Source organism: Amia ocellicauda, chromosome 7 (genome assembly GCF_036373705.1).
Source record: "Amia ocellicauda isolate fAmiCal2 chromosome 7, fAmiCal2.hap1, whole genome shotgun sequence".
NCBI lineage: Eukaryota > Metazoa > Chordata > Actinopteri > Amiiformes > Amiidae > Amia > Amia ocellicauda.
The window spans coordinates 12,450,001-12,582,500 of NC_089856.1; the positions used below are offsets into that span (position 1 = coordinate 12,450,001).

General features: G+C 45.2%; 3 protein-coding genes across 7 annotated transcripts in view; 1 reads left to right on the forward strand and 2 right to left on the reverse strand.

Annotated features, from left to right (window-relative positions):
- The window catches only part of LOC136752814 (nuclear receptor subfamily 1 group D member 1), a 19,334-nt gene extending 17,661 nt beyond the window's left edge, over positions 1 to 1,673 (reverse strand). The window contains exon 1 of the mRNA XM_066708455.1: positions 1,081 to 1,673. Coding sequence (XP_066564552.1) covers positions 1,081 to 1,096 — 16 coding nt within the window. The 5' untranslated portion in view covers positions 1,097 to 1,673. The remainder of the gene's footprint in view (positions 1 to 1,080) is intronic.
- Positions 1,674 to 18,855: 17,182 nt separating this feature from the next.
- On the forward strand, positions 18,856 to 74,581 carry rarga (retinoic acid receptor gamma a). Of its 3 annotated transcripts, none has more exons than XM_066708456.1 (9): positions 18,856 to 19,046; positions 29,911 to 30,790; positions 65,279 to 65,427; positions 65,549 to 65,690; positions 68,610 to 68,773; positions 69,154 to 69,330; positions 70,053 to 70,257; positions 70,965 to 71,123; positions 71,304 to 74,581. In XM_066708456.1, exons 2-9 carry the CDS (start codon positions 30,622 to 30,624, stop codon positions 71,696 to 71,698), a joined length of 1,560 nt encoding a protein of 519 aa, XP_066564553.1. In that variant the 5' UTR covers positions 18,856 to 19,046; positions 29,911 to 30,621; the 3' UTR covers positions 71,699 to 74,581. The 3 variants fall into 3 exon arrangements, with proteins under 3 accessions (XP_066564553.1, XP_066564554.1, XP_066564555.1); XM_066708457.1 differs by having other exon boundaries at positions 18,856 to 19,037; XM_066708458.1 differs by lacking the exons at positions 18,856 to 19,046; positions 29,911 to 30,790 and adding an exon at positions 47,313 to 47,521.
- Positions 74,582 to 82,751: 8,170 nt separating this feature from the next.
- Positions 82,752 to 94,284, reverse strand: calcoco1a (calcium binding and coiled-coil domain 1a). Of its 3 annotated transcripts, none has more exons than XM_066708460.1 (15): positions 94,124 to 94,284; positions 91,292 to 91,442; positions 91,069 to 91,171; positions 90,329 to 90,561; positions 90,045 to 90,248; positions 89,679 to 89,827; positions 89,506 to 89,596; positions 89,107 to 89,262; positions 87,066 to 87,320; positions 86,687 to 86,812; positions 86,491 to 86,586; positions 86,305 to 86,392; positions 85,219 to 85,466; positions 84,973 to 85,079; positions 82,752 to 84,377 (listed from the first exon to the last, which is right to left on the reverse strand). In XM_066708460.1, exons 2-15 carry the CDS (start codon positions 91,424 to 91,426, stop codon positions 84,347 to 84,349), a joined length of 2,022 nt encoding a protein of 673 aa, XP_066564557.1. In that variant the 5' UTR covers positions 91,427 to 91,442; positions 94,124 to 94,284; the 3' UTR covers positions 82,752 to 84,346. The 3 variants fall into 3 exon arrangements, with proteins under 3 accessions (XP_066564557.1, XP_066564556.1, XP_066564558.1); XM_066708459.1 differs by having other exon boundaries at positions 91,292 to 91,534; XM_066708461.1 differs by lacking the exon at positions 89,107 to 89,262 and having other exon boundaries at positions 91,292 to 91,534.
- Between the last annotated feature and the right edge of the window lie 38,216 nt (positions 94,285 to 132,500).

Consider the following 132,500-nt stretch of genomic DNA (forward strand, 5'->3'; position numbering starts at 1 on the left):
ATTGGAAACGGCTCACTTTGTGTTGGAACGGGCACACAACATCACACTATACTTCATTATTGTATATGTCAGACCCGAGTGAAGAAAAATAGTGTTGAGTGTTGGCGATTTGAACACTACAAAAATAAAAGTAGGCCAGCAATAGTGATGAACCCCTGCAAAACTTCTGGTGGAGAGAAGAAGCGGGTGGGGGGTTGTGATCAGGGGATGTTGGTGCTTATTAAAAGTCGTGGGAATAAAAAAACTGCTGCGGGAGGGATTGCGAGCGAGTGAGTCAGAGAGCATTAGGTCGGACGCAGTACACGTGAGTTTGTTTACATGCCGAGAAGCAGGAAGTGGCCGGGCCAGGCGCGCCCCTGGAGGAGCATGCGTGCTGCGGACCCGCTGTGCCCAAGCGGTTGCCCTTGGCTTCCCCGAATGGTGTGTTGCAATAGTAGCAATGAATGGAGCAGGACAGTCACCTGCTGTCCAAACAATGCCGACCCCATCCCCAAAACAGAAATCGCAAAGGAACTGAGCTTCTACTGTTCAAGAAATGTAAGATATCTTATTTTGTGTTAAACATGTATATCCAGTTCCAAACACCGAAGAGTAATAATAACCATCCATACACACATATATAAGGCAAAACCTTGTTATACAGAGGGCTAGGGAGAGAAATGACGGTGTTTGTCTTCTTCACTCTTCCCCCACCCCCTACACCCCCTCACCATTAAAAGCCGTGGCACCCTGCGATTCACCCCGGTACCCACAGGGCAGCACCTCACCTGTGTGTCTTAACATACCCCCACTTTGCTCTTTAAAAAGCTGATAATAGCGCCTTACACCCTCCCCCCGCATACCGGATAGCTTTAACCAGCTGCCAGTGCACCAGTCCATACAATCCAGCAAACACCCAGTATGAAAAATCTGTGTATACACACACATAAAAGCTATGCACAATGTATGCATGTAAAGAATAAAATAATCAGTCATATATGAACACGCACAATACATATTTCAATTCTAAATTACAGCAATGTAATCATATCAATAATGACAGTACAAATAATGCATGATAATAGTAACCAGTATGCTTACCGGGACTGTTTTCCATGCTTCCGAGGGGGTCGGGAACTCGTATGGATGACTTGACGGAAGACTTGCTGTCGGTGTAGAAAGCGCAGGGAGTCTGGAAGACGCAGGTGACGCTGACATGAAACGCCAGAGGGAACGACGGCTGTCCGGCACAGGAGCACAGAGGCTAACCTCGACCCAGGGCATGTGGGGTCGCGACAACCCACTACACGCCTAGAAGCAGTACTGATGATACTAAGTATACCTGCTGATGCCAATAATAATGCGTATTACCATGCAGATATAGAGTCTATCGCTGGGACTCTCTCTGTCCCGTGTACTGGAGAGTCTCGGTGCTTGTGTCAGAAGTACCCAGTGAGGGCTGACTGCCACACAAGCGCTTTTCACAATCGCAGGAATTCAGCTCTGGGTTGGCACCGGTGTCAGACACTCCACGTTTTCAGGTGATGGTGAAATGTGACCCGGTGAGATGATTGCAGATCTCTTTTTTGTTTTGTTTTCAACTCACCCTCTCTGTCTCTGTCTGTGTCCTTTCAACCTCTGTTGTTTTTGTTTTTGTATGCTCGGGGATTTCTCTCTCTTTATCTCTATCTCATTCTACCTACCCCCTTCTCTTTCCCATATCCCCCCCCCCGGCCCTCGTGTTTCTATTTCTAGTCTTGCTATTGGCCGGTGCCAGCGTGGAGGCGGGCGGTTGTATGTTTGCGGACGCCGGGGGTGCGCGCAGTAAAGCACCCACTCGTGTGCGGCGCATGTGAGCGCAGGAGCCCTGGCCTACTGACACACATTTTATGCAAAGTAAGGACGTCTGAGAGACGCACAGAGGAGAGGGAGGGATGGAGGGAGGAGCGGAGAGGGGAAGCACATGCGGCGGAGGCGGGGCTCACCGTGACTCTCTCTCTCTCTCTCTCTCTCTCTCTCTCTCTCACGTCTCTCATCTCTCTTTTTCTCTCTCTCCCTCGCCTGCTGCCTTCAGAAAGGTCTTGGTAACATTGAGCACAGACTAAGTGGAAAGTATGTAGGGCAGCAGTGTGCTTGAATAAATATAAACACAATGTGAGTGTGTGTGTGCTTCAGAGAGAGGGAGAGGGGGAGGAGGAGGAGGAGGAGGAGGAGGAGGGGTTGCATTGGAAAGGCTCACGTTTTCTGGCTGCAGTTTTCCAGTTAGGAAAACAGGAAACTAGGTCAAGTCGTTGTTTATTATTATTATCTGAATTATAAGTATTAGATATGATTCACTCAACTAATAACCCCAAAGTGGAGAGCGCATTGCCCCTGCAACAATATATAAATCATACTATGAATCATATAGAGATACATATATGCAGAATATATATTCATGGGAACAGAATTGTACTGCTATTAATTATATACTACATTGATGTCTGCAATTATACATTGCAATACATGATGCTATAACCAAATAGAGGAACGCTCTGTTTAAGAATGTACTGTAATTTAATCTAGAATCAAGGTTTTCGTAACCTTTAGTGTCTCTTTCACACTATACAACTTCTTCCAGTTTTCAGTTAGTCAGTTAGGGAGGTAGCTGTGTAACTCTGTCAGTGTGTCACCCAGTCCATGATTCATTGTGTCAAAGTCAGTCAATTATTGGATTACAAGGGACAGTTGCCTCACACCTAATACATGTTTTAAGACACCTTGCACTTTAAGGAGGAAATACAACATCTTCAGCACCAATAAAACTGATAAATTTAACTACAAGTAAGTACTATTTATAATTTTGCTAAATGTTGTATGATTATGTTAAAAGAGCAAACTAGGGTTATGTTTCTGTCCTCTGTAGTGTTATTATTATTATATTTCTTAGCAACTAACTTACAATTGTTACATTATATCACATTATTTTTACATACAGTTACTTATGTATACAGCTGGGTTTTTAGTGGAGCAATCTAGGTACAGCAACTAGTTACATACTAGTAATAGATAATTATAATAATAACAATTATTCTGTGTAATGGAGAGTCTTTCACAGTTGTGAAGGTACTAGTTGCTGGGAGAGAACCAAAGACTGGCAGGATTGACTGCTGCTGTACTCTGTCACCCTCCTCCCCTCTCCTCCACTCTTCAGCAGCCTGGCTTAGTGAGGAGAAGGCTCCTCCTTGTGGACAGATGTATGTATTTGTAGTCCTTGTTTTTACAGTATCATTTCCCAGACGAGGGTGACAGATTTAGGCATACATCAAGCAAATTGCAGTTTAGGGTCTCGTATTATCAGGAAACTCTAAAAATTAAATCTAAAAGGCTGGTTGAAAAATGCAAGAATCAGGGAAAAATACTGTAAAACTGACATTTCCTTCTGATAAAACTAAATCATACATATATGGCTACACAGTTGTCATATTGAGTTTATAACTCTGCACAGAAATAACTATAATTAGTCTGCTTGTGAAAACTTATTCTTATTCTGTTCTGACCATCACAAGCTTTGTTAATTAGGACCCAGGAGGACCCTGTACCCTGCTGGTTTTTGTTCCAACTGTGCTCTCAATTACTTAATTGTACCCTTTATTGATGTAATAATTTGCTTACATTTTACTGTTTAAATTGTGATTCTGATAAAAAGTTGGTTCCTTAATAAGATAAGTTTCTTTTACAAATGTTATACTTAACTTAAACCCCCTACTGTTTAAAATAAGTAAAGGGCTCAGATTTAGGAAATTATTACTTAAATTAAGGGTTCAATTGAGTAAATGAGAGCTCGGTTGGAAGAACAACCAGCAGGGTGGGGGGTCCAGGACCAGAGTTGAGAACCACTGCTGTAACATACAGTGAGGGGAAAAAAGTATTTGATCCCCTGCTGATTTTGTACGTTTGCCCACTGACAAAGAAATGATCAGTCTATAATTTTAATGGTAGGTGTATTTTAACAGTGAGAGACAGAATAACAACACAAAAATCCAGAAAAAAGCATTTCAAAAAAGTTATAAATTGATTTGCATGTTAATGAGGGAAATAAGTATTTGATCCCCTATCAATCAGCACGATTTCTGGCTCCCAGGTCTCTTTTATACAGGTAACGAGCTGAGATTAGGAGCACTCTCTTAAAGGGAGTGCTCCTAATCTCAGCTCGTTACCTGTATAAAAGACACCTGTCCACAGAAGCAATCAATCAATCAGATTCCAAACTCTCCACCATGGCCAAGACCAAAGAGCTGTCCAAGGATGTCAGGGACAAGATTGTAGACCTACACAAGGCTGGAATGGGCTACAAGACCATCGCCAAGCAGCTTGGTGAGAAGGTGACAACAGTTGGTGCGATTATTCGCAAATGGAAGAAACACAAAATAACTGTCAGTCTCCCTCGGTCTGGGGCTCCATGCAAGATCTCACCTCGTGGAGTTTCAATGATCATGAGAACGGAGAGGAATCAGCCCAGAACTACACGGGAGGATCTTGTTAATGATCTCAAGGCAGCTGGGACCATAGTCACCAAGAAAACAATTGGTAACACACTACGCCGTGAAGGACTGAAATCCTGCAGCGCCCGCAAGGTCCCCCTGCTCAAGAAAGCACATGTACAGGCCCGTCTGAAGTTTGCCAATAAACATCTGAATGATTCAGAGGAGAACTGGGTGAAAGTGTTGTGGTCAGATGAGACCAAAATTGAGCTCTTTGGCATCAACTCAACTCGCCGTGTTTGGAGGAGGAGGAATGACCCCAAGAACACCATCCCCACCATCAAACATGGAGGTGGAAACATTATGCTTTGGGGGTGTTTTTCTGCTAAGGGGACAGGACAACTGCACCGCATCAAAGGGACGATGGACGGGGCCATGTACCGTCAAATCTTGGGTGAGAACCTCCTTCCCTCAGCCAGGGCATTGAAAATGGGCCGTGGATGGGTATTCCAGCATGACAATGACCCAAAACACACAGCCAAGGCAACAAAGGAGTGGCTCAAGAAGAAGCACATTAAGGTCCTGGAGTGGCCTAGCCAGTCTCCAGACCTTAATCCCATAGAAAATCTGTGGAGGGAGCTGAAGGTTCGAGTTGCCAAACGTCAGCCTCGAAACCTTAATGACTTGGAGAGGATCTGCAAAGAGGAGTGGGACAAAATCCCTCCTGAGATGTGTGCAAACCTGGTGGCCAACTGCAAGAAATGTCTGACCTCTGTGATTGCCAACAAGGGTTTTGCCACCAAGTACTAAGTCGAAGGGGTCAAATACTTATTTCCCTCATTAACATGCAAATCAATGTATAACTTTTTTGAAATGCGTTTTTCTGGATTTCTTTGTTGTTATTCTGTCTCTCACTGTTAAAATACACCTACCATTAAAATTATAGACTGATCATTTCTTTGTCAGTGGGCAAACTTACAAAATCAGCAGGGGATCAAATACTTTTTTCCCTCACTGTATATATTATAAAGATAACATCATCACAATAATGCAAAGCTGTTCACAAGTAGAACATTATTGGTCACTTACAGTTTCATGAAAGAAAATATCCTGTGCATTACATTTTCTTATTCAATTTGAGCATCATCAGGTGGTTAACCCTTCTGTTTGAGATTGGCGTTGTTCTGTGAATATGTGGCCGTAAGAAGAAACAATACTTTCAGCATCTACAAGATTGGTAACAACTGACAAATATCTTTTAGCCTTTCTTGTTAAAATAAGATATCATTCTTCAGTTTTAGTGCGGAGTAATTTAAAACTCTGCATATCATTAAGCAATTTCTGTAAGCAGTTTTTTTAACACTGAAGTGTTAAAGATGTGTAATATGCATTTCCTTTTCCACGAAGCCCATGTCAAAAAGGGATGTACTGTTGTTGCAATGATATCCAGCAGCAGAAAGCCAGGTATGAACAAGATGGATCTGTGGGTGAGCTTGAACTGTTGCTCCAAACCCGTTTGACCAATGGAGACACATAAAATACTCCTCCCTCTAAACCCCACCCACACGTGAGAAATGTGACAAAATGTTGAGCGCAAAAACAAACAATGAAACAAATAAAAAAATACTTAAAAGCAAAAACAAGAACTGCAGGCAATTGAAATGGATTAAATCCAGTTATCACTGAATCTCAAACTATTTTAATATTTTTTTTCCTGCATTTGAAGTAAGTTTTGCTCGCGCTTCAAAAATATTTACTTGCAACCTTTGTTGTTGTTGCTCTCAATAATTTTCCATTCATGTTTTGCTTTCAGTATTATTATTTTTGTTTGCAATACAAAATGTTTTGCTTTCGATTCCTAAAGCTTTGCTTTATAATACTGGCACAAATCACAAAGCATACTGATTGTTTGCATCTGTAGACTCTGTCAGACATCTTTGTTTAGGGTATGGAGGGCTGGTGTGGCTAAAATACCAGGGTTGAATTTTGGTCTCAGGTTAACCATGTTCAGGACTACATGTTCCGGACTACACTCACCTAAAGGATTATTAGGAACACCATACTAATACTGTGTTTGACCCCCTTTCGTCTTCAGAACTGCCTTAATTCTACGTGGCATTGATTCAACAAGGTGCTGAAAGCATTCTTTAGAAATGTTGGCCCATATTGATAGGATAGCATCTTGCAGTTGATGGAGATTTGTGGGATGCACATCCAGGGCACGAAGCTCCCGTTCCACCACATCCCAAAGATGCTCTATTGGGTTGAGATCTGGTGACTGTGGGGGCCAGTTTAGTACAGTGAACTCATTGTCATGTTCAAGAAACCAATTTGAAATGATTCGACCTTTGTGACATGGTGCATTATCCTGCTGGAAGTAGCCATCAGAGGATGGGTACATGGTGGTCATAAAGGGATGGACATGGTCAGAAACAATGCTCAGGTAGGCCGTGGCATTTAAACGATGCCCAGTTGGCACTAAGGGGCCTAAAGTGTGCCAAGAAAACATCCCCCACCACCACCACCAGCCTGCACAGTGGTAACAAGGCATGATGGATCCATGTTCTCATTCTGTTTATGCCAAATTCTGACTCTACCATCTGAATGTCTCAACAGAAATTGAGACGCATCAGACCAGGCAACATTTTTCCAGTCTTCAACTGTCCAATTTTGGTGAGCTTGTGCAAATTGTAGCCTCTTTTTCCTATTTGTAGTGGAGATGAGTGGTACCCGGTGGGGTCTTCTGCTGTTGTAGCCCATCCGCCTCAAGGTTGTACGTGTTGTGGCTTCACAAATGCTTTGCTGCATACCTCGGTTGTAACGAGTGGTTATTTCAGTCAAAGTTGCTCTTCTATCAGCTTGAATCAGTCGGCCCATTCTCCTCTGACCTCTAGCATCAACAAGGCATTTTCGCCCACAGGACTGCCACATACTGGATGTTTTTCCCTTTTCACACCATTCTTTGTAAACCCTAGAAATGGTTGTGCGTGAAAATCCCAGTAACTGAGCAGATTGTGAAATACTCAGACCGGCCCGTCTGGCACCAACAACCATGCCACGCTCAAAATTGCTTAAATCACCTTTCTTTCCCATTCAGACATTCAGTTTGGAGTTCAGGAGATTGTCTTGACCAGGACCACACCCCTAAATGCATTGAAGCAACTGCCATGTGATTGGTTGGTTAGATAATTGCATTAATGAGAAATTGAACAGGTGTTCCTAATAATCCTTTAGGTGAGTGTACTTGGGCTACAGCCCAGGGTCTCAGCTTCCAGGGGGCCTCAGCGAGTCTAGCTGTCAATGGAAACTTTACATTGTCTAATACAAATATTTTTTGCATTTTTCAATTGTGTCATTCAGTCTGCACCATAGTAGTGGTTGAATTATTCTTCCCTCTACAAATGTTATTAGCTAGCTATCTAGCAAGAAAATCTGAGCAGGAGAAACAGACTGAGAACCTCAATGGGTGAGCAGTGGCTTAACCACCTTACTCTGATGTCAACTGAACATGACCTACTGCATGAGTTGGACTTCAAAGACAACATTGATGAGTTTTCATCAGCAAAGACCAGGAAAAAATAATTTTGACTGTAATTATGAGTCTAATTTAGCTAAACAGGTTACTGCAGTGCTGCTCTCTCTGGCTGCTTGTTACAGGTATGAAACTGTTAATACAGCCCTGTTCGAGTGTGGTCTAAAGATAAATTATAAGATGTTCAAAATAAACTCATCGGTGTATACATTAACAGGTGTACATTGCCTGCCTTAGCTCAATTAAATACATTTTAATTGTGATGTTTTTGACAACATGATTAGGTCTCTCAATGTTTTTTTAATGAATCAGTTTATTCAATAAAAAAAGTGTCAGACACAACCACATAGTGTCATACACGACCATAAAATGTCATACTGGAGCAAAAAATGTCATGGGGAGCAAATGGTATCATATGACATGGTACAGATGCATGTCTTTGGGGAAAGGGGCATGTCACAGAGGACAGAGGCTTGTCGTATGGTACAGGGGCATGTCATAGGGGACAGAGGCATGTCATAGCGGACAAAAGTGATGCAGACTTATCTTTGGACTATATAGTATAACTGCTTATTATGTGATCACTCCATCACTGGGCTGTGTGTGTGTGTGTTTGTCAAGTCACAAGTCAAAACCTCCATCTCTCCAGAATACGGTGAGCGTAGTGACAAGAATCAGTTGCAAAAGGTAATGTATATTATATCAATATTATATAATTACATTTAAATACATTACATACATTTTGTATTGTTGCACTTTAATGTTATTAGAGTACAGTACATTAAAATACAATCTACAGAATATACAGTAGAATACAATATAGTGTATTACAGGAGAGTGTATCATTGTACTCTACAGTGAATTTTAGTACAATACAGTGTATTACAGCACAGTGTTTCATAGTACAACTCAGTGTATTACAGAATTAGGAAAAAGTTGATAAGCTTCTCTAGGGCAAGAGGCTTCTGTATGTAAATAATGATGTATCTTGCCAAAACATTCAACAACTTACTTTTCAGTAATATGGATGTATTTTCTGTTTTTAGACCCATATGACACTTTTTGGTCATGTATGACATTTTTTGGTCATGCATGAAATTATTTTGTTAATAATAATAATAATAATAATAATAATAATAATAATAAGAAGAAGAAGAAGAAGAAGAAGAAGAAGAAGAAGAAGAAGAATAGGCATATACATAATAATAATTGTTATAATAATAGGTCTGTACATAATAATATAATACTTACATACATGTAAACTGACTTACATACTATCATGAACATACTGCTTTGTTTACAAACCATCACCAATATTAACCTGCATAGTACCAAAAAATATATATGTCCAATAATAAAAAGTACTGTCACATGCAGACAAAGTGCCTTTGGGTACTTAAAATTATAGTTATTATGATTATGATGATGATATGGGGCTTTATTATTATTATTATTATTATTATTATTATTATTATTATTATTATCATTATTATTATTATTATAAGGGGCTTTAGGTTATTCATATCCCTATTCTTATTATATTTGTGGCCTTTGGTTATAATAATATTAATATTATTAAAAGTAGCAATAGTAATAGTAGTAGTATTTATAGGGCTTTTGGACCATAATGGGAAATCAGTGTGCAGTACAAGTGCAGAGAGGTTAAGAGTTACTTTAAGGTGAAGGTAGGTCCAGAAGTGTATTTGACCGTTTAATTTAATTATGAAAGCAGGGCTGTAAATCCTCTCTGCTGGTTGGCTACAGAAGCAATGATTCACTGTTGATCTACCAACGGATGACACAATGCTCTCCACGAGGTTACACCATTTTTGTGGTTTCAGTTGAATTGCTGGAACTGAATGGTTGACATCCGTTCAGAAGCTTTCCGCAACTTTGACCTCAGAGGATGATAAATTGACTTGAATTGTAGTTCATGATATGACCACCAGAGGTCACAGCTGTTTGTAATGGAAGAAACGAGTTGATCCATTAATCTAACATTTGTGACCATGTTCTACTGCTTTCACTAGTGGGCGCCAATCTTTGTTACAGTGTCTACAGCTATTAAATTTCCAATGACAATTGTTATCTGTTCAATGGCAGGTGGCACTGTTGACCCAGTGGTTTGAACGTTTGGTGTCTCCAGCCCTGGTCCAGAAGTTCTCAAAGCCCTGTAGTTGTCAAGGTGCTAAATGACCAGTGTGCAGTGTATTAGTGTCAGAGTTCCTGCGTTCTTGTGCTTTGTGTTTCTGCATGGGTGTCAGTTTGTATTTGTGAATCGGTGAGTCTGTGTGTGTGTACTGGTGTTTCTGTGTGTATATGTGAATGTGTACCAGTGTGTCAGTGTGCGTACTGGTGTGTCTGTGTGTGTTTCTGCATACTAGTGTGTCAGTGTGTGTGTACGCACCGGTGTGTCAGACTGTGCTGGCAGCGCGGTGTGGCTTGAGGCGTGAGGTGTTCACAGGTGTGCTCTTGGCAGCGTCTCTCGCTTGGTATCAAAAACAGCAGCGCAGCCTGTAATTATCACAACGCTCTGTCACAACACGCAATGCGCTGCACACACTCACACACTGCTTTACGTTATACAAAACCACACATATATACACACACACGCATACTGACACACACCATGCACACACGCACACACACAAGCCCTGTTGTAGCAGTGCAGCATGGTACAGCAGAGTCCTCTAGTGCAGAAGAGTGCTGAACACTGTAGGGTAGATCCAGTGATGCTATGGAGTACTTTAATGTGTAGCGCTGTCAACCCTGGATATATTGTATGCAGATTCATTCATTTTCTGAAGGTTCCCACTGTGTTGAGAGGGAGAGACGAACCCACCAAACGATGCTTAGGTTTTTCTTCAAGGTGATTCAAGGAGTTATTCACTGATTATGTTGTCTCTCCCATCTCAGCTCGAACAAGAGTCCAGCTGTACTGGGAGTTATAGAGTACTGGAACTATTGAAGTTGAATAACAACACAGTGTCATTCAGTATACCACAGTTTAAGTCAATGCAGTGCAGTGGAGTACACTGGGTTTGGACTACATTGAAGTCCATGTTGTGATGTAATGTGTGATACAGGTTAGGATGGTTCAGAGAAAGACCTGGCCCTGATATACCTGAGGTTTGCACACTAATAAAATGTAATGTGTCTTGGTCTGGGCTAGGGTTAGGGTTTAGAGTCCCTGGTAAACTTAGAAAGGGCGTTAGGGCAGGGGCAGGGATATCGTAGACATTTATAATTAAAAGACAAAGAAATTGTTTCTAGGAAGTCACTTCTCGCCTTGAGTCACAGAAAGGCCAGCTTGCGGTTATAGTTGACGGCGGTTTAGGGAACGGCAGTCTGCTTCCCGTGTGGGCAGGAAAAGTTGGGCTTGGATGCAAGTGAGTCTAGAACAGAGAGATCGATACAGAGTGTTTCTTTTTTTAAATCAGAAATACCTCTCTCCCTCTCTCTCTCTCTCTCTCTCTCTCTCTCTTTCTCTTTCTCTTTCTCTCTCACAAAGCCAGTCTTGTCTGCAGGCTGGGAGGGAGGGAGGGAGGGATGGAGAGCGGCCCCTCCTCCCGTTCTCCCAGATTTGCAGTAATTAGGGAATCATTTCCACATGTGGACCAAACTGCCTTTCAACCACTGCACCACTCCCTCCCTCCCTCCTTCCCTCCTTCTCTTGCTCTCTCTCCCTCCCTCCCATTCCCTGTTTCTCTTTTTCTCTCTCTCTCTCTCATTCCCTCTCTCTGACCCTGCCTCCCTCCCTCCCCTTCCCTGTGTTTCTCTCTCCAATTCCCTCTCTGACCCTGCTTTCTACCTCTCCCCCCCTCTTTCCTTGCCCCTCCGTCAGTTCTTCCCTCTCTCTTTCCCTCTTTCCAGAACTGCGATCGATTTTAAAACAATTTTGCTTCACAAAAAATCTTTCTTAATCAAAACAACCTGGCATATTCTGGCAACCTAGCTCGCTTGTGGTAACTCAATTACATAGAGGGGGGAGGGAAAGGGAGAGCGAAGAGGGTGAAGAGAGAGAGAGAGAGAGAGAGAGAGAGAGAGAGAGAAAGGGAGGTGTGAAAAGAAACAGAAGGAGAGATTTGGGGGGGTGCAGACAGGGAAAAAGAGAGGCCGAAGGAGTGTGTGATTGTGTTTGAAGATTGTTTTGAAGTGAGTTTGCACACACACACTCAAACACAACTCATATACACACAAACAAACAAACACAACACAACACACACACACACACAACCATAAGTGTAGGTTTAGTGAGGGACATTGCGAGAACATTAAAATGTCCCCCAATAATATATGCCAGGCTCCATAGTCGTTATGGATGCGTAGTTCTTTTGAAAGACAACTCCCAAGGTAGAAAATTGACAGTGTGTCACTGACTGGCACCTTGGGCTGCCCAGAGTTTCTGACCAGTGCCCGGAACACAGACCTCTGTTCTGATGCCAGTGGTTACCAGCGCTTCAGCCAATGTGCGTTATTTATCTATGTTAAATCAGCTGACCCCACGAAACAGCAAGTATGGTGGATGCGTGTTGCTTATTTGTATTTTTTTTTTTTAAGTGTGTTACTATGTTTCTGTGATTTAGTGAATGGCCATCTCTTTTCTAAGTTGTTTGTAAACTTTCTTATGTGCTTATGAATGAGTGAGTGAGAGAGAGAGAGAGAGAGAGAGAGAAAGAGAGTGAGAGAGGAGGAAGAAGGAGAGAGGGAGACAGAGAAGGAGAATGGGAAGAGAGAGCGAGGCAGGAGAGAGAAAGAGAGAGAGAGAGAGAGAGAGAGAGAGAGAGAGAGAGAGAGAGAGTAATGCTGTTTGACAGAGGTGGGTTCATACTGGGGTCGTGATGACATCATGGCTTTTTGCAGAGGAAAGTTTATACAGGAGAGTCACTGAGTCCAGGGGTACCTTTCATTGGACACATGTGTGGATTACACGCACACACACACACATGCTCACACGCTGCAGACCCCCCCCCACCACCTCTCTCTCTCTCTGTCTCCCTCCCTCACTCCTTTGTCTCCCTCTCTCTTCAGCAGAGAAGACCAACTTCGAAACGCTTGGGATCTAATTTCGATTGTGTGCAGAGTGAATGACTTACTCTGGCTGCCTTTCCATCTCTTCTCGTCTAGTTCTCTCTTGCTCTCTTCCCTTTTCCCTCTCTCCCTCTCTCCCCCCCCTCTCTCCCTCTCAGTGCTTGTTTTTCTCCTGTGTGTTTTCACGGCTGTTTTAATGTGTAAATGGTGACTGGGTGGGGCAACACAGAATCAATGGTGTCTTTGATTGGTCAGTGGCTGAGTTTTTAACTGTACAGCCCAGACTGACAGACTGACCCCCCCCCCCCTCTGTCTCTCTCTCCCTCTCTCTCTCTCTCTTTCTCCCCTTCCATGTTTTCCTTCCCCATCTCTCCCTCCCTCCTGGACCCCCCCTACTCTCTGTCACCCTCTCCCCTTCCCCACACCTCTCTCCCTGACTGCCTCCTCTACCTATACCTCTCTCTCTCTCTCTCTCCCCATCCCTCTATCCTTCTCTCTCCCTCTCTCTGTAGTGTGCGACTGTCTGTGTCTCTGAGCCTCACATGACAGTAATAATCTGGAGAGAGAGAGAGAAAAAGTGATCTCATTACAGACAGCTTGTTTCTGATTAAAACCTGCCGTGTCTGCCCCCTCCATGCCCCCCCACCCGTCCCAGCCCTTCCCCGCGCCCTCCCTTCGCCCACCCCACCCCTAAACCCCCCCCCACCCAGCCCCAGGCACTCACTGTACTGCGGTCTGCTCCCTCTGTCTTTCCAACTGGGGCCCCATTTACATTTAACTAAAACTCTCTGCCTCTCTCCTTCTCTCTTTTCCTCCATCTCTCTATCTCTGTTTCATTCTCCCTCTCTTGTCTCTTCATCTTGCCTGCCTACCTTCCTCTCTTTCTCTCCCTCCTGTTCACCTTTACCTGTGTACCTCTCCCTCCTCTTTACCTGATCTCTCTCTCTTTCTCTATCCCTCTATTGATCTATCACTATTGTCAGGTAGCTCCACGGCTAGTCAAATCAATCAGTCTGTCAGTCCACCAGCAGGATAGTTGGTCAGAGAGTCAGTGGGTCAATTTTGATGCATTTAAATTTAAATTAGATTTTCAAACTGCTCCACACTTTGAAGCGGTAAGATTTTTAATTGTGAAAGAACAGTTAATGAAAAACGAAACAACTGAAATGTCTTTGTTAGAGAAGTATCTTTACTTGGTAGAACCACTTTTGGCAGCAATTACAGCTGTGAGTCTTTGGGGGTAAGTCTCTATCAGGTTTGCACATCTGGATTGTGCAATATTCACCCATTTTTCTTGGCACAATTGTTCAAGCTCTGTCACGTTGGATGTGGATCATTGGTGGACAGCAGTCTCCAAGTCTTGCCAACGATTCACACTCAGATTCAAGTCTGGCCTTTGACTGGGCCACTCTAGGACATTCACTTTTTTGTTTTTAAGTCACTCCAATGTTGCTTTGGCTGTGTGCTTGGGGTCACTGTCCTACTGAAAGGAAAATCTCTGGAGACGTTTGCAGACTGGAGTAGGTTTTCCTGAAGAATTTGCTTGTATTTACCTCCACTCATTTTGCCCTCTACCCTGACCAGCTTCCCAGTCCCTGCTGCTGCAAAGCCACCACCGTGCTTCACAGTAGGGATGGTGTAACCTGGGTGATGTGCTGTATTTGTTTTGTGTCAGACATAGACCTGTGCATTTAGGCTGAATAGTTCAATTTTTGTTTCATTGGGCCATAGAATATTTTGCCTCATCTTTTTGCAAATTCCAAGCAGGATTTTACATGGGCTTTGTTCAGAAATGCCTTCCTTCTTGCCTCTCTTCCATACAGGCCACATTAGTGGAGTATGTGAGCTATTGTTGACAATATCTTGGAATGCTGTAGATCTTTCATTGGCCTCTTGGTGGGTTCTCTGACTAATGCACTTCTTACTCGGCTGCTCAGTTTGGGAGGATGGCCTGCTCTAAGCAGATTTTGGGTGGTGACACCTTTCACTTCTTAATGATCGACTTGACTGTGCAACACAGGATTTTCCATGCCATTTAAATATGTTTATACCCCTCTCTGGACCTGTGCCTTTCCACAACTTTATCCAGGGGATGTTTCGAAAGCTCCTTAGTTTTCATGGTAGTATCATTGCTTGAATGCACTACTCAACTATGGGACCTTAAAGAGACAGATGTATTTAATCTGAACCACTTTTATTGCACACAGATGGACTGAACTGAACTCATTCAACATATTTTCTGAATTCAGTGAATCCTGAAGGCAGATGGTTGCACCTAAACGTATGTTATAGCAAAGGGGGTGAATACTTCTCTAATGTTTTTATTTTTAATTGATTTGTTTTTTCACCCCCTCATTTCCCCCCCACATTGACAATGTGGACGAGGTGGTTTAAATCAAAGGGGGGAAAAATCAATTTAAATACATCAAAGGTTGTAACAAACTGTGGAACAGTCCGAAGGGGGTGAATATATATAAAGAGAGGCAGAGAGAGAGAGAAGAAAGAAAGAGAGGGAACAGAGAGGACAGGGAGAAGGAGTTGCGTTAGCAGTTGGTTTTCACTCTGTCAGCCAGTCTGTGGATGGTAGACACTCTGTCTTAGACTCCCAGGTCATAAATCTCCCCCCCCAAACCCCCCTGCACACTTCACTGACACTGGAACACAAACACTGCCGACCTCTGACCTCTGATACTCACTCACACAGACACAGACACTGACAGACATGCACACACACACAGACTCACACAGACAGAAGCACACACACAGTCAGACGTACAGACACACACACACAGACACATGCAGACAGGCAAATACCTCTTACCAATGGACACACCAACATGCACAGACACAGATACACACACAGGCACATTCACACAGACATACGCAAACAAACACATACACACACACCCTCTCTCTCTCTTTCTCTGTGTTCAGCATGCCTCTGTGTGGGTGAGGAAACCACTTCCTGTTGACTTCGCTGGGTACCCATGAAGGACCCAGAGAGCGCCACACCACTAGAATTGGGCGTCTATTATGCTGCCTGACTCAACAGCCCAACTGTGTACTAGTGTGTGTCTTGGGGCTCAGCTTATTTGTGTGTGTGTGTGCAGTTAACGTGAGTGTGTGTGTGCAGTTAACATGAGTGTGTCTGTGTGTGTGTCAGTGCCTGCGGCTGTCTGTATGGTTGGGCTAGTTTAATGGCATAGCTTTTCTAGGTCTTCAAACCTGACATATTCCTGACACACCCACACAAAACAGGCTGAGACAGGAACCCTCACTCGCTCTCTGTCTTTCGCCTTCCTCACATCTCCCTCTTCACCTTATATCTTTCTCCCTCTCTTAGCCTTTAAGCTCTAAGCACAAGTCCAGGCCCTCTCTGCCTCACTCCTTCCCTCTCTTCTCGTCTCTGAGCTCCAACCTCTATCCTCCCTCCCCACTCTTCCTCTCTCTCTATCCTCATCCTACCCTCCGTCTCTCCCAGCTCTACTAACTTACACTGCCTCCTTTCCCCTCTCTCTGTCTCTCTCTCTGTTCCCCTCACTCTCTCACAAATGACTGAGCTGTGATTCAAAGTTTCTTAGTAATCATCTCCTCGATCACTGTTCTCTGTAAGGTGTTAACCTCTGTTTCTTGGTATTGATGCTTCTGTATCTCTCTCTCTTCACCAGCTATCTCTTCCGCCCCTTTTAAAAAAATTTTTTTCTCTAAAGTGCCTTTCTCTCACACCTCCCCCACCCCACGCCTTTTTATCTCTATTTGTAAGGGAGTGTGTCAGCAATCGCTGCACGTTTTCAGATTTGGTGACAGCTTTCCTGTTATTTTGCATGTGCGATGCCGGGTGTTTATCAAATGGTTTATCAAGTGGTAGCATATATATTGTCACTGATATTGCCCAATATGGGAAACTTCTTCCCCCAGTGCGGTCCCAGAACAGTCCCCGTCTCATCATCCAAAAATACTGCCTAGGTTTCTGTAGGGGAAGCAAATTCACATCGCACACCGCCCTGAAGCCCATTGCTAGAATATCTGTGCAACTCTTAAATAGTTCCCTCCGCCCTACTACCTCATTTCCACACCTTCTCCTCTGTCTCTCTCCACCTCTTCAGTCTTTTCCTCTTACACACTTTCCCCATCTCTCTCTTCCCAGCCTCACCTCACTCTCCCCCACCCTGGTCCCTTTCGCTCTCCATCTCTTTCACTCTGTTGCCCCCTTCCTCCTCCTCCTGGGTCCTCTCCCTCTCTCCTCTCCCTTTTCCCCTATTCATCCCTTCTTCTTTTTCCCCCCTTTTTCCTTCTATCATCTCCCTCCTCCTCCCTCCTTCACCCCCCTTCTATCCCCTCCCTCTCTCTCCCTCTCAGTGACTCACACACTCCAGTCGCCCACTTTTTTATTCTTTTGTGCTCGGTGCCCTGTGTGCAACCTCACTGTGACCTTTTGCCACGTGTTGTGCCAGGTGGTGAGTGTGTTTGTGGGTGTTTGTGTGTTTGAGGTACAACTGGGTCGGGGGTGAAAAATTAGGTGTGTCTCTGTGTGCAGGTATGACAGAATACCACTTTTGAGAATCAATTTACCCACTCACACACTTTTAAAGATGGGCAGCGAGTGCATAACAGATTCAGCACAGCATCATTTCTTGCCCCCGGTTTTGTTGTTACAGCCAAAACAAGATAATAGTTTTCTCCTTTTAGTTTAATTATTTTTTAAACAAACTATAGAAAGACAAAGACAGGTCTTTTGTGATTGTTTTGTAGAAAACTAGTGTACGACTATAAAACAGCATGATAGTATATCTGGAGAGCTGAAAAGAAACTATCAATGATGAACTTTGGCAAACTGTGATTATTTAGGAGTTCAACTTATTGGAACAGTGTGAACCCTCTGAATTTTTTATTTATTTTGGTATTTAAATGTTGTCAGGGGAGTTTGTTGTCTTTGTCTTCTTGAAATATGAATCTGCTTTTTTCCCACTTCAGAGTTTAGACATCATAAAACTCTTTGGCTATGTACCATTAGTGGCTACGCACACTGACGTGTACTGAAATAGAAAGACAGTGGACACACGTGGGCAGACACTGACCCATACAAGAACACACAGGTACAAAGGCGCACTTCGAATGGAAGATACAGACACCCACAATAACACACTGACACGGTTACTCACACATTGATGCACAGATATAGACGCACACACGGTCATATGAAATCACAGTTGAAGCATAGACAGACAGACTGAGAGACACAGGCAGTCAGACAGATAGATAGATAGGGGGACAGACCGACAGACACCTCTGGGGAAATAGGAAAAACGGAGAAAGATGGAAGGAGAGAGAGAGAGAGAGAGAGAGAGAGAGAGAGAGAGAGGGAAGAACAAAACAAACGAAAGATAGCTGAGGAAGGATGAAAAGAGAAACAGACTGAAAGATAACAGGAAGAGAAAGAAAGAGAGAGAGCAGGCGGGGAAGGAGGGAGAAAAAGAGATGAGGACTGAGCACAGGGAGAGGGAGAGGCTGAGAGAGAGAGAGAGAGAGAGAGGAATAAAAAACAGCACGTTTAGCTTTTCTGAATCTTTCTTTCCCCTGCAGGCATTCTGTGGTTTGTGAAAAAATGTGCTGTATATTTGGAGTGTCTGGGTCACGTGGGACTGGCTGGGTTTATGAATCGGAGTGCATAATGATTTCTTAGTGAGCGGCTGTGTGTGTGTGTGTGTGTGTGTGTGTGTATATATGTGTGTGTGTGTGTGAGAGAGAGAGAGAGAGTGTGGGGAGAGAGAGAGAGAAGAGAGAGAGAGAGAGAGAGAGAGAGAGAGAGAGAGAGAGAGAGAGAGAGAGAGAGAGAGAGAGAGAGAGAGAGACGGAGAAAGAGTGCCAGTGACTAACTTTTGTGTTGCAAAAAGGGACGCGCAGTACAAGACAGAAGACCCCCCCTCTCATTCATCTCTCTGTCCCCTCTTGGTCTGGATGTCCCGTCTGCCTGTCTGCCTGTGTCTATCTGTCTGTCGGTCTTTTCTGTCAGACCAACTTGGGACCAAGGGGTGAGTGAGGTAAATTCCTTTTTTTAAATTTTTGTTTCCCCAATGAAATCTTTTGTTCCTTTTTCTATTGCTTGCGTTGTTTTTGTTGTGCTGGGCTCTCGCCTGCTCCTCTCTCTTGTCTTGGGTCAGAGCAAGTTGGAGCAAGAACAGACAGCACAAAAAAGAGGAGGAAAGAAACAAAAAGTGAAAGAGGCAAAGACCGAGGGAAAAGGAAGAAAGGGACAACTGAGAAGGAGAAAAAGGAGAGAGAGAAGAGAGGAGGGGGGAGGCTGAGGGAGAGCTTGAGGGAGAGCAAAGGGGGGAAGAAAAAAGTTTAAAAGTTTTTCGAAAGCTAATTGAAGACAGAGATTGAGAGAGAGAGAGTGCGAGAGCAAGAGAGCGAGAGAGCGAGAGAGAGAGAGACTGAAAGCTGATCAGACTTTCCAAGCTGCACCAGATTAAATGTGAGGTTGTCAGTGAGAATGTGTAAGGGAGAGAGACAGAGAGAGAGCAAGCGAGATAATTTGTGGTACAGTGTATTGGTGGTGGGGAAGAGAGGTGGGGGGCAATATGTCAGAATGTGGTACATATTATGGAGCAGTTCTGGGAGAAGCTTTGTGAGTGAACCTGGCAGAAGTGGCACTCCAGTACACCAGTGGAAACTGTGGAAAATACAGAGCCCAGACTGGGTCTTTTTCCTTGTGCGCTTCAGTACTGTGACTCATTATGAGGGCTGTACGGGGGATTGCTGTGGTCTGCTTTTGGGCTTAACATTGTAATTACCAATATTGTGCCTACATTGCCTACAGTTCGTGGCGACAGAGTGGCAGAAATTATTTATAGTTTTAAATCTGTGTCTGTCTGTCCTTCTGTCTGTCTGCCTATCAGTTTTATGGACAGTAAAGAAAATTACATTATCCTACCCAGACTGCAGGTGTGTGCATAGATAAACAGATAGACACATACATAACTCTTCAGAATGGACAGTATTCTGATGCTTTCGGTTCCCGTAGCTGGAAAGAGCATCTCTCACAGCCAATGTGTGTAAAGCTTGTGTGTCTTGGTGTAGCTCTATGCCAGTGTGTTTCAGGGCTGTTGGATTCAGTCACAGAGAGAGAGAGAGAGAGAGAGAGAGAGAGAGAGAGAGAGAGAAAGAGAAAGAGGGAGAGAGAGAGAGATGGAACTGGTTCCTCTAGTTCCAGGGCTGAGAGGCTGAGATTAGACCCTCATCGCTGCAGCAGCGCTGACGCACACTGTCCCGCCTCCATACCCTGGCACTGTCGCCACGCTCCGCACTCTCACTGTCACTCGGGCCGTCACCGGCTCCGCCACACTGCTGGGGGTGGGGTGCAGGGAGAGACTGTAGTAGGGAACAAAACAAAACATTGTTAGGATTGAAAGAAGGAATGCAAAATAAATATCGTGAGACAGAGGGATGACTAGAAAGGAAAGCGAAAAGAGGGGTAGAAATACAGGACGAATATAGGGAGAACTGAGAGATAGAAAGAGTGGATATGTCTGTCTGGCTCCACAGGGGATCTGTCTCTTATTATTATTATTATTATTATTATTATTATTATTATTATTATTATTCTTGGCAGATGCCCTTGTTTACCTGTTTACTGTAACCCTCTGCCCCTGTTGTGGGTCACTGTCATCTCTCCTGGTTTTCCTCTGCTAGGTTAGACCAATTGTAGCACTGTGGAGTACCCACAGGATCCCGAACAAAGCTGGGAGGCAGGAGGGGTGTATTTGGGAGATGCACAGGGACAGGTTTGAGACTGAAGTGTGAGTGCGTCTCTGATTAGCTTCCCCCTGCAGACTTCCTGCTTTGAGAGTGTTCTATAGTCGGATAGTAAATTAGACTCCTGTGCAGGGTTCAACTCCATAGGTATTACAGACCTGAGATGCTGTAGTGTGGTGGGCTCTCTCCATATCTCTGGGCGGGGAGAGGGTGGAGATGGGATATGGTGCATGGGGGGCGGGGGGTACGGAGCTGTGGAAACTAGTGCCTTCAAAGATTTGCAAAATGAAGACAGCAATGACTGCACAGTTCCGCCTCTGACAGGGGGCATTAGGGGAGTTCTGCTGTAGGTAACAAATTAAACAGTGGATTGGATCACATGGGACACCTGGAACTCAATTTACCAGTCTCCACAGTGTTAATCCATGCATGCCTGTCATGTATGATCTCAGTTCGGTGACGTCATGCCTCTCTGACCGTGTTCAACCACCTCTTGGTCTTTAGGCATAGTAGGCTTGTAGCTCTGATGGGGAGTCTGTGAGGACAGGGGGCTCAGAGGCATGTCTGGGATGGTGGTTCAAATCCAAGTGGTGGGGCGGTGTCAGACTGCACATGCTAGGTTGGGTTTTCCCCTAGGCGGCCGGCATGTATGCGATTGGCTGAGCACTGCCAGGATTGGGGGGAGGGCTCAAGCCAACTGGGTTTGGCTCAAGCCACCCTGTAACAGCACCCTCCTGTGAGCGTTGCCAGTTAGAGCTGGGCCAGGCGGCCTACTGTTGTCCGAGCCCCTGCTCTGCCTGTGATGGGAGGGGGGGATAGCGATGAAAAGGAGTGGATGTGCCTCATGTTGCGTGATTTCAGAAATATGTGTGTGTGTGCTGTCCTCACCCCCCATGCCCTAAACTGAACCAAGATTCCTGGTGAAAAGCTGAACTGATAATCAATCTTATCAGGGGGTGAGATGGGAAGGGTAAATTAAAAAAAAAAGATGTATTTTATTGCTTCCATTTTATTGAATAGCAGACATCCTACCTTTCTCTCTCTCTCTCTGTTTTTTCTCTTCGCTTTGTATAGGTGAGTAAGTAGCCGCAGGTCTCTGACAGAGTGCTTGATGTGAAAATGATGGAGTACGTGTCTCTTGGCGTGTCTGTATCCGTCTGCGTGTCTGTGTGCATCTGTGGCTGCATGTGGGCCAGCACAGGTCTGTGTGGATTAGGGTAGATTTAAAGACCCTACCCCCCTCACCTTTCCTTCCTCCCTCCATCTCTTTTGAGCCGTCCCATAGTTTGGGGGCAAATCCCAAGTACCCTTTCCCTCACTCGGACCTGTAATTAAGCAGGAAGCGATGGTCAATATTCTGACACCCTATCCCTCCTCCACCACCCCTGCCCCCAGGACTCATGACAACAGTGGTACTGATGTTCATTCTGTTTCCCACTGCCTCTTCTGAAATTCAGTATTTGGATGCCTTAAAAATAGACTCTCCTTCCCCACCACTCCCCACTCACTGCTGTTAAAGGCTACACCACTTGACACTGCGTGAAATGAGCTCAAACTGGATTTGCAGTACACAAAGTATTGATAAAATGTTGACCTATTTGATCTTTGCGGAAACAAGTGAGGTGGTGTCACATGACTCTCTTGAGAGGCTTTATCTCAGAGTTTACATAAGCAAATTAAATATTATTATAATTAATAGTTTGCTGAAGATGGACATTTTGGTGGTTTTACGTTCAGGGTAGGAGAAGGTGTGTTGAAGAGTGAATGAGGAGGTGCTAGCTGATCAGAGGACAGGATTCCAGTGGATTTGTAGTGGCATCTCAAGTACAATAGAAGTTAAGGGGAACCACAGACACAGGCAGGAGATAAGTGTGTGTGTGTGTGTGTGTGTGAGAGAGAGAGAGAGAGAGAGAGAGAGAGAGAGAGAGAGAGAGGTGTTTACCAGTGCATTGCCTGCTCTCACCGTGCCATCATTATTTAATTTTTTCCTGTTTCAAGACAGACATCACCCCAGGCTGATCTATCTGACTGGTTTCTACCCCTCCCCTTTCTCATTCCCTCCTTTTCTCTTTCTTTCTCTGTCTGCGTGTCAGGAAATCACTGCATTTCAGCACTTCTCTGTGACCTGGGCCTGCACTGCCTGTCTGACAGCACCTGTCTCCCAGCCTCTCCCTGTTACACACATATACACACACACACTTCTGCAGGGTGGGGAATGGGTGCTTGCTAGTACACAGTCTGAACTGTAACACAACACTGTGAGAGGCTGGGACGCTTAAAATGCACTATAAATAAATAAATCACGGATTGACTGTTTGATCTCTACACTGATAAGACAGATCCCCTTACACACGACGCAGCGTAGCCCCTGGGGCGGCCTGGCTCTCCCACTTCAGGCCGTGGTTGCCGCAGTGAGACGCGGGGCGCTGGTGATGGGTGTCCTCTGTGTGCAATGCGGGGCTCGGCTGCGCTGCGGAGCGGCGAGGCAGCGGCGGAACAGCGGTCGCGTTGGTGTAGCGCAGTTTTTCGCTGTTCTGCGCGGGTCTGCGCTGCTCCACCAATGGGATCGGTGGGATTCTGCAGATCTGCGCAGAACTGGAAATCTGCGCTACAAGAACGCGACCAGCATTTAGTGTTTTCTGTTTTCTTTCTTTCTTTCGTTGTCTGTTTTTTCTTTTCTTTTCACCAACCGCTCTCTGTAGATCTGTTAAGGAATTTAGTTTGTACTCTTTTTACTGTATTGGTTTACGATTCATTTTTTAATTTTTATTTTATTTCTGCCAATTATCCTCACTTAAGCGGTGGCATTATTTCATGGGTATAAAATCAACGATAATAACATTAATGTCTCTGATAGCAAACTGTAGTGATTCATTATAATGTCAGATTATGTTTTCATTCTTTTGATTTAATTTGAAATACCTTTCTCAATACCAATCGATATGCTTAATAAAAATGTTAAAAAAGGCCGGATGCGTCCTGTCAGTTAGGCGGATTAAAGGATTAACCCCCGACACCAAGACAGACACACATCTCTGCCTGAGAGGAAAACAATTGATCAGAAGTAAACTTTTAAAATGTCAGACTGAATGTAGTATATTTTACCATACTGCCGAGATAAAGAAACAAAAGGCGGAAGTAAAAAATAAAAAAAAGAACAAGAAAGAAGGAAAGAAAGAAATCAAATGTGACAGCAGAACGTGTCAATTAGGGCTGACCTCTGACCCTGCTTACAGCCAGCGGTGCAGGACTGGGACTGGGGTGACCCTCACTGTGAACCCTGCCCTAGGCCTGCCCAGGGTCAGAGGGGTGCGGGTCGGGTCAGCGCGGTACAGCCGCCGGGGTGCAGCGGAGACACACACAGACAGTCTCTCTCTCTCTCTCTCTCTCTCTCTCTCTCTCTCTCTCTCTCTCTCTCTCTCTCTCTCTCTCTCTCACCTTTTTCTTGCCTTGTCTTGGATTTCCAAGGAAATGGTTGGTCTTGGTTGATACTTCACCACAATTTCACTGTTGCTTTGGGCACATACAGGCATTGTTTATGAGGCTTAGAAGACAGGAAAGGTAACAAACTAGAGAGGGGGCATTTGAGGCTTGGTTGCTTAGTAGCTCCTCCATCCTATCCCCCCCCCCCACCAGGGTCGGATCACAGGGTGTCAGATACACCAGGACGACCAAGGCAGGTGGTCCCAGTCCTGCGGTGTTATCCTGTGAAAAGGTTACAGTCACTGGATACGCTGTTTAAACTAAAGTCAGATTAATGGACTGTTGGCCTATATAAAGTTAAAGCATCTCTTCTTCACTTGCCACCCGACAGGCTTATCGAACAGTTTCTCTTCATCTGTTTGTATTTGGCATCAGACAAAAGTCACCCTGACTCAGTCCAAAAAAAAAATAATCACAGTTCAGACCTTTACTTTTGAATGGTTAGACTCAAACGGGCCCCAGTCCACCAAAGCTTTCGATTCTTCATAGAGAGAGAGAGAAAGAGAGGGGATGGTTAAAAAAAGAAAAACTGGAGGTTTTAACTGCAGAATAAACCACGTCCTTTGGTTTTGTGGTTGGTGCCTTCCTGAAACACCTTGATTTCTTTTCAATTTCTTTCTTTTCAGTTTACTTTGTCGGCACTTTCTTCACTCAGCACGTCCAGATTTTCAGGTCTGTGTCATTTCTGTTTTCTGTATTGTTGTTTTTTTTGAGGGGAGGTCAATACCAAATGGGGAACCACTCCTTATTTACCAGAAAAGCTTTTATTTTTAGCTGTTTTTCTTGTTTGTTTTGCTTAAATGGGAGGTTTCACAGCAAGAAGTTGTTTTTGCTGTCAGTGGTACAATGCGCTCTTCTCTGGCTCCTCTCTGCATTTGAAGTATGTGGGTTCTTGTAACAGTGGGCAGGTACTTACTGCTTTATGTGTGCAGGACAAAGATTTGAGAAAATGTGCCCAGAGAGACCATTAGAAAAAGACTATGAGGGAAATGATGTACAATGTTTATTATTATTAGTTTTATTAGTAGTGGTAGAATTTTGTTTTAAAAACCTAAACCTAAAAAAAATATGTAATCCTTCCAATAATTTGTGTGTCTTCAACTGGAGTTTCAGATTGTGGTTAACATTGGTAAATTCAGCTCTAACCAGGGGCTGCAGGGATTTCCCTCTGTCTGAAAGCCTTACTCTGGTTATCACTCTCTCTTTGCTGGTAGCAAGGGTGCCCATTAACGTGCATCATCAACTGCCAAAACCACCTGAACATCGTGAGAACATCGGCACACCACCCCTACCATACATAGATATGTATTACAATATATTAAGTATGTACAATATATTTATAATAAAAAATAAATACATTATTTGATGTGAACTTGTTTCCCAACTTTTCTTAGAAAAACAAAAAAGGCCGTTGGTGGCCTAACTGAAAGGATCAATTAGTAATAATATTACCTAAACCCAGTCTCTATATGAGCCAGCCACTTACCCACTTCTCGCCATGACAAAAAAGTGCTGGGTTTGTATTCGAGTAAGTACAGTCTAACTGATACCCTTATGCATCTAGACAAGTATGATACGCCATTGTACACCAATCTATTTCCATATCCTCAAATAGGTCAGTTCAGATATCAGAGTTTGTTTTTAACTCCTGTTCAAAGTTATTGATGGACATTTTCTTGAAAAAATAAAAATAATAATAATAATAATAATCCAGCAAAAGAAAATGACTCTGTGGTCACCTGTAGACTAATACAACCACAATATTAGTGCTGCAAAGTAGGAGAAAAGAACAGTTTCAATGGCTCAGATAGTAAACCTGCTTATGTTAGAAACACACCTGGTCTGTGTGTATGTTTCAATGTGTGATAATCCAAACGCCTGTAAATCCTCGCTGCCGATGCTATGGGGCGCATGTGCCCACACATTCGGCATTCCGTGAACATGCCGCCATTCTTTTTAAAGGCATTTTAAAATTGGTTGTAAATAATGACTTCTATAGCCTAAATTATAATGCAATTTTGCTGAAACTTGCACCAGCTAACAATGCAGTAATATGGATGGATTTGGGCTGTGCGCTTCGAGACTTCGCCGTTGATTGTGCCATTTCTTGGTCGTGTATAATGTTTTTTGCTCGTTTGTGCCATTTTATGGTCGTGTATGACAGGTTCTGGTCTCATATGGCATTTTCTGTCTGTGCTGTACCACACGTCTCTTGCTTTTTCGGCTCATATGCACTTTGAAGGGGTTAAGTCTATGTAGCTGGTTCCACTGTGTATTCAGTTATTGTGACATCTTATATTAATAAAAATAATAGCGTATGTTTAGAAAAAATACAGATGTTTGCTTCTCAGTAGCCGCAAAGTATTTCGGCTATTATAATACGTACAATTATTGTTAATGACTAAGTAGCACCCGTTTCAGATGCCGTGCCGTCTGTACTGTCAGGCCCGTATCTTTCAGAAAGCTGTCAGTACTGACTCTCAGCTCTTAATCTTGGTAGGTAGTCAATGGGATGCCGCCCCCCTCCCGGAGAAAAAACAACTACAAAAACCCCCGACCTCCCTGGAAACCGTGGAAAGCCCCGAGTTTTTAACACAAGTCAAGCCGCTTTTAATCCTCCCGAAGCGGGCCCGGCAGCCGCTGCTACCCCCCAAGGCGGCGCCGAGCAGCGCGTCTCTCCCCGGCAGGTTGGGTCAGGCCGAGGGGGGATGAGATCATTGCGGCTCCCCCGCCCTGCCAGCGGCCTGCCTTCATAAAGAGAGCATTGAGGCCGGGCACATAGCGGCTTTTGTTGGCGGCCCAAGGTGCGTATCCCAAAAGGAACAGGCTGGTCTGCGGTACTTTTCCTTTGGCTCCCGAGGCTCATTAAAAACGCCGGACCTGGTGCTCATTACTTTGAGTTTATTTATGTTCCTCTCGATATGTGAACGTTTCTTTTAAAATCCACCTCTCTTGCCCTTCCTAATTCAGTACACAATGCGCATTAGATTATACACTTAAGTGTTAGATATTTTATTAGTGGTGCTTTTCTTTCTTTCTTTCTTTCTTTCTTTCTTTCTTGCACTGTGAAGAAAGCTATAAACATGTTATTTTAGAAATGTGCTTTTTGGACAGTCATGCTAAAATAGGACCATAATAAATCCAGAAGATGTAGCAAGTTATAGAGGAAATCCAAGCAATTCATTATCAAACAGGCCCATCTCTTTGTGTGCTCAAATCTTATTAACCTTCACTAGAGGCTGGCCATAACAAGTACATTTTTGGAAGACCTCTTTTCTCATGCAACCTTTTTTGCTTTTCTTTCACTGTTTCTTTCTCTATCTCTCCATTGTAATAGGACCTGTTTTTTATAGTTCCTGGTGAACGTGAACGTGGAAAGCCCATGTTTGCAGTGGTGCATTGCTTGGTTCCTACACCATATGGGTGCATCAAAAAACAAAACAAAACTGCACATTAAATCAATTTGATAGTTTATCACAAGCCGGTTTCCTATTCAAAACGAATGGGACTGAGTGAACGGGAGTGAGAGAGAGAGAAAATAAAGGGAGGTTTAAATCAGACTGGGGGGTGTAGAGAAAAGTCAGTGTGTGGAGTGTAAATGCACAGTGATGGTTGTTTTGCTTTTCACTGTTTGCATGACAGAGACAGAAAGGGGCGGGAGATGGGCAGATGATTGTGGAGTTCATAAAGGGGTTGCGTCTCTACACTGTTATTATTATTTTTGTATTATTGTTTATGTTGTCACACAAAGAACAAAGGGACTGGAAGAGGCTGAGAGAGGGGTGATGGAGGGAGGGAGGGGGGGTGTAGGGAGGGAGGGAAAGATTGACAAAGTGACAGACAGAGAGAGGGGGGCTTCTCGAGTAGAATAGAGGGCTTACAATTTAATTATAACTCTTATAACAGACATCTGGGAAGACGTAAGCAAAGAGCGAGAGAAACTAAATGAAACAGAAAGAAGAGAGGGATGAAAGAGAACACAAGAAAGAGACGAGGGAGGAGAAGAAGCCGAAAAATGAAGGAGGTGGGGGGGTGCAGAAATTAAATAGAAAGATGGGGTTATAGAAGAGAAGGCGAGAAGCAGGAGAAAGCATGAGGCACAGAGAGGGGGGTAGGGGGAGAGGGGTGGCAGTGGTAGCGGTGGCAAGGGGTGGGGGTGGGTTGCCTGTCTCCGTCTGTGCTTCTCCTTCCTGAAACGTGGCCACCCCAGCCGCCTGGCGTTCTGGATTCACATGTGGAACAGTTTACTGTAATGGAACTCTAAATTAGTGGTGGTTTGAAGAGGCCTGCAGCGGTAGGCTGTAATTAACTGGCTCTGTGGAAAGAGAGGAGAGAGAGAAGAAGGGGAGGGGGGAGGTGTGTGTGTGTGTGTGTGTTGGGGCGGCTGTTTCCCTGCATGGCACGGTGCCACCCTGCCTTCCCATCTTGGTGCCCCCCAGTGCCCACATCCTGTAACTGCACACTTATTTTTTTTGCTGCCGGTGTAGGTTTGAGTGACGGGTTTGGTTTGGTGTTGTGAGCACTCTTTCAGGACTCTTTCTTTCTTTTTCTTTTTTTTCTTATTTTTTATGGGCTTTTCTGTGCTTTAACAAGCCAAAGCACTTCCAAATGCGGAATGCTCTGGCCTCCCGTTGTTTTTGTGTACCGCATTCAACCAGGGCTGCCCACACCCACTCCTTAAAAAAGAAAAAAAGAAAAGAAAAAAGGATCGTGTCCGGGCAGCTTTACGAACGACTCCATTCCTCCACAATAGAAGGGAGCCCTCAGATCCTGCCTCCCTTGTAGGTCCTGTGATCTTCCTTATGCAGCGCACAGCCAGCTAGCACTGGGAGACGGAGGGAGGCACTGTGGACTGATATTTAGAGCCGGGTGACAGAGAGAGGCAGGAAAGAGACCATGTGTGCTACTGATTAGCACTGATGGGAGAGAGAAAGGGAGAGAGGGCTGGTGATTTTTGATGAGGGCCAGGCAGAGTGGGCGGCAGTAGAGTGGGTTGTGTGGCTGTAGCTGAGGGACTGGAATGGGTTAAGTGGGTGACCAGTTGGTCCTCTCTCTCTCTCTCTCAGGCTGTCGAACCCGTGTTCGGGCCCCTGGCCCCAGGGCAGCCGGCAGTATCAGACTGGCAGGAGGAACAGAGGAGTTCTTTATAGTGGGGTTCTGGTGATTTAAATCATATGGCAAAGCCTGGAATCACAGAGCAAGCTGGACTCCTTTCAAAACTCGAGACACAGGAGTGTTCTCTCTCTCTCTCTCTCTCTCTCTCTCCCCTCCCTCCTCCCTCTTTACTGCCTTCATCCCTCCTTCTCCCCCTCTCCCTTTCTCTCCTCCTCATTCCCTCTCTTTCCCCCCTCTTTTCACCTCTTTCTGCCCCCCGCAGCCCTCTCTCTCCCTCCATATAATCACAGACAAAAGCTTGCACATCTTTTGTAAATTACTCTGTGTGCCTTTGTCTCCCCTTAAAAACAAAATAATTGATGTGAGGTAAACTTTGTTTGTTGAACACACAGAAATGTTTTCTCCCTACAGTTTGTTTACTGTTTTTTGAGTATAATCTTCATGAATTATAAACTTTTTTTTTTTTTTACAAAGGTGTACCTATATGTGTAGTATATAGTATACAATAAATGTTATTTTAACAACAATAATAACCCCCCTCTTTCTCTCTAGGTCTTACATTTTTCTCAACGCACCAAGAAAAGAAGTTCTGGCAGTCATCAGCCAGCCTCATCACAAACCCACCCTTCAGCTTGGTCAAGAAACAACTCCAAAACGAAAGAAGCCCTGAGCACGGGACCTTGGTGTCAGGAGGGGCTCTCCAAACTTGTTCTCCCCAGTGGGTCCCCTCTCCTGGCCTCCTCGCTGGGAACTGGCAGCTCTGTCCTACATGTGAGCGCACATGCTCCAACCTCAGTCCTCCACACACTGCAGGTCACCTCGAGGTCATTGTCACAAAATACACAGCGCACAGTGCTGTGGTAGACACGACTGCAGTTTTGACCTCTCCTGAGAGCCTATTTTTAAGACTGCATTAACACCTCATTTTTCTATAGTTTATATATTTTTGTCAACGTCTTTAGCCTCAGCAGCCCTATTCTTATTGTAAACCAGCATCAGAAGGTCTGTGGCTTCTGTTGGACTCCAGGTCATCTCTTGGATACTCTGAAGGCCTAAAAGAGTTTTTTGTTCTTGTTTTTTAAGTTTTTACCCAAGCGAGAGAGGACCTGTCAATCAATCGCAGCTTCGTAAGGAGAGAAACCGAGATCGTGAGCAAATCGTACGGACACAGGTGACCGTCGCTCGCTTACGATTGGCTCCCTCGGCGGCACCTGACAGCTGGGCCTGTTCCCCTGGGGGAGGGCCAGTGGGTGTCCCGTTGCCATGGCTACCAACAGGGAGCGCCAGGTGGGTCACATGACCGGCTTCCCGCCTGCCGTGTACCCATTCGCCTTCAACTCCATCCGAAGCCACTCTCCCTTCGACCTGCTGGCCAATAGCAGTTTGTTCGGCCGGTTTGGGGCAGACCTCCCCAAGGAGATGGCAGCTCTGTGTAAGTGAACTCATTCAATTGGTTTATCTGCTTGTTTGTGTCTCTTTCTCTCAGTATTGTTTTTTGTTTGTTTTTTGAAAGGGGGAGTTTATTAGTATTATTTTTATTGTATATTAACACATCGCCAAAATGCTTATCAGTAAAGATCAGACGAATCGTTCGCTCACTGTGATCCTTCAAGAAACAGCTGGAGGAAGTTCTGGAATCGATTACATACCAGTGACCAGATGCTCAACACGGGCAGAGTGGCCTTGCCTCATTCGTAACCTTGCTTTGTATTGACAAGTTCTCGTTCTTTTTTTTTTACCTTAATTAGGACCTCCCTCCCTTTTTCCTTTGTCCTTCACCACGTCTCTCTCTCTCATTCCTTGGTTCCCACCTACACCCCCCTCTGACAATCTGACACACTGCTCGGCTACTCTGTGTATGTGGTGCGTGTATGTGATCATCTGGGCTGAGCATTTGGGTTTTTAGAAAGGAACCGGTCCCAGAATTCTCGCCAAACCTTTTGTTGAAGGAACCCAGAGACACAGATCCTGCTTTCATGGCTGGAGACTTGGTTCCAGACCCTCCACAATTATTGTGGGGTAGCAGACAGTAAGAGTCTGATGAATCCATTGATTTAAATATATATATATATATATATATATATATATACAATGAGGGAAAAAAGTATTTGATCCCCTGCTGACCTTGCGGGCGCTGCAGGATTTCAGTCCTTCACGGTGTAGTGTGTTACCGATTGTTTTCTTGGTGACTATGGTCCCAGCTGCCTTGAGATCATTAACAAGATCCTCCCGTGTAGTTCTGGGCTGATTCCTCACCGTTCTCATGATCATTGAAACTCCACGAGGTGAGATCTTGCATGGAGCCCCAGACCGAGGGAGACTGACAGTTATATTGTGTTTCTTCCATTTGCCAATAATTGCACCAACTGTTGTCACCTTCTCACCAAGCTGCTTGGCGATGGTCTTGTAGCCCATTCCAGCCTTGTGTAGGTCTACAATCTTGTCCCTGACATCCTTGGACAGCTCTTTGGTCTTGGCCATGGTGGAGAGTTTGGAATCTGATTGACTGATTGCTTCTGTGGACAGGTGTCTTTTATACAGGTAACAAGCTGAGATTAGGAGCAGTCCCTTTAAGAGAGTGCTCCTAATCTCAGCTCGTTACCTGTATAAAAGACACCTGGGAGCCGAAAATCTTGCTGATTGATAGGGGATCAAATACTTATTTCCCTCATTAACATGCAAATCAATTTATAACTTTTTTGAAATGCGTTTTTCTGGATTTTGTTGTTGTTATTCTGTCTCTCACTGTTAAAATACACCTACCATTAAAATTATAGACTGATCATTTCTTTGTCAGTGGGCAAACGTACAAAATCAGCAGGGGATCAAATACTTTTTTCCCTCACTGTATATATATATATATATATATATATATATATATATATATATATATATATACCATGAACACTCCAGGGTGTTGAAGAGCATGGCACATGGGCAGCTTGTGAAAGGAGATCTGTTGCCCAGCCACTGTGCAGGCAAAGCAGGCCTCCCTCTTGTGAGTCTGGAACCAGAAGAACAAGGCTCTCTTTATACACGGGAGGTATGAAATAAGTCAGGGGCGAAAGACGTGAAGAAAAAAAAGGAAAGAAAATTTAAAGGAAAATAACGGAATGTGTTGACATGGCGGCTCAGTGGGGCGGAAAGCTGTCATATTTTCCAGAGTGCCGTCGCCAGGGGCCTCTGTTGTCCGTCCCTGAGAGTTCCACTAAACTGGGGCTTTTTCCACTGTGGCCGTACTGACAGCCCCCATTCACTGGGCTCAGACTCGCTTGAACCGCGCCTGTATTACACCGTCCGCCAACCCTCCTTCTCCTCCCCTCACACACACATCTATAGACTAACGTGCCCTGGAATATAACCAAACACTCCATTGTTCTTGTTCTTGTTCTTGTTCTTGTCCTTGTTCCTGCATTTGTCTCTTTTAAGGCAGCGTGTATGGATAAAGACGGATAGCTAGATAGGTATACATAGATAGATCGATAGTGATAGAGGTAGATAGTTAGACAGTTGGACAGATAGATAGATAGTCACAGATGGGCGCTGGGGCTCTGTGCGTGGGTGTGGCCCGTTCCTGTTGCTGCCTGGGGGTGCAGGTGGTGCCGTGGGCCTGCTGTCTCTACCTGCTAATTAGCGGGACAATGGGCCGTTTCAATCGTTATGACGTGTCTCTGTGTTGTATTTTGCTCTATCCTGTACTTCGCCGGAGTCTGAGCCTCAAAAGACACGCACGCACGCACACACACACACAAAAAAATGCAACCAAACAAAACATAATATTTTAATAGCTCTGCTCGCTCGTGTGAACTTTGGCTGCCTCTGCTAATCACAGGGAAGAGAGAGGTTTCTGAAAGGACAAACTCCTTGAGCCTCACCAGGCCTTTTGTGAATGTTTCAAAATTAAATCTCTTTGTGATTTTTTTTTAGTTTTTTCGGGGTGTGTGTTGTAATTAGGGCCCGACAGATATATCGGAGCAGCAATATTATTGTCCGATATTTGCCTTTTACATAAATATCTGTATCGGCCGATAATGCACCAATTTATTTTCTCAAACTTTTTTCAAATTACCATAAAAACCTTCCTCAGACTTCAGACAATACATAAATACCTGTTTCTTTGTTTTTACAGTTGTTATTATAATTATTTACCATTATTTTTTAACATAGTTATGGTGCTTTAGTTTTCGCTGGAAGCTTTCGATTGATTCTCAGCACAGCAGCGCCGCACACACACTACTGAGCGCCGTGGTGAAACAAACACACACACATTGAGAAACACAGGGCTCATAAACCAATAAACATGTGTTTTACTAAAACACTCATAACCAATAGAAAGTGTTTTTGAAAGCTGTGCTGCATTTGAGTATCCATGGTTTTGATTATTGTTTATTTTCATGACTGAGGATTACCATATACTATGGCATAGAGGCACATTTTTACTGAAAAGTTAATTGCTTAAAATTAAAAATAAAATCGCTTTTCAAAATTCACAATAGCAGTTAAAATAAAACAAAAAAACAGTAATTGTTCACTGAAGATGTTGACTGGATACCAGCAAACAATACCAGTCTTCAAATGACAAGCAAGCTCAGATCATAGTAAAACATCTAAAGAAAAAGAGAGTGAACACAAATCACAGATGATGTTGGATAAAACTGAAAATATACATGATATTTATGAAACTATTTCAAATCCTACATCGTGTTTTGGCTATGATTAGTATTGCAATACATTTAACATACATATTAAATAAGTTACACTTCCGAGGGCATTTTAAAATACATTTCTTTAAAACAAATGCAGCTGTGCTATGCTGCCTGCACTTTAACCTGCCCCTGTGTTGTATCGGCAATATTGAGCACTAAGGAGGACTTGTGAACCTGAGAAAACCTGACACGTGTAAAATGCAAATGTAAGCCAAACCAGCACTTAACTGGTTTGCTCTAATGTATAGAACATGCACATTTTCTATGTGTGTGTGAAATTGCTCATATGCCTTGGTCTTTGTTCTAAGGTATAGAACATACGTATTTTTTCTTTATTAAAAAAAGTAAATATTGGCAGATATATCAGTAATTGGGAAATGTGGCTTATCGGTATCAGACCCAAAAATCCTGTATCAGTCGGGCTCTAGTTGTAATGCTGGAGCAGTTGTCCTGTAGCAGGTTTGCCACTACTACTAGAGGCCCATTTCAGTTATGTACAAATCTAATTAGTTATCTGTCAATACGGTCCCTCAGCTGAGAGATGTGGATGATTGTGATGAGGAGGTGGTATGGAGTTGGTAGGCTGTGTAAGGTGAGGAGGGAGGGGGGGGGCTGTTTCGAATTCCCCTGCTCACTCATTACGCCCCCCACCACCCCCCCCCCAACACCAACACCGCCAGTTCCTCCCTTGCCCTCTCCGTATCCCCACCCAACCCCCTCCTTCCTCCTCCTCTTCCCCTAACTCCCTCTGGTTAGAACTTGTCGGAGCTGTGAGCCAGTCTTTCAGCTGTCAATCAGCACACCCCCCCTCCGCTCTGGAGTTAATCCTGTGGTATTTTAGGAAGAAGCTGGAAGAGAGCCCCAGGGCTGGGTCTTGGTGTTGAGGAATCTGAGAGCACATCCTGCCTATGAAACACACACACACACACACACACACACGCACATGAAAACACACGATCACAGACACACACACACAACACACACACAGGCTAATTGTCTGTATGTGTGTGTATGTCTGCGACTGTGAGTGTGAGAGTTTGAGAGTGTGTGTGTTAATGTGTGTGTGGTGTGTTAATGTGTGGTGTGTGATATGTGTGTGTGTATGTGTCATAAATATTCCAGGGCTCTGTCAGAGTGGCAGTAATTTGGAACACTGGATTTGTTATTTATCTCATTGAAAAGAGAGAAAAAAGCACTGTCAATTGTGGCCAACAAGTCATCGACGAGGGTTAGAGCTCGAATCAGGGCTAAGATTAGGGGTTACAGATGAAACGGCAGGGTTCCAGTTCTGAATGTGTGCTGAGGTTGGGTAATGGCTGGCGTGGTTAAGATCATGGCTAGGGTGGGACTTGTTTTTGAGTCATAGGCTTAGGGAAACGGTTTATCTTTAGAGACTGAGGATTTGCGTTATCCCTGGGGTTAGGGGTTGGGGCAGGTTCAGTGTAAGGATGACAGGGTGTTAGATTCGAGATTAAGATTGGAATGGGACTGCCGAGGGTTGGCTGTGTGTGGGTCAGGGTTTGGTTAAAGTGGTGCAGGTAAGGCCTAGACTGTGGCCTAGGAGATGGTTTAGGGCTGAGGCACTAATTCATTTTTAAGGACATGGCCAAGGTTAGAATTAGGGCTACAGAGTTACAATTAGCTTCAGAGTGTTAGCTTTAGCAGTAGGGGAAAGAGTGAGCAGAGGTTGTGACATGTGGCATGAGAAGAATTTACTGCCCTGATGCATAACAAGAACCCACAAAACAAAACAAAAAACCTTGTTAGTGACTAATGAACTTGACCTGGAAGACCAACACTTGGGAAACAATAGACAAACAAATGTGGATTTTTTTTTTAAATGAGGATTATTTATTTTGTGTATTATTATTTTTCTGGCTTTGTTTGTCTTTCTTTGGAGAGGAGAGAGGCCTGGCCTGCTTCCTCATTGTTGTCTGTGTTTTTGCAACAACAAGAGGCTGTCGTCTGGCGGCCAGACCGCGCCAAGCCAGGAGGCTTTGGGCGCCTGCATCGTTCCCCAGAGTGGAGCTTCTGCACAGTGTGTGTGTGTGTGTGTATATGTGTATGTGTATGTGTATGTGTGTGCTCTCAGTCCCCACCTACGGGGGCTGCGTCTCCATGGAAATGAGCCCTGTTGACAGGTTGGAGCAGCCTCCCCTTTCTGCAATGTTGGCAGGGGTTTTGGAAATACCTGTTTAACACACAAGGACGGGGGACCGGAGAGAGAGAGAGAGAGAGGGTGCGAGAGAGAGTTCAGAGTGTTTAAGAGGCTTTAATAAGGCAGTGTTCACCTGTACACACCCTCTCTGAGGAAAAACAATCATCCATTCCATCTTTGTGCCTGTGTGTGTGTGTGTGTGTGTGTGTATGTTGTTTGTTGCGGTGGTGTAACATTTTGCACACCTGACACACAGTCACGCACTGGAAACAGCGTGAACGGACGTCTCTGAAAGTGGTATCTCGTTACAGCCCTAACACAAGTGACAGATTTGAGTGGGATGGCCAGCCCACAGTGAGACAGACACCCTGATTGTCACGGACAGATGTGAGGTCTCGGCTGCGTTCTCACTGGTTTCTATTTGCTGTGTTGGTTTGATGTTGACTCTGTGAATGTCACCCAAGTTCCTGTGTCTGTTTGGGCTGTGTTCCAAACCAAGTGTGTGTTGGTGTACCTTTTGGGGGCCGATTAAGTTTGTTTTCCTTTTCAAAAGGGTGTGTGTATGTGTGTGTGCGCATTGGGTGTGCATTTTGCTGTTTTTGTGTGAGTGTGTGTGTGTCAGTGTGTGTGTGCCAGTGTTGGTGTGTCTGTGTGGGTGACAGTGTCTCTTTATTTGGGCTGAGTGTCAGTGCGTCTGTGTCAAAGGCTGTTATCGCTTGATCCCTGTCATTATCTGAGCTCTTCAGACAAACAGCTGGAAGCCCATTATCGCCACTTACCATGAGATAACATCTGGACTGAGCCCCTGAAATACTACTGAGCTTCCACTGAAAAAGGAGGAGGGGGTGGTTAGAGGTTAGAGAGGGGGATAGATGGACTGAGAGAGAGAGAGAGAGAGAGAGAGAGAGAGAGAGAGAGAGAGAGAGAAGGAGAGGAATATTTACTAAGATATAAGTCTGGCCTCAGGATGAAAAATAATAAACTATTTTGACTTTTTTATTTCTTTTTAAAGAGTCAAGGCATGATTAATTATATAGGAATTTAAGGGACCAAACCTTTACAGATTCCTACAGAGTATCCCATAGACTTGCTTAAAGGAATATATTACCTGTGAATGGGTGTCCTGCATTATTTTCCTATGGATGTCCGAAAGGAGACCTATAATTTTCCCATAGGACTGCTTTGTTCTTGGAATCCAACAAGATTTGAATTTCTGCGTGGGAAATCGCCCCCAGGACAACACAGTGCATAATCAGTATTTGTTTTTTCTGTATTTCTGTTGCGATGCTTTAGAATAGTAATTAAAAAGCGTGTCATAAAACTGAAAAAATAAATGCCTGCTCAGTCTTGTCTTTAAAGGTTTTTAAGGTTTTCTGCTCTCTGTCTTTGTTCTCTACTGCCCCTAGAGGAATCTGAGCAAACTAACACAGACACACACACACACACACACACACACACACACACACACACACACACAGGCACAATCTTAAACAGAAGCTTTCAGACAGTCACACACACACACACACACGTACACAGATACTCATGCCAGCACAAATATATTCACACACACACTGACATAATTAAAAACACCCTCACACACACATACACACATACACACACACACACTAAAATAATCATCCCAAGCCCAGTCACGAACATTCTTAAATGCTCACTATCAAAACACAAATGCTAACACACACACACTTAAAGATACACTAGGACACACATTCTCTTGCTCACATTCAGTGTGCTGTCATGCCGGGTTTGGGCTCTCTGGGGGGATATAAAAATTAGAGAGATTCGGAGGGGAAGTGGTTTCAAGACGAAATGGAAAAAAGAGCATGAAAAAAATGAATGCCACATTTTTATGGAAAAATCAGGAAAAAATAAATAAAAAAGATAACGGGAAAATAAAGGTTACTGTAGTCTGAGCGCCGCTGAGAACAAACAGCACATTGTAGCTATTTATTTATTTATATAAAACTTGAGTTGAAGTGTTGGGTTTCAGCCAAGGACTAGTTCTGAACAATAATGTGTGTGTGTGTGTGTGTGTGTGTGTGTGTGTGTGTGTGTGTGTGTGAGAGAGAGAGAGAGAGAGAGAGAGAGAGAGAGAGAGAGAGAGAGAGAGCATGTTGTGTGTGTGTGTGTGTGTGTATGTTTGTGTTTTTGTGTCTGTCTGTATGTGTATGAATATATGTGTGTGTGTGAATGTGTGTGTGTCAGAGAGTTTGTGTCTGCCTGCATGTGTGTGTTTGTATGTGTATGTGTGTGTATTTGTGTGTGTCTGTATGTGTATGAATATATGTGTGTGTGTGTGAATGTGTGTGTGTCAGAGAGTTTGTGTCTGCCTGCATGTGTGTGTTTGTATGTGTATGTGTGTGTATTTGTGTGTGTAGTTCTTCCCGGTCCCTCAGCTTTAACCACTACGAATAGCATCCCAAACTACATCCCTCTCTCTTTCTCCTCAGCTCAAACCAAAATCAACTTTCCCTCCATCCCTCCATTTCTCCTTCCTCCTACACTCCTTCATTCTAGTCCTCTCTCCCTCTCACCCCATTTCCCTCTCCCTCTCCCAGAGACCCATCTCTTAGCAACTGCCTCCTTTCCTCCCTCTCTCTCTCTCCCAGGTCCCAAACTCCTATGACTGCCTCCCTTCCTCTCTCCCTCTCTCATTCCCTCCCTCTAGCCTCTCAGCAGCTCCTCTCCCACACTGCCAGTGGTAAGGCCATTACAATTGCATTGAAAGAAGGGTGGGTAGCAGTCAAATCAAGGTACCCAGTAATTGTGAAAGGTTTCGAGTGACTGTTAGCCAGGTATTGACAGTTGAGCTGGTAAATATCAGTCTGTACCCACCACCCGCCCCAACCCTCTCTCTCTTTCTCTCTCTCTCTGCCCCCCCTCTGCTCAGTTTTTCAGAATGAGACTTCTTTATAACCAAATGACTGTCTGGTTCCGGCCACAGAAGCTGGTCCTAATCAAGTCATCTCTGGGCTTTTGTTTTGCTAACAGCCCTACTTCCTCTATTTTTAAAAATATTATTACTTTTTTAAATGTGTGCTTTTTTTTCCTTCCTTTTGCTGAAAAAAACTGAAAGCACATGAAACTATTCTACGGCTATATACTTCCCTCTCTCCTTCCCTCCCTCCCAGTGCCTCGGCTTAAACCACTAGCACACACTGCATCCCTCCCCTTCTCTCTTTCTCTCTCTCTCCTAGTCTTAGTCCCTAGTTCTCACTGCCTCCCTCTCCCTGGATCTCAGCTCTATAAAACTTTACCTCAGACCTTTACCTCTCTATATCCCATACCTAACTCTATCCGCATCAATCGCTCACAGCATCTACTGCCCACCTTCCCTCTCTACCAGTTGGCAGTGCTTTAACCCCTAGCCCATTCTGCCCCCCACCACCCATCCACCCGTCCCAGTTCCCTTTAAACTACCTGCTTCCCCCTTGGAGTTCCTATTTGTGTGTCTCAGACCAGGGTGTGTACACATGACACATCGGTGGATTAACCACAGTGTTACAGAGACAATAAAGACAGTAAGATTGGTGTCTAGTATTAGTCTCTAAAATAAATAAATACTAGGAAAAATAACTGTGTGTGACGGCAAATAAGGACATCCTGGAAGAGAAACGTATAAGTCAGAATGGCTCCATTGTCAGCCTTCTCTCAACAGAGCATTGTAAAGTATTCAACTAATAAATAGTTCACAAATAAATATACATCTTTGTTTCCTGGAAAGACTTCATAGGTAATTCTGATCCTGTTGATAAGCTGTGTCCTAATTTTTGTTTTTCTCTTGATTTTTCTTGGAAGAAAGGAAGGTGTTAAATGAGTAAAAAAACCAAGAAAAACTAAAAGAGAGATGAGGCAAGAGAGAGAGGCAAAGAGTCTGAGACAGAGAGATGGGGGAGAGAGAGATAGAGAGAGAGAGAGAGGGCGAGCCTATCTGATGACAGATAAAGATAAAGAGACCAGCTTTGAAGATGGGCGTTTTTTCCGTGAGGCAGCACTGGGCACGTGCGGGACGGAGATGGGGCTATGGCGAGGGGGGTGGGTGGGTGGGGGCGGGGCTTGTATAGGAAAGGGGCGGTGTGTCGTTTTAAAAGGGGGTGTGGGCAAAGCCGGGGGTGGCAGGTCAGCGTTCTGCCATCCTGAGAGAGAGGCTGACTTCATGATTTTGGAAAAACATGTGTGCTCCAGTTCCAAGTGTTGAATAACTTGTGAAAAAACACCATGAGTGCACTCTTGACAGAAATGGTCTCTGAGAAGCAGCCGACCCTGCCAAAGCGGGGAATAAGCTGCACTTTGTCTGCAATGGTGCTGTTATTCGAGCCCTTTCTTTGAACACACATCCACCTAAGAGTCCTTTCACATTACCAGTCTAAATGTGTGTATTCTGAGTGTTTTTGCTCAGTTTGCCACAGCCTAGGGATACTGTGAGCAATATGTATGTGTGTCCGTGTGTGTGTGTGTGTGTGATGCTGTTTTTTTCCCATTTCCTGCTCCCTTTGGTGTATAGTTGTGTGGTTTGGCTGGTGGCGATGGTTGTGTGTCTGTCGTCAGTGTGCCTCTCAAGCTGTTGAGGTTTGCTATTGGGGCGCTGCATTCTGGGAGTGAGCGCTGAAGGGACAGCATTGTGTGGCTGCAGCCCCTTCTCGGACTGGGGGTTCTTGCTCTGTGCCTCAGGCCGGGGCACAGCAGTGCTGCCCTCCTGTAGCTCCCTCACACACACTGGGCCCATTGAGGCCTAGCTCCAGGCACACAGCTACATGCCCTCTCTGGAAAACACTGCTAATGACAAACCCACATTGCTGCAATTCACGTTCTTGCTCTATCCAGACACCTTTTTAGTGTTTCTTTTAATGCTTTTACACACACGTTCACACACACCTAGGCCAACACCACTTTGTTTTATATCTTCAAATCCCCTTGACTGTAAATCTCGCTGGATTATTCCCTGTTTATCACGACAGACTGATCGGAACTGAGGCACAGCTTCTGGTCATACTGACGCCTTCCTGTTGGAGGTGCTGTTGTGCAGGATGGTGATTGCATTCTCCTCTTTGCACAGCCCAGTCCACACAGCGATAGTGCTCTGGCCCAATTTCAGCCCCTCAGGCAGTATGTGAGTCAGTCAGACAGTCACTTATTTAGACTATAAAGGGGTGACAGGCAGGAAGCTGGAGCGGGAGTCAGCCAGTCTGTCACGGTGCTAGTGTGTCAGTCAGAAACACCAGTGCATATTATTATTATTATTATTATTATTATTATTATTATTATTATTATTATTATTATTATTATTTATTTCTTAGCAGACACCCAGGGTGACTTACAAAATATAAATTATAAAAAAAGACTCCTGGCCCATTATTTTTCCAAAATGGCAAAGCCTGGAGATTTCAGAATGCAGTTTTAACAACACACTGCACCTCGGAAATATCAATGGAATGCCACAGCACAGACAACTGAAAACCTGACGAAGATCGTTACTCTGATAACAAGTTGTTCTTTGTTGATGTCTTTATTTTTTTACATTAATGTAGTAAATCACAGGAGGTGTCCCCTCCAACCATACTAATTGAGCTCAAAGGTGCGAGAAGAACAAAAAAAAAAACATAACATCAAAAGGTGACAGGATGTATTTGTTTTTTGTTTTTTTCCTCTATCTCCAGGGTATGTGGCAGGCCCTACTACACAGTCAGGCCTAGAGGTGTGTATTCCTGTATACCTGGGTGCTGTATGTTTGTGTGGGTGTGTCAGTCAGTGGCCTAGCGTGACGTTTTTTTCCGTGGGGAGGCGGGGGGGGCAGTGTAAGACAAATTCCAACTATTAACTTCCAGCAACAGAGTCGAGGAGTGATAGATTCTGAGGTGCAACGGGGGGGACTCGCCCGCTTTCGGTGTGTATGTCTGTGGTTTCACAGCCCCGTTGTCTGCACGTCCCTGCATCCGTCTGTTTTGTCTCGGCCCATACCTCTGTAACCTGAGCCCAGAGGCAGAACGAGACAGTAATGCATTGTGCATCTCTGTCACCAACCTGGTTTCCTCTCACACCACTCCCCCAGCTCGGGCCCGCAGCCCATCTGACGAACACATTTCGTTCTGACAAGCGTTTACGCGGGTGACATTGGCTTTTGCTCTAACCAATCGGACACGAGGAACAGGTTGACGAAATGCATCACTTCTTCGTCAAGGTTCCCGGAATGTTATACAGTAACGTCCACATGTGTTTCATTGGTCTGTCACTGGCGTGACCAGATATAAGCATACCTATCAAGCGCGATCCTTTTATTTTGTGTTTGTGCATGTGTGATGGTGTCTTTGTGTATGTAAGTCTTCATCTGGAAGTGTGTCCTGTGTCTATATTGGTGTGTTTAGTTTTGAAGCAGTATGTGTCAATGCCATGATGCTAGTTCAGTATTTCAGTCTGTACATGTATCTAGAGTGAATAAGTGAGAGAAAGAGAGAGAATGGGCCTCCCTTTTCCTGTCTGCATACAGCCACCCCCCCTTGCCGCACCCCCCCCGTCCCCCCCCTCGCCTTCCCTCTATTGCTAAAAGGGGGGATGTAATTGTCTCAAGGTGTGGACAGGACAGAGGCAGGCAGGCTGAGACTGTACAGCACCCCTCTTTGACAGCCAGAGAGGGAGAGAGAGTAAAGGAGGGAGGGAGAGGAGTAGTGTTATAAAAAAGAGAGAGAAACAGTATAGCAAATTAGTTCAGGAGGAGAGGACAGAAAAATGGGAGAGAGGGAGGGGGCAACAGAGCATGGGTGGGAGGGAGGGAGACAGGTGAGCAAGGAGAGGGAGAGAGAGATGGGGGGGGGCGTTAGAGGTCCACATGACAGTGGGGAGAGAGGGTGTGTGTGTGTGTGTGTGTGTGGTCCCATACTTTGCTTGACACCTGGGTGCAACACAAATAAAAGATCACAAAATTATGTGTTTTCTTGGAAACAAAACACACCGATAGTGTAGAGGGAAAGAAACGAGAGAAACTGGAGAGCTGTGAAGTGGTGAGGAAAGAGGGGGGGCTGAGTTTTGGAAAAACAAACGGAGGGGAGAGAGAAGGAAAAAAGTGATAGAGGGACTGGGAATAGGGAGAGTGAGCAAAAGAAAGAGAGAGAGAAAGAGGGAGGGAGGGAAGGGCAGCATAAGTTTGGGGGGAAAGTTAGTGGCCCAGTGGGGGTTTGTTCTAGAGTTCAGCCTTCTCGAGTAGGGAAGGAAAGGGAGGAGGGAGAGGGGGGGCTGTGTGGTGCTGATTGGGGGGGGGGGTGAGTATGTGTGTATTAAATATCTGAACTAACTTCCTTGGGAGTTAAGAACTTGTTTTAATATAACAAAACTGATCACAAAATTGAGTACTGAGTGATGGAATTGATGGAAGAGAGGGAGAGGGAGAGAGAAAGTAATAGAAAAAGAGAAAGGGTTATGGAAAGTAAGATGGAAACCTTTGGAGAGAGGAGAGTAATGGAAGGATGTTGGAGAGAGGATGAAGAAGAGAAGGCAAGGAGGAAGGGAGAGAGCAAAACGGACATAAGAGACGGCCCTGGAGACGTGACACACAAGTGCAGGATTCTGAGGTGCAACAGTGCATTGTGAAAATAAGACGCATGCATGCTTTTATATCGCTGATAGGGGCCGTGTCCAAAAATGTGTGGCTGGATTTGAGAAAGTCGCCAAGCACAAACCCCACTGGCTTTCAATTGATTTCAGCCGGTGTGGATTTTAAAATGAAACCCTCTTGCAACCTCAATGCTAGTGCAATAAATACTAGATTGGTAAACATGGGGGGGGCGGGGGGGGGGGGGTCATATGGGAAGGCTTATGATTGAAGCAGAAGTTTGTGAGCTTAAAAGTGGACAGGTAGAGGTGAAGAGAGAAGGAGCAAGGGGGGAGGGGTATAAGAGAGAGAGGGTGAAATAGGAGGGGAGGAGGAAAAGAAATGGAGAGCGCACAGTACATAATGTACTAGTTTGGGCAATAATAATGTAATATAGAGGCCATTCCAATAAAAGCATGATTGAATTAAGCAGGGGGAGGGAGTCAGGGTTGACATGAGGCTGCAGGGGAACTGGGCACGGAAACAGGGAGAGAGAGAGCGAGAGAGAGGGAGGGAGGGAGGGAGGGAGAGAGGGAGAGAGAGAGGAAGACAGAAAGGGGGTGCACTTTAGCAACAACAGCAAGAAATGTAATAACAATAGAGAGCAGTTTAAGTTGAGGTATGGGGCAACCTCTCTCTCTAGCTCCCTCCCTCTCTCTCTCTACGTATAAGGCCGCTTACAGGGTTTCAGTTAGAGGGGACCCCAGACTGGCACCGTTACACATAATGAACAGCGATTTTGAATATGATATTTGATATTTGAGTTTGGATTTGGAGGTAAAATCTCAAGGAAGAAGCAAAGAATGGAGGGGAAGGTGAGAGAATGAGAGAAAAAGAGAGAGGAAGAGAGACAGAGGGAGAGGGGGGGGATTTTTGAGTTTGTTTCCAAGTTTTTTTCTTACGTTTTGAGTTAGATCAATAAACAGTACCAGAAAAATGTGATATCCCCTAAATACATCCAAGATGTGAGAAAGAGAGGGGGGGGGAGGTGAAAGAGAGAATGCGAGGGGCGGAGGTATAAGAAAAAAATGAAAAGAAAGAGAGGAGAGGGTGGAGAAAAAATAGAGAGAGAGAGAGAGAGAGAGAGAGAGAGAGGGAGGGAGGGAGGGGGTCTGAGTGTGTGTGTGTGTGCGTGTGTGTGTGTTTACTAAGATCCCAGCCAGCAGCACAGATTGACAGGAAATGGTGTCTTTTCAGAGCCTGCTGGGCCGTACCATTTCTCTCCAGCTGAGGGGGGGAGGGGAGAACCAGCTGAAAGCAGAGTCAAACTCTCAGTGACTGAGTGAGTCTATCCCACAGCACACTCACTGACAGCCACAGAGAGACACGTCCTGCTACAAACCAGGCTACCTCACATTTTGTGCAGTTGATTTATGTACTTGTTTACTGTAAGCCAGTCATTCAGATGTGATTGTATAGTTAGGGCTGTGATAACGATGCAGCAGAATTACATAGGAAACCAGATCAAGCCATTACGTAGGGACGACTCTTTGTTTTGCAGGATGTACAAGTCTTCTGAACGTCTGCATGGAGTTTATACACTGTGCATTCCGAGATAGACAGATTAAGAAAAATATATGTAGGCTGGTAAACACGTTGACAGATGAATTGAGATAATCTGACAAAATGGTGAATACCTAAAGGATTTAAGAAAGTAAGAAAAAAAGCAGAGAGAATCTTTCCTAACAGGTCTTTGCTAAGCTCACTACATCTCACTATCACTCAGCACAGCTCACTACAACTCACTACAGCTCAGTTCAACTGACTACAGCTCACTACATCTCACTATCACTCAGCACAGCTCACTATAGCTCACTACATCTCACTATCACTCAGCACAGCTCACTATAGCTCACTACATCTCACTATCACTCAGCACAGCTCACTATAGCTCACTACATCTCACTATCACTCAGCACAGCTCACTATAGCTCACTACATCTCACTATCACTCAGCACAGCTCACTACAGCTCAGCACAGCTCAACACAGCTTCTCCAAACTTTCAGTGGGGCTATACAGTTGAGTGTAAGTCACCCTCACCCGCTGACACTTCAGCCCTGCACATTACAGACATGTCCGCTCCAGTCCGAGACCCCCCCGGTCTAGACGTCGCTCTCAGGGAGCCCCCTCTTGTCCAGTCATGTGCTCTGGCCGTGTGTCGAATCATAACTCGGCAAAAACATAAGCAGTGTGCATTTGGGTAGCTGTGTCTGCTTGCATAACTGTTCATGTGTGTCTGCTCATGTCTGCAAAGTCATGGGAATCTGCGTTTGTGTTTCTGTTTGCTGGAGTCTGGGATGCCACTGCCTTGGCTAGGATTCTTTGGGAAGGAGTCTTCGAATTGTTTGAATCTTTGTTGTGTTTCTGCTAAAATACATATATATATAAAAGCAAACACAGCAATTGTGCAATGAGGCTCCCATTTGACACATTTGAAAGCTGATCAGCACAAAGTTTTGTTTTTGTTTTGATTTTTTTTGTTCTGGATTATGAGATTTTTTTTTTTTATTGGGGGGGTGCACTATCCAGACTCACAGTTAGACAGTCTATACTGTACTCTACCTCTCTCTTCCTCTTTCTTTTTCTCCCCTGCCTCTCTCTCTCTCTCTCTATTTTTCTCTCAGCGATACTGTGGGACGCGACGGGCGTACTTTAATATGGCTATGATTAGGGAGGGTGGTGGTGGTGGGGGGGTTCTGTAACAAGAGAAAGGGACTTATTTACTAGAGGGGAAATGGGGGAGGGGCAAAAGGCAGAGACAGAGAGAAAAAGCTAAAAGATTGGGGCAGGATTTTAGTTTGTGTTCAAAACGAGAAATAAGCAAAAAAGAGCAGAGAGAGAACGAAGAAAGTTTGTCCAGTAATGAGATTAGAAACCCCACAGCCCCCTCCCCTCACCCTCTCCTCCCTCCATTCTCTCTCTCTCTCTCTCTCTCTCTGCTAGTTCCCTACACCCTTCTCTGCGCACCCCCGCTGCCCGTCCCCCTCCCCCTACACGGACAGGAGCAGTTGGTTTGTTCCGCTGTATCTGGGAGGCAGTGAGTGTTGTGTGAGCCTGTTATTTAGGTCTGTTACAGCAGACAGCGAACAGCCAGCCCAGGGGCAGGAGGAGACAGCAGGAGCCAGCCAAGACCCAGAGCTGCAAACACACTGATTAGGGGGCTCTTGTCGCAGGGCAAAGGGGAGCCAGGCAGGGTGCCCACTGTGGACTGATAGGAGAAGTGGTTGTGGGCTGTTCCAGACCAGAGGGGCTGTGGGGCTGCGAGTCAGGGGGAGGGGGGGTGCCAGTTCAGTCAAGGAGGTGCCGTGACATTTTTTTCAGTCTTTTTTTTTGCTTTGGGTTTGTTTTCGTTTTTTTTGTTTTTGTTTTCCCCTTCCTTCTCCAGTGACCCTCTGACGTGTTGAAGGACAGTCTGTGGAAGGAGTTTTTTTTTGGGGTGGGGGGTGCAGTGTGGGAGCTAGTGAGGAACGGGGGGGGGGGGGGGTGTCAGCAGTTGGAGATCTCTCGGGGGGGGCAAGTAAGCTGGTCGGAATCTGCCAGAGAGTACGGACCATGTTTGACTGTATGGAGGCCCTGGGCATGGCGCCCCGACAATTGTATGACGTCACAAATCGGGGGGCTTGCATGCTACGGAAGGCTAGCCCCTTCTTTGGGGGCCTTGACCCCTTTGCCTGGACCGGGACAGCCAGCATTCAGTGTAAGTTTCCCCTCTGCATCCTCATCTGTGTCTTTCATTTCTCTGTTGTCACTGTGTCTCTGTCTGTGTGCCTTTTTAAAATTGACAAAGTGGGGCAAGACTGTACTGTGCCTGATTGTATCAAGGACTGTGTGGGGGGGTCTGACAGTGTAGAATTAAATGAAAATAAAACACACGCACACACATACAAATAGGCCACACATTGTGTGGACCCTCCTGCCTTGATGCAGCATTGAACACCCAGTGTACCCAGGAGCAGGCTGTAGAGTTTGTTTGTTTATGTGTGTACTTTTTGCGTGTTTATTTTAGTTGGAGTGGCTATAAAAACATATTGAAGTGCATCAATAATACTGGTGTGAGAATGTCCACTTTCTGATACATAGGGAAGAGTCCAGGGAACCCCCCTCCTCCAGTCCAAAAAAAAATGATTAAAGGATGAATCTTGGATAGAAGGGAGAGGAAATTTGACACGTACCAAAAACACAGCCAGCTCAGATTGGAATCCTGCTGTTTACTGTCGCAATTGCTTTTGGTTCTGGTTAGCATTGTCATGACGATATGATTAATATTACTAGGGGATTACTCAGTTTGTGGCATATCTGTGGCATTTCTTTAATTGATTGTTTTTTGGGTTCCCCCCACCCCCTAGCCTAAGGTAAATATATTGACTTACATAACAGGTTTATTCACCTCTTGTGTTCCTTCACTTCGTAAAATGGTATGATCAGGTTTTGTTCATTGTGATTACTAGAGGGATGCCATTATTGGCCAATATCCCCTTTAAAAAATAAAATGATCTTAAACCAGCAAATGAACACATAAATAAATGAGAATGCACTGCGTCTTCATTGTCGAAAAAGAGAATCTTGTACAGTGCCAGAGGGCCCAGCCAGTTCTCTCTCTCTCTCTCTCTCTCTGTCTGTCAGTCCTCAGGCTCAGAGTCTAACTGAGGAGAGTTGCCAAGGCTCAGGGAAAATGCAGCATTCATAAAACTTCTATTGCTCTGTCTTCCTGTCTCTCTGCCTGTCCCTCTCTGTCTGTCTGTCTCTCTGCCTGTCTCTGCTGAGTTTTCTGAGCCCATACAGGGAGCTAAGACTAGACTAGTGACATCACAGATAAAAAAAATATTTATTTAAGATCTCCAAAAAAGCATTCCAAAACAATATCGTTAGTACCATCAGTTATTTATGATATTATGTGGGTTTTTTCGACCCATGACTTCTTCTTTTCCGTCTTTCCTGTCTTTTTTTAATTTTTGATTTTTGGGAAACCCATTAATCTTCATTAATCCCAAGGACACAAACGTTTCAGAGCCCGAGTGTCACCCACACAGTGTTTCCCTTAATGAAGACAGATGTCCTGTCAGCATGGGCAGGGCATTAGGGGAAATTCCACTGTCTCCTGACCACCAAGTTGAATTTCAGATGTATGCATTTGTCATTTCATTTAAAAGTATTTCCCAAATGAAAACAGCAAAAAACATAGTGCTTATTCATTTAGTTTTTGTAACCAAGAAGATAAACAAGATTGAGATCAAAATCTCATCTCCAGTTGTTCAGTGGCACTGTGTACAGTTTCTACGCTGTCCCCATAAACAGCCCACGAGTGTGAGACGTGAGAGAGAATAATCGGCCAAACCAGTTCCACTGTCTTATCCTCTTCAAGGGACAGGCACTGATGTTTGGATCAAGAACCAAGTGGGTTCGCAAACACTGGAACAATCCTTCATACTTCAGCCTGTCACAAAAGCTCACTTGCCCAGCCTATCCCTTATGTAAGTTTACCCTCGCACATTTATCTTAGGATGTTTGTACTTTTGACATGGTTTGACTGTGGTCTGACCATAGTTTTTAACACACCTTCACTGTGCTGTGCTACACTGCTGTGTCTGTCTGTATCTATTTATCTATCGCTCTATAGGTCCGGCTATTTGTTTGTATGCCTGTGTCTGTCTGTCTGTCACTCTGAGGTGTGATTTTATCTCTGTATTTGTGGGAGAAACATCCTTCACTGTAGGACAAATGGCAAGGTGGTTATCCTGGTTAGTTTAGTTTGAATTGGTTTCGGCCTCGTTGTGGCTCCTGTCGGCTCTGTGAGAACGGTGCAGGAGTGTCATGTTTATATTTCTGTTGGTCCTGAGCTAAACAATCTGATATTCAGTATCAATATTGAAAGGGTACCTTGCCAAATTCCTGGTAAGATATAGTGTCAACAGCTGGCATACTAGAGATGTCTGATTGGAAAGTGTGTCTGTGGGGTGGCAGGCACTTTTATGGAGGAGGGTTTTACCGAATGTACACATTTCGTATAGGTGTAGAAAAGGAAAGCATTTGTATTTTATGTATTGTGTTCTTTGACTCAGTTTGGGAAATTTGACATACATTTCTGTATCATCTGTTCTCTCCTATGTGAGATCTGTTGGTTAATTGACTGATCTTCACTCTGAAAATGTATTTTGTATTTCTTTGTGTCTTCTAATGATGGCTTTAATTCCTTTCATTCAGGATTGTCCAAACCCCACCCCCTTTTTGTTTTGCTCAACTTTCTCTTGGTAAAGTGTAATTAGGGACTGTCAGGTGTAACCAATGAAAATGACACTGTTAAATGGCATTAAGGCAGTAGACGTGTGCAAAATCAGTAGCCACTTTGACTGCTGTTCTCTTGTACATTTCAGAGTTGGTGGTAGCTATAAGCAGACTAAGCAATTGCTTAGGACCATGACCTGGACAAGTGGGGCCCCCAGTTTGCTTTTTCTTATGATTTTAATATTTAATGATTTTAACATGACACAGCCTTCTTAGGTGTTTCACTTATTTTAAAAACGTGTTTTCAAAAATATCTGAAAATATTGTGTGGTGAATGATACATGTTTAAAAACATTTAGAGGAAAATAGTTACACTGCGTGTGACAGCTGTGTGTGAGTGCTGATTGGCTGAGTTGTTAAAGCCACTGGCAACTGTGAGATAAAAACACATTAATTAGAGCTGACCCGTCTGGTGTGGGAACAACAAAACAGAAAAACAGAAAGACACATGGGATTCATACTAAAGGAACAGGGTATGTTTGTTGATTTATTTTTAATTACTTTTTAATTATTGAATTGTTATGGTTGTCAATATGGATATATTATAGTTGTCCGGTTGTGTGTTTTCTGTTAATTAAATGGTCCCGGTCATCCTTTATAAATGGTTATGGGTTTATACATAAAAATATCATATTTCTATTTTTGTATAATTATAAGTTTTATCGGCAAAATCAGAACATATAACCTGAGTTAATCACAAATTCAGCAATTTTGTTATTTGGTGAGTCACACGGAAGCTTATTTGTGCCACAGAGAAGGATCTTATTTTTGCATTAATACCAGATAATAATGCGTTATTTTGCAATAATTATTCCATTAATGTGAGACAATGCAGATTTAAGATTCGATGCATTATTTTACAAATACTCATATTGCAACTGCATATCTGTTTAAGTGTCTATAGAAAAGAGAGACCCCATTGAATAGACTTTGATATTTGATATTCAACTTCCATGAGGACATACCAGTTCTGCCTTTATTCAGTATTAGTACGAACATTATATTGAATGTCTCGATGACAATGTACTAAACGGGTAAATTAACCTAGAAATTAAACGTTTTGCTAACCACATGAAACATTTACATAGCAGTATATTGCACCATTTGTCAAAATAATAAATACACATCCACTAGCATGTTTTGATATTTTGCTTACTCAACGTCTATACTATAACCAGTTAATTAAGCCATATGTTATCACTTGCTTTTAATCTGGTATTCTGAACCAAATATAAGAGGTTTGCAAGTTAAATAGTGATATAGTATAGTATATAAATACAAATATACAGTTCACTGCAAGGAATATAGTTGACATTTTTATTCCTAACCTGTATATAAGCTTGCAAAGCCTTGGTATTTGGCTCACTAAAGCTACATCTTTGAGTAAGACAAACAGCAGGGGTTTTCGAGTTCAGGTGTAAAGGTTATGAATAATACACAGTACAGAGCAAAACCACCAGGAAATAGGTCTGGTCCTTATGTTTTCTTATATGCAGCAGTGTTGATGATGTAGGGACAAAGTTATCTTTTAATAACGCAATTATTATTGTGACCTAATGCAATATTATCTCATATTAAAACAATTATTGTGAAACAGTGCGATATGATGGTGAAATAAGCAATAATATGTCATAATAACAAAATAATTATCAGAAAATAACACAAATGTACATAGTATTACCACAATAAATCCATGTTGCGCTAATAAACTGTGTGTCATGGTCAGACGTTCCTTTGTACACATTTTAGGAAGTGAGTTTGCATTGCATGGCATTTGATATCTTTAAAAAAACATCTAGATTCTCTACTGTATATGTATACAGCTGTTTTATGTGCATGACATGCAAACAAAAGGTATATTTTATGATTAAATGAGTTGGGCATTGAGTTTTCAGTTACCTAATTTTACTCTGCAATTCTTACTATATTAAACCAATGTCAATTATTAACAAAAATCTAAATACATGAATAGGTAATATGCTTAGATTTTTTAAACTAGTTCCCACCATGTATATTCCATGTTATTAGTTGTTTTCCTATTTTTAATGGATGTTCAATTATTAAAACTATTATCACAGCAGTTCAGACAGTAGTGTTTTATCTTATGCTTACCTGCATTGTGGGGTGAGTTTTTAAAAATCCGAATAGGTTTTAATTAATGAGGGCTTGAAGTAGTGTAAAGTGTGGAAGAAACAGGTCAATCATCACATCAAATCCCCCCCCTCTTAAAAAAACAAATCACTCAATTGTTCTCAGTCCTAACAAAGAATTGAGAAGTGCTGTTGGAATTTAGCAGGGATGAAGTGATGGAATTAGTGCTAAAAGCCTCAGATCACAAGCCTAGGGAGGGGGGATAGAACAGTGGGAGCCAGTGGGGGGGGGGCTATTTGTGCCTGTGTAGATTTAATTTTAGATAATTTGTTTGTCTTGAGGGAGGTCTTTAATTATATCATTCTGACTACAAAGACTCAATTAAAGGATTTCAAAGCCAGTAGGACTGTGGACTGTGAAAAGTCAGTGGGAGGGGGGCAATGTGGGTGGAGGGTGAGAGACAATATTCTTGATAAGGGAGTTTAGTCTTTAGTAGCCTGTAGGCCCCTCAGTTACCTGTGAAGGGATTCCCAGTATTTGGGTTTCCGACCTTAGCTGGCTGGGCTTAACTGCCACAATTCCATCCTGTGGACCTGTTTAAGCTTGACGCCCTGTCATTTGAATAGTAAAATGTTGAATTTATTTATTTTACACGTTCTGTTTCATAGGTAAATGCAATCCCAAATTTGTTTTGGCTGTCAGATTGTGAATTCTGGGTGAAGTGTTTTTTGATGAATAGCCCTAAAACAACACTGGCATGTTTTTCTTACGAGTCTCAGTTCAAGAGTCATGGAGCTTACTTAAGGAAGAATTGAAATAATGGTTCGGAGAGGTCCTTGTCTGTCCCATTGGGGGAAGAAATGATAGACAAAATAAGGAAAGGAATATATTCCTGAATCTGACTATCCTCCGCCCATCCATCCATGGAATCATTATTTTTATCAGGACCAAGATTAGAAATCATTGTATTAATTTGCTAGCTGACTATATGGATATGGATCTGTGTCTGTGTCCTGTACTGTGTTTTCATGCATGTCTGTGTTGCACCAAGGCCCATTATGACATGCATACTTCCTCTGAGCATTTTTACTGACCATCATCATCATCGATTGCCATCTCATTATCATCATTATTACCATCAGAGTATCGGGGGGGTTCAGCGATTCGTCAATGGCATACACAAAGTTCCCTTCAAAGTACGTTAGCATAAGATGAATACCTGCATATGCCCTCGAATACACCACGGATTGCCATTATTATTATGAATACTGTCACACTAAAAAGTGACTGGTGAAACGGTGTGCAGATTCAGATGCCATCCCATCCCCACACTGTACTGCCTTCATGTACAGTCGGCTTTGTGGCCCATCTTACTGCCTCTGTGGGCATAAAGGTGACACACACTAGCAGCTGTGGTTTCTCTGGCTCTGTTGCACTGTGATATATATTTATATACATGTATAGTGTAGTCTGTTTAGCACCCCCCCACCTCTCTCTGTGTCTCTTTGATCAGAGGCGATAAGACCTGTGAAATAGGAGCCCATGTCTTCCTGGGGCAGACTGCTGTAGAATGGGCCGTGCTTTGATATTTCTGAGAGAGTCTTCCTTCCTTCGAGCTGAGACCATGTGAACAGTCCAGGGCCGCACCTGTGAGTGGAACCTACACCCCCCCTCTGTTCTGATAATATTTGTATGAATGCATTTGATTAGTTATCCAACCCCCCCCCGCAACAGACACACACACTTATGAAAATACTAGTTTTTCTTGTCAGAGGCACAGCTCAAACTGCTGTCTGTGCATTAGGAGTTTCCCACAAGTCCACTCACTTTTACAAATGGAAAGGTGAGATTTCTGGTCTTTTTCTTTTCTAAACTAGTTTGCACAATGTTTGTATACATCAAAGGAGAGGGGAAACGTGAATCCATTTGGAAAAATGTATTTACCTTTTTTGTCTTTTTCCTAGTTGACGGAGTGGACTTTTGTTTTGTCTGTGGTCTGTGTGTGTGTATGTGGTTGTGTGTGAGCGCTAGGAGTATGTGCCGTGCCAGTGCAGAGGTGTGTGTGAGCCTGGTGTGTTCTCGCTGGCCGGTGTGTGTGTGTGTGTGTCTGTGAATGGCGCTCTCTGTCTCTCTTGCTCTCTGCGCCAGACTTCCACTTCAAAGGGAGACTTTGGGATACCTGCTTTCAATTTACACTCTGGCCCGCTTCCCCCAACAGGATCAGACACACCATGTTTTTTCGAGGCTCTGAAGTTTTTCAGGCAGCCTTCTTAAAGACACAGTGACTGGGGCGGCACCTAAACCTCGCTCCAGTCCACTGTCTCTCGCTAATTAACCAATCACCGAAGGCGTGACCCAGCCTGGAGCCTGTTAGGATCTTTCTGTTGTTGTTGTTGTTGTTGTTGTTGTTGTTGTTGTTGTTGTTGTTGTTGTTGTTCTTTTTCCCATTTCTCTTACCTCGTGTTCCTGTGCGCTTGTAGATATCAGGACGTGATACTGGGATATGTTTTTTTTTTTTCTTGTTCTTATACACTCACCTAAAGGATTATTAGGAACACCTGTTCAATTTCTCATTAATGCAATTATCTAACCAACCAATCACATGGCAGTTGCTTCAATGCATTTAGGGGTGTGGTCCTGGTCAAGACAATCTCCTGAACTCCAAACTGAATGTCTGAATGGGAAAGAAAGGTGATTTAAGCAATTTTGAGCGTGGCATGGTTGTTGGTGCCAGACGGGCCGGTCTGAGTATTTCACAATCTGCTCAGTTACTGGGATTTTCACGCACAACCATTTCTAGGGTTTACAAAGAATGGTGTGAAAAGGGAAAAACATCCAGTATGCGGCAGTCCTGTGGGCGAAAATGCCTTGTTGATGCTAGAGGTCAGAGGAGAATGGGCCGACTGATTCAAGCTGATAGAAGAGCAACTTTGACTGAAATAACCACTCGTTACAACCGAGGTATGCAGCAAAGCATTTGTGAAGCCACAACACGTACAACCTTGAGGCGGATGGGCTACAACAGCAGAAGACCCCACCGGGTACCAATCATCTCCACTACAAATAGGAAAAAGAGGCTACAATTTGCACAAGCTCACCAAAATTGGACAGTTGAAGACTGGAAAAATGTTGCCTGGTCTGATGAGTCTCGCTTTCTGTTGAGACATTCAGATGGTAGAGTCAGAATTTGGCGTAAACAGAATGAGAACATGGATCCATCATGCCTTGTTACCACTGTGCAGGCTGGTGGTGGTGGTGTAATGGTGTGGGGGATGTTTTCTTGGCACACTTTAGGCCCCTTAGTGCCAACTGGGCATCGTTTAAATGCCACGGCCTACCTGAGCATTGTTTCTGACCATGTCCATCCCTTTATGACCACCATGTACCCATCCTCTGATGGCTACTTCCAGCAGGATAATGCACCATGTCACAAAGGTCGAATCATTTCAAATTGGTTTCTTGAACATGACAATGAGTTCACTGTACTAAACTGGCCCCCACAGTCACCAGATCTCAACCCAATAGAGCATCTTTGGGATGTGGTGGAACGGGAGCTTCGTGCCCTGGATGTGCATCCCACAAATCTCCATCAACTGCAAGATGCTATCCTATCAATATGGGCCAACATTTCTAAAGAATGCTTTCAGCACCTTGTTGAATCAATGCCACGTAGAATTAAGGCAGTTCTGAAGGCGAAAGGGGGTCAAACACAGTATTAGTATGGTGTTCCTAATAATCCTTTAGGTGAGTGTATAATCAGATGCTGTTTTCTATGCCAAAGCTGCTCTGACAAAAAGTGTCAAACTGGTTTGACTGTTTTTCCACTCTGCTTGCTATCTTCCCATGGTTTGGAAAGGTATGACCCTCGATTCTACCTGAAAGGAAAGGCATAGCATTTCGCTAAAAACTAGTAAAAGAAGGTTGATTTGTGGCCTTTCTCGCTCATCCAGTTGTTAACTAGATCAGAGATTAAGCAGTCAGTGTACAGCACTTGTGCGTGGCTATGTGCGTGTTATTGTCATTTATACTTTTTTCCTTCCAGTACAAACTGTTGAGCGTCTCAGGCTGTCGTCAGTGGAAAGAGAGGCACGATTTTACTATGGCCGTCCCTTATCAGTTGCCTGTGATTATAAGATTACAGCTTGAGGATATCTGTGTTGTTTTTCAAAAAATAAGAAAACAGCATGCAATACTGAGCGCAGACAAAGGAGGATGGGGGGGCTGGGGGGCTGGGGGGCTCAATGGGGAGCTGAGGTGGTCATCTAGGTGGAGTCCTGACAGTCCACACTCATATCCCATACACACACACAGACCCACCCAGTCGTGCAGTGACAGGTGCAGGGGAAACGGGCGTGTCACAGCACAGCCACTCCACCTCTCGTTATTTTCCCTTCGTCATGCAGCAGAACTCAAACCCAACCCAAACCCAACCTCAACTGCCCAATGAGCAATTCCCCATTTTGCAGTCTGCTTCTGCAACAAAAAAGAGAAAAAATAGAACGTTGTCTCATCTTTGCTGCTCCTGCCCCACCCACCCACCAACGCACTCGCAATAACTTCTCACTCTTATCCACTATGTCTCCACCCTCTCCCACTTTGCCATTCTGTCACAGAACATAAGAAATCTCAACTTGCATTTCATGGTCTCCACCAAAACCCACCAGAATCCCCATCTCACCAGAACTCTCATCTCACCAGAAACCCAGAAACCTGGTGCCTTCTTGCTCTACATGTGCTGTAGCAGTGGGTGGCCAACACAAGCCAAAGCTACCCGGCGGACATTGCACTGAAACTGCGTGGCACCGTTAAATCTTGAGCTGAGCAGGAACTAGTTTCCCCTCCACTGCCTTCAGTGGGCACCAAACTGCTCTGCGCCAGCTCTCAAACCTCAGAGCACGCCATGTACAGGAACTGCTTTCAAGTAATTAGGTCACTCTGAAACATCAGTGCAGAGTTGGTGAAGATGGGGGCAGGTGGGGCTCTACAGTACCTATGGTGTCGAGAGCAGGGTACAAGGTGTTAACCTCCAGGAAATCTGATGGGAACAGCTTTTATCTCTTCTTCTCTCACCCCTCCCTTTCCCTGTTAATTTGAAGCTCTATCCTGCAGCAGCACGTTTCAGAGACAAGAAACAGCAAAACCCAATGAGAGTGAAAGTAACATGCAGAGTAACAGGATATAATGGAGATGCTTTGGCTCACACTGACTAGGGAGGGAAGCTGTGCCCTTGTCTGTAGGTGTCTTGACTTTGAGGTACCAGTGCATTTTATTTATTTATCCATTCTTTCATTGTATTCACACTGTGAGGCTCCGGGCGCACAGCAGCTGAAGGAAGTGTCAGAGCTGTTATGTTTTTTTGTTTTTTTTCTTTTGTGCTGAGGGAGTCACTTCTCTGTTTGAGCGCAGTCGGCTGCCCACTTCCACGCTGAATGGCAGATTTTGAGGTTTCTATTTGCTGAGAGGAGGAAGCAATAAGCGGGGCCAAAGAGCAGCCCTGCCTGGTGTACCCTGAGCGTGGCTTGCTTACAACGGGCCTGCTAAATTTAGGGCTCTCTCTTCAGATACATTTATTGAGATTAAAAAAACTACAACCAAGTCTTTGTAACTCACAGAACGTGTGCGAAATGGCAGTTAGACAGGAGGACTGAACAGGACAGGAGGGACTGCAGTGAGCACATGCACACATACACACAAACACACACACAGATACAGTATTGTAAACAAAACACAACTGGCAAGCCATAACACAAAACTGCAAACTGTTTCTCATTTACTTTGAGATTCAAACCTTTTTTTTGTAGTCCTATATTGCACCATTGTCAAACCAGATCAGTCTGGTACCCTGCAGGTGTTGCACTTTTCTTTCGTTTTCTGCTCACCCCACAGCCCTGTCCCCTGCAGTCTCCCCTCGGGGGTGGGGGGGGAAGGTACCCGCAATGAGGAACAGGGAAATCTGGGAACATTTGGAAGCAGTTTCAACTGAAGAGAGGAGGAGGAAGGGAGGTGGAGTGGGGGTCGGGAGGTTGGGGGGGCATCTTGTTTGAAGCTCTGTGTTGTTTGACAGAATGGTGTTGTGCAAAGTGGGGGGAAAAGCAATGTGGCCAAATGTTGACTCGGCTTCATCAAAAAAGAGAGAGAAAGAAAAAAGCCATAGTGGGGTTTATGAGGTGCAGTAAAAAATGAAAGGCAGCTTTTGTGTGAGTGTGCTGCAAAATGAGGGGGCAATCCTGGTTTAACAACCCCCCCACACACACACCCTTAAAGCACAGCCCCCCACCACCTTCACCATGAGAGAGAGAAGTGAGAGAGAGAGAGAGAGAGGGTGAGAGTGGGACTCTGGTAGTGTGAATCTGAAACTGTCAGTGTGTGTTACTCAGCGTGTGATCCTGTCTCTCTTGTGTCTGTTTTTGTTTCTGAGTGGGGATGTGTCTGTATGTTTGTGTCAGTGTGGTAGTATGAATCTACCAACTGTCTTGGCGTGTCGCTCCATTTCTCGCTCTTTGTGCATCTGTTTGTGTGTCTGTGTATCTGTGCAGGTGTGAGTCCGAATGTGTGTGTGTGTGTGTATGTCTGTCTGTGTGTGGTTATGACAAGGGTGTGTAAATTCCTGCCATTGGATCCTCTCCCTCTGTGCAGTTTGGTGTTTTTATTGACCCATCTCCTTGACAGAAGCCCAGTTTTATCACAGGATCCCTTTCAAAGATGGCCCCATGTGAACAGGAAGGGCACCTCATCTTTATAGGCTGGGAGAATGAGGAGGAGGAGGTGGGGGGGTCAGTGAAGGAGGAGTGGGGTTGGGGTGGCAGGTAATGAGTTTGCAGACAGTTGTTGACAGGAATTATATTTTGTTTATTCTTTGTTTATTTTGTTTTTCCTGAGTCTGCATTGAAGCCTTACACTCCTGTCTCTGTTTGTGGTGCCGTGTGTCTTTTTTTAAATATATTTTTTGCCTCAAAGCCAGTCCACACATCTTCCCTCTTAAAGATGTAGGCCTTTACTGTGCTTTACCACACTCTACCACACATAAAAACACCACACGTAAACATTAGAAACATTTATCCGGGTGTATCTTGCCATTTCCATGGCCCAGTGTTGACAAGCATGGCCAAGGCCAGTGAAGCCCGAAGGAAACCACAATCCACTGTTCAGTCATGTTCAAAAGGGCAGAAATAGTCAGTTTCCATTTCCATAGAAGGTCAGAGGACAGCAAGCGAAAGAGACAGAGAGAGGGAGAGAGATTTCTGCGAGAGTGGCACTTGTGCAAGAGCTGCGTGATGCAGTGCAGTGGGGCGGCGTGATGACACAGGCGTGGGGGTGAGGGTGGCAGCAGGAAGTGGGCAGACACAGAGAAAGCAGGGCGGGGTGATTGTGCCAGGAGGGCTGTTGTGAAAGAGAAACATACTTCCTCCTTTGCAGACCCTAACCGGGTTAGAGAAAAGTACGCAAGCACTAAAACCCCACAGACTCTCCTCGCCATTTGCCCCTGTGTGTGTAGGCGTTAGAGTCCCCAGGACGAGGGTGACCACCGAATTCCATAGCTTGGGGGGGGATTGAGTGCGTGATGACAGACAGGCCACATTCAGTCAGTCTGTTAGTCAGCGCCTATGTGTGTTGTTAAACAGTGAGCTCCAGTGGATTTGTTGTCGGTGGCACTTGATTGCAAACAATAGTGGAGCCAGAACTGGTTACGGTTATCAGCCTAGCGTGGCCTGTCGAAATAACAGCTTGTTGGGGTTCAGTGGAACTGAGCCACCATTATTCCACCAAACAGGACGGCAGCCCTGACTCAAAATTTGCATCTGGAAAGCTACAGTAGGAATACAGCAGAGACATGGTGTGTAGTGATTGTATCACAACATAGCAATTGCATCTCAGCCCCTGCTCTGGGGCACACATGGTCCTGCCAGCCATGCTCTCTGCCCTATCTCTGCATTCTGAATTGGACTGATAATTTGCTTAATTTTACTTTTGCACTTGCTTGGCTCGCAAAACGTTGGAGAAGTCGAGTTTAAAACAGCGGAAAAGCTCTGATTGGGAAAATTACTAGGTAAGAGGCCTTCTACTCCAGGCTGGGTGGTATTGAGACGGTCTGAGTGTAGGTTGGTGACCGGTGTGTCAAGGCTTCGGTCGGGTGCCTGGTTTTGGCAAGTCTTCCTTTAGCTGCTTTCTTCACACAGAGACACAGACTGCAGAAGGGAGACAGCAGCATTGCAGCCCTGTGTTTCTGCTGCAGGAAGGCCACAATATGTAAAGAAAAACAAAAAACAAAGTCTGCCTGCTTCATTATTTTATTCCTGGGGTGAAATTGTTTCTCCAGGTCTCTGAGCTCTAACCAGCAGCTTCCGTCTCCCTCCCAGTCCCTGACCCTTATAGACTCCGCTGCACTGCCTTCCTGTCTATGTTGTGTAGCCCTTAACTGTAAAGGTTTTGCAGATCGTAGTGCAAAACACAGACACACACACACACACTCTCAGCACATATTTCCCTATCTGTCTGTCTCTCTCTCTCACACACACACACACACACATACTCGCACACTGATGCACTTATGAGCAAGGAAAAAATAGGATCTAAATTTGCAAACCAAATATGAGTCTGTCTAGTGTGAGGACAGAGGGCTTGGAATAGTGCCCATGCTAAACTGAGTACAGTTACTACAGACACACACACACACACACACACACACACAAACACAGAGACAAGGACCCAGACTGTTGCAAAGAAGAAGTCTGTTTTTTTGGTGTGTGTATGTGTTTGTGTGTATGTGTTTTTCATCTGTACAGTGAGTCAATGCTTTCTTCTCCCACTCTGTCGCCACACCCCTTGCTCTCCAGCGTGGGGCTGACTCTCACCACCCTCAGATTGGCTTTTCTGCCCAAACTGGGAATCCAGGCGATAAGCAAAAGTGATCATATGATCGAGCAAAGAAATTCATTAGACCATCAAAGTGGCTTTTGGATGCAGGAAATCAAAACTGCACTGCGCTGAAGAGTGTGGGAGAGGAATGGGGTTAGGTTAGAGCCACTGACTGACTAATAGTCTGGACACAGTACATTAACACTGTGAGAGAGAGAGAGAGAGAGAGGGAGAGAGAGGCATGGAAGAAAACCAAGACGTTGACCAATTGACTGACCGACAGGCTGACTGACCTACTGAAAGACCCAACTACACAGCACTGAACCTTACAGCGAGAGAGAGAGAGGGAGACGGAGACAGAGAGAGAGAAAGGGACACGCATCAGTAGCCAGCGTCCCTGTTGCCTTTGACAGAAGAATTAGTGCAGGCCGGGGAGCTGTGCTACTTGTGTACAGAAGCCATTGAGAGAGGGGATTAGGAGTAAACGATACTTAGCAGGAAATGAGCAGCAGCACTGATAACACAAACCCCCCCCCCCCACACACACCCACACACCCCTTCCCTCGACCCCCCCACCCCCAACCCCTCCGGTCTTCTTTCCATCCCCGGCCAGCAGGTCCCAGCCTGGGGATTGTAATGTAAATCGAGTCCCTGGCTTGGGAGCTGATAAGAAAGGCCTCGGGTTTCAGAGCTTTGTTTTCTAAACAGTGCTGAGTGGAGTTGTGGGGGGGTGGGGAGGAGCAAAGCACTGATTGCCAAGCCCATTTATATCCTGCTTAAGTGGTGATTGACATTTAGACGCTGTGTGTCAGTGTGTAAGAGTGTGTCAGTGTGGCACAGGGGAGATGGCGGGAGCAGAAGCCGTGTTATAAAGGTGGTCCCAGCTTCGCAGTGCTGACGGACGCTGATGGATTCAGCTTCTGTCTCTCTTTCCTGCCTGCGTTTTCCTACCCCCCCTTCACCACCACTTCTCTCTTTCTCTCTCCCTCTCTTCCGTCTCCCCGTTCAGACAGTGTCAATCAGCGGCCCTCTCTTGACGCCAGCGCATACAGTTCCCCATCTCCTCAATTGACTTTCCTTCTACCCCATTGTCACCGTTGCTCTGTAAACAGAAGAGTAAAAAAAAAAAAGATGACAGTTTTGCAGCTCTCCCTTCATAGTTTTATCAGGTGAAAGCAGAGAAATCAAATGAGATCTGTATTTCTCTCGGTGACCCCCACCCGGATTTCTGCCCTCTGTGATTTTAAGTAGTTTTCTGTGGATTATTACATTTATGTGCCACCGACCGGCGTGCCTGGAGTTCCAGTGAGCAAATACTCCGGCGCTCGGTTTAAAAATGAAAAAACGGCTTAAAAATCCCATTTCCTCTGTCTGCCAGCTTTTACTAAACCCTCCAAGACTGGTATAAACCAGGGCAGGTCATCAGTGGAGTGGATAAGTGCTAATACAGCTGACCCAGTGACACCTCCTAAAAGGGAATTATTCCACAGTCAGGAGAATCTGGGGCAATTAACTGGCTCTGATGACAGAAGTGCAATTTTGCCACGGGTTTACAGAAATAATCCCTAAACCCCAAGACTTTGGTAATTAAAAGATTGCCGAATCATTATTTTCATATTTTCTTGCACACGAGACCATGCTCGGCCACAGACGCACAGTGGGTCACGGTGGTGCCCTCAAGATTTATTGTCCAGGTTAGGTTTACCGTCCATTCTCTCCCCCCTCCTTCTGTCCTTCCCACCCCTTTTTTTATATGGTTTTCCTTTTATTCCCTTCCTGCTTGTTAACGACTCTCTCCTAGGCTGGTGGCTGGTGGCTGTGTGGCGCGGCAGAGAGACAGAGGCAGGCTGTAGTGTGAGAGTGTGCGTGTGTGTGTGTGTGTGTGGTGGGGGCTGTGTTTTCGGTTTGCCCTGGGACAGCAGGAGAAGGGGGGGCCCCAGTAAAGGAGGGAGGGAGGTGGGGGCAGTAAAGTTTAGAGCCCCCGACCCCCCTGTTTTTTGTATTTTATTTTATTATTTTTCTGTTTTTATGTCCTGGGAGTCAGGGGCCGCAGCTGGCGGGGTGAATAGCTGCCCAAGGAGACTGGGTGCCAATAAAGACCCAGCCAGCCCGACTGGGGCCTCCTTCCCAGCCCTGGGACTGACTTTATAGGCCGCCTTACGAGCCTGGGCCTCTATTAAAACCTGGCAGGGCTGCACTGTGGAATTTAGGGCCAGGAAACCAGGAATGGGGAGGGGACCAGGGTGAGAGTTGAAAGGAGTGCAGGGGGGTCCTATGTGGGGTGTGTGTACAGCAGGGGCATGAGTTGGCTCACTTTTCCCAACGTACACAAGGTCCAGCTTTCTTCTGATTCGTGTTTAGCAATAACAGAGATGGTTCATTCACGCTAAATTATAACCGCACACATGAGAGGGCAGATCGTGGATGATAATGGCACCAGGTTCTGTTTGTGTAGACCGTGTGTCCAGAAAATCACAAATCATCCATGACTTCCAAAGGTCTGTGCAGTCCGGGGCGTTTGATCTAATTGCGTGTTGTTCATTGTGGGTGTGTGCCATCGTGTACTTTGGGGAAGTGTGTTAAAACGCAGGGAAGTGGGATTGTGGTTTCAGAGGGCAGCTGTGGTGAGGGCAGAGCAACACTTGGTCAGGATTTTTGGAGACATGGGCAGAAATGTGCTGACAAATCAAGGGCAGCGCCATGAGTAGAGAAGTCAGCTGGCCCAGGTATGAGGAATGAGGAAGCTGGGGCGGGCAGGCAGGGGAGGAGGAGGAAAAACAAAAGAGTAAGAGAGAGATGGAGATAGAGAGGGAGGGAACCACCCCGGGCGGTGTGCGGAGACGCCATTCAGAGCTGCGTCTGTCTACCTGTCTTATCAGAGCAGTGATCAGCCCGCTTATCTATGATTGTCTAATTGTTTGTCTTGTCTCTCTCTCTCCTCTTTCTCTCTTTCTTTACCTCTCCTTGTCAATCAACATTCCCACCCTCCCCTGAGCTCTCCAAATATTTGCCTTGCCACTTCCCCCCGAGGCCCAGCAGGCCGCAGGGAGGTAAATTCCACTGATTGACGCATCTCTCTGTCAGTCCGTCCGTCTGTCAGCACCTGGTGATCAGAGCCCTGTGTAACACCCCCCCAAACCCCAACACAGCAGAACCAACTAGCCACACAAACCCTGGTCTCTCTCTTTGATGTGTTCTTTATCCTCGCATTTAAGAGTGTATGGGAGTCTATTGATCAGAGAAATGGATCTGTCGCTGTTTCAGGATAAGCTTGAAAATCATATGACATCACAGATCTCTTTGGTTACATTCCTGAAAGAAGACAAAAATAAAGTCCTGCCCTTTTGCTAAGTTTCCCCCTCCTTTATCTTTCCTTTGTTTTGTTTTCTTATTTTTTGGTGGTGTGGGGAGGTTCAGCTAAGAGAGAGAGAGAGAGCAGATTTGGGGAAAAGCCTGCCTACAAATGGTGAAAGCCCCCCACCCAAATAAAAAAACCTAATACATTTTTACTGTGATCCTTGTTTTATGTCGTTCGTAAAGGCATCTCCAAGGGTGTTCTCTGTCTGGATCTTCACTCTGTGGAAGAGAATGGCAGTAATGTCACCCCCATCCCCCTCGTTTGTTTTTCACAGATACAGGAGAAAGAGGGGGGGATTGAGTAGGTAACCCAGCTACGCAAAGTTGTGTGAGGTTGTAGTTTGGTTGCATTGTGGTCCTGGCAAACGTAACAGTGGAAAATCCTTGTAGGAGCATATTTTCCTGACTGTTCTGGCGCCGTTAGGGTTCTTTCTCCGATTGATGCCCTGTAATGTTGAGTTAACATAAATCTGTCTCGGACATGCCAACTGCAAAGCGTATTACGTTTCACGCAGAACTATAGTATATTTCTTTATTTATTGTCATTGAACTACAATCATCTTTTCCTCATCTGTATTTTGTTGTTTGTCATTATTTTGTCTCGGGAGTGGAGTTATATAAGCGTCATCTTGCAGTGTTTTGGCACCCATTTCAGTGTGACCAGTGATGATGTCAGTGATCATCTGACTGATATTTGGGTTGTGGTTTCCATTATACTTGCATTACAGTGGCGTCCCCTTGCAGATCTTTCCCATCTCTATAGGGTGTTGTTTTTTTTACTTTTCCTCTGCCCGGTTAATAAAACATTCTTCCTTTTTTTCTCCCCCTCCTTTTCTTCTGTCGCTCCATTCTCTTCTCCCCCTCACAGCGGTGGAGACCCAGAGCACCAGTTCGGAGGAGATGGTGCCCAGCTCTCCCTCTCCACCCCCCCCACCCAGAGTCTACAAGCCCTGTTTTGTGTGCCAGGACAAGTCCTCAGGCTACCACTACGGGGTCAGCTCTTGTGAGGGCTGTAAGGTGAGGCTGGGAAGTCTGGGGAAGATAGACTGGGAATGCTGAGATGGATAGGGGAGACTGGGGAGAGGGAACTGGTTTGACCAGGGTGACTGGACACTGACTGGGCATTCTTCTGTGGCAGGGCTTCTTCCGGCGCAGCATCCAAAAGAACATGGTGTACACCTGCCACCGTGACAAGAACTGCCAAATCAACAAGGTCACCCGCAACCGCTGCCAGTACTGCCGGCTGCAGAAGTGCTTCGAGGTCGGCATGTCCAAAGAAGGTGAGTGTCGGTGTCGTCCGGTCACGGAGGGGGTTAAAACGATCTACCTCATGGAGAAGGGATGACAACACCGCAACCAGATTGCAAACTTCAAGTCATACAAGCCACATCCCCGGGAGATACCCAGCACAGGATGGGCATGTGCAGCTGGCGCAACACTGTCTATCGGTCTGGGGAGGCTTTTCTCAGAGCTGAGAGTTGTATGCTGGAGGAAGATGATGCAGTAGAGCAGTAGGAAGTGCGTAAAGATAGAGGGGGGCAGAAATTGTGACAGTTTCAATACTCTTCCTCAGCTGCTTCCTCTCAGCCCCTGGGGACGTCACAGAGCTTGAGGAAGGGCTATGATTCCTAGAATCAGGCAGTTTCAGGGAGTCCGGCTCATAGCTCTCCCAGATCACCCAATAACACTGTGGCAGAAGAGTGAGAAACGCAGAGTTTGTGGACTTGAGGATGTGGTCAAAGCATGGCAAAATTTTCACAACAGTCTTCACAAATAAGAGCATACAGAGTTTAGTGGAAGTGGAAAGGAAATAAAAACATATGTCTGCTGTACATATACGCAGGACGTGTTGTTTTATTCACAACTGCAAATTACTCAGTGAAGTCGGTATTGCATCAACTGGTGACAGGATTAAATGTTTGGTGAATCTCACCAGACTTTTCTCTCCAGTGAGTGTGCTGACACACCAGGTTGTTTTCGTCAAGCGCCACCTGATGATTATAAATACAGTTCAGAGATTACCAGGGATCACCGGTGGGGCATCCGGTGAATGAAACAATGCGCCCATACTGTATCTATGCATTGAGAATGATCGCACTGTCTTGGAAATGGACGGTGATTCCCCGGGACGGAGCCTATACAACGTGCACATAACGTTAGGGCGCATCAATCAGAGAACATTAACAAGGTCATGTGCTTGGGGAGTAATACATTTCAACAGCATTTTCCTCACCCCACCTTTGTCAGAACCAAAACACAACCAAACTACAACCTCGCACAGTGCTGATGGAACCAGACGCGCTAGACTCTCCGGGGTCCCGTTACACGATTGATTTTGAACATTTTTGCAAAGTGTTCAGCCCCAAGTGGCAGTAGAAGAGGAAATCTGTGTCTCTAGTATTTTATGTTTTTTTAATTAATTTATCTATTCCCCTGAGTCATCTCAGAAAAGAAGAAGGTGATTCTGAGAAACGGATCAGATGAAGAGTGTTACACAACAAGACAACGTTGCTCAAATCCATCCTACCACTATGAGCGTTCAGGGGATCAACCGCAGACCACAGGAAACTGACTGTTACACAGGGATTTATAGTGACCCTTGTTTGCTGCCCCCCCCCCCCCCCAGATGGTCTATCTATGAATCTGCACGTTCCCTCTCGTCTCAATCACCTCCAGTGCTGGCGTTACGTCACAAGTGCAAATTTTCAGTGTTCATCGCAGTCCGAGGGCCCCGCCCTCACACAACCAAAGAAATGTGGGAGGCAGAGACGTTCCCCATCCCTTCTGCAGAAATACTATGTCCATTATTATTATTTATTTATTGGCAGACAAAAGTGCAAAAATACAATACAAAATTTAAATTAAACATAATACAAGTACAATTTAAAAATGACAAAAGTGCAGAAGTAAAATGTATATTTAATGTAGTTAATATGAAATACAAAGCATACATTATAGTTCAGACAAGTGCGGACATGAGCTGTGAGGTCCAAGCTATGAGCTAAAGGGAGGGGCCGTAGGAAAAATTAAAATCAGTTTTTGTATATATGTTTTCAGTTTCGGATGGTTTTAGAAGAACGAAGCACATTTGTCTGCCACTTGCTCAGCATTTGCAACTGTAGGTCCCAGGGGACATAAGTAAGGCTTGATTCTGTTGCACTCTGGGTAAATTCTCTCACTGTCTGTCTTACTCTCTCGGTCTATCTCTGTGCCTGATTGGTCTCTGTCCGCCTCTCTCTCCATCACTCTCTCTCTCTGTGTCTCTCTTGTTCTCGGCATTATAATCTCAGAATTTTAGGGGAAAACTTCCCTTGGAAGTGTCACTCAAAAAGAGGTGTTTTTTTCTTTTTCTTTCTTTCTTTCTTTCTTTCTTTCTTTCTTTCTTTCTTTCTTTTTCTTTTTCTTTCTTTCCTTTTCCTTATTTAACTCTGCTTTGTGTTTCTCTGCCACATTTCCATAAAGTCTCTAGCTCTTAAAACACAGAGATGTCACAGCAATCCTATGCAATTGGTAAATGCACCACTTTTACCATGTTTTTACTGTGGTTGTAGCACAGTGTTACAGCAGTGTCCTATAGTGTATAGCATGCTTATGTGGACATATTCTGACATTGACAAAGGTGTGGACAGGTTGTTGATCCATTTTTTTTCCCTCGCTATAAAGTACAAGAAAACAAGCATGCTTCAGATAGTGTTCACTGTATGGCCCGTTGCCTTGTGTGTGTTTGTGTGTGCTCTGTGTCAGGCCGGGAGAGAGCTACTGGGGTCTGGACTGGACTGGGAGCACATTGTGCCTCTGCTATTACTGGATATCCTGAGAGGAAGGAAAGAGGGGGAGGAGGAGGAGGATAGAGAGAGAGAGACAGGGGTGGGAGGGAAAGAGGCGGAGGGAGGGGTTGCCGAGTCCCTGGGACCTGATTAGTAGAGTAGGAGTGTGTGAGCGAGACCAGGAAGAGAGGGAGGCATAGACAGAGGGAGGAGTCAGGAGAGGGCAGAAAGAGAGGGCACAGAATGTATTCTGTCAGGATATGGAGTACATTGGCAGCGGTCTCAGGGGCACTGCGCTGAACTACTGTAGTAAGTGTGTTAGGAGAGACTGCTGTGCTGCACATCCATCAGTGCTTCCTATAGAAAGAAGCAAAAAACAATTCTCTCCTCTTTCTCCCTCCCTCTCTCTCTCCCTCCCTTTCTCTCCATCAGCGGTGCGCAATGACCGTAACAAGAAGAAGAAGGACGTGAAGGAGGAGGTGGCCTTGCCAGAGAGCTACGAGCTGAGCTCTGAGCTGGAGGAGCTGGTCAACAAAGTCAGCAAAGCTCACCAGGAGACCTTTCCCTCGCTGTGCCAGCTGGGCAAATACACCACCGTGAGTGACACACCCACACACTGGCACACCCACACACTGACACTCTCACACTGGCACACACACTGACACTGACACACACACACTGACACTTTCACACTGACACTCACATACTGGCACACATGCACACTGACCGCACCGGCCACGCACACTCACTGACACACACGCACACTTTCTCTCTCCCCATCTCTGTCTGTGCCAATACTCCCATCTCTGATAACTATGAGTCACCACTCAGTATTCCTCTGTCCTCCCTCTCTCTCTTGCTCTCTCCCCCTCTCTCTGTCTGTTCCAATACTCCCGTCTCTGATAACTCTGCGCCTCCACACCGTACGCTCCTGCCCTGTCCCTCTCTAACTCCCCTCTCTCTCTGCCTGGGTCAGAACTCCAGTGCGGACCACCGGGTGCAGCTGGACCTGGGGCTGTGGGACAAGTTCAGCGAGTTGTCCACCAAGTGCATCATCAAGATCGTGGAGTTCGCCAAGAGGCTGCCTGGCTTCACCACCCTGACCATCGCCGACCAAATCACCCTGCTGAAGGCTGCCTGTCTGGACATCCTGGTACAGTCTCTCAATACAGTACAACACAATACAAAGATACATCTTACGAGCAGGACAAGTTAAAGGCAATAAATACTTAACCAAATGTATTGATACATAAACACGCCTCCCTATCTTGCTTTCTCTCTCTCCCCCTCTCTTTCTCTCTCTCTCTTCTCTGTCTCCCTCTTTCAAACCAACTCACTCAGTTCAAAGGCACTTGTTAGGACATGACAGCTATGTTCTCTTTCCCTCTCGCAGCCCCCCACCTCTCTCATTCTTTCTTTGCCTCTTGCTTTCTACCTCCCTCCCTCACTCACTGTACTCTACTGTGGACAATACTGACACCCAGTGGCAAGGAGCAGAGTTGCTCCATCTGCACAAAAGCACAATAGCAAACCCTGCTTACAAAACCCAACCTTCAGGCTCAGGGCATCAACACTGCTTTAAAATTCACACTGCCTCCCCCTCCAGTAAAGGACGAGTGAAAATGAAGTGCGAGAGCTTGTGAACTCCTTTTGCAGGAAGGAGAAAATTAAAGGATGTAAACTCACCATAGGAGGAAGGGAAGAAAAATATTGTGACTTGTGATTTTGTCGAACCAGGAGAGAGACATGATAAAAAAGCCGCAGCAGCGCCCTCTAGTGGACTCCTGGGCAAGCACAATAGGAACACAATTCCTATTTCTGTCTTCCTTCAGATGTACCCTGACCAGTTTCTGTTTCCTTCGCTCTTTTGGGCAGATGCTGCGGATCTGCACCCGCTACACCCCCGAGCAGGACACCATGACCTTCTCGGACGGGCTGACACTGAACCGCACCCAGATGCACAACGCCGGTTTTGGGCCGCTCACAGACCTGGTGTTTGCTTTCGCCGGACAGCTGCTGCCCCTCGAGATGGACGACACGGAGACTGGGCTGCTCAGTGCCATCTGTCTCATCTGTGGAGGTACTACAGGGGAAGTAGGAAGGGGTTGGGAGGTTGGTGGGCGAATTGGATTTGGGATAGAGCGTCAGGATTGATGTGTGTGCGTCGGCTGGGATGTGTGTGTCCTCCTCTGTGCTGAGAGCTCGGGTCGCTTTGGGGGTCGAAGTTTAATGTCTAGTGATCGGCACTTCAAGATCTATACCCCACCCGGCAAGGCAGATCATGTTGTGGCCACCATTGCAAAGAATGCAGTGTGACAGTTTAGATTGACTCTGGGGCACAAAAACAAATGTTGTACGGTCACATGTTGAGAAGAAACAAAAATATACACAGGGTAAAAACACTAAACTAAACTATAAACATTGGGATAAAATTATAATAAAGCCCTTTGTTTATCCTCTTCCTGCATTGTGACAGTGTTAGGATTGTAATACTCTGTAATGGGGTGTGTGTGTGACCGTGTCTCTGATTCTGTGCCACTTTGAGAGAGAGAGAGAGAGAGAGAGAGAGAGGGAGAGGGAGAGGGAGGGAGTGTGTGGTTTTGACAAGTGTTTTTTCAATGGAGTGTGGGCTTGTGTGCGCGTTTGCCTGTGTGTGAGTGGGTTGCGGTTCCCCATTTGACTACAGAGCCTTGTTACCACACTTTTTTAAGTATTTGCATGCATTTTTGCCCGTGTGTGTGTGTTAGTGTGTGCACGAGCCTGACTGTGTGTCTGTGTGTTGCTCAGACCGTATGGACCTAGAGGAACCCCAGAAAGTGGACCGGCTGCAGGAGCCGCTGCTGGAGGCCCTGAAGCTGTACGCCCGGCGCCGGCGCCCCAACAAGCCACACATGTTCCCCCGGATGCTCATGAAGATCACTGACCTGCGCGGCATCAGCACCAAGGGTGGGTACCACTGGCCATGGCACTGCCATTCACAGACAGGGAGGGGTGGCAACACAGAGACATGGTACAGCAAAGGGGCAATACAGCACAGCATGGTTAGAGACTGACACTTCTCTCTCTCTCTCTCTTTCCACTTTTCCTGTCTCTCCTTCTCTTCCCTCCCTCTTGCCGTCTCTGCAGGAGCGGAGCGCGCCATCACCCTGAAGATGGAGATCCCTGGCCCCATGCCACCGCTCATCCGAGAGATGCTGGAGAACCCAGAGGCCTTTGAGGAGAAGCAGCAGCAGGAGGAGAAGGACCGAGCCGCTGCTGCCGCTGCTGCCGCCGCAGCCACCGCCAACCCGGCTGCTGCCCCGGCCATCAAGCAGGAGCGCGAGGAGGAGGAGGAGGTGGAGGCGGGGGCCGAGAGCGGCACTGAGCCCCCCGAGGAGGACGAGGACGAGGAGGCGGGGAGGGCAGGAGTGGAGAAGGAGGAGGAGGAGGAGGAGAGGGAGTGGGACAGCGAGGGGGAGGCGCGGGGACAGCCCCCCAGCAGAGAGACCGCGAGGAAGAGCCACGGGGGCCGAGCACAGTGATGTACAAGCCACCAATCCGCTACCACCCCCTCATCCCCACACCCTTCCTCTCCCCTCCACCCAACTCAGAGAACCCACAGACAGTGGCATTTCATACACAGCGCCCCTATATCCCACTCCCCACATACCCCCTCTGGTGGCAGGAGGGGGAAATCTCTCAGAGGGGGCGCACAACTGCCCTGGCCAAACAGACGCTGCCTGGAGTTGTGTACTTCAGGGAACAGAGTGCAAAGAAAAAAGATGTTCATGAGCAGGAAAGACAAACGAAATACGAGAGAAAGGATCTTGTGAACTCCTGTGTAGGGAGAAGATGGAGAAAGGAAAAATTATGTTGCCAAAAGAGAAAGAAAAAACAAACCGATTCTGGTTTCTCAGACAGGAAGAGAAATTGTCTGCTTTGTTATTTTCATTTTATTTTCATTCTACTTTTTTTTAGCATTTGTATTTAAAAATAAATAAATATTTTTGCCAAAACGGGAGAGAGATGGTGACACAAATTGCAGCAGCTCCCTCTAGTGGACACCTGGACAAGCACACGCTCCCACTCTGCTGCCCGCCTCCTCCAGGGGCGCAGTACTGTGTCGAGCCACCAGGCGGTGCTAAAGATGCCTCTTTCATAAACAACACGAAGAAAAAAAAAACAGACTTAAATCAACTGAGCAACGACACAGGACACCATAATCAGGTTGACGTTATTGTCGCTTTTTTCTTTGAACTTGTTTTTCAATTTTAGTTTCCCTTTTTATGTTTTCTATGGTATACATACACATACACATATATATATATATATATATATATATATATATATTTTTTTTTTTTTTTTTTTTTTTGATGTATTGTTGTTTATGGTTTTATGTATTCCTGCTTCTCCACCCTCTTGGTTGACCAGCCCTCCAGAGCACACAGAGAAAGACTGAGAGAGAGAGAGAGAGAGAGAGAGAGAGAGAGAGAGAGAGGCCGTAACTAGTGTTCACCATCCTCAGTAAGCACATTCATATTAGCTACAAGCTGTGCTGCTGACTGGATGATGTTGTTTGTGCCAAAATAAGCATTTTCTTGTATTATTTTCTTTTCTGATGTTGTTTTATGGGGAGATCTCAAAGTGATGCCACTGTGTCTCAGATGCCATCCCAGCAGTCAAGGCCTGTACACTTCACTCTCCATTCCCCCCATTTTCCACCCCCCACACACACCCTCAGACTTCACAGACTTCGCCGGACCAATGCCCAGACCGTTGGCACCATGCTCCCCGTTCATCTCCCAGCACTGGCACTCACGCAGATTCAGCACTTTGGGATCCTTCACGGACGGACATCGCCATGCAGACATGAATGCAAAAAAAAAAAAACTAAAATAAGTGTCAACAAGCGTGCCCGCCCTCAGATCCCAGCGCCCTCTGAGAGTTCAGAGAGTGCGCATCACTTTGGAATCTGTGGCACTGGGCGGTGGGGGGACTGATCTTTATGTTATCCTACAGCTACAAACATCAGATCAGTTCCCAACACCCCTATAGCTCCCAGCTGCACAGGACCACGGGTCTGTGGTCACATGACTGGGGTGACTGGGCAGCAGTGCCGAAGCAGTGCATTCTCGGGTCTTTACCAGCTGCGGAATCATAAACATTTTGAGAGACTTTTTCATTTAAAAAATATATGAATTTTGCCTTTGGCCTCAGGTGGTGTACATGAGATGCCATTGCTATTTGTTTTGCTTTCAGTTTCAAGCCAGGCCCCTATAAGATTCAACTACGAACACAAAACAGAAAAAGGACAAAAACGATATGAATCAAAAGCTGGCTGGCTAGGATGCAATGAAACGCCCTCAACCAAATTGAAAAACCAATGCAACTCCCACCACAGCTAGGGTAGGCATTCAAGGACTCTCCTTTTTTCGTTGTTGTTGTATTAAGACACACTCAGGGCTACACTTTTGTGGACCAAACCCTAGCTGCCTGGTTGGACACTAGAAGAGGCAATACTCTCAGCTGTCCTTCTCCTAGCACCAGCAAATCAAAGCTCTCCGGCACCTTGGGCCCAGTCTGCACAGCTCTCCGCCACACCGCCTGCTCTGAAACGATCCGGAGACTGAAAACCAAATGGAACGAAACCAAACAAAACATCTACAACTCTTGAACTGAGGAGGTTGGTTTGTTTGTTTTTTTGAGAATGACTGTGGTTGTCTAGTTTCCACCATGCACAAGTTACAGGAGAAATATTGCCAAACTGAATCCACCAATACACTAAACAGGATCTCAGGACTGAAGAAAAGCTCACCTCAGGGACGAAGACACTGTCTGTGGTCATAAATACATCCTTACATCCATGACACAAAGACACCACAGCAAAGTCATCTTATAAACTGACAGAGTGGAGCAGAAATGCAAGTTCTTAATCATGTGATTTGTTTTCTGGAGGGGGGTTCAGTATTTGACCGCATGGTTGTTCGAAATGATAATAATCCTGATTTGGAATAGATTAGTCACAGACAGCTGTCTGAGTCTCATCTCACACACATGCGCACACACACGCACCCTGCCGAACATGAGGTGTGTTTTCATTGGGAACCGTGTGACTTGGCAGAGCTGCCAGCTGGACCAGGTGTGCAGCCAATGGGTGAATCCTAAAATCATCTGCTTTTGTTTATGGGCCCTTGGTGCTGTAACACTGAAGGGATAATGTTTGTAAAAAAAAAAAAAAAAAAATCTCAGTAAAACCTATTTTGTGTTTTTTTTTGTATGGTCGTCTCACATAATAAACTGGGGTTTTTGTCATTCTGTTATTCTGTCAAACACTATCTTGCTAACGAGAAAAGCCATTTATACAGAGAACGGGGTTTTTTGTTGTTGTTTTTTTTTTGGGACAATAAATTGTTTTTGTAAGCTTATTGTTTTTATTGTGTCTCCTCTCTTGTTTCCGTTGTGTCTTGTCTCCGCTCCGTCGCAGTGACCAACGCACAGCTGGGCAGACCCAGTGCCCCAGGGCCACGGGGGTGGCTGCTTTTGGTTCAACCGCAGGACTTAATGACTTAATGACTTAATTATGAGGATAAGGAGTCTAATCACCTGTTTAGGCCGGGTCTTAATTGGTTGCTGATGGCGAGGTGCCGAGGGAGCCTGCAGGAAGCCGGCCCTCAGGAACTGGAATTGCCCCGGCAGCTGGCTTTGCTTCCTTCCACCACGCCGCCACTCCGTGCAGGGCTCGGGATCTCAGTACCAGCTGTGTAGGCAAAACCCGGGGAGCCAGTGGAGAAACTAATCAAGCAATTCCTGGGAAAAAATGGGCCACTTTCACCCACTGCGGCCAGTCGCTTGATAGTTCAGTTATTGTATTGAGGACAGGCTGTGATAAAATATAGTATATTCATGATAGAGGTCCCATAGATTTCTTGTACTTTTTTAAGTGTTTGTTTTACGTTTCCAGTAGGTTTGCAGAATTTACCATTGGGGGGCTCTGGGAGCTTCTGAGTTTGGGGTACATTGCCCAGACTCCAGGACTGGTTAAGATAATCAGGAATTCTCCCAGTCTGATGTGATCCCAGTATTGAATCACTATTGTACACTGTTTCCTTTTCGTACGGCTCTAAATACAGTGTTTTGTGCTTTTGTTGACATTGCCAGGGGCTCTCTTCTCTGACAGTATTCACAGAAGACAGACAATAGAACAAGTGACTACGAACATGGATTTCTTCCAATCTTTTTTTAAATTAATATAAAAATAGCACAAAACTGGGGGACTTTTTTTAGTTGTTAAATTATATATATATGTGATAGTTGTGTTTGTGTGTGCATTGTTTCTTCAATGACACCATTCTCCCCAAGTCCAAATCTACCGCAATACTACACTTTTCCTTTCTTCATTCAGATATGCACAATAACTCTTCAAAGCACAGCTGGTAAACATCTGCTCTGATCTCCCATCAGACTTGTCCTTCCCCCTCAACACAGCTGCTTTAGAGGCCAGTATTTCTCCACCACCCTTTAGTTTAAATTCCACCACTGGTCTTAAAAAGTCAATACTGCTAATTAATTAATTGCATCACCTGAACCAAATGAATCCTTCCAGCACACACCTATAAAACAGATCTACACATACTCCAACATAAATCACCTTCTCGATTTATACAATTCAGATCACCTGGAATAGGCAGGAGTAAAGCACAAGAAGATAAAAAGAGGGGCAGACAGGAGCCCAGCAACTACAATAACACAGAATAACTACCTGTGACTGCAGCAGTGTCTTCACATCTATTATCCACAAAGTTTTAAAGACCCGGGAGAGACAGCAGTGCAGAGCCAGCCAGTAAATATTTACTCCATTAGAGAAGATAATTTGGGGTTTCTCTGCTTGCAGGTAACGAGACAGGATATTCTGAGGCAATTTCTCTCAGTTTAGCACTGGCTATGTCATTGTGAGCCTGTGTGGGAACAGGCAGTCCTGTTCTTTTCTACGATACTAATTATGATGTACCATTTGTACAATCACTAACTCCTCCCACAGTTCTACTTGATAAGATACTTTGCTTGTGCTTTTTTGTTACCGGATGTGATCAATGATATCCATTTATAAAACAACTGAAAAACAAAAGCTGCCAACAATGGTGGCACATTCAGAATTTCTCTCCTTGCAGAGGGAAGTGTGACGACATATCATAAACAGAGAATCACAAGTCAATCATTTATCCGCTAGCCAATCAGCAGAGGTAATAGCACATGGTCATAATGCCCTGTATTATTTATTTCTTAGCAGATGCCCTTCTCCAGGATATAAGCGCAATACAAAGTGCAAAAATACAGTACAGTTCAAGGCATAGAACATTACAAATTCCAATTTACAGTGCAATTCAAACCATAATACATTTTACAAATTTCAGTTTACACAAGTGTATACAATATATGAGGTTTTGCATCCTGGATTGTAAAACCTGAGTCCAGAGAAGGTGTTAGGTCACAGTCAAGGGCCAAGGGGAAGGGAACATAGGGGGAAATCAAAATAACAATACGAGTACTAGTAACATACTATGTAGTATGAACAAACATAGTAAAGTGCTATCTTACAGGAGGATGAATAGCTAAATTACAAGTAGAGTCTGAAAAGATGCATTTTGAGTAAGCGCCAGATGGAGGTCAGAGACTCTGTTGTTTTGAGTTCATTGGGAAGGTCGTTCCACCGCTTAGGGGCCAGGGATGAGAAGGAGTGGGCTCTGGAAGATGGGGAGTGGAGAGGAGAGAAGGCAGGGTCAGTCTTCTGACACTTGAGGACCGCAGCGGTCTGGACAGACTCAGTGCTGTCCGTTCGAGACAGCAGTAGTCGAAGGTCAAGGTCTTTAACTGATTGCGTGCTGGTATCGGGAGCCAGTGGAGGGAGCGGAGCAGTGGAGTATCGTGTGCGAACCGTGGCAGAAAGAATACCAGACGAGCCGAGGGTGACTCCTAGGTTCTCAGTGGAAGAAAAGGGAAAGTGTCTTAGATTCCAAGGGGATTGAGATGGAGAGGTCGGCAGAAGGTGAGGAAGAGGTGGAAAAAAGAGATCTGAATTGGAGAGGTTGAGCTTGACGTGGTGTGAGTGCATCCAGGTAGAGATAGCAGACAAACAGGAAGAGGGGATGAGAGGGTCAGAAGAGGGAAAAGACAGGAAGATCTGGACATCATCAGCATAGAAGTGGTAGGAGAAACCATGGGATGCGATGAGGGGGTCCAGGGAGCAAGTGTAGAGAGAACAGGAGCGGGCCCAGGACGGAGAAAGGGAGAAGGAGATGAAGTGGTGGTCTGAGATGTCCAGGGGTGTCAGAGTATCAAAGGGGAACAGCTTCTAGAGAAGATGGTCTAGCTGGCGGCCAGCCCTGTGAGTAGGGGGAGATGGGGAGAGAGAAGTTAAGAGTGAAGGAGAGGAAGAAATCCAGCAGAGTGGGAGGGGTTGGAGAGGTGGATGTTGAAGTCTCTCAGTAGGATGGTAGGTGAGGACAGTGAGGCGAGGGAGGAGAGAAGAAAGTCAAGTTCATCCAGGAAGGAGGCATGTGGACCAGGAGGACGGTAGAGAACTAGAAGGAAGAGGTGAGAGGGAGAGGCGAGTTCCACTGCAAGGAATTCAAAACGGTTAGTCGTGATCGAGGAGAAAAAGGGGGGGGACAGAAGAGAGAAGGAGCCCTGTTCCTCCTCCCCGCCAAGTAAGACGGGGAGAGTGGGACAGGACCAACAGAGAGGATAGGGCAGCAGGGCTGGTTGAGTTCTTTAGGAAGATCCATGTCTTGGTGAGAGCAAGAAAATCAAAAGAGTGGTGGGAGGAAAAAGCAGAGAAGAAGTCTGACTTGTTGGAAGCTGAGTAGCAGTTCCACAGGCCTCCAGAGAGGGGAATGGAGGGGAGGGAGGAGGCAGGGAGATGAGGTTAGAGGGATTAGGGAGGCAATGGCATGCAGGTGCACACCAAGAGGAAGGAGAGAGCAGGACAAGAATCAGAGAGATAGTCATGGCTGCCTGTTGTTGCTGTGCAGTGTCTCCTCACAGTCTTCTCTTTGCTGGAGTCCCACAGCTAAAGTCCCTGCCCTTTGTAAGCATGGCACTGAGGCTGATGGCGCAGAGGACGGGGGTCTGTTAAATAGTCGACCTAAAACTAATTAGCAGAGAGCACACCTGAATTGCGTCGGATCACGCCGCTCTGTCCAGATCCCGCAAGTCACGCCCTAGTACAGCGTCGGCCGAACTGAGTGCCTGGAATGTCTGGAATGCTAAACTCTACGTAAACGCCTCTCCCGATTGCAGAAAAGGCCACTGTAAAAACACCACTGTACAATCTCTCTACAATAGTAAATGCAAAGCAGCCGTTTCTGGTTACAGTCAATATATAGTTCAAACTGCACTAAGTAAGAGAATAACATAACTGCAGAAAAAAAAGAAAAAAAAGTAAACAAAGTAAACAACCAGTACTTGCCACTATATAGACGTACCTTCTAATTATACATGTCATAGCTTATCTGTTATGGCAATCAGTAATTCCTCGCAATATTTTAGTGCTATGGATTAAACCTCGCACCGTAATTCTGCCTCATATACACAGTACTGTTCAGATACTGCCATTGTAAAAAGCGATTGCAATTTTAATTGCAACATTATAGTACAATATCATAGTTTACGATATATTAAAGCACAATACAATAGAGTGCATTATACAGTGCACTGTAGTCTACACTAATAAACTGTAATCCAATACTCTTACTAAACCACATACTGAAATATGACCGCTTCTGAGGTACTTATATATTAATAACAATTAATAATCATCATGTGAAATACATTCATAGGGACTTTAGTAGCGATTAGACTACTACTATAATTGCAGACTGTCGCTGATATTGCCCAGTATAAGGGCGTCTGCTGAGAAATAAACAAATAAACAAATGCATAATAATATTATCCTCCATACTAACATCAAATAATATACATCTAATAATATATAATATAATAAGTACAGTCACATTTAGACACATTATTTCGGATACTTAACATTTTTCTAATATTTTGGTTTTCTGGTATTAAAATTGTATTTTTATTTCGTCACTGAAGCGTCTGAACCTTCTTCCTGGCCTGCCCGTCTGATGCAATGACACGATGCAGCCAACAGAGGGAGACAGCGCCTCACAGATGGGCTGCACTGCCGAGGAGCAGAGTGCGCCAGACACAGCACCGCTACACGGCCACCCTGCGACCCCCCTGAACTGCAGTGCGTGTGTATTTACTCATTGATCTTATTGTGGAGTAGCAGTACCGGCACAGTGGCAGAGGCACAGACCGAATGGTTCTATTGCCACTTCCACACACTGCCACTGTCTGTAGTGTGTGCTGGACAGCAGCCTTACACGGGCCTCTCAATCTCCATTGGCTAAATACCTGGAGCCAGTGGCCAATTAAGAACCATTAAGACCAGTAGCTGAGATTAGACTGTGTGGGGCTGGGACTAGGCGCAGCAGAGCACATCGCTGTTGTTGGCCAGGACTGCACTCTACAGTCAGACAGACACACTGACACACATACACACAACTGACTCACACAATGACACACACAGCCACAATGGCACACACAGACAGACACACTGACACACATACACACAACTGACTCACACAATGACACACACAGCCACAATGGCACACACAGACAGACACACTGACACACATACACACAACTGACTCACACAATGACACACACAGCCACAATGGCACACACAGACAGACACACTGACACATACACACAACTGACACACACACATGGTGGCACACAAAGACACAGCTCCTGATACACACACACTGAAAGATAGTCACACTCGCTGATGCTCATAAACTCTTCAGAATATAATTCAGATTTAGGTGTGTGTGTGTATTGGGTGGGAGTATTAAGTGTAGCTACAGACCCCACTGTGTTGATGCAATACAGGAAGTACAAAATCCACTCACAGTCACAGCATGAACATCAACGAAAGGAGAATGGGGGAAACAAAAACACAAAAACACGTACACGCATGTGCAGACAGCAGACAAAAGGAGACAGAAATGTACAGACAAACACACACACACACAACACCCCCCCCCGCTGTGCTGTTGCAGAGGGAGAATGATGGATGACGGTGACAGCCTGCTCATTTTTATTAATACGAGAGCGAGAGAGGGAGGCGATAAACCCAGATAGGATTCTATTAATTAAATGATTGCTATAATTAACTTTCATTAAATGAAGATCGATAAAGCAGCGCAGGGATTTAAGCAGCGTCTATACATTATGCGCTGTTTTACAAGGAATCACTAAATGACCTCGTATATTTAACCAGAATAGGACATGTTGCCATGGGAACGCGTGGGGGATTCTTTAAAGAGACAGTGTAATTTGTTTGTGTTTTTATTTATTTTTGCTTGTTTGTTTATTTATTTATTTGGGGGCAGAGTGTAACATGAACGTACAGTATGTATCTGTGCGTGTATCTGTGTATGTGAGTGAGAGAGTGTGTGTCTGTATGTGTGTGTGTCTGTAGGTCCGGTTCTAAGGCAACTTACAGGAGTGTGATCTCAGTGCTGTTTTTCTTGTGTGTCTGCTGGCTTTACTGAACGCTGTGCTGCTGCAGAGCGAGATGGAGAGATCAGCCGAGAGGGAGGGAGGGAGCAAAAAAGCGATGGGGACAGCAACAGAAGGAGAGGAAGCGAGAAATGGCTGGAGGAGGAAGCGCTGACGTGTGGGAGGAATGTGGGGCTCTTGTTTTTCGCTCCCTTTTACAAGGAGGTCGGACTTAACAGCTTTACTCTGATTGCACCGACCCCCTCCCTCCCTCCCTCCCTCCACCATCCTGCCCCTGTTTGCCTCAGGCCAGCCAGAATATCCCCCCACTCCCTCCGTATCCACACAAACACACACATGAGTTTGCAGCCATATCCAGATGTGCCCTCAATGTCTGAGGTCTGTCCAGCTGTGTAGAGAGAGAGAAAGAAAGAGGGGGACACACATGTACAAACACTACTATGTGAACCCCTTCTCAGAATCTGTTCTTCAGTGAGAAACGCACATCAGATCTGAGTGTGTGTGATATGGGGCATCATAAGGCGTGTTGCACAGTGAGTGTCAGTTTGTGCTGCACTATGTGTGTTATGCGGGGTGTGCATGTAGCAGACCGTGTGTGTGCACCAGTGTTGTCATGTGTCAGTGTGTTTGCAGTGTGTGTCTGCATGTGAGTTGCACTGTGGGTGTGTGTTTGTTTTTGTGTTGTTGTTTTCCAGGTGACAGCACTAATTGCCCACCACTCTGTATTAATTGCACACTAACACACACAGGCACTGATTTACTGCTGGAGAGGGCAGGGTTATACTGCCCTCATCTGGCTGTGAGGGGGGTACTGCAACACACAACACGTGCAAAGCACAAAGCACACAATTGCACTGACTCCACTCACACAGAGGACAGGAGACAGGTGGGGAGATGAGAGAGGGAGTGCAGGAAGAGGATGGAGATGTGGAGTGGCATAGGCAAAGCAGAAAAGAGTGAAGGAGAAAGAGTGGAGATGGAAAGAGAACAAAAGAGAGACTGGAAGGCAGAGGAAATAAACAGGTGGGGAGGGAGGCAGAAGAAATTAAGAACAGAGGGAAGAGAGGAGAGAGGAAATGAAGGGCCTGGGTTGGAGTGTGGGAGTTGAGAGCGGTGAAGGTCAGAGGAAGGTGACGGGTGTTTGGGAGCGAGGGAGGCAGTCAATTTTACACCTCTGCTGAGGAGAGGGCCTGTGTGAAATATTAAAGAGAGAGAGCGAGAGATAAAGAGAAAAAGAGAGAGACAGAGGGAGAAGGGGGGTGATACAAAAAAGGGAGAGAGGGAGAAAGCAGTGTCTTCACCCCCAGGTCATCTTATCTTTTACATTTCTAATTAGAGGAGATAAAGGGAGGAAGTCGTGAATCCCTCAGTGATCTCCACATTCAGGTTTTAGAGAGGTCTATAAAACAAGATGGTCCAGAGCCACTGATTTTGTAATTAGCTCGTAGCCTCCCCCAGCTCCTCAGCACACAGAGAGAGAGAGAGAGAGAGAGAGAGAGAGAGAGAGAGAGAGAGAGAGAGAGAGAGAGAAAGAACAAGAGAGCCTGAGACAGAGTGACAGACGCAGAGAGATGGACAGAGACAGAGGCATGACGTCTAGGTCAGTCCCAGTTCAGTACAAAGACCCCTAACACAGCATTAATGCGGGTATGGGTGACGCTAAGAAAGTTTGTCGTTGTTTTTCCCACAGTATGGACATATTTTGAGTAGATAGGAGGCTGTTTAGGAGTAACATTTTGGCCTGGGGTAGGGGTATGGTTAGAGTTGAGGGTTCGAGTGCCCTGTCAATGTACACTTTCATTAAGATTAGGGTTGTATCTTACTGGGTTAGTGTTTTTTTTGTCTCAGGCTGGGGCTCTGGCTTTTATATAGGGCTCATGGTGGGCCAGGTACCTTACTGGTGGATTGTAAGAAAACCACAACATCAGAGATGTTTCTTCCCATGCAGTTGGGTCGAGTGTAAGGCAGGCTGGGACAGCAACAGAATCAGACACAGAGAGCTCAGAGAGACAGTTTTTATTATTGCAGCAGTTCACCTGCAGTGAGAGGGGTCAGCCAGTAACGAAGGAGACCCCAGCTCGTTAAGAGAGGAACAAGATAACGGACCAAACGGGATCGGATACAGTGTGGACAGGAGCCGAGACCCCACAGAAATTAAATACAGACATAGATGTGACAGAGCAGAAATAACGCCCAAAATAATAATAATAATAATAATAATAATAATAATAATAATAATAATAATAATAACTGCAAAGAATTCCTTAATGTATGAACTCACCTAGATTCTACAAGTACAGTAAATATTCAAAGAGTACAAATTGTGCAAAGTACAGTCATACAATGAGGCAGGTAGCAAGTCAGCAAGCAACTCCAAATGGAAAAATATATAGATGGGGATTTTTTTTAAACCGGATAGTCAAAACTGCTTTCACAACTCTCTCCCTCCTTCACCCCTCCCTCTGTTCCACCCCTCCCATTTCCCCCTCTTCTTTTCATTTTTCTTTGCTTTTGTCAAAATATCCCTCCTCCACCCCATGGCTAGCTCCCTTATTTGGTAAAAGTCTAAAAAACATCCAGTAACTATAGAATGTAAAACAAGCATCTCAGCTAACTGCAATAGAATAAAAGAAAAGAAAAGAAAAAAAAAAACAGCTAGATTACTGATAAAAACAGACCACAAAATGTGCACTTATATGGAAATTTCTTCAAAATGTCAAAACTAGACACTAGAGCACAGCCCTTTGCTTCCATGTATACAGCAGCTTTTTAAAAACACATTAGCATATGTCAGTGTAGGAGGATGTGTGTAGTATTTGAGCAACTGATATGGAGGCCTTAAATGAGCAAAGTAAGTTGTACGCAAGCCCCCAAACCCTTTGAGTTTCTATTGATTTACACCTACGACAGTTTTTAAAATCTCCGTGCTCAAGGCTCCCTTCTCTGTCGGACACCCCTTTGAGCCGGAGCTTTTGCCCTTGCTTGTAACAGACCAGGCCCATGCTTCAGAACACATGTGTGCATTCCTGCGTGCTTCCCCTTCGGAGCCGTAACCGTATCGCTGCAAAGTATCATAGCACCATTGCTTACAGTCAGGGCTGGAATCTGATGTCTGTGGGCGCTATCGTATTTTGCCAAGTTGATGGGATATTATTTAATAGGTAGTTGAAAAACGATCTTCGGTTTCTAAGGTGAGGTGAGGTGAGGGACTGATGGTTGCCCCGCCCCCTACGTTGCCCCACCCACAATACAAAAAATATTTTATACAAAAAATAAGAGATCGTTAATGTCACAATTTGTCTGTCTGTTGGTTTTTCGATCCATAACTAAGAGCGTATTTGCAGCAGTGTGTGCTGGGTGTGTCAGTGTATCGGTTCATTTGCTGTGTGTAGCGAACATTTGCGTGCGTGCGTCAGTTAGTCAGTGGTTGTGGGGGGTGGAGCAATGTGTGTAAGACTGTGTCTGAGTGTGTGTTCTGCAGTCCCGGTGTTTGTGTCAGTGTGTGTGTGAGTGTATTAGCTGGATGAATGGTTGTGCTTCTCTATCGCCCTCTCGTGGCCACCGAGGAGGGGGGCAGCAGTGGCGCTTCCTGAACTTCACTGCCAGAGGGGGGCGTCAGAGAGCTCACTGCGAAAGAGAGAGGGGGGTGTTAATCTCAGCCTTTGAGAGAGAATGCAAGATAGAGAGAGAGAGAGTGGGAGGGGAAGGAAATAATACAGGACAATCATGGAAGGGGAGGGGAGGTGGGAGGGGGAGGGAGGGCATGAGACAGGGGACTGAAAATTGGTTTGGCAGCCGAGGGAAACAGGCTGCTTATCACAGCTCTATACTGCACTGTAATGGCTGCCCTACAGCGGCCTGGGCCCCGTGTGTGTGTGTATGTACTTAACTCGATACTTGTTTCTCTGCCTGTGGCTATTCATCTGTAGATCTCTCTCTCTCTTGCTCTCTCCATCTCTCTATCTGTCTATCTAACAATCACTCACTCTAAGGTTTTAATAATTTATTTTTATCAATATTTTATGTTCAATATCTCACCATGCCAGTTGCCGGGATGGGGGGGGGGTGGGGGGGGAGATAGATAGATAGAGCGAGAGAGAGAGCTAGCTGTGCGTGGGAGTGAAGTACAGTGTTGGTATAGTGGAAGCAGTAGTTGGGGGGTGATGGTGTGTTGGGACAGGGCAGTGTATTTGCCCCAGGGTGGGGCAGGTGGTGTATCTACCCCAGCTCTGAGTGTCTATGCTCGGGCAGCAGCATTAACGTCTCGTCTCCTGAGCTGTGGCCTGCGGACTGTATGGACTCCTCTTCCTCTTCCTCGTCCTCGTCCTCCTGACACACAGACGGACAGACAGGCAGGCAGTTTTAATCAGAGACCCACAGACACCGTGAAGAGTAAAAACATTTGAACAAGATTTGTGGTGGATATCGTGTGTGCTGTGCTGTGTGCCTGAGTGTGTCAGTGTCTTACCGACTCGGAGCTGTGTGGCAGTGTGTCCGTCTCCTGCTGCCGTGGTGAGGAGAGGGGGGCAGGCTGGCTGATCACCACGCCTCCTCGGCCTGGTTCTCGTGGGGACGGGGGGGGCGTGGTGAGGAGCAGGGTTTCTGTGGCGCCGATGGCAGGGGGGTCGCACAGGCCGTAGGAGCCCAGGGGCTGGGGGGGGCGCAGGGCCTCAGGACTGTCTTCCTCGGACTCGGACACGGGGCTGCAGGGGCGACCTGCACACAGGCGACAGAGGAGGAGTGTATAGTACTGGACCGGAGCGCGGTACATAACAACACAGCACAATGCATTACAGTGCGGTACAGTATACTGCAGTATCTGACAATAGTCCGGTTAGAAGTGTAGTATGCTTAACCATGGTCGATTCCATAACAGAAAAGAGCACAGTACAGTGAATTGATACAGTCTAGTCCCAATCAAAGAAGAACAGCAAATTAAAGTAGAGCGTCAGTCCTGGATACAATCTCGTGCAGTGTATTCTGTTTCCTGATTTCTGCAGTTCTGCGCAGATCTGCATAATTCCACCAATCCTATTGGTGGAGCAGCACAGGTTGGCGCAGAACTGGAGAAATCTGCGCTACACGAACACGTGAAATTGGATTTACGTGATTGGCGGGGGGGGAGGTTTATTAATTTATGTAAATGTTGTGGCGGGTGGAAACCCCTCATATTGATTTACTTTGGGTTTGGCCTACTAGTGCAGTTTTATTTTTGTTAAAACAACCGAGAGCTTCATTCTGCAGTCAGCGCAGAAACATCTCCCTGCTCTAATTTGTTTTACGGTTCATTTAACTGCTGACTCCTGAATTTTCACGATGGCTTTGAATTTAATATTTTTTGAAAAATCTCTGTAGTAAAAATATATATATTTTTTCTTGGTCAAAATTAATTGTCTGGAACCGCCCTCCCCATTTTAACATTGCGTTTATGGTCTTATCGCCGGTCTCAGAACCAATTATGATGTGACTTCAGTTGTATCGGCTGCCCCTGACCTAGACATCGCTGTCTGGGTGGCTGTATGACATCACAGACGGCAGGCAGGAAGGCACTCACTGTTGGAGTCGGAGGCGGCGTCTCCCCACTTGGCGTCGGCCACGGCCTCGAGCCTTTGTTCCAGCTGACGCACGTACCGCAGCAGCTCCTGTGTCAGTGGGACAGTGCGCTGTGTGTCAGTGTGTCAGGGTGGTACAGGGATGTGTGTCAGTGTGGTACAGGGCTGTGTGTCAGGGTGGTACTGGCCTGTTGCTGCTGCACCAGCTGCTCCCTCTCCCTCTGTGCCAGCTTCAGCCCTGACCTCAGCTCCTGCAGCTCCCTCCCTGCCTCTCCACGTTGCACCTGTGGGGGGCGTCACACTTCAGTTAGCATCAGCTGCCCAGGCCGAGGTGCCCATGGGCACAGTCTGCACACACATACCTGGTCGGCGGTGTTTATTTACCCGGTTGCAGTCCCTCTCTCGGCCCAGCTCCACTGCTGCCTTCTCCCTCTCTGTCCGCTCCTCCTGCAGCCGCTCCTCCAGCCGGCCCAGCTCCTCCCGCTGCCTGCTCAGCTTCTCCCTGTCCGCCTGGGCAAGGGACAGGGAGTCAGTCAGGGGACGGAGAGTCCATATGGGGAAGTGTTGGCCTAATAGCCAGGCGGTCAAGCAGCTTGCCAGTCGGTCGATTGGTATGTTAGTCAGTGTGCCAACTGGTCAGTATGGCAATCAGTTAGGGTGCCATCAGCCATGGGATCCGTCAGCCAATCAGTGCACCAGTCTTCTAGTGAGTGCGGCCAATCAGTGTGCGCTAGCTCGTCAGTGTGTGTGTGCATCTGTGTACCTGTGCGATCTGCTGCAGGGCCTCCCTCTCCTCCTGCCAACGCCCCCGTTCTTCCCTCAGCGCCAGGCGGGCATCAGTCAGCTGCAGGGTGAGCTGGGCCGCCTCAAGCCGGGCCTGGTGCAACTCGGCCTGCCCGCGGTCCCTCTGCCCCACCGTGGTGGACAGCTGCCCTTCCAGCCCCTCCACCCGCCGCTTGCTGGCGCTCAGCTGCTCCCGCAGCCGGCCCACCTCTGTGCACACCGCCTCGCTCTCCGCCTGGGGGGGACGGGGACGACACACGCGTGTATCAGCAGTGTGTGTATCAGTAGTTTGTGTACAGTGAGGGAAAAAAGTATTTGATCCCCTGCTGATTTTGTACGTTTGCCCACTGACAAAGAAATGATCAGTCTATAATTTTAATGGTAGGTGTATTTTAACAGTGAGAGACAGAATAGCAACAAAAAAATCCAGAAAAACGCATTTCAAAAAAGTTATAAATTGATTTGCATGTTAATGAGGGAAATAAGTATTTGATCCCCTATCAATCAGCACGATTTCTGGCTCCCAGGTGTCTTTTATACAGGTAACGAGCTGAGATTAGGAGCACTCTCTTAAAGTGAGTGCTCCTAATCTCAGCTCGTTACCTGTATAAAAGACACCTGTCCACAGAAGCAATCAGTCAATCAGATTCCAAACTCTCCACCATGGCCAAGACCAAAGAGCTGTCCAAGGTTGTCAGGGACAAGATTGTAGACCTACACAAGGCTGGAATGGGCTACCAGACCATCGCCAAGCAGCTTGGTGAGAAGGTGACAACAGTTGGTGAGATTATTCGCAAATGGAAGAAACACAAAATAACTGTCAGTCTCCCTCAGTCTGGGGCTCCATGCAAGATCTCACCTCTTGGAGTTTCAATGATCATGAGAACGGTGAGGAATCAGCCCAGAACTACACGGGAGGATCTTGTTAATGATCTCAAGGCAGCTGGGACCATAGTCACCAAGAAAACAATTGGTAACACACTATGCCATGAAGGACTGAAATCCTGCAGCGCCCGCAAGGTCCCCCTGCTCAAGAAAGCAGGCCCGTCTGAAGTTTGCCAATGAACATCTGAATGATTCAGAGGAGAACTGGGTGAAAGTGTTGTGGTCAGATGAGACCAAAATCGAGCTCTTTGGCATCAACTCAACTTGCCGTGTTTGGAGGAGGAGGAATGACCCCAAGAACACCATCCCCACCGTCAAACATGGAGGTGGAAACATTATGTACCGTCAAATCTTGGGTGAGAACCTCCTTCCCTCAGCCAGGGCATTGAAAATGGGTCGTGGATGGGTATTCCAGCATGACAATGACCCAAAACACACAGCCAAGGCAACAAAGGAGTGGCTTAAGAAGAAGCACATTAAGGTCCTGGAGTGGCCTAGCCAGTCTCCAGACCTTAATCCCATAGAAAATCTGTGGAGGGAGCTGAAGGTTCGAGTTGCCAAACGTCAGCCTCGAAACCTTAATGACTTGGAGAGGATCTGCAAAGAGGAGTGGGACAGAATCCCTCCTGAGATGTGTGCAAACCTGGTGGCCAACTACAAGAAACGTCTGACCTCTGTGATTGCCAACAAGGGTTTTGCCACGAAGTACTAAGTCGAAGGGGTCAAATACTTATTTCCCTCATTAACATGCAAATCAATGTATAACTTTTTTGAAATGCGTTTTTCTGGATTTTTTTGTTGTTATTCTGTCTCTCACTGTTAAAATACACCTACCATTCAAATTATAGACTGATCATTTCTTTGTCAGTGGGCAAATGTACATAATCAGCAGGGGATCAAATACTTTTTTCCCCCACTGTACATTGTCTGCAAACAATGAACTGGAGAAGGACCAGCACGGCTACAGTAATAAACAACAACAACAAAAGCGCAAAAGCAAATTTGTTACCCCCACTTGCTACTCTTTCTCCCTTTCCCGTTCCTCTTCCTCCCCTCCCTCCCTCCCTCTCTCTGTCTGTCTCTCTGTCTTTCTCTCTCTGTCTCTCTCTCTGTCTCTCTCTCTGTCTCTCTCTGACCTGCCGCTGCTGGGCTGAAGAGAGGCGCAGTGTGAGGGAGGCGACACTGTCTCTGAGAGTCAGGGCCTGGGTGTCCCGCTCAGCGAGCTTCCCACGCAGGGTCTGGAACTCGGCCCCGAGGCCCCGCAGCTCCCCCTCGCACACCGCCAGCTTACTCTGTCAGGGAGGGAGGGAGAGACAGAGAGAGAAAGAAAGAGAGAAAGAAATGTGTAGAGGTGCTCAGAATCACTGTCTTGTCGGGGGGGAGGACGTTTTCTTGTATTGCTTTGGGAGACAAGTATTGCCGAAAGTAGCCACTACACTCGCCTTCTCCCTCTCTCTCTATCTATCTCTCTGCAGTAGCCAGATCTGCACCCCCTCTTTTCCCCCCCTCTCTGTTCCAAGCAGCAGTATGGGTACCTGCAGTCTCTCTCTCTCTTCCTCCTCCTCTCTCTTCTGCTGGAGCAGCTGTTCTTGCTGCAGGGTCATTTTCTTCACTCGCTCCTTCATCCTGACAAGACAGACAAGCTGTCAACCAAGGACAAATACAACGAGACAGACAGAGACAGACAGACAGACAGACAGACAGTCACCTGTCAAACTCAATCTCTCTCTCCAGCCCTCTCTGGCTGATGGCCTTGATGTCATCTTCCAGCTCTCTGATTCGCTGCTGGTTTCTGTCCCTCTCGTCCAATAGGGCGTCTTTCTCCGCTTTCATCGCCTCCTGTGCCGACGCTATTCCCTGCCGGAGGGGGGAGAGACAGAGAGAGAGGAAGAAAGAAACGGGGTTGGGAGCCAGTTTTCCCATTCCAGTTCAGTGTGTATTTCCTTTGTCAGTTCCAATTCCATTAGAGTCTATTTTGTCAATGGAAAAATAATTGGAATTGCAATTTGGAATGAGTCTTTTGGTTGTTTTGCATGTTATAGATTTAAAAAAAAAATCTCTCCCCCCTGTTTACCTGCTGTGTCAGTGTCATCTCCTCTCTGGCCCGTTCGAGTTTGGCATTCAGCTGAGCAGTGGCCCCCTGCAGCTCTGCCCTCTCTTTCTCCCACTCCTCCGTCTCTTGCTCCCTCCGCCCCCTCTCTCTCTCCCTCCCCCTCTCCGCCGCCTCTCTGGCCTTCAGCAGTTCTGCTCTCTCCCGCAGGCAATCCTCCAGCCGCCCCTGAGAGAGAGAGGCAGAAATGTGTAAAATACTGAAGCTCACTTAAGTCTCTTTTCCCCCTCACCATCCTCCCCTCTTACCTGCAGTAGTTCAGCTCTGGGGATGACGAGCAGCATCCCTCCCATCTGGCACCCGTCCTCGCCCTCTGACCCTCCTCCCCCCTCCTCCTCCTCTTCTTCTTCCAGGGTCACCAGCTCCTCCAGGGGTTTAGGGGCGCAGAACGCAAAGGGGGAGCTCTGCGCGCACACCTCCCCATGCCTGGACACGTACACAAACTGGTACAACTGGTCACTGGGACTGGGGAGATAGGAGGCTGGGAAGGGAAGTGTAGTGTAATCATAATATTAATAGCAGCATCGTTATTTGTCAGCCTCCACTGAGCCCCTCTCCTCCAGTTCCACAGGATTTACAGCCCATCCCTGACTCTAACCATGACAAAAGACATATTTATTAATTCTCTCTCCCTCTCTCTCTCTGTCGTTTTTTATCCTCTTTGTCTCCCTCCCCCTGCTTTAAACTGCCATTGATTTCTCCCTAAGACAAGAGCAGAACATTATTCACTCGCTCACCCACTCACTTCCTCACAAAGATGTCCCCACCACAGAAGAGAACACCACACAAAGGGATCAGAGGCTCCTCGGGGGTGAACTCTGATCATCTTTTAATGGACAACATGATTCTTTTTGATGACTATTTTAAACTGGGGTCCCAAGCTCCATTCCTGAGGGGATAGTGTGCAGTAGAGCTGAGGGGAGTGGGGGGCGGGATACTCTAGTGGAGACAAAACAAAGTGACTTAAAGACAAGGGAGACAGTCATACCTTGGAAATGGACACAGCAGTTGGCCACGCTGCCCTCAGTGTAACCCTCTGGAGACACAGACCACACAAAGGTGTGATAGTCTCTCACTGACGCCCAGCCCACCTGCACAGGGAGGGAGAGAGTGGTGGAGCGGTAGGAAGAGAGAGAGAGAGAGATGAGAGTTAAAGGGGGCGAGGACAATCACAACCACGAAAATAGCAGCGGCCGCAGTGCAGTAGTCACCTTGAACAGTCCAATCCAGTCACTGCTGGCCCAGTGGTGCTGGGGCCCCAGGCTGTAGTGACAGTCCACGCGGCTCTGCGGGAAGTAGCTCCGCCCCACATTCCGGAATTCCACCCTCCACGGGGGCGTCTCCATGGCAGCTGTGTGCGTTCTGGACACCACCACGGTACGGGGGGGGGGGGAGAGAGGGACAGCACAGTAGAGTTCAAATATTTCTCATTGTTCTCCTGATTGTTTTGGCCACTGGAACGACATCAAACATGACAACAAGCGATTCTTAGTTTTCATTTCTCTCCCTCCTCTCGCCACCCGCTTTCCTCTCTCTTTCGGCTGCCTGTTCACCCTCCCTCTTCCTCGCCCTCCCCCCTCCCCCCTCCCTCTTCCTCCACCTCTGGACTCTCTCCAGAATTGTTGGCAGGCAGTGTTGCCGGGGGAACTGTTCTGGCCTGTCTCTTGGTGCCATACCGGTGCCAGCTCTTTCACAATATTTCAGCAGCAGTACTAGGCCCATGACGACAGATAAACAAACAGGAAAGCGAGTCAGTAAGTAAATAAAAACGGAGGCAGACACTTGTTTTGATTGCTTATTTTATACGGCACTGGCAGGAGGGCACACCGAGACCGGTTTGTGTGAAACTAACAACAACTCTTTAAAAGGCAAGCTCAGGATTGGGCAGGTCTGTGCTAAAGCCCTCCCCCCTGCTGTTTAGGCATTGTGGATTGGCCCGCTTTGCAAAGATTGTGTCCCACGAGAAACACACCATCTCCTATTCTAAACAAAGGAAATCCCTATCGCAGAACATTGTGGTTCGCTCAAGCTTTTGCTATGAGCCTGTTGTATCGAAGTCAGCAGCAGGTGCTGGGTATTTGAATTGGCATCTTGGTTCTGAGGCAATCTGCCGAGACGGGCACCTGGAGTTAGGGTGACAGGTTGGTCGTGTACACGATGGAGACCACAGTAAAGTAGCCTGAGCGCCTCAAAAGCACCATATATATGAAAGGCAGGGATCTGGAACAGAAATATATTTTGTCTGCTACTCTTTGGGTGGAAGGACGAGGGAGTCGGAAGGAGTGGAGGGGACAGGTTGGTCCCGAGGGGGGCATCTGAAGCATTCTGTTTTGCTTTTAGCGTTTTCCTGTAATCGAGCCACTCTCCAAAATCTCCTTCATAAAAATAACATTGGGAAGACATCACAATATTGATCTCTCTGATCCGATTGCCCTAGATATAATGTGACTGTGCTGACATTCTGTGATGGAGAAGCCCTTATATATGAGGTATACAGGGGTCCTGTACCGACGGAGAGATTGGATTCATTGTGTTTGAGCCTTATCTGCAAAGGAAGCTGTATCCTGGCTTTATCCTACTTTAGGCCATGCCAATCTATAGGATTTCAACGTAAGTCATTCTATTCTGTTCTATTCATTTGGGCGCCCACGTCACCAGATACCAGATGCAACGACTAAGGAGGCTCGATTAACCGTCTGAAAGGGAAATGTGATTAAATTATAGAGTAACTCAGATCCAATGACAATAATAAGCAACGGCGTGGGCGTCACGGGATGAGCCGCCCAGAAAAACGATAGGGGAGGGGGAAAAAAACGGGGAGAGGGGAAGAGAGGTGGAGTTACCAGGCTTTGCGAAACAAACGCAGGGCTAAATCGGGTATATACCGCTTTCTCCTCGCAAAGTCAGAGGGTCGTTGTAACCGGAGGAGACGCGGTTCAGAGAAAAAGTCTGTGTACAGCTGACAGAGCGGTTGAGGATAATCAACAACACATGCGCAGGCGATGGCGTATTATCACATCTGCTCATCGCCTACTACCACCACGTATAGAGTTCAAATTTTAGGGGAATTTTGTGAAACCTGCACCGTCGTCATAATTGTGGTCTGTGGTTCACTCCATTGATCTCTGCGGATTCACCCACATGTCTTCTGTATGCATCTCTTTCTATATGACACGTCCATCTATAGATCGATCAATACCATGTCCAAATACATGTGTTTGCCGTACCCCGCATCCCCACATAACCCCTCACCCCTCATAGGACCTCTATTGCAACAGCGGGCTGAGCAGGTGACTTTGGTCCTGTAATTTAATATAACAGAGCTAATGTAATCGCAGGCGGTAATGTAATACAATATGACACATCATCACAAACTGGCCACTCTGATGTAGCGGTGCGGCACACAGCACCTGGGCACTGGGCACACGGGCATAGGAAGAGTCGCAAAGTATCTGATTATAATAATACTAATGAGAAGCAATATTGTAATGGTAGAAGTGATCTGTTAGGATGCTAAAGTGGTCAGGGCTCTCTGGAGTGAAGGGTTGTGGGTTCAGTCCCAGGTGGGGGACACTGCTGTCGCACCCTTTAGCAAGGTACCTTACCTAGACTGCTCCAGTAATAAAAAAAAAAAACTGCTGTATAAATGGGTGGTTGCATGTAAAAATAATGTGACATTTTGTAACAATTGTAAGTCGCACTGGATAAGAGCGTCTGCTAAGAAATGTAATAATGAAATGTCAGAGACTTTGTAGAATAATTAACTTTGTTGCTAAAATAATAACAATAGTAACAATAAGAAGAAGACAGTAGCCTAATAATAATAATAATAATAATAATAATAATAATAATAATAATAATAAAGTTTTGATGGGTGTTGCATTCGTGTGGCTGTCCCTTTAAGAAGTTCAAAAAATCCACTGCGTATGAAACCCAAACAAGACGCACATTTCGAAGTTGGAGACATTTTTCCCCTTCACTTCATACACACACAACAACCCGCCGCCGAACCACAAGTTCAGTAAAGTGATCGAAATACTCACGTCCTGTCGTGCCGCTGCTGTTCCAGAGAAAGAAAGAGATGAAAATGCAAACAAATAAAACGAAACCAAACCCGACCTGTTTCGGGATTTTTTTTTTGAAGATGCACTGAACTGCTTTCCTCTCGACCTCTCTCTCTGTGTCAGCTGTTCCACTAGCCTACAACAATAACAAAAACACAGGCATGATACCGTCGGCCGCCCCAGCGCCCTATGGGAAATGTAGTTCTTCCGAGGATTTGTATAACGATACCTAACGGGGCCTTGGACTACAAAGCCACTTTTACGGAAGTGACTCAAAGAGAGCTGGGCATGCGCTGCGCTGGGTTTGGTACTTTGCATTATGGGAGATGTAGTTTTGGATGAGGAGCTTGCCCGGCGGGGCGAGCATCCCGAGACTCTGCGAAACACTACAGCTGCCAGAAGGCAGTGAGAGAAGTGACGTATGTTTTGAAAGTGCTGATTCGTAAAGCGTGTGATGAGACGGATTCCAAACGCCAGTACGGCAAGTGCGATGGACGTCTTATATTATAAGCGTCAGTTGCAACGAACACAGAGAATACGCACCAAGCGAACTCAACTCCAGTTAGTAGTTACACAGTGCTTTTATGTGCATCATCCCAGCTGCGGATTGCATTCGTTCCAGATGTAACGAACAAACGAGATCGGGATCAACTGATTCCACACGTTTAGTACGCAGCAGACGACAAAAGTGTGTATTTGCAATGGGACTTGTATGCGCAGTACACCAGAACACCAGATGGTGGCGGACTTTATGTAAAAATCCATCGACAGTGAATGTGGAGCAGAACTGTCATTTAGGTCAGGTTTAAATCAAGACGGGATGAAAGAACTACACTGAAGAGGAAGATCACCAGTTACTATTCTATTTTTTCCCCATTTCCATTTACACACACAAACGTGTAAACCGTACCTATACCCTGGACTCTGTATGTTTCGAAATGCTAATTGGGATCAGTGCGATACAAAACAAAATAAACTCACTTTTATTTATAACTGCGTGCAAGAGAGTGAGAAAATATGTAGTGGACATAGGAGTGTGGTTGATATCTAGGTTTGGCTTAACTGGTCAAACTCAAATGTATTCCCTAAGATCACCCCCATCCCAGTAAGAAATCTTGTCCAACTGAGGGAGCCGTTTGGCATTGTTGGACTCCTGTAGGCTGGGCTGGTGCTGCTCTTGGCTGAGTGATGAATGGAGACAGTCTTTGCCGTAAATAAAGAAAGCTGATGGCTACAGCAGCTAATGACATTCAGGCAGTGAATGAGACTGCCCAATAAAGAGCGCTGGAGTGGTTTTTACAGAGTGAACCTGCCTGGCTGACTGGCTGTGTGAAGGAGAGGTGGGCAGCGAGTGTGTGTGTGTGTGTGTGTGTGTGTGGATTTACAGAGTGTGTTACAGTGTTACACTGTGTTACTGCCAACCCCCCAGATGCCCATCCATCTTTACCACTTTTTTCCCGGTTTAGAAGTTGTAAATTCAGATGTCAGCTTGTGTTGGTGCAGGGGGCGTGGCCTCAGGGCTAGCTGTGCGTGTGATGTCACTCACTGATGTCAGCGATTGGCCTCTCCTTGAAACCCAGTGATGGAAACGATAATAACACTCCCTCCAGACTGCTCTGGTCTTCCTGTGCCAGAAGACTCACTGTACCTCCTCTCCACTGCACGTCCTGCTCAGCCTTGCCCCTAACTGGTGGAATGACCATCAAACTGCTGCACAGACACTGACCACCTTCTGGCTTTGACACACACTGTACCTGTAATACAGCAGCCTGATCCCCTGGGCAGCTCAGCACTCTGGTTCTTACGCACTTTTGTTATTAAACTTATTTCCCTCGTGCTCCTATGTACTTATGCATTGTTAGCACAACTCTCATTTTACTGAAACGTCTCCTATGCCTCCCCTTCCCTTTAGCACATATCTATGATTTAACTGTATTATGTCTGTAATTGTTAGCTCATTGTGGTAGGAAGTATGCTTATTTTGCACTGGTTGTAATACTGCACTTTTTTAGTGCTTTGAAATGTTTCTTATGTAAACTTTAAATTGCCCTGGATATGGGATTCTGCTAATAAAGAAAGAAATAAATAATAGTAGGATCATGGTAAAGTGAATGTATTAGGTAGCCACACAGCTCTTGCATGTTCTGTTTACGCAGTCTTGCATCGATTTAGAAGTGTGCATGTGTTTTCTATCATGGCATCTGCTTCTTTCAGCACACTGATCTCTCTCTCTCTCTCTCTCTCTCTCTCTCTCTCACACACACACACACACAAACAGCACAGCTAGGGCACTGTGGGGAGGACTGATGCAGATGTCACTGATAATCCTGCTACAGGTGTCAGTCTCTCTTTCCCCTCCATCTCTCTCTCTCCCTGCATCCCCCCTCTCTCTCCCTCACATCTCTACCTTTCCCTCACCTTCTTTCCTCTCTCATCCTCTCTCACACAGTTCTTCCCTCACTCTCCATCCCTTGTTCTCTCCCTCAGCCCCCCACCTCCTTCCGTTTCCGTCCCCCTTTCTTTACCTCCCTATCCCCCTCCATCTCTCTCTCTCTGCAGCCCCTACACAAAAGCCTTGGCACATAAAGCCCTTTCAGAGACACTACTGTACTGCACAGCCAACAACAGTCCAATAAAGCACACAGACAAAAGCCAACACAATGCCCTCCAATCCCCTCCAATACAATACCATACAGGTGGGCTATAATACAGCACAATGCCGTGATATACAGCGCGGCGCACGGCAGCATAATGAACTGCCGCTGCCGTACATTACAACACAATGCCAGGCAGGCCCGTCCAATTGGGTACAACGCTGGGGCTGTAAAACACAAGGCAGTGTAATTGTGCAATGTAATGGGCTGCATTGCTATAAAGTGTAATGAGATGCAGATCACTGTATTAAGAATGGAGGCATCGGCTTGGTTTATAGAGGAAGGGGAGTTGTGGGGGGGTGGTGTGTGGGATTGGTGAGTTGGTTGGTTAGTTGGTTAGGCACACTGGACAGGCAGTCAAGCCCACACTGCCAGTTAGGAATGGATTCTCAAGGTCAGAGGTAAGGTCATGTTTTTTTTAGCTGGGGTTAGGGGTCAGGGGTCAGGGGTAGTTAGGGGCTAGGAGTCTTGTATGTGCTGTGGTGAGAGAGGGAGAGAGAGAGGTTGATGGAGAGTAGGGGAGGAGGAGAGGGAGTGAGGTGGGTGGGAGAAGAAGGGGGCATGATAGAGGGGTGGAGGGAATGAAAGGAAGAGGGATTGTAGAAGGAGGAAGAAAGTGTGAGAGAGAGAGAGCGCGAGAGAGAGTGGGGTGGGGTGAGCCTGGGTGTCGACAGGTAGGAGAAATGGAGAGAATGAGAGAGGTGTAGAGGGATGCAGGGGAGTGGGGTGCCAGGAAGGTGAGAAAGAGGGCTAGAGTAATTGGAACTAGGTTAAGTGGAAAGAGAGCGATAGAGACAGAGAGGTGTTGGGGAAAGGGAGCGAGAGATGGAGAGATGGAAGCGAGTGGGAAGGAATGTGGTGAGAGGGATGGAGCCCTTAGAGAAAGAGGCAGCGGAGAGAGCTGATCACGAGAAAAGATCCAGATCAAGACTGAGGGGGAAGGAGGGAGGAGGATGGAGGAGGGGTGAGAGGGAGGCATGGGACGGGAAGAGAGCGAGGCATTTTAGTATGCACAGCCAAGCAGTCCCATCTGCTTAGCACAGCAATAGCCATCGTATAACTGTCTATGGGCCTCAGGCAGCATAAAGAATGTCCCAGATTTGATGTAATTCCGTGAAATTAATGACAGCTTTACACCGGATAGGCCGTGAGGGAATGATTAGTGTTTCATAGTCCATCTGAGCGGAGGCCTGCGCCGCAACACGCCACCACGCCGCCTGACAGACATGGCCTCATTACCACACACACACTCACACACACACACACACACACACACATATATATACACACACTCACCAGAGCTTTCTGTCACACACGCATGCTGACACACACGCATACATACACAGGCACACGCACACACGTGTACACGCACTGTGACGTATGTGCTGGGAAAGTGGTTAGCCTGCTTCCTCACATTAGCAGATAGCTGAGATTAACAGACCATATTAACACTAACGACTGCCTTATTAGTAATAACATCAGGTGCATTTTGATTTGCTTTGCTTGTTCTGGATTCATAACAATCGCCGGGAGTCCGTGTGACGTCTCTCTCCACAACCCCCACCTGTCTCCCTGTTAGGATTGATAGAACACCTCTGGGATGAACTAGAAGGTGTGAAAATGCAGATACTGACTTCTCCTCTGCCTCGCTAAAAAAATCTGTGCTTTGAGGGTGGAGCCACTCAGGATTTCTCTTGCCATCATATCAAAACACATTCGGGCACCATTGTTAAGACCAGAGGTGGGCATGCTCTCTAATAAATAAAACAGTGAGCAGCTGTCTAATGTTATTCTCATCCCTCCCTCCCTCCCTCCAGTTCAGGCTAGCTGCTGCCGCTACAAGAGAAGCCTGGCCTGCCCCATTCCGTGCTGGGCAGTGTAAAAAATTGAGCCTCAGGCTTCTCGTTTTCACAGTACAGGCCCATCCTTAACTCCTCTTTATAGACCACCCCACTGAGCTGTGAGAAAAGACAACTATGTCCCCAAAATGTATGTAAATAATGGTAAATAAAAGAAGAAAATAAAAATAAAACAGTTGTAAATAATAAAATAGCCTAATTTGGTCCAATAGAAAATATCCTTTCTGTCTGTGTATAACCCAAGTGTTGTGTATAGGTCTCTTGTGGGACTCTGACAATGACTGCAGCAGGACACAACTGCTTGGTTTATTGTGTTTTAAGGACGGGGCATCCGCACTGGTTAGTTGTCCATCTGGCTCTAGCAGGTCCCTTTTGAAGACGTCCCAGGCTGTGCGAGGCTGCGGTGCCAGGCCAGATTGCTGGGCACAGAGACTGGCACTGCTCCCACCCCAACTGCTCTGGTTTTTAATAACCCAGTAAATGAATCGGAGCCTAATAACTTGGCCGATGATCCAACTGCAACAATAATACGCAATAAAAAAAGAAAATATTTTTTTTTCAAAAGGCAGAGAAATGTTTTAATACACCGGCTGGGATGGTATGTTGTTTTCCCTACTGTGTTTTCTACTCTATCTTCCTCTCGCTCTCTCTCTTCCCCTCCCTCCACCTCACCCTGTCTGTCTCTACTTTCTCTCCCAGTCTTTTCCTGTCTCTCTCCCCCTCTCTGTCTGTCTCTCTCCCTCTCTCTCCCTACTTCTCCATTCTCTCCTTCTCTCCATCCCTCTCTCTGTCTGTGTCTATAGGCCTCCCCCAACCCACTGACCTCTGTGTTTCCTATCCCCCCCCAGCACAGCACACTCTCCACAGATCTGCAGTTATGAGGCCTCAGAGGACTGCAAAGAAATAATCATTCAAGTCCAAATGGCCTCTTTAAAAGCTCTTCCAAATTCCTGTCTCCATCTCTACCCCCCGTTTTATTTTCTTACTTTCTTTGTCACTTTTCTCTCTCTCCTTTTTCCTCCCTCCCTCATCTCCTCCCCTTCTTCACTGCATGCCGTGTTAATGGCTTTCTCTAACGAGGAAGGGAGCTGTGCTGGACAGGCAGGGGTCGACTCTTTGCTGGAAAATTTGAGACGCAGACAGTCGGCGATGCCCAGTTTCTCTCTCTCTCTCTCTCTCTCCCTCTCTGCCTATCGCTCGCCTCTCTCTGCCGCTCCTCCGGTCGGCACTGTTCTGTCAGGGCTGTAAAGAGACAGTATGCTGTTCTGTACATTTGTGCTCCGTGAACAGTGAGTGATCCCAGCCCAGGTCAGAAAGCAGAGGTCAGAAATTATAGACAGATGTCAGACTACACAGAGGGATCTCCAGTGACTGCAATGTGATTGGTCAACCAGTAGGGGTCTCTCTCTCTCTCTCTCTCTCTCTCTCTCTCTCTCTCTCTCTCTCTCTCTTTCTCTTTCTCTCTCTCCTTGTTTCTCACTCTCAATTTTTAACACCTTGATTGCAAATTGTAAAAAGACACAAAGAAAAGAGCTATACACTTTTTCTGTACATAAAAACACCAAAAAACATTACCCCCTTCAAACTACACAAAAAAACCCCCACAAAAAACAAGCTGTATTTCCAATCTTTAAAACTTCAGTAAAAACACTACACTTTAATATTAAATATTAAAATGAAAAAATACAGTTGGTTTGTGTGGTCAATGGCACAGCAGCATCAATTAAAATATCTCTCTCTCCCTCTTTCCCCATCTCTCTCTCTCTCTCTCTCTCTCTCTCTCTCTCTCACTTCCAGAATGTTCCTCCCTTGATTCCAGTTGATGAAGCTCAGAAATTTTGCATTCCAACACTTCCATTAATGTAGTTGGACTGATTTTTCACCCACATATTTCCACTTAATGGCACCAATTACACATATTCATTTTCTCCCAGGACACCGTTTATAGAGGCCTGTAAAACCCGCTGGAGCTGCTGTGTCTCTGTGTGTAAATAAATAAATGAATCAATTAATAATAATTTTGGGAAGCTGGGTAATGTAATGGCTACAATTCTAGCGGTGTGTTCCCTGCAGTGAATACTGATCAGATTACAGATTGTACTATATATATTCACATTTCTATACATATATAGATATTCCATAATTTAATGTGAACAAATTTGGATGGCAGTTGGGACCGATTTAAACCAGAAATAAAGGAAACACACACACACACACACACTCACTCACTCTCTCACACACACTCGCGGGGGTACATTTATTTATAGATCTATGTGTACGATTTAATTTGTATTCCTTCGTATTTCTGTCTCGTAAAAGTCTTCCTGGCGCACAGACTGCAGCCGCGCTTGTTTTCCGGGAACCGAGCGTGGAAAAAAACATGACAACAGGGAAAAAAATCGAAAACTGCAAGAAAACTGAGAGAGCGGTGGAAAAGTGCAAGCAGCTTGAGACTTCACAGAGAAATGGAAACAGACAGAAAGGGGGAAAAACTAAGCCTAACGATGGGGATGGAGAGAGAGAGAGGGAGAGAGGCGGAGACAGAAACGGAGAGAGAGAGAGAGAGAGAGAGAGAGAGAGAGAGAGAGAGAGTGGAGAGAGATGTTCTGCAATGCCTAAGACCTTAGCCTTTTAGCGATAAACACACACAGCTCTCCACTTCAGTGTCGGGACCCCGGGGATGGGGGTTACAAAAACTTTCCTTCTGAAGTGCATGGGTTTTCACGGGATTGTTACAGCGATTAACAGACAGTGGGGTGACAAATCTCCCTGAACTTAGAGTCAATTCATTGAACTCCTTGGCATGTACCCAAACACATGGCCTACATTTATTTTAGGGCACACCATCATGAGATTCGTCCATCATTTCCTCAAATCCCTCCCCACCCCTGAAATGCAGCTGCCTCCCTCTTGAATCAGCTGCATTACCAATGACCAATGTCATTGTGACTGTCCTTCAATGGGAGGGTTTGAGGTCCACACCAGTCCATGGAAAGGCCTGGCTCCAGTGGCTTCTCAGTTACGTGAAGTGTGCAACCAGTGTGAATTGTGTATCTGGATGACGTTGCATCCATTGACCTGCTTGGGTGAGGCACCAAGTCTGTCTAGGCCTAGAGCAGTGGTCTCCAATCCTGGTCCTGGAGAGCCCCTATCTAGCAGGTTTTGGAGGTCACCCTTCTATCACCAATTTCTAAACACCTGAAAGTATTTCTTCTGCTTCTTCTTCTTCTTCTCTTATTTGAAACAATTTCGTAAATTCAGTCATTTAGAAACCACTGGAGTAATCCTCTGAATACCTTCAGATTTTAAGAATTCGTAATTGATTAATAACAACCATGTGTTCCCAGTATTTAGAAATTGGTGATTTAAGGTAACCTATAAGATTAAGTGGATTAGGGCTCTACAGGACCAGCATTGGAAACCACTGTCCAAGAGTATGCAATCACTGGGTTTGTGTCCTCTAGTGGCAAGAAGCATGTAGTTTTCAGTCTCCGGGGCAGGAGAAAATCAGTTCAGATCCTGGGCGGGGAAGTGATCAATTCTTTGAACTGGATCAGAAAACCCAAAACCCACTTTCGTGCAGATCACCAATCGCAGTGAAGTGATGGTGTCTGTTTTGGGTGCTATGGGGCTTTCTATCCAGGTTTGAGTCTCATTGAGGGATTGTAGGAAGGGATTTGGCACAGTGTGGGGGGATTTTGGATGGGGGCGTCACCTTGCCCATCTAACAGTCCCCATGCTCCAGCTGCTACCAGTCACACTCCACCTTCCAGAGAGACTAAGCAAGAGAAGGAAGGCGAGAGGGAGCGATGCATCTCCAGAGGGGTGGGGGTGTAAATCTCTCTCTTGTTCTCCGCGCCTCGCTGCCACTCCCTGCCCTGACACTCAAAATATGTTGAGTTCTGTCCACCACACTCGACCCTTCTGCCCAGTAGCTCGGTGTTAAGAGTGCTGCGCTGCCGAGTTCAATAGCTCGGTGTCAGTACGAGCGCTGGACGGTCACCAGTGTTCAGTAGCTCGGCAGTAGTGTGTTCAGTAGCTCAGTTATAGATTGTCGGGTGGTTGCGGCTTTGTGTTCAGTAGCTCAGTGTGAGATTGTACATAGGACTGCAGTGTGTCTGGTAGCTCAGTTTTAGAATGCTGCTCAGGAGCGTCATTGGACTATAGTGTTCAGTAGCTCGGAGTTAGACACACCCCAACCCACAGACACACACACACACAAACACAATTTATTTGCCTCCTACCCATCCACACACACTCCCCTCTCCCCCCCTCTCTCTCCTGCCTTTAACCCTTGTCTCAGAAATAAGCATTTTAACAGAGTTTGGGCTGTAAAGTGAGGAAGCAGATAGCCCATAAATCTAACCATAAAAAACGTTGAGCTGTCAGAGGTGCCGAGAGCTATCAATTCTGCAGGCGGGCTGATGAAGGAGAAATGGGTGATAAAAAACAGCATTTTAGGGAAATTATGTCCAGTCTTCCATTTGCAAAGTGCTGCAGTCGCATCGCAGCAGAATCTTAATCACAACTGGTGCAGGGCTGGACTGCAGAGAGAGAGCAGGAGAGAGGGAGAGGAGAGAGAGAGAGAGAGGTGGGGGAGGGCGGAGAGAGAGTGTGTGAGGTAGAATGGGGGATGAATATTATACAACTGGTATAAATCACTTCTCCACTCCCTAACGCTTTTGCTCTCTCGCTCTCTCTCCTCTCATGTTCTCATTCTCTCTCTCTCTCTCCCCTCATTTGCACTTTCCTCGTCTCTTACCTCTCTTTCTCTCTTAGCCTTCTCTCCAGTTTAATTTTACTTTCTATCGTTTTCCCTCTCATGGTCTCTCCCCCTCTCTTTCTTTCTCTTCCTTTTCTTCTTCCTTTCCCTCACTCTGGCTTACTCTCCCCCCCTCCCCCTGTCCTTCACACACATTCTCTCTCCCTGTACTTGTTCTCTCTCCTTATTGATCCTTCTCTTTGTGGTCGAAAATGTTATCTTTGTCTTTTCCCAGGTTGCTCTCAGTTTCTCCCTCTCTCTCTCTATCTCTATATTAAAACTGAAGAAGTGACTTTTATAAGAGACCATGGCTCTCTCTGTGCAGCATACATAAACATAACCACATAAATACCCTTGATCCTTATTAATGCTTTGTCTTGTACCATTGTACCACAATGGGTCCAGAAAACTTCTTTCTTAGTTTCAGTGTTTTCCATCATAAAAAAAAAAAAAAAATCTCAATGTGATGTGTGATGCCTAATTATTTTAATTATTATTATTGTTGAAAAAAAAAACATATTACAGACTATTACAAAAGACAAAGCATTAACAAGAAACAAGAAACACAGCAATGTTAAATTGCACCACACTTACATAAAATACTTTTATTTAACAATATGTTTCTACTCATTTAAACAATTATAGCTGGTTAGCATAATGGTGTTATTTGTATCATATTTTATGAGTCTTCACAATATTGAAATAACTTGGCCAGCACTTTGCTCTTGAATTTACGGCTGATTTTATTTATGGATTACAGAAGTAATTTAATATTGTATTAATTGGAGTGAAAATAATTTATGGGAGGTGGGTTTTGATATGTTACTGGTTACGTTGGTAGGTGAGAGTCGATAAAATAAAAAACTAATTTAAATTTAAATTTTTAGAAGACAAAAACATAATTTGAGTATGGAAAAAGAAGGAAGCCTGGATTGGAAGGAAGCCTGGAAGCCACATTTGACTGTACAGTGCTTTGAGTTTCTTGAAAAGCGATTTAATAATGTATTTTTCTTATTATTCAAATCAGGGGAGCCCCATCTGAAATTTAAAGTGTGATGGATTTTAGTATCGCACTGAAATGAGCAGATTTGTAGATTATTCTGAAAAGCATCATGATTCCTCACTGTCGTAAAATTCAAAAGCATTTAGCATGTCACTAAATTGTCCTCCTTTGAGCTACTTTGTGTAACTCAACCCTCCCTCAAAGCTGCTGCACTGATGTACTAAACTACCTCCAAACCAGGGTTGAAAATTAATTCACTTTTCAGTTGGGTTAAAAACAGCGGTGCAATATCATTATATTTGAATCTTGGTTTCAGACATTTTTAATCTTCAATACATGTAAAACTATACTTAAATATAAAACCTGTATTCGATGTTTGTGTAACCGGATTAAAGTATAACAGTTGATTTATTTAGGTAATCCGTGTTAGTGCAATCAGCCGCTAGTCTTTAATTAATTAATTAATTAATTAATTAATGTTTCCAGTGTGGAAAATTTGAAACGCAGAATTGAACAATAATTTTATTTGCCTTTACTTTCTCAGTGCGATACGCTAAAGCCGTTAACATTTTAACATTAGAGAGAATACGGGCAAAATTCAAGAGGCATGCTGGGAAACTAGTCTTTAATGTGGCAGTAACAATCGACCAGCAATAAACCAACCAGAGCGGCGGATCCCGGACGGGAACTTTGAGTCTGCTCGTCTCAGACCCTCTGCTGCCACCTACCGCCAGACGGAGGAACTGCAGGTGACTCTGGACAGGGATTACGTTTCTCTGTGCGGTGCTTGGGTTTCAGTTTCAATTGTGAAGATAATGGGTGATTTCTTTAAAATAAAAAATGTATTATTATTAATATGCTGATCATCTGTAGATAGGACAAGATTTAAGTATATGTTCGGCATTAGGGTAATAATTTGATTATTTTAGATAAATTATGCACTATATTCTAAATAAAAGAATCGAAGTAGGGGTACATTTTATATTTTAGTCCCCACCGCACATAGGCTTTAAGGTTAGGGTTTATATTCTAGTAAGTCTTTTAAACTGCGTGTACATTTGTATGAGCCTAGCTTGAAATGTTGGTTTTGGCTTGGGGATCAGCCTGCTGTCCGGCTTTAAAATAGTTTATGTTACGAGTCTGCTGCTTGAATTGAAATTTGAGAAAGGAAGAAAAAAGAAATAAATAAATCAGACTTTCAGACACGGGGCGCAGTTCTCCGAGTGACGGCTAGGGGGCGGCCGTGCACACAGAACGGGGCTGCTTTTCAGAGTTGCTGTTAGCCAGTCCGATTCGGCAATTTAACATTTTAACTCCTTCACTGCCATCTTTGCTCCGTGTGCTCTTGCCAGTTGTTTCCCTCCTTGCAAACCAAGCCAGCAAGCGATATGTTTGTGCATATCGATATATATAAGCTAAATCAAATCGATCAGTTCCTGTTACAGTTACTGATCAGTGAGTCATCACCTTGTCCGTGGGAAGGGTGGGCATGATTAATCCAGTATTCCAGTACTAATATCATTTATTGTGGATGAAAATTTAATTTCCTCAATAAATTGAAGATTTTTTTTTTTTTGGCATGCAAATCACTGTGTTATGATCCCCGCCACTGTTCCCTGTCTGCCTGAGAATCAGCACCGACGATGACATTTCCGTTGCAGGACTGAAGAGCGAGGAAATAAATATCCCGACTCTGAGGCACAGCGGGGAAATGCATAACTTGGTCAGCTCAGAGCCTGGCCGGCTGTGATGACGATGAAGATGATTATTATTACCGTTTTTCTCGTTTGCGAAGTCAATGTGAATTAAATGTTGCTCCACATGACCAACACCATAACCTAAAAGAGCATAACAGTATACATGTTTGCAAAACAGTAAGTCATTTTTGGTCGCAAATGCAAATGCCAAGCACATCTGTGCAAAACAGTAAACACAACTCTCTACACATGATCCAAAATTCAACTGGGTAAGTCTTATCAAACAAAATTAGAACATTTGTTCACAGCAGGTAGCACATAGTCCCAAAACTGGGAATCTCTATACGCACATGTGCAGATCCTCATTGCTCAATTGTTCAATCAGCAATCAGTCCATAATCTAAATCTAAATATAAATAATATAATAATAATATAAAACTGAGCTGGTGTTGGAAAGAAATGAAGCAAGTCAGGAGGCAAAGACGAATGGGAAAGAGGGGCACCACAACCACAAGCCCATAGAGGAAGAGGGTTGCGTCTATGTGGTGACACAGTAGCTCAAAGGGGAAGACAGAACAGATGTTTCCAATGACATATATGCCACTATCGCTGACCATGTGATAAACCATGGCCTTTCAATGTGAGAGGCTGGGCAGTAAGAATTTGAGTATTGAAATGTAAATGGGTAAGTGAACATATATTACTTCACTGTATTACAGTACTATATGATATACATATAAGGAGTTTGTCTATCATGTGGAGTAGTAGTTAGGGCTCTGGACGCTCGAGTAAAGGGTTTTGGGATCAATCCCAGTTGAGGAACACTGCTGTTGTACTCTTGAGCAATATACTTTACCTAGATTGCTCCAGTAAATGCCTAGCTGTATAAATGGGTAAATGTAAAACATAATGTGATATCTTGTAAAAATTTTAAGTCACCCTAGATAAGGGTGTCTGCTAAGAAATTGACTAATAATCATCTTCTGTGGCCATTTCATTATATCCATTTATAGAAGTGAAAGACAACAACACTGGTGGCCAAGAAAGAGTCTTCAACACTGAACAGGAGGTGGCCATTGTAGATACAGTGGATTTAAACAATTCAGTGTGTTTGAGGGAGATCCACAATACAAATATAAAAGAACATCAAATATTTCAGAATGGTCAAAGTGTCAGTCTGGCAACTACTGAACAGGTCTTGAATCGACACCAACTAAGGATGAAACAGCTGTACAGGTATCTTCTGACAGGAACAGTGACAGAGTGAAGGAGATTAGGTTCCAGTCTGTACAGGTCAGGGCTCATCACAGTAATGGATTTCCTTACAGTTTTTAATTGCATTTACAATGGCTACCCATGTTCCTTTTGTGTTTCTCTTGAGGCAAATGTGTTGCCACATGTATTCATATACGTGAATGAAGCTGGATTCAGTTTGCCTAGAGTGATCAGATGTGGGAGGAGGTCATCGGTCACAGAGCCTCAGTCAGTGTTCAGGCCAGAGAGGTGGGAATATTGCCATGTGTGCAGCCGTCTCAAGAGAAGGTGTTACTGTTGCCCCATACAATACACCTAACTGCATTCCCTGACCTCTTGTTAAATAGAATTGTATGCGCTGAAGACTTAGAGTTGTGGAAGCCTGATATGCCAAACTTTGTAACAATTATACTGAATTTTTTGCTTTTCTATGTAATATATATATACCGTCATATTTTCAATACTCACCGGGTCTCAAATAACAGCTGGTCATAGTCACCGGGTTGATTTGCATAATCATGTAAACAAAATCCTATCTCTGATGAATGTTGGGTTACGCATCTTTCTTGTTTTCAGTAAATATATATACCGTATATTAATTTTAAAAAACACCATCACATGTGTTTTTATTCATTTATTTCTCACTTTAACTATATATATATATATATATATATATATATATATATATATATATATATATACACACAGATCAGCCATAACATTATGACCACCTGCCTAATATTGTGTGGGTCCCCCTTTTGCTGTCAAAACAGCCCTGACCCGTCATGGCATGGACTCCACTAGACCTCTGAAGGTGTGCTGTGGTATCTGGCACCAAGACGTTACCAGCAGATCCTTTAAGTCCTGTAAGTTGCAAGGTGGGGCCTCCATGGATCGGACTTATTTGTCCAGCACATCCCACAGATGCTTGATTGGATTGAGATCTGGGGAATTTGGAAGCCAAGTCAACACCTTGAACTCGTGATTCATCAGACCAGGCCACCTTCTTCCATTGCTCCGTGGTCCACGGAGTGTGAAGCACTGTGTGTTCTGACACCTTTCTATCAGAACCAGCACTAACTTTTTCAGCAATTTGAGCTACAGTAGCTCGTCTGTTGGATCGGACCACACGGGCCAGCCTTCGCTCCCCATGTGCATGAATGAGCCTTGGCCGCCCATGACCCTGTCGCTGGTTCACTGCTTTTCCTTCCTTGGACCACTTTTGATAGGTACTGACCACTGCAGACCGGGAACACCCCACAAGAGCTGCAGTTTTGGAGATGCTCTGACCCAGTCGTCTAGCCATCACAATTTGGCCCTTGTCAAAGTCGCTCAGATCCTTACGCTTGCCCATTTTTCCTGCTTCTAACACATCAACTTTGAGGACAAAATGTTCACTTGCTGCCTAATATCTCCCACCCACTGACAGTTGCCATGATAACGAGATTATCAGTGTTATTCACTTCACCTGTCAGTGGTCATAATGGCTGATCGGTGTATATACATATATATACACTCACCTAAAGGATTATTAGGAACACCATACTAATACTGTGTTTGACCCCCTTTCGCCTTCAGAACTGCCTTAATTCTACGTGGCATTGATTCAACAAGGTGCTGAAAGCATTCTTTAGAAATGTTGGCCCATATTGATAGGATAGCATCTTGCAGTTGATGGAGATTTGTGGGATGCACATCCAGGGCACGAAGCTCCCGTTCCACCACATCCCAAAGATGCTCTATTGGGTTGAGATCTGGTGACTGTGGGGGCCAGTTTAGTACAGTGAACTCATTGTCATGTTCAAGAAACCAATTTGAAATGATTCGACCTTTGTGACATGGTGCATTATCCTGCTGGAAGTAGCCATCAGAGGATGGGTACATGGTGGTCATAAAGGGATGGACATGGTCAGAAACAATGCTCAGGTAGGCCGTGGCAGTTAAACGCTGCCCAATGGGCACTAAGGGGCCTAAAGTGTGCCAAGAAAACATCCCCCACACCATTACACCACCACCACCAGCCTGCACAGTGGTAACAAGGCATGATGGATCCATGTTCTCATTCTGTTTACGCCAAATTCTGACTCTACCATCTGAATGTCTCAACAGAAATCGAGACTCATCAGACCAGGCAACATTTTTCCAGTCTTCAACTGTCCAATTTTGGTGAGCTTGTGCAAATTGTAGCCTCTTTTTCCTATTTGTAGTGGAGATGAGTGGTACCTGGTGGGGTCTTCTGCTGTTGTAGCCCATCCACCTCAAGGTTGTATGTGTTGTGGCTTCACAAATGCTTTGCTGCATACCTCGGTTGTAACGAGTGGTTATTTCAGTCAAAGTTGCTCTTCTATCAGCTTGAATCAGTCGGCCCATTCTCCTCTGACCTCTAGCATCAACAAGGCATTTTCGCCCACAGGACTGCCGCATACTGGATGTTTTTCCCTTTTCACACCATTCTTTGTAAACCCTAGAAATGGTTGTGCGTGAAAATCCCAGTAACTGAGCAAATTGTGAAATACTCAGACCGGCCCGTCTGGCACCAACAACCATGCCACGCTCAAAATTGCTTAAATCACCTTTCTTTCCCATTCAGACATTCAGTTTGGAGTTCAGGAGATTGTCTTGACCAGGACCACACCCCTAAATGCATTGAAGCAACTGCCATGTGATTGGTTGGTTAGATAATTGCATTAATGAGAAATTGAACAGGTGTTCCTAATAATCCTTTGAGTGTATGAGTGGTGAGTGTATATATATAGCAGTATATTTGTATTGCTGTTAACTGTAGTGATTGAACTATCAGCTGCGACTTAATCAATGCATTCATGAAGTATAAGGTTGATGGTTTGGTTTAAAGCGTATTTCCACAGTTTTGTTGAAGTGCTTTTTGTTTATTTAGCGAGAGTTCAAAGTATATCAAATCTTAGACTGCTAACAGAATTACCGGTATCTTGTTTTCAATCCAGTGTATCTTTGGAAAGCAAATTATTAAAAAATATTATTATTATTATTATTATTATTAATAATAATAATAATAATAATAATAATAATAATAATAATAATAATAAAAGCCTGGCCTATTAGCCTACTTCTACAATGAAGCAATGTTTCCAGGCTCTTTTTACCCTGCATGAGTCTACAATGTCTTTGTATTTATGAATGTTTAATACAAACGCCGGTCTCCTACAATCGGCGGTCTCCTACAATCGGTGGTCTCCAATTGACACCAGGGCTTCTTGCAGTTATTTGGAATAAACACCGGGGCGTTTAATTTAAGTATTACGGTATATATATTTGTCATAACTACCACCTTGTTCCTCAGTATCTTCATTGGATTTGATTTATGTTTACTGTAATTTCCAGCATCATTAAAAGTATCAGGAGCACTACTGTAACTGAGTAAAGTAACATATTTAGTCAAAATATTTTTTGCTGTTGATTTATTTTACAAACAAGCAGAAGATGTCGATGAGAGCATGTACTCGGCTGACCATGTCATACTGATGCTCATGATTAGTACATATTGTGCCATTGTGAAATGGCTGATGGAAAGAACTTTTCATTAGATGACAAAATTTACAGTTTTGATGGACTGATTTGATTTTGTGACGTGTATTTGCTGTTTTGCAAATTATTGGTCAACGTGTTTCACTTTGGGGTTGTGTGTGAATTTTTTTGAAAAAGTTAATTCTGTTTGGACAAATGTGCTCAAGCAATCGAGAAAAACTGTATTATTATTATTATTATTGTTTTGCATTTGCAGGACTAAAGAAGAATTGGTCTCTATTTTTCTCTTTAGTTGTGTGTCTCTCTTGGTTTCTAGTTTTGTAAGTGAGTAAATGTGAGTGCATCAGTGTGTGAACATTAGTGCATGAGGTGCGTTAGTGCATGTGTCACTTTCTCGGGATAGATGAAGGAGAGGTCTGAACTGAACGAGAGGTTTATCCCCAATACTGCAAACTCAATGTGGTGGAAGTGAGCGTGGGGCCCGTCCAAGTCACCACTACTGACCCTAGTGTGGAATGGATGCCCTCGATAGAAGGCTTGACGATGGAGCAACAGTAGCAATTGAAAGCCCTATTACATAGATGGCAACATGCGTTCACGATCCATAAAGAGGATTTCAGTCGAACCAACGTCTACCATCACATCCCCACAGGAGCAACTGCACCCTCATGAGAACGATATCGCCCGGTGCCTCCTTCATTGTACCAAGAACTGTGTGTACTTCTCCAACAGATGGAGGGCCAGGGCATGATTCGGGAGAGCAGTAGCCTGTGGGCTGTACAGGTCATCCATGTAAAGAAAAAGGATGGCTCTTGGAGATTTTGTGTGGACTATCAGAGGCTAAACTCCATTACACACAATGACGCATACACCCTACCCTGTATTGAAGAGTCATTGACCACCCTGACTGGCGCCCAGTGGTATTTGTCCTTGGACCTTGCCAGTGGCTATTAGCAGGTGGAAGTTGACCCCCGAAACTGCGAAAAAAATGCCTTCACCACACGGTTCAAAGGAGGATACCTTTTGGATTATGCAACGCTCCAGCAACCTTTCAATGGTTCAGCGGTGCCTGGGGGAGCAGGTAAACAAGTCTCTACTATTATATCTTGATGATATTATTGTCTGCTCCCCCAGCTTTGAAGTCCATCTACAGCATCTTGAGCAGCTCTATGTGACCTTGAGCCAGTATGGACTAAAACTGCAACCTCGGAAGTGCCTCGTTCTACAGAAGGAAGTAGGCTATCTGGTGAGCAGGGACGATGTGGCCCCAGATCTGCTGGAGAAAGTGACGGCAGGGGAAGTTTGTGCTGTGCCCACGACAATAAGGCAGGTGAAGTCCTTCCTGGGGTTCGTTGGCTATTATCACCACTTTATAATAATAATAATAATAATTATTATTATTATTATTATTTATTTATTAGCAGACGCCCTTATCCAGTGCAAAATATAAGCGCAATACAAAGTGCAAAAATACAGTGCAGTTCAAGGCATAAAACATTTTACAAATTCCAATTTACACAAGTGTATACAATATTTGGGGTCTTACATCCTGGATTGTAAAAGCTGAGTGCAGACAAGATGTTAGGTCACAGTCAAGGGCCAAGGGAAAGAGAGAAAAGGCGAAATCAAAATAACAATACGAGTACTAGTAACGCAAGGCAAGTAGTATGATAAAACATTGTAAAGTGCTGTCTTACAGGAGAGTAAATGACTAAATTACAAATACAGTCTGAAAAGATGTGTCTTGAGTAAGCGCCGGAAGGAGGTCAAGGACTCTGCTGTTTTGACTTCAGAGTGAAGGTCAGTCCACCACTTAGGGGCCAGGGATGAGAAGGTGCAGGCTCTGGAGGAATGGTAGTGGAGAGGAGGCAGAGTTAGTCTTCTGACACCGGAAGACTGCAGTGGTCTGGAGGGGATGTATGGGGAGACGAGGGTCTGAAGGTAGCTTGGTGCAGTGTGGTCGAGACAGCGGCAGGTGAGGGTCAATGTCTTGAACCGAATGCGTGCCGGTATTGGGAGCTAGTGGAGGGAGCGGAGCAGTGGAGTAGCGTGTGCGAATCGGGGCACAGAGAATACCAGACGAGCCGCAGAGTTCTGGATGAACTGGAGCGGGCGGGTAGTAGTTGCAGGCAGGCTGGCTAGGAGGGAATTACAGTAGTCCAGGCGTGAGAGGACCAGTGACTGTCGAGTAGTTGGTGAGGAAGGGTCAGATTGGGCGTATGTTGTTCAGGAAGAATCTGCGGGTGAATATCAGTGTAGTAATGTGCTGAGTGTAGGAGAGCGCAGGATTGAGGGTAAATACTAGGTTCTTAGCGGAAGAAGAAGGAAATGGTGTCGTGGATTCCAAGGGGATTGAGATGGAGAGATCAGCAGAAGGTGAGGAGGAGGCGGGGAAAGAGGAGATCCGATTTAGAGAAGTTAAGCTTGAGGTGGTGTAAGTGCATCTACACGGAGATAGCAGACAAACAGGAAGAGATGCGAGAGGGAATGAGAGGGTCAGAAGAGGGAAAAGACAAGAAGATCTGGGCATCATCTGCGTAGAAGTGGTAGGAGTAACCATGGGATGCAATGAGGGGGGCCAGGGAGCGAGTGTAGAGAGAGAACAGGAGGGGGCCCAGGACGAAGCCTTGCGGTATGCCTGTAAGGAGAGGTTCGGGGGTGGATGAGGAACCTTGCCATGTCTCTTGATAGGTCCGGTTGTTGAGGTAGGAGGAGAACCAGGTGAGAGCAGTTCCAGAGATTCCAAGGTCAGCGAGGCAGGAGAGGAGGATGGAGTGATCGACAGTGTCAAATGTTGCGGAGAGATCGAGGAGGATGAAGACTGAGGAGAGAGAGGCCACCCGAGCACAGCTGAGGGAATCAGTGACAGCCAGGAGAGCCGTCTCAGTGGCGTGAGCTGTGCGGAAGCCAGATTGCAGAGGATCCAGGAGTCTTCGCGAAAAAAGCCACTCCTTTACATAAACTGCTGGACAGGATGAAACTTTTCCTTGGGCCCAGTGGCAGCAGGAAGACCATGCCATCCAGCAGGTAAAGGAGTGGGTGCTAGAAGGGAAATTACCTTCCAGTGTTGTACAACAGTCCTCCACTATAGAAACTAAGCAGATTCTGCAAGAATGCCTTGAGGGTCAGCCAGGGCCTGTTGACAGCAGGGGAAGGGACTGTCCAGATCATTGTCCTGCGGAGCCGTGGAAAGGAGCTGTGGGAGAAATACCACGAGGCGGCAGGTCATATAAGTAGACTCTGGACTCTATCCATTTTCAGAAAGAGCTACTTTTGGTACTGGATGGGGAAAGACTCCAAACAACGGATGGCTGAGTGTGCCCGGTACTCCTGGGCCAAGGTGTGACCAGAGGTGGAGCCCTCCTTGTCCCTATAGTGACAATCGATCATTTGTCCTTGGGTAGATTGGTGGACTATTACCCGTACATCTTGGTTATTTACATGCTACTCCTGGGCCATCCCGGTACGTGATCAAACAGCCCCTACTACAGTAAAAGCTTTATGGAAAGCTATAATTCAACCTTTTGGGTGCCCAGAGAGGTTTCATAGTGATAGGGGGACTAGTTTTGCATCCCAGTTAATAGCAGACTTGGGCAACCTTTATGGGAAAGAGCAGGACCACCCCATATCATCCCCAGGTTAAGACGCTTGTGAGCATATGAATCAGACCTTGCTTTCTTTGTTGGGAACCATAAGGGTGGAAGACAAGCTTCATTGGCCTGAGAAGCTTCCTGAACTCCTGCATGCCTACAATAATCTAACCCATGACAGTACTGGCTCTTCACCCTTTTTTCTTATGTTTGGTAGGCAAGCTCGGCTTCTGATCGTTGTGGTTACGGGGGCCTTGCAATCGGATACCCCTCAAACATTGCAAGGGAGGCTGGCCGGTCATGACCGCAGGTTACGGGAGGCGTATCATTTTGCGGCTGGTAAGGTCCAGCAGCACCAACTCAGTGATAGCTGGCGTCAGAACCATGGAGCCAAAAGTGTTCAAGAATAAGTCCTGATTAGGAAATTTAGAAAGAGGGCACTGGGGAAATTGGCCCCACATTGGACACCAGAGCCATTTGTAATTGTGACACCATTAAGTGGGGTGGGTCCTGCATACAAGATATGACCTGAAGGGAGAGATGGTCCAGTACATCTTTGCCAATTACATGTCTGCCATGTCCCATTACCCCAGACTCAAACAGAAACTGAGGCCGAAGAACTTCGTGCCTTGGTCACATGGGGAGGGGATACCCTGAGCAATCCTCGGGCTAAGACCTGAGCCAGCTGTGGTCCCAGGGGATGGAGTAGTGCCAGATCCCTTAGTTGCCCCAGTAGAACCCTTACGACGACAGAGAGAGACCCAGGGGATGAGAGCACTTTGATACCAGGAGTGAGTGAGAAACAAATTTAGCCTGTGAAGGCTGTTTGTCGGGATGACTACAGATTTAGTGGGGGGGAGTGTCACGAGAGGTGCTTGCTGAGCTCATTTAATGTCTTTATTTGTTTTCACTTCATTGATGTATGTATTAGTGTGTGTGTTTCTTTTTTATTCACTTGTTTAAATCACTTATTGTTGCTTTACCAATTGGCTTAATTCACTAATTGTTTAATTCTTCACATGTGTTTTCAATTACTTGCACAAATTCATTTCAGCACTAAACAAGGCACACCTGCTGGACTAAATGAGCTTCCTCCCCTCATCCAACCAGCACATGTTTTCAATCACCTCTCACTGCAACATTAAGGTGCAGGGCAGCAGACGGGAGCGAGTGGTGTGAGATAACTGGGGAAGGAGACTAGAGACAGCACAGAAAATAACATCTTGAATGGTTATACAGTCTTTACATTCATTGCTGCTATTTTACCTACATTACACTGCTGGTGGAGACGAGGTCCCTTTGAAGTCACGGAGGTCTGGTGCCTGGATTGGGTCAGCCTGGGGAGAGAGACACACTGTAACAGGGGGTGAGAAAGGGATGTGTGTTGCAAGCCACCTGCTGTGTGAAAGTATAAGTCACTTATCTGTGTTGTGCAGGTGCTCTCCCTAAGCCCCCTCTCTCTGTCTCTCTCCTGTTGTGGAAGCTGGCCGCGTCCCAAGGAGGAGTCCAGGAGTAGAAGAGCCGCGGGAGGGGACCCGTCCTTCCAGCCTGGATTGCAGCAAACATGAGACTCAGACACTGTACAGTTTGATCGGACAGACCGTGGAACTGTGCACTTTTTCTTTATTTTCTTTTGAATCTTTTTCTCTTGTGTAAATATCCTGGTGCTAATTAATTTTATTTAGGGCTATAGGTTTTTAGTATAGGTTTTACTATAGGTTTTTTGTATAGGTTTAAGCATTTTTTGTAGGTTTTATTTACCACCCCGTGTTATTAAAGGTGATTTTAACTGTAACCTAGTAGCTTTAGCCCTTGATCATGTGCAGCTGATGTCGTGCCCTGCTGCACCACTGTTGCTGTAGTTAAATGTGTAAATAAACCCACTCACTTGCATGTGAGTGTATGTGAGAGAGTGTGAGTTTGAGTGTATGTGTATGTGTATGTGTATGTGTGTGTGTGTGTGTGTGTGTGTGAGAGAGAGAGTGCATTTGTGTGTGTGTATGTGTGTGTGAGTTTCTGTGTGTGTGTATGAGATAATTTGTGTGTGTGTGTGAGTTTGTGTGTTTGTGTGTGTATGAGAGAATTTGTGTGTGTGTGTGTGTATATGAGAGAATTTGTGTGTGTGTGAGTTTGTGTGTGCGTGTGTGTGTGTGTATGAGAGAATTTGTGTGTGTGTGTATATGAGAGAATTGGTGTGTGTGTGAGTTTGTGTGTGTGTGTGTGTGTATGAGAGAGTTTGTGTGTGTGTATGAGTTTGTGTGTGTGTGTGTGTGAGAGAGTTTGTGTGTGTGTGTATGAGAGAGTTTGTGTGTGTGTATGAGTTTGTGAGAGAGTTTGAGTGTGTGTATGAGTTTGTGTGTGTGTGTATGAGAGAGTTTGTGTATGTGTGTGTGTGTGAGAGAGAGTTTGTGTGTGTGTGTGAGAGAGAGTATGTGTGTGACTATGTGTGGTGATCAAGCCCTGGTTGGAACACGTCTGCAGCTCCCAGTCTCCTCCCTCAACCCCTGCACTCTCTGGACAAGAAAAGCCATAAAGCCCTTTTATGAGAGTAGTGCTCCGAAACACCTGCGCCCTGACAGACATTTTGCCCGGCAAATGACTAGCGTGTTCAGCTTTGCAGCACGGGGGAAAGAACTCGGACCACCCAGGAACACGCACATTGAGACAGACCAACCCCAAACCAATACGGACCCAACTCAGTCACACACGGACCAACAAGGAACCAACACTGACTCACACAGCACCCACACAGACCCAGCTAATGACAAAAAATTGCCATCCAGAACCAACACAAAACCAATCACAAACTGGGTCTCAATAGACATAGAGTTTAGACTCCCAATGCAATTGGTAATTATCGCAGTTCATTTGTTTCCCAGTCAGGTTCCTGGTGACTTTTATCAAAACCCATAATTGGAATTCGGGCCTGGTGGGAAGATATTCTGTCTCCCACTCCTGTTGCTTCCATCTCCCACTCGCAGCCCTGACCTGCAATGACCGCACAAGTCATCGCAGTCCTGACTGACATCACCTCTGAGATGCCTGTTTGTCAACAATCAGACAATAGTATTTTGCAGCTGTGAAATGTGCACAACTGCTGTACCTACCTACCAGGACAATATTTGACAATTTTTAATTTTATTTAATTTGCAGGTAACTGTAAAAACTTCAAGGCACAAAAATTAGCCGGATAGGAGACCATAAATCAGCAGCTCCCCCGCCTGCTTATGCCCAGTCTGGGGAAATTGGCTGTAGAGTAGGTTGGGGCAAGGGTGTGTGTGTGTGTGTGTGTGTATGTGCATGTGTGCGTGCATGTGTTTGGGGGTTGGGGGGGGTTGTTATAGGTTCCTGTAAATGTTGATGTCTCATTCCTTAGCCTCAAGGGGGAAGGAGAAATAACTTGGGTCCACAACTCACTGTGATTTATAGCAAATTTGGACATCTGTATGGGAATCCTTCTCTCTCTCTCTCTCTCTCTCTGTCTCCACCCTTTCCCCCTTCCTTGCTCTGTTGCAGCCCTCCACCCTGCACATACCCCCCCCTTTCCCTCTCTCCCTCTCTCTCTCCCTCTGTCTGCGGTTGGTCAGTAGTAAATGACTGTAAGCACCCTCTTGTCTGCTCACTGAGAGATAAATCTGTCTGCATTATCAAGATCCAGCCCGCCCCCTCAGCCTCCCAGGCCGCCAAACTGCACCCCCCCGCCCCCCGGGCCTATTCCACATCTTTTCTATATCCTCTCCTCTTAACGTCACTCTCCCCCTTTTTTATCTGCTTTACTTTAGTATGCTTTCTCCTTCTACTTTCTCTGTCTCTCTCTCTCTCTCTCTCTCTCTCTCTCTCTCTCTCTCTCTCTGTCTCTTACTTCAGCTGGACTCATCAGTCTTGTGGTGGCTCAGGTTCCACTTTATTTTGGGAAACCGATACTGTACCACACTGTGACTGTACTGTACTGTACTGTACCACACTTTCACTGCACTATCACTGTAGTACCACACTGTCACTTCACTGTACCATACTGTACCACACTGTCACTGCACTGTACTGTGCTGTACTACCCTGTCACTGTACTGCACTGTACTGTACCACACAGTCACTGTACTGTACTGTACCACATGGTCACTGTACTGTACCACAATGTCACTGTACTGTACCACACTGTCAATGTACTGCACAACACTGTCACTGTACTGTATTGTATTATACCACACTGTCATTGTACTGCACTGTACTGTCATTGTCCTAGCCACTCTGTCAATGTCACGTTTCTGTTAGGTGAAAGATCAAACCCAGTGATAGTTCTGAGATCACTGTAAGGTATGGGAGGCCCTGTTGTGTGTGTTAGTGTGAGTGTTTTAGAGACTGCGATGTGGTGGGGAGACTCAGTGACATCCTCAGACAGTAGAGCAGGGTGGGATGGCTGCAGGCAGTGTGTCTCCTTTAACCTCCCCCCACCGACTACCCTCTCCTCACTGCACACCCTGACAGAAAATTCCCAGACATTACAGCTATTTCGCTAAAGCCAGACATTAGCTTTTTATTTTTTCCCTGAGCAACAACGATCTTTCTCCAATGTCTTGTTAATAGGACAGACCAGCCTTGATTCTATGGACACTCTGGGTCAGAGGGCGAGAGCTGTGTGTGTGTGTGTGTGTGTGTGTGTGTGTGTGTGTGTGTGTGTGTGTGTGTGTGTGTGTGTGTGTGTTGAGAGTGTGTGTGTCAGTGTGTGTGAGTAACAGTAGACTCAACTCTGCAGCTTGAGGACCACCAGCGCCCGTGGCTCCGGCTCCACCCATAGATGTGGAGAAATTGGACTGGTTATTCAGTCAGGGAAGAATGAAGGTGCATTTAACCCTATCAGTGCCGACTCACCATAGGTTATCACTGTGTGAGACTTTTAGAAGCTGCTGGCCTGGAGCACTCAAGGGAAAATTCTGTGTGGTGCTATGTGTTTGTGTTTCATTGGATGCCTTGTGTGTTTTATATACAGTGTCTCTCAAAAGTATTCACCCCCCTTGGACTTTTCCACATTTCATTGTATTATAACATGAAATCAGAATAAATTTAATCAGGAGTTTTTGCCACTGATCAACACAGAAATGTCCATAATGTCAAAGTGAAAAATTAGATTACTTATGCATTCAGTTATTTTCTGTTTTGTATTCCTAATTAATTTAGAGCAATTTGTAGATTATATTTTTCACTTTGACATTAAGGACATTTTCTGTGTTGATCAGTGTCAAACACTCCTGATTAAATCCATTCTGATTTCATGTTGTAACACAATGACATGTGGAAAAGTCCAAGGGGGTGAATAGTTTTGATAGCCACTGTATGTACATTTGTGAAAGAGGGTGTTTTTGTGGCATTGTTTGTCTGAGTGTGCGCGAGACCGTGTGTGCATTTTCATTTCATTATTTTGTACATTTGAATGTGCCTGCACATCTCTACATATTAATAAGCAGTAAAATGGTATTAGTATAACTAAGCTAATATTAAACATGGAAACCAGTGGAGGAGATTCACAGTGAAACTTCTCTAAAGCGCTTGCTCCCTTGTCTTACAATCCCTGACAGTGACCTAAGCGTGTCCACCCTCTCAACCCTCAGCACACACACACCCCACCCCATCCCCTCTGGGCTCCGGATCCCCCCCAGTTTGGCGCAGTCTTTGGCTGAGCGATGCGGCAAAAGTGACATTTGCCGTCTCCGCTACTACGCTCTTCACCGCTCCCCGGGGGAGACAGAGGGTGTAAAATATGAACGGTTTATTTCACTGTTAAAAGAGAGAGAGAAAAAAGAATATCCGTGTAGCAAGAAAAAAACTAAAACGAAAAACGAGAGGAGGAATGGTTAATAAAGACAGAAGCTGCAGAGGGACTTTTATGAGTCTGCGGGAAATGACAGCGGCTGGGATCGGCATTGGCTTGCTTCTGCTTCCCTGCTTCTCCAGGTCTAAGTCCGTGTCTGCCCGGTGAATTACTGGAACAGGTCAAGCTCATGTCTAACCCTAGGGCCAATACTCAAATAATAAGGTTTCTAAATGGCTAAGGAGCAATATTAAGCAACCCCTGAAGTTGATTGTCGTTTTTAAACGGTGGTGGTGTTGGCTGTGGTTGGGCTTCTGGCTGCTTTTAGAGGGTTGAAATCGCAGCTGGGGTCAGCTCTGAGACCAAAGACCCAACATACATAACCTCGTCTTTGAAACCGAAAATCTAAACCTTCCTAATAGTCACCATCTAAACCATACTATAATCCTTCCCCGGGCTATAGCACCACCATAGCCCATACTAATGCTGAAGCATATGGCAGAGCTGCAACTACGTGTGTACCGCAAAATCCATCTGAGCAGTGATTGTAACGTCACACTTTGACCCTGAGGGGAAGTGGTGTGTGTGTGATTGTTGGCGGTGTGGTGGTGCTAGGGGTCAAACCTTGTCACCTGTTTCTGGAATTTGGTTCACACCCTGCTGTTGTTTTCCTACAGACGGTCTGGAAGGAGAGGAAGAGACGGTTAGACAGACACACAGGCGGGGAGACTGACGGGCAGACAGGAAGAGACAGAAAACGACAGACAAGGTGTCACCTTAAAAGTGGCAGCACAGTGCAAAGGATGAAGTGAGACAGGCACTGTGGTGGTGGTTGGCTTGCATGAGAGTTTGTTTGAGGGAAAGGAGATAGTATGGGAATGTTTGTTATGTGTAATTTATCAAACCAAAGTTGGTGGTGGTGGTGGTGGGGGGTGAAGTGGAAGGTGGAACACCAGGTGGTAATTATTTCAATAAATGCGTAAAGGGGAAAAAAAAAAGAAAAAGGAAAGACGGGGAAAAAACCCACCTCAATCCATTATGCACCCCCTCCTATGAATGGTTTAATGGGGGGCTTGGAAAAAAAAATAAAGAGAAAGGGCAATGAAATATGACATTGTTCTGCATGGCAAGAAATAAGTGTAACACTAAATCTAACTGTGTGTGTATTGCAGTCTGGGCCAAGAGACACAAATAGTGACAAATGCTCCCAAGCTATTTAATTAGGGCTTGCCTAATGACTTCCATGTTTCCTTTGCTTGGTGAAGTTGAAGGGGAAGGGGGGGAGGAGGAAGGGGGGGGGGGGAGGGTGGCTATGGGGTGACATCAGCGCTCTTAATTGGAAGCAGATGAGGGGCTAATTAGTCTGAGTAATGCTGTAATGGAAAGACTCTTGAGCCTCCACACAGGTGTCAATGAAGATAGGGTAACAATACCCCATAATTAATGTGGAAAACGAGAAGGAGAGGGGGAGAGAGGGCGTTAGGGCGATAATTGGACTGGCTAGTGTTGGGGATTTTTGTGTGCTCGGGTCAACGACAGACTGTCACTGTGTCTGGTTCACTGTTGTTGTAGTAGCCTATAGACTGGAAAAATAGACATCCCCCCCGCAAAAAAAAAAAACAATAAAACAAAAAACACTCACACGCTACCACCCCACCCAAAGCTGAATGCAACACACTTCATTACATGAGAACAATCTCACCACTAACCTGCACAATATATCCCGCTCAGAGGCGATTCTAGGGTATGTGGGGGCCCCAGGCAAAATAATTTCTGACGGTGATTCCGGGGGGGTGCGGCAGAGTTTTCTTCCGTGAGAGCGGGAGGGGGAGTTTTCTCACATGAAAGTGGACAGAGGGTGGGGGGGGTCCAATTTGGGCCCCCCCCCTCAGCCCAGGGCCCCAGGCAATTGCCTAGGATGCCTGCCCCCTTGCGACGCCCCTGATCCCGCTAAATGATTCTGCATCCCCCTGTTAAAACCGCCCCCCTGCTTTGTAATGTATCTAAAATTAACCCAGAAATATCCTTACTGGGAACACGAAACACGAAATGGAAGAATAAACTGAAAACGCAACCCTCTTTCTCCTGAATGCTGATTTATTTATTGTCAATTAATAAACTTCTAATTGTTGTAAAATACGTTTAAATTGCAATAGGCCATTTTTAGACTTTAGTTTATCCTCGTGCCTTTTTTCTGGGACACTTAGGTTATAGGATAAAGGAAATCCATATTTTAAAGTATAGACAACCGCAGCATTTTGTGGGACAGTCCCGGTATGACAATTCCCTCAAAATCGTTTAAATGTCCCGGTTTTTAGATTTCCCCTGTTTAGACTCTCTTAAAACGATAAAATATGCAAGGGTTGATTGTATGTAATCGATCACATTAAAAAGTGAGCATTTTAAATATATTGGTAAACCCTAATTGCCGGTAACTATATGTAATACGGTAATGCTAACGTTTTCTGGATGACAACCAAAAGCAGTGAATGCGCATTTGTATCCTCCAATGCAAATTTGAATAATGACAGGCAGAGGTGTAGAAATAAATCACAACCTTGAAAAAATAGTGATAATACAACCATTACCTGATACATTGACAATTGTGTCAGGACAAGGTTTTTATTTTTAGAGGAATCCCATACAAAATAAAAGTTTATGAGGTTTATTGCAATTGATTAAGCTTATGTGGAGGCTATTCAGGAGAAATGCTAACACTGAATTTGTGAAAAACGGTTTGAGTAAGTTATGGATCCCAGAATGTTGTAAGGCATATTCATAATACTATATAATACATGTATTAGTTGTTCTTAACTAATACATATCACATCGGTAAGCTACATATACGACTATTTCATACTGATATGCTAACACAGATGGTTAACATGACATGTAAATAAACTTTTATTTTAGGAAACTGAATCAGTACAACATAAATGGGGACACTATTAGACAAAATACCATATTTTAAGTGATGTAACTTGTTTAATAAATATGTTTTCAATATGTCCCGGTTTCCACTTTTGAAAATCTGGTCACACACTACAAGCTGCAATGGTTGCTGATTACTGTCTATTCTGGTATAGCCTAAAATTCAGTCACAGGTGACTCTCAGGTGAATGCCATTACATTTTCATGTCATTATTCAAAGAACGATTTCAAAAGTGGGCATAGTTACCGATTCAGGGACCGCTCCACCAGTATTACTGGTTACAAGCCGCTACTGGTTGTAACTTATATAAAGTATTGACTGAAAAATCTTTAATTTTCTTACCTTAGGTTTAACAGAGATGTATAAAAAATGGTGTCTGAGTAACACATATAGTCACTTTTCAACTGCTTGCTATGTGATACTGCTCCCCAAGTGGTGTGATTCTCACCAACACAAAGTTTTCCAGGAAAGCTACTCTCGTATTTCGACGGATTACTTTATATGTAAGTCTGAAGTGGTGATATTTCAGTGTGTAGTTAAGTAATACTATCGTATGTTACAGTTTATTAGAGTATCAGTTATTCAGTCATTAAGGTGTCATACACTCACCTAAAGGATTATTAGGAACACCTGTTCAATTTCTCATTAATGCAATTATCTAACCAACCAATCACATGGCAGTTGCTTCAATGCATTTAGGGGTGTGGTCCTGGTCAAGACAATCTCCTGAACTCCAAACTGAATGTCTGAATGGGAAAGAAAGGTGATTTAAGCTATTTTGAGCGTGGCATGGTTGTTGGTGCCAGACGGGCCGGTCTGAGTATTTCACAATCTGCTCAGTTACTGGGATTTTCACGCACAACCATTTCTAGGGTTTACAAAGAATGGTGTGAAAAGGGAAAACCATCCAGTATGCGGCAGTCCTGTGGGCGAAAATGCCTTGTTGATGCTAGAGGTCAGAGGAGAATGGGCCGACTGATTCAAGCTGATAGAAGAGCAACTTTGACTGAAATAACCACTCGTTACAACCGAGGTATGCAGCAAAGCATTTGTGAAGCCACAACATGTACAACCTTGAGGCGGATGGGCTACAACAGCAGAAGACCCCACCGGGTACCACTCATCTCCACTACAAATAGGAAAAAGAGGCTACAATTTGCACAAGCTCACCAAAATTGGACAGTTGAAGACTGGAAAAATGTTGCCTGGTCTGATGTGTCTCGATTTCTGTTGAGACATTCAGATGGGTCAGAATTTGGCGTAAACAGAATGAGAACATGGATCCATCATGCCTTGTTACCACTGTGCAGGCTGGTGGTGGTGGTGTAATGGTGTGGGGGATGTTTTCTTGGCACACTTTAGGCCCCTTAGTGCCAATTGGGCATCGTTTAAATGCCTACCTGAGCATTGTTTCTGACCATGTCCATCCCTTTATGACCACCATGTACCCATCCTCTGATGGCTACTTCCAGCAGGATAATGCACCATGTCACAAAGGTCGAATCATTTCAAATTGGTTTCTTGAACATGACAATGAGTTCACTGTACTAAACTGGCCCCCACAGTCACCAGATCTCAACCCAATAGAGCATCTTTGGGATGTGGTGGAACGGGAGCTTCGTGCCCTGGATGTGCATCCCACAAATCTCCATCAACTGCAAGATGCTATCCTATCAATATGGGCCAACATTTCTAAAGAATGCTTTCAGCACCTTGTTGAATCAATGCCACGTAGAATTAAGGCAGTTCTGAAGGCGAAAGGGGGTCAAACACAGTATTAGTATGGTGTTCCTAATAATCCTTTAGGTGAGTGTAGACTGCTGCATGTGGGACTGGGGCGTGTAGTATTGGACAGGGCTGTAGTAGGGATATAAATGCGTGGTAGGGGATGGGGTCAGGATGTAGGGGACATGAACGCATCATGGGGCACAGGGGCGTGTTGTTAGGGACAGGGACATTTCTTAATGAACAAAAGTGATGCAGTCTACTACAGCTCAGAGACTTTGACGTAGCTGATGAGGTGGCCCTGGTGAAACTGAGCCTCTCCGCCCTCTATAGGGAGGAACAGGAAAAGATCATGGTCCTTTCCAGGGTCCGCACCATAGAGGATGAGAAATGTAGCCGCTTCTTCTTCAAGAAAACGAAGGAGAGGAGGCCTGCAATGTCCTCCATGATCGACTCCTCTGGGTAGGAGGTGGAGGGCAGATAGGCAGTTGAAACAGTGGTGCGGGACTTCTACAGGGAGTTGTACGATCAGAAGGCACCTCTGCACCGACTACAAGATACTGGCCAAAGCACTTACGCTCCGGCTACAGTGGCCACTCCCTCCCAAGTCATGGGTCCCAACCAGGTCTGTGGTGCCCGGGGGAGATCGGCGGCCGACAACGTCGTGGCCTACTTGAACGAGAGAAGGCTTCCCCTGGTACTGATCAGCTTGGACCAGGAGAAGGCCTTCGACAGAGTGGCCATGAATACCTGCAGCTTGTTATGGAGAGGATGGGCCTCACTCCTGGCTTGAGGAGGTGGGTGAAGATTATTTACAGCAGCCTAAGCAGCAGGGTCCTTGTGAACCACCACCTGACCGAACCATTCCTGGTCAGGTCGGGGGTTCGACAGGGTTTTGCCCTGTCAGCCCTGCTGTACGTCCTCTGTTTGGAGTCATTCATGCAGGTGATCTCTCAGGACGCCCATTTGACAGGTTTCCATCTCCCGGGCACCGGTGGAGAGCAACTGAAAGCCCTGGCCTACATGGACGACGTGGCTGTGGTCTGCACAGACACGCCTTCCATGGCCAGGGTACAGGAACTGCTGGACGGCTTCTGCAGAGCGACGGGGGCTGCTGTGAATACAGCCAAGAGCGAGGTCTACCTCTCCCAGGCATGGCCTGTTGGCCAGGGCCCGCCGACCATGTTCTCTGTGAAACCAGCCATCAAGGTTCTGGGGATCACGATCGACAGGACCAGCATGGGCACCCGGAGCTGGGAGGAAGCTTTATCCAAAGTTCAAAGGAAGATCCACGGCTGGAGCCCAAGGACCTTGACAATGACTGGTAAGTTGCTGGTTGTAAAGGCCATCCTCTTCCTGATACTTCTCTACATTGGCATGATATTTCATAAATGGAGAGGCTGAAAAAAGTGCAAATGGTGAAGGGCGCCCTGGATGGAGGTAGGGGAGTCCCGGACGTTGTGTGGCTTATTAAAGCGCAGGGGCTGGCATATGTGGTTAAGAACATCCAGGCTGCTGGCAAGAAAGTGAGTTTTATGAACTGCTACTTTGCCAGCAGCCTGAGACCACTCAGCCTCTGCACCATGGATGCACTCGCACCACCTCAAGCTCAACCTCTCCAAATCGGATCTCCTCTTTTTCCCCCACTCTTCCTCACCCTCTGATGACCTCTCCATCTCGATCCCCTTGGAATCCACCACACTCTCTCCTTCTTTTTCCGCTAAAAATCTAGGAGTCACCCTCGATCCTGCGCTCTCCTACACCCAGCACATCACCACGCTGACACGCACCTGTAGATTCTTCCTGAGCAACATACGCCGGATCCGTCCCTTCCTCACCAACTACTTGACTCAGCTACTCGTCCAGTCACTGGTCCTCTCCCGCCTGGACTACAGCAACTCCCTCCTGGCCGGCCTGCCTGCATCTACTACCCGCCCACTCCAGCTCATCCAGAACTCTGCGGCTCGTCTGGTATTCTCTCTGCCACAATTTGCCCACGCTACTCCACTGCTCCGCTCCCTCCACTGGCTCCCGATACCGGCACGCATTCAGTTCAAGACTTTGAGCCTCACCTACCGCTGTCTCGACCACACTGCACCAAGCTACCGTCAGTCACTCGTCTCTCCATACATCCCCTCCAGACCACTGCGTTCCTCCAGTGCCAGAAGAGTAACTCTGCCTCCTCTCCACTCTCCTTCCTCCAGAGCCCACTCCTTCTCATCCCTGGCCCCTAAATGGTGGAACGACCTGCCCACTGAAGTCAAAACAGCAGAGTCCTTGACCTCATTCCGGCGCTTACTCAAGACGCATCTTTACAGACAGCGCTTGTAATATTAGTCCTCTATCCCTGCTAGATAGCACTTCACAGTTTTTATTATGCTTCTTTTATATGTGTTCCCCCCAATTTTAGGGGCTCAAAAGTATTTGGACAAACTAACATAATTAAATAATTAATTAAATTGTGAGTTTCAATACTTGGTTGCAAATCCTTTGCAGTCAATGACTGCCTGAAGTCTGGAACCCATAGACATCACCAGATGCTGGGTTTCTGCCCTGGTGATGCTCTGCCAAGCCTGCACTGCACCTGTCTTTAGTTCCTGCTTGTTCTTGGGGCGTTTTGCCTTCAGTTTTGCCTTCAGCAACTGAAATGCATGCTCAATTGAATTCAAGTCAGGCGATTAACTTGGCCATTGCATAACATTCCACTTCTTCACCTTTTAAAAAGTATTGGGTTGCTTTCACAGTATGCTTCGGGTCATTGTCCATCTGCACTGTGAAGTGCCGTCCAATGAGTTTTGAAGCATTTGGCTGAATCTGAGCAGATAATAAAGCCCTAAACACTTCAGAATTCATCCTGCTGCTTTTGTCAGAAGTCACGTCATCAATAAATACAAGGGAACCAGTTCCCTTGGCAGCCATACATGCCCATGCCATAACATGCTTCACAGATGAGGTTTTATGGTTCGGATCATGAGCACTTCCTTCCCTTCTCCATACTCTTCTCTTCCCATCATTCTGGTACAATCTTTGTCTCATCTGTCCATAGGATGTTGTTCCAGAACTGTACAGGGTTCTGTAGATGATTTTTGGCAAACTCTAATCTGGTCTTCCTGTTTCCAGTTTACATCTTGTGGTAAACCCTCTGTATTTGCTCTGGTGAAGTCTTCTCTTGCTTGTTGACTTTAACACAAAGTGTTCTTGATCTGGCCAACTGTTGTGAAGGGGTTTTTCTTCACCAGGGAAATAATTATTCTGTCACCCACCACAGTTGTTTTACATGGTCTTCTGGGCCTTTTGGTGTTCCTGAGATCACCAGTGCATTCTTTCTCTTTAAGAATGTAACAAATTTGGCCACACCTGATGTTTTCGCTATCTCTCTGATTGGTTTGTTTTGATTTCTAAAGCAAAACTGAAGGCAAAATGCCCAAAGAACAAGCAAGAACCGGTATTAATTCTATGCAAAATGTAAATATATAAAATGATATATTTTACATATATTACATGGTTTCACAATGAAGATCTTCCAGCAGATGGCTGCTTCCACAAGGTCTCCAAACTGCAGTATTACCTTGTTAATTGCCTTTAAGAGGTGGGACATATATGGCATGACCTTAGTTTTGAAAGATTACAATTATTTTTATGAAGAAAAAACAAAAAAACTGGAGAAAGTAATACTGGAATTTGGAAACAGTGTGCAAGCAGGCCATCGGCTGGAAGATCTTTATTGTGAAATCCTAGTACTTCAGCATCTGTACTTACTGCATTCCCATTTGGTTTTCGTTGTTCCAATGTAGGTTATGTTTTTCAACATTCATTTTGAAGTGAACAGTGATAAAGTGAAATGGTAATGACTTTAATCTAATAAGACATCAAATGCTTGAAAGTTTCTATTATGTTTATATTCAAATTTGCTTACAATAATCTTTAACACATGACAAATTAAGAGTGGTCTGAAAGCCTTTTAATACTAATATTTATATGTATTTAACATTTTATTTTTGTACTTTGTCAAATTAATGTACAAAATATATCAAATACAGGGTATATTACTAATTCACAGCATTGTGAAAGGGGCATTTGAAGGTGTGATTTTTTTCACCCACCTCTTGAGTCTGGAGCTCGACTATAACTTGACCAAGAATTCTGGACCCTGACAAAAATAATTGACTAACCCTGGTCTACAGTATCTACAGTCAAATACAATATAGTGTATAACATCACAGTGTATTAGCCTACCATACATTGCAGCAAAGTCGATAAGCTTCTCTAGAGCAAGAGACTAGTGAACAATGACTTCTGTATGTGAATCATGATGTAGGGTATAACCACAATTTTTCCTGTCATTTCCTAATTGTTCTTGTATACATTATTATTATGAATAATAATAATAATAATAATAATAATACTTATATATACTTATACTACTACTAATTAGATCACAAACTATAACTGATATTGTGATTAAAACAATTATATTCAATAATATAAAAAGTACTGTCACGTGCAGACAAAATATATTCAGGTACTCTTGATGATTGATTAATGATGATGATGATGCCAACTTATTAACAATTCAGGAAATGTCCACTTAAAATAAAGTACAACTGAAGCAGAAGTTCTAAAGTGTGTGTGCGAGTAGATATTTAGATCCATTATGTTGTTTTTTAATCTGAAATGTAATGGAGTGAGAGACAGTGATAGACACTCAAACCAGCCTATAGATATCAGTTTTTTTGTGAGGTGTTTTTTGTGAGGGGCACAGGTTTTTCTTGTGTTTGAGTTTTAAAAAGCAAGCAAACAGATAGTCAAACAAACACACACACAACAGATGATCCCAACAATGCAATAATCCGATTTATTGTCCCGTGTAATCCACTATCACTGCTTTGGCGTGACCCGTCCCATTGATGTGCCTAGTTGTGCAGCCATAACGAATGAAACAAGAAGATACACAAATGCACCAAATGGAGCGTGTTAGTAGTCTATAAGAGGTGCGCTGTCTCCATTTTAAGCTCCATATATTTTTCCCCTAAATTAAAAAAGATATAGAATATTGGGTGTCCCCGATGGGTAAGACAGTTATGTGACTCATTACCCATCGCCCTGGAATGGCTGTCAATTCTGTACAGTGTATTTGCCCTGCAGCTTCAATAAAATATTTATTTTAAAAGCAAACCAGTCCTCATACAAAACACTTGAATGATTGACCCCCAGATACATTGGTACAACTGAAACCTAAGTGAGGTGGCAGACACAGGGAAAAATACAAAATTATATAAATAAATACATACATAGGCTACATATAGTCTACACATAAATAATGCTGTATTATCAAAAACATAACAATTCCCTATATGTACTATACATAAGGCATAGTAAATAGAGTAGAACTTCTTTGCCTACAAAACAATATTCAGATTTATTCCAAACAACAGAGAAAACAAATATTAATAGATATGTTGCGTCCCAAATCGCACACTCACTCCCTCGTTCCCTTCTCTTGCGGGGCGGCTGTGCTCCGGTGGCCATCTTAAGTGCTGTCCCAAACCCTTAGGGAGCGAGTGAAGGAGCCTAATCGCGCTGAAGTCCCAGAACTCTTTGCGTTAAAGGCGGAGACACGTCAACTGGCAAAATATAGCAGGGCGGGTGCATATAAATGTCATGTAATGCTAGCTAGACAGTTGTAGAAATTGTTTATTTATGTATCAAGGAAATTATAATACATATATAGATAATATAAAATTATTATATAATCATGATTTAAATATATGATTAGAAAGTTCAGCCAGAAACGTTTCGGCACCTATCAATTAATTAATTACTGAAGTAGTATCCTATAAAACTAGGAGGTGATATTAACGAACAGTGTATTTCAAAATTATTATTGTTATGTTAATTAAATACAGAGACAGATGGCAAGAAAATACTGTATAGGTACTGGTATAGGTATAGGCGCTCAATGCTGAAGCTGAAGTGTGTCCCATTGAGCGTTTTTAGCTTCACCTACACCCTCCTCACTCATGTGCACACTCTGTGACGTCAGCAACAACGTCATGCAAAGTGTACACTTGTCGAAGGGTGTAGGGAGCAAGTGTGCAATTTGGGACGCAGCCATGGTATATACACCCAAACGTGAACATAAATTAATCCCTAGGCAATGTCAAAGCCTGCTCAAAACGAGTCGGGTCCGGCGCGGATTGATGATGTCATAGGCTGTGGTATAAAGGCGAGCGTGAGGGAGCGGCAAGGGTGGCGGCTTTAGTGTTCAGAAACAAAACGATTATTTACCCGTAGTATTCATACGGTAACACTTTACAAATATTGAAGACTGACACGATATGAGTTTGGAGCTGGGTAGCGCCTAGATAAAGCGTGAGAATGGAAACCATAACCAGTATAAGTGGACCATTAGTTATTTGCCTATCCACAGTCGCTTTCTAGGAGGAAAGGGAAACAAAATGTCGGATTTGGTCCGGAATACAGAGGTACACCGCGCCGCTCACAGCTGTCCTAATGGTTACTTAGTCGCCCTGCTATTCCTTTAATAAACTTGACCTCTGTTACGTTTTTTGCTTTTAGGAAACAATAATAAAGACAGTTGTAATAGATTACAAAATAGACACTCACGGATTTGACATGCACCATACATGAAACGTAAATATATCTATATGTATATATAAATTGAATTGCAATCAATAATACTATATGTAATATACATCTGCTGAAGTTCTCTGCAAACGCAAACATTCTCTCTTGTAGGTGACATAATTGTATGACTATATTGTGAAACAAAACGCCGGGTTCTTGACGATTGCAGACTTTTTCAGAATAGTAAATGTCATCCTTAATTCTATGATACAATATTTAGCCCTGCTGAAAGATTTTAGTTCAGCTAATTATTATTATGATTATTTAATCAGTTTTCGCTTCTAGTTGAGAAATAAACGCCAAACCTATGCCTGTAAACACGAATACAGCTTCTCGTATATAATAATGTATTATGTGTATATATACACTTTTACTAGTGTTCCGATTAAAACTCAGGAAATATTGCATAACGTGTCTCTTGGATAGCCTTCGCATTGCAATATATTGTAAGGCTTGGGTTACAGTGTAATGTTAATGGCTAGTTATTAAACCATTTACTGGCGAGTTCTCAGCGTGCACTTTCTCTGTAATCATTACTGTAAATATTCTGTATCAAACGTTTTTAAAGACCCCACTTCTCAATGGGTCTTAGTTTACACTTATAATAGTCTGTGTTAGTGTGTGGTTTAATGCTTGTAGCCAATATACATCACTCGTACTGTCTCAGGAAAAACAAACAAACAAAAAACTTGTTTAACGTAATTGGATTAAAGAATGTAATGGATTAGAAACGAGTGTTCCCTATTTTGCTTTTTTACCTGCATTTTTCTGCTGGCCTCTGTTCCCAAAAAACTTAACTCGCTTTCATTGTTATACCCTTCAGGCACAAAAACTACTTTAGACTTTACGCGCGATTAACGGAGTTCAGAGGTGAGCAGCGCTTATTATATTTTTTGTAATTATGTTTATGGTATGCATTATG

Coding starts and splice junctions, on each gene's coding strand:
- rarga (XM_066708456.1), top strand. CDS start 30,622: ATGGCTACCAACAGGGAGCGCCAGGTGGGTCACATGACCGGCTTCCCG. Junction 30,791..65,278: donor CAAGGAGATGGCAGCTCTGT/GTAAGTGAACTC, acceptor TCCCCCTCACAG/CGGTGGAGACCCAGAGCACC. Junction 69,331..70,052: donor CTGCCTGTCTGGACATCCTG/GTACAGTCTCTC, acceptor TCTTTTGGGCAG/ATGCTGCGGATCTGCACCCG.
- calcoco1a (XM_066708460.1), bottom strand. CDS start 91,426: ATGGAGACGCCCCCGTGGAGGGTGGAATTCCGGAATGTGGGGCGGAGC. Junction 89,263..89,505: donor AAGAGAGAGAGAGACTGCAG/GTACCCATACTG, acceptor CCTCCCTGACAG/AGTAAGCTGGCGGTGTGCGA. Junction 87,321..89,106: donor CTTCAGCCCAGCAGCGGCAG/GTCAGAGAGAGA, acceptor CGTCCCCCCCAG/GCGGAGAGCGAGGCGGTGTG.